Source organism: Coregonus clupeaformis, chromosome 1 (genome assembly GCF_020615455.1).
Source record: "Coregonus clupeaformis isolate EN_2021a chromosome 1, ASM2061545v1, whole genome shotgun sequence".
Lineage (NCBI taxonomy): Eukaryota > Metazoa > Chordata > Actinopteri > Salmoniformes > Salmonidae > Coregonus > Coregonus clupeaformis.
This window is the reverse complement of record NC_059192.1, coordinates 50,164,734-50,279,066: the sequence shown is the minus strand read 5'-3', so window position 1 is coordinate 50,279,066 and position 114,333 is coordinate 50,164,734. Positions and strand designations below refer to the sequence as shown.

At 42.3% G+C, this 114,333-nt stretch overlaps 6 protein-coding genes, 1 long non-coding RNA gene and 1 other non-coding gene across 15 annotated transcripts; 5 read left to right on the top strand and 3 right to left on the bottom strand.

Moving 5' to 3' along the window:
- Window positions 1–12,011: 12,011 nt before the first annotated feature.
- LOC121569496 (zinc finger protein 2 homolog) lies at window positions 12,012–17,153 on the bottom strand. 3 transcript variants are annotated; one of them, XM_041880515.2, is made up of 2 exons: window positions 16,930–17,153; window positions 12,012–15,768 (listed from the first exon to the last, which is right to left on the bottom strand). In XM_041880515.2, exon 2 carries the CDS (start codon window positions 15,681–15,683, stop codon window positions 14,262–14,264), a length of 1,422 nt encoding a protein of 473 aa, XP_041736449.1. In that variant the 5' UTR covers window positions 15,684–15,768; window positions 16,930–17,153; the 3' UTR covers window positions 12,012–14,261. The 3 variants fall into 3 exon arrangements, with proteins under 3 accessions (XP_041736449.1, XP_041736438.1, XP_041736458.1); XM_041880504.2 differs by having other exon boundaries at window positions 16,948–17,153; XM_041880524.2 differs by lacking the exon at window positions 16,930–17,153 and adding an exon at window positions 15,891–16,187.
- A 3,902-nt stretch (window positions 17,154–21,055) lies between these two features.
- LOC121579314 (E3 SUMO-protein ligase KIAA1586-like) lies at window positions 21,056–24,433 on the top strand. The gene is made up of 4 exons (XM_045206573.1): window positions 21,056–21,523; window positions 22,017–22,200; window positions 22,654–22,749; window positions 22,914–24,433. The coding sequence occupies exons 1-4, from the start codon at window positions 21,464–21,466 to the stop codon at window positions 24,431–24,433; spliced, it is 1,860 nt and encodes a 619-aa protein (XP_045062508.1). The 5' UTR covers window positions 21,056–21,463.
- Window positions 24,434–28,298: 3,865 nt separating this feature from the next.
- Window positions 28,299–39,902, top strand: LOC121569509. The gene is made up of 3 exons (XR_006001357.2): window positions 28,299–29,017; window positions 29,150–29,257; window positions 39,652–39,902. It is a non-coding gene; the product is annotated as an uncharacterized LOC121569509 (long non-coding RNA).
- A 1,854-nt stretch (window positions 39,903–41,756) lies between these two features.
- LOC121569526 (nuclear receptor coactivator 4-like) lies at window positions 41,757–53,597 on the bottom strand. Of its 4 annotated transcripts, none has more exons than XM_045221642.1 (10): window positions 53,575–53,597; window positions 50,327–50,453; window positions 46,511–46,651; window positions 46,243–46,331; window positions 45,886–45,994; window positions 45,414–45,515; window positions 45,161–45,283; window positions 43,843–44,916; window positions 43,601–43,693; window positions 41,757–43,312 (listed from the first exon to the last, which is right to left on the bottom strand). In XM_045221642.1, the coding sequence occupies exons 2-10, from the start codon at window positions 50,450–50,452 to the stop codon at window positions 43,307–43,309; spliced, it is 1,863 nt and encodes a 620-aa protein (XP_045077577.1). In that variant the 5' UTR covers window position 50,453; window positions 53,575–53,597; the 3' UTR covers window positions 41,757–43,306. The 4 variants fall into 4 exon arrangements, with proteins under 4 accessions (XP_045077577.1, XP_041736492.1, XP_045077575.1 ...); XM_041880558.2 differs by lacking the exon at window positions 53,575–53,597 and adding an exon at window positions 53,121–53,308; XM_045221640.1 differs by lacking the exon at window positions 53,575–53,597 and adding an exon at window positions 51,953–52,217.
- Window positions 53,598–59,675: 6,078 nt separating this feature from the next.
- Window positions 59,676–62,030, bottom strand: LOC121582800 (ankyrin repeat domain-containing protein 17-like). Its single transcript, XM_041898907.2, has 5 exons — window positions 61,520–62,030; window positions 61,275–61,308; window positions 60,831–61,080; window positions 60,594–60,685; window positions 59,676–60,421 (listed from the first exon to the last, which is right to left on the bottom strand). The coding sequence occupies exons 3-5, from the start codon at window positions 60,918–60,920 to the stop codon at window positions 60,289–60,291; spliced, it is 315 nt and encodes a 104-aa protein (XP_041754841.1). The 5' UTR covers window positions 60,921–61,080; window positions 61,275–61,308; window positions 61,520–62,030; the 3' UTR covers window positions 59,676–60,288.
- A 7,135-nt stretch (window positions 62,031–69,165) lies between these two features.
- On the top strand, window positions 69,166–69,240 carry trnav-uac. The gene has a single exon. It is a non-coding gene; the product is annotated as a tRNA-Val (tRNA).
- Window positions 69,241–83,308: 14,068 nt separating this feature from the next.
- On the top strand, window positions 83,309–97,185 carry LOC121569528 (protein YIPF3). Of its 2 annotated transcripts, XM_041880574.2 has the most exons (9): window positions 83,313–83,666; window positions 84,511–84,717; window positions 85,248–85,354; window positions 85,469–85,514; window positions 85,647–85,739; window positions 87,981–88,112; window positions 91,160–91,273; window positions 93,518–93,641; window positions 96,129–97,185. In XM_041880574.2, the coding sequence occupies exons 1-9, from the start codon at window positions 83,601–83,603 to the stop codon at window positions 96,266–96,268; spliced, it is 1,029 nt and encodes a 342-aa protein (XP_041736508.1). In that variant the 5' UTR covers window positions 83,313–83,600; the 3' UTR covers window positions 96,269–97,185. The 2 variants fall into 2 exon arrangements, with proteins under 2 accessions (XP_041736516.1, XP_041736508.1); XM_041880582.2 differs by lacking the exon at window positions 93,518–93,641 and having other exon boundaries at window positions 83,309–83,666.
- Window positions 97,186–100,060: 2,875 nt separating this feature from the next.
- LOC121569538 (leucine-rich repeat-containing protein 73) lies at window positions 100,061–113,910 on the top strand. Of its 2 annotated transcripts, none has more exons than XM_041880602.2 (5): window positions 100,061–101,112; window positions 101,453–101,613; window positions 102,106–102,228; window positions 107,808–107,908; window positions 112,886–113,910. In XM_041880602.2, exons 1-5 carry the CDS (start codon window positions 100,841–100,843, stop codon window positions 113,093–113,095), a joined length of 867 nt encoding a protein of 288 aa, XP_041736536.1. In that variant the 5' UTR covers window positions 100,061–100,840; the 3' UTR covers window positions 113,096–113,910. The 2 variants fall into 2 exon arrangements, with proteins under 2 accessions (XP_041736536.1, XP_041736528.1); XM_041880594.2 differs by having other exon boundaries at window positions 102,094–102,228.
- Window positions 113,911–114,333: the final 423 nt, after the last annotated feature.

Here is a 114,333-nt window from a genome sequence, read left to right as displayed (position 1 = left end):
CTTGTGGTCAATCCTCAAGAAGCGGGTGGACAAACAAAAACCCACAAATTCTGACAAACTCCAAGCATTGATTATGCAAGAATGGGCTGCCATCAGTCAGGATGTGGCCCAGAAGTTAATTGACAGCATGCCAGGGCAGATTGCAGAGGTCTTGAAAAAGAAGGGTCAACACTGCAAATATTGACTTTTCGCATAAACTTAATGTAATTGTCAATAAAAGCCTTTGACACTTATGGAATGCTTGTAATTATACTTCAGTATACCATAGTAACATCTGACAAAAATATCTAAAAACACTGAAGCAGCAAACTTTGTGAAGACCAATACTTGTGTCATTCTCAAAACTTTTGACCACGACTGTAGACTGTGTTTCACTGTTATAAGTGCTGTTCTGGACTGCCTCATGTAGGAGTTTCCATTGGCATAGACATCCCACTACCCGTAGAGCTGAGATCTCTACCATGATGTAGCTCTCTATCACCTATCACATGAGATGAGGACTTGTCTTTTTCTGCCGTCCTGATTTACTTTCTATAGAGGAGTATTGGGTCTGTAGTCTCAGTGACCAGACATCTGCTGACTTGTTATCTGTGGTAGTTGTAGGTGAAGGGTTTATGTGATTGTGGTAACTAGTGGTTGACTGTAAAGCCTGTGTGTACTTCCTGGTCTGCACCAAAACATTGCTCGACATCCCCCTTTTTATTTACTATGCAACAGAATGGCCTCTGGTGGTTTATGGAGAGTTTCTGTGTCTCAGATTGTGTCTTAATGTGTGTGCCGTTTATTTTCAGTCTCAGTATTATGTTTCAGAAATTGTTCTGTAGTGCAATTGCATATTATTATCAATTATAAATTATGAATTAGTATGTATTCTCAATAATTATTATGATTATGATTATTGTCATACGTATTATTATCATTGTTATTAGTAGTCTTATTATTATTTAAGAGAATTGATTGACAAATATTTTACATAAAATGTTATTGGTGAAAAAAGAATGGTAGCAAACAAATGGTTTTATTGGTTGTGAGTGAAAACATATCATAACCAATAAAGCATGGCATCCCATCCCTTAGTAACGTGCATTTTATGCTATTATCAGAGGTTTTTATTTGTGCCATTTTCACAGCATTATTCTTGTTTAGTGTGAAAATCAAGCGTGTTATAGGACCCCATGCTGTCAAACTCAACTGATTCTGTTAGCATTTACTCCATGGATTGTGTGTAACCATACCCAAATTATTGCCTATGAGAAAACAAAATGTGTATTTGCAGCCATTGTTATAAGTTTCTAATGTATTTTTATATGTTATTTTATATGGGTGTAAGACAAAATAGTAAATTACTTCTTTCCAGATTTGAATTACATAAACGACAAAACCAGCTACATTATTTGTTTCATTTGAGATTCTTTGTAGTTTATTAAATCAGTGTTTCGTAATCCTGGTCCTGCTCATTACAATTCTTGCCCTAGCACTACACACCTGATTCCACTAATTAACTCATCATCAAACCTTTGATTGGTGGAATCAGGTGTCTGGTGCTAGGGCAAAAACTAAAATGTGCACCCTTTGGGCCCCCAGGACCAGGATTAAGAAACACTGCATTAAATTAACTCCTTGACAAAGCCTTATCTCTATTACTGATTCCGATCGTTTAAGTTTTTCCTCCTATTTAGGGATGTTTGGTTGTGGCATGTTTCATTTAGCCAGTATTATTTTAATAAATGTTTTCAAACAGACATATTAACAAAGAACACTCTGTTGTTTTATTACCATCCTGAGGCACTGCTTAACTTTAGAGAGTCTGCCTCAGAAGGCTATAGGAGTTATTACCATACATCTGTATAATGCAATGGTCATTTTCAGCTATGAAACACTAGATGACACACACCTACTCATTCAAGGGTTTTTCTTTATTTTTACTATTTTCTACATTGTAGAATAATAGTGAAAACATAAAAACTATGAAATAACACATACGAATCATGTAGTAACCAAAAAAGTGTTAAATGTAAATATATTTTATATTCTTCAAATAGCCACCCTTTGCCTTGATGACAGCTTTGCACACTCTTTGCATTCTCTCAACCAGCTTCATGAGGTAGTCACCTGGAATTCATTTAAATGAACAGGTGTTCCTTCTTAAAAGTTAATTTGTGGAATTTCTTTCCTTCTTAATGCGTTTCAGCCAATCAGTTGTGTTGTGACAGAGTTCAAGTAACAGACACATCTCAACATCAACTGTTCAGAGGAGACCGTGTGAATCAGGCCTTCATGGTCGAATTGCTGCAAAGAAACCACTACTAAAGGACACCAATAATAAGAAGAGACTTGCTTGGGCCAAGAAACACGAGCAATGGACATTAGACCGGTGGAAATTTGTCCTTTGGTCTAGAGTCCAAATTTGAGATTTTTGGTTCCAACCGCCGTGTCTTTGTGAGACGCGGTGTGGTTGAATGGATGATCTCCGCATGTGTAGTTCCCACCGTAAAGCATGGAGGAGGAGGTGTTATGGTGTGGGGGTGCTTTGCTGGTGACACTGTCTGTGATTTATTTAGAATTCAAGGCACACTTAACCAGCATGGCTTCGATAGCATTCTGCAGCGATACGCCATCCCATCTGGTTTGGGCTTAGTGGGACTATCATTTGTTTTTCAACAGGACAATGACCCAACACACCTCCAGGCTGTGTAAGGGTTATTTTACCAAGAAGGAGAGTGATGGAGTGCTGCATCAGATGACCTGGTCTCCACAATCCCCCGACCTCAACCAAATTGAGATGCTTTGGGAGAGTCGGACAGCAGAGTGAAGGAAAAGCAGCCAATAAGTGCTCAGCATATGTGGGAACTCCTTCAAGACTGTTGAAAAAGCATTCCAGGTGAAGCTGGTTGAGAGAATGCCAAGAGTGTGCAAAGCTGTCATCAAGGCAAAGGGTGGCTATTTGAAGAATCTCAAATATAAAATATAATTTGATTTATTTAACACTTTTTTTGTTACTACATGATTCCATGTGTGTTATTTCATAGTTTTGATGTCTTCACTATTATTGTACAATGTAGAAAATAGTTTTAAAAAATAAAAAAAACTTGAATGAGTAGGTGTTCTAAAACTTTTGACCGGTAGTGTACATCTAGCTATGAAGTCCTACACCCTCTTACATCATTGGGCCATTTGACTCAATCAAACATAGCAGATGCTTATTTTATGAGCATGTTGTTCTCTCAATAGTTACTTATAAAATAACCTTACATTTCAGAGTACTTGAAATAGATTTGAACAATCATGTTATTTTGAATTGTTTCAAACTCTTTGACAAACTTCTCCTTATCTTCTTTGGCCAAAGTATTAATCTGTGTTTTCTTTCAAACTCCCATAAAATACCCAAGTTTGAAGTACATTTTAGATGCATCTACAGTCAATGTTTTTCAAGGTGGCTTTGTTGACTAGTTTTTTGTACAGTAACAATGGCTTCTCCCATATGCATCTAGGGTAAAATATAAAATAATTTACCATAGTTTGTTATGGGAAATTATGTAGCTTCATGGAGGTTTCATATAGAATCCTAGAAATTTGGGACATCCCAGAGGAAGAACATTTTCATTGGCATATAAATCTGAACTATTCTGAGGAGTTTATGGAAAGGTATTGGAGGAAAATACAAGCGGTGGGTGGCACAATTTTGGTAGGTACAAACTCTAAGTGTCATAAACAAATGAAACTTGAAAATAGCTTACTTGAAGAACTACGTCATAGCGTACTAACAAACATTATATTCCACAACACTGGCTTAACCTGAAGAACAATGGGAAAGGAGTCTGGTGAGTTGACAAAGTTGTGTTTGTGTTGTTTACTTATGCAGTGTAGCTTATACAGTGAAGGACACCACAAACTGGGCTGCGAATGTTTTAAAATGACCCCTGATCACTGATACAGAAGCAGAGAGGAACACAGTGTGATACAGAGGTGGGGTGGATTGCCAATCAATACCCCCTTTCACACTTTCTGACATTGGAAGGCATGTATGGACATGTAATTGGGAATTGTGAGATTACTATCTGCTGTTATTTCCACAGCATGAAGCTAAAGTCAGTGGAGCATCCTCAGATGCCCAAATGTCCACCGGTCGTCTCTACTCTCAAACACACAACAACAACAACAACAACAACACCTCTGGTCTAGCAACCTGCTGTTATGAGACGCACGAGAGCTGTTAACATTGTCCATATACAACCAATTCTCAGCATGGCAACTAGGCTACAAGACTCCCTCCATCACAAGCACACAAATACTTTGTCCAAATCCATACTTGCACATCCCACCCCTCACCCTTTCTGGGTTCTCATTCCTTGTTTCATTCCTCAGTCTCTTTTTCCCTGTCCTCATCCTCCAATCCGGAGCTTTCCAGTGGAATTGCCATGTCTATCACAGGGTTTAAATTGCCTGGGCTGCAGCAGCCCTCTGCTATGTGCTGATAAGATGTGCTGGGGGCCCTGGCGGCTGTTTGGGGGAAGAAATCACATCTTGTGTCGCCACCAGGTGTTGAGCCATGTAAGTGTTTGTTTTTGTAGAAGAAAGAAAAAAGCTCTGCTCCCAGATCTCTGATTGGGTTGTGGGATTCTGAGTCTCATCTCTCCCTCTCTCTCGCTCTCGCTCTCTCTCTCTGGGGACGGAGGGGGAGTCAATTATGAAGAGTGTTAAAGTAGATGTGAGTCTCTCTGGGCGTCATATTTTAACTCCTGGGGAGGAGAAATTAGAAGTAAAATGTTCAAGTTCACCCTGCCATAGATCAACAGCAGCCATAACAGCAACACAATCATGCCATGGGGTAGAGGAGGAGGAGGAGGAGGAGGAGGAGGAGGAGGAGGAGGAGGAGGAGGAGGAGGAGGAGAGGGTAAGAGCAGAATACTGGAGTCTCCGCTGTGCGGATTGATCTGTAAATTGCTTCTGCAAGACTGCCACTCCCTGCAGAAACCCACATGTTGTGCAGAAACGATGCAGTGATCATAGCAGAGCTGTGTTCTGTTGTTATCAGGGTCAATGGTACTTTTTCATTGTGTACTTTGTTCTTCCCTGCCATCTATTCCATTCAACAGAACAGTACTAGACTCTGGCTGTGATACATCCAATATTGTGCCCCAGAGTGGGGATCAATCAGAGAGAAGTACACATCCCTCTGCTGCTCCGAATCTGCATGAGAGAGAGAGAGTGGTTGAAATAATGTTCCCCCTGAATCATAATCTGCAGACCACCCCCTCCCACCCTTCGTCTCCCATCCCCAACTTGGAGTATGCCCCCCTCCTACTCCTAATGTAACATAATGCAGTGAGGAGGGGGGCTAATGAGTACGTAAATGTCCTTAAGGGTGGGGAGGCAGTGAGTCCAGTACAGGCAGGGAGGATGAAAGCAGAGCTTGCAGGGACGGGGTAAAGTGTCCTGAGAGGGCGTTCAGCCGCCACACAGGGATCACCTTTGCAAGACCCAGAGCACTTGTGACCTTCATGTCGATGCTGGCTAGGATCTTGGTCAGCTTTCTGGTGGCGGCTGGGAAAACGGAAAAGTGATGCATTGCGGCAATACCATAGTACCATTACCAATCCTTACCTCTGTTACCTTATGTTATGGATATACAGTGTCTTTGAAATGTGTCCTCTGGATGCTCTTTTAAAGTAAAATAGAATGTTATGGCAGAGATAATGTTATTTTAATGCAGCAGTCTTTTCAATAGACTAACTTTAAGCATCAGTTGTCAGAGCAGCTTACCGATCACTGCACCTGTATACAGCCATTCTGTAATTAGCCCACCCAAATACCTCATCCCCATATTGTTATTTATTTTGCTAATTTGCACCCCAGTATCTCTATTTGCACATCATCTTTTGCACATTTATCATTCCAGTGTTAATACGAAATTGTAACTATTTTGCACTATGGCCTATTTATTGCCTTACCTCCATAACATACTACATTTGCACACAATGTATATATATTTTCTGTTGTATTTTTGACTTTATGTTTTGTTTACCCCATATGTAACTCTGTGTTGTTGTTTTTATCGCACTGCTTTGCTTTATCTTGGCCAGGTCGCAGTTGTAAATGAGAACTTGTTCTCAACTGGCTTACCTGGTTAAATAAAGATTTTAAAAAATTTAAAATATTATCTGTATTCAGTTCGTTTCAGTATTTTATTATGGTTTCATTTCCATCTATTGTTGCCCTTCTCACTGCCTTTGTGTTCTCCAACCAAAGCAAATTAAACAGATCTGAGTGATGAGGGGAAGAATACCATGAAACACTGTTATCTACATGTGTAGAGTGGCTGAGCAGAGCTCCCCTTCGCCGTATTTAGCCAAGCTTTTGATTTGATGTGGCTGCAGGGAGATGTTGTAGCCTAAACATCAGCTAAATTAGAGGGAATGAGCTCCACTTGATTGTGAGAGTGAGTAATTAGCTATTTGCTTATCTAATAGTTTTGCCCTTTGGCACTTTCTGGTTTTGACCTCATTGGGCTCTATTCAATCCATATCGCGAAAGTTCAGCGCGATTGAAATGTAAAGTCAATGTTCCCGCGTTAACGCAGAGTGCATTCGCAGTAAACGCTGCATATGTCAGGTCAATCGGAAATTACCTTTACATTTCCATCGCGCAATCTGTAACGTTTCAACGATACAGATTGAATAGATCCCTAAATATCAGGGATTGGCACAATGCACCGCCACCTATTTGAGTAAACATGTAAAACGTTTGTTTGTTCTTCCTGCCTGTAAGGGTATTGAGTTGGGAGTGGGTAATAAACCAGGTTAATGGGGAGACAGGTTTTGCATTGTTACTGCAATCACACCATGCAGACTTGTTGATGACACGGAGGAACAAAGAATGGATGAAGATCAGACGTATAGATAAATACAGGTCAATGGAAAGATAAGGAAAATACTGTATGTCAGTCATTGCATACATCAAAATGAATGATTAAAGAACTGCTACAAGACAAACTCTTTCAGCTGAACGTGTCCAGCTCCATCTGTCAGTGGATCACTGACTTCCTGACCAACAGGACGCAACACCTGAAGCTGGGAAAATACCTTTCGGACTCTTTATCCATCAGCACCAACAACGCATCTGTCAAACTACTCAAGTTTGCAGATGACACCACTGTGGTCGGTCTCATCACCAACGGCGATGAGTCCATGTGCCGTGGAGTGGTCGACCGGCTAGTGGCCTGGTGCAGTCTCATTAACCTGGAAGTCATGGAAATGGTGGTTGACTTCAGAAAACACCCCCCCCCCACCATCTCTCCCCCTCGAGATCGATGGCTCAGCTGTTAGCACGGCTGAATCATGCAAATTCCTGGTGACCATCATCTCCCACAACCTCAAATGGGAGGACAACATCACAGCGGTCACCAAGAAGGAACACCAGCGGATCCTGATCCGGTTTTACGCATCAATCGTTGAGTCCATCCTCACCTCCTCCATCACCGTCTGGTTTGCGTCTGCCCGCTGCAAGGGCAAACTGCAACAGATTGTCTGGTCTGCAGAGGGAGCCATTTGCTGCAACCTGCCCTCCATCGAGGTCCTGCACGACTCTAGGGCAAGGAAGCGTGCACTGTCTGTAATCTGTCTCTAAATGTTGGTTGTCGATCACTAGCAGCACCATATCGGCAAGTAAAATTCTGATTATGTGTATTAAATGTACTTGGTGATGTAAAGGGGATTCTGATTCAAAAACAACAATTTTCTGTCCTCTCTACTGTCATGTGGTAACAAGTAGCGTTCAGTATTAAATGAGGGAAGTGAAGTAATAGGTCTGTATACCTCTCCACACCGAGCCCTGAGTGAGCACATGCTGGATCTGACTTAAAACTATTTTGTTTAAAGAAAAGGCCCATAAATGAGGGTTTACAAATTTGTTTTCAAGGTGTCCAAATTCTTGCTGATCCGACCCCCATCTCTCTCACCCTCTCCTCTATCTCATGTCCTCCACACTGGTCTCAAAGAGGAACTGACGACCTACAGCACTGTGTTCCCATTTCCACGGAGACCGTGCCTCACTGGGGTCCCAGGGACTGAGCTTTAACTTGTTTATTTTTTTCATTGGTCGGCTCCCAATAATGAGACAGGAAGGGAACAGTGGAGGGGGATTCTAGGAACCGAGATGGTGGCAGAGAGAAGAAGCAAGCAACAAAAACATTCAGAAATGCATTCATAATGACATCACTACCATTTCCCACAGCCGTTCTCATAGAGGGAGCCCTCTGCCTTCATTCATTGGCTCGGAGTTGGCTTTTCAGGAGCCCAGGAGGCCATCTCTCCCCTCGTCTCAATGCCCTTTTTGTTGCGGAACACAGAGCTCGTTTCTAGGCCCACAGAAAAGCCTGGGTAATTTAGTTTGGGGTTGCCAGGAAGTCTGAGTCCTCTAGCCTGGCAACAATGGCAAATGTTATTGGCTCACTTTGAGGGCCCAGAAACTCCACAGCTGCAAATCCTGAATTCTAATAGAAACTAGTTTTTTCCCTCCCACTCTCTCTCTCTTTCTCTGTCCTTACAAATTCCTTCACCCCTCCATCTCGAGTGATTTGTAGAGTAGCCTGACAGAAAAAGAGGAGCACTTTTCTGGGCGGTGTGGGTCCCCTAGAGGTTTAAGTGTGCAATAGTTGTTTGATTTAAATTGCTGTCTGCCTTCTAAATGTGACAGAGGTTGTTGTCTGATAAGCTGTGCCCATATCTAAATAAATACACTTTTACTTACTATTTATGTAACAGACAGAAAGTATTTGCATACCTTGACTTTTTCCACATTTAGCTGTGTTACAGCCTGAATTTAAAATGGATTAAATTGAGATTGTTTGTCACTGGCCTACACACAATACCCCATAATGTCAAAGTGGAATTATGTTTTTCAATTATTTTACAAATTAATTAAAAATGAAAAGCTGAAATGTCTTGAGTCAATAAGTATTCAACCCCTTTGTTATGGGAAGCCTAAATAAGTTCCGGAGTAAACATTTGCTTAACAAGTCACATAAGTTGCATGGACTCACTCTGTGTGCAATAGTGTTTAACATGATTTTGGAATGACTACCTCATCTCTGTACCCCACACATACAATTATCTGTAAGGTTCCTCAGTCGAGCAGTGAATTTCAAACACAGATTCAACCACAAAGACCAGGGAGGTTTTCCAATGCCTCGCAAAGAAGGGCACCTATTGGTTTATGGGAGAGAAAAAAAAAGCAGACATTGAATATCCCTTTGAGTATGGTGAAGTTATTAATTACACTTTGGATGGTGTATAAATATACCCAGTCACTACAAAGATACAGGTGTCCTTCCTAACTCAGTTGCCGGAGAGGAAGGAAATCGTTTAGGGATTTCACCAAGGCCTATGGTGACTTTAAAACTGTTACAGAGTTTAATGGCTGTGATAGGAGAAAACTGAGAATGGATCAACAACATTAGTTACTCCACAATACTAATAATTGACAGAGTGAAAAGAAGGAAGCCTGCACAGAATACAAATATTCCAAAACATGCATCCTGTTTGCAACAAGGCACTAAAGTAATACTGAAAACAAATATGGCAAAGCAATTCACTTTTTGTCCTGAATACAAACAGATATGTTTGGGGCAAATCCAATACAACACATTACTGAGTACCACTGTCCATATTTTCAAGCATAGTGGCGGCTGCATCATGTTATGGTTATGCTTGTAATCGTTAAGGACTGAGGAGTTACTCAGGATAAAAAAGAAATGGAATAGAGCTAAGCACAGGCAAAATCCTAGAAGAAAACCTGGTTCAGTCTGCTTTCCACCAGACACTGGGAGATTAATTCACCTTTCAGCAGGACAACGACCTAAAACACAAGGCCAAATCTACACTGGAATTGCTTACCAAGAAGACAGTGAATGTTCCTGAGTGGCCGAGTTACAGTTAACTTTTATTTTGAATATTTTGAAGCTAATAATAGAGCATTGAGTATATAAAAAAAAAGCTTGATATACCTCTACCGGTATGCCATCAAGCTCTGGGGGTTTTCCAGACTGAGACTGAAAGGATATAATAGCCTCAAAAAGTTATTCCTTTGTAAGAAAAAAAAAAAAAAGATTAAATGTCCTTGAAAATCTATGGCAATACCTGAAAATGGTTGTCTAGCAATGATCAACAACCAATTTGACAGAGCTTGAATAATTGTAATAATAATGGGCAAATGTTGCACAATCTAGGTGTGGAAAGCTCTTAGAGCAGGGGTGTCAAACGTACGGCCCGCGGGCCGGATCAGGCCCGCAAACGGGTTTAATCCGGCCCGCGAGATGATTTTGAAAAAAATAAAATAAAAAAATAACATTATAAGTATAAAAATGAACTTTCAAATAACTTGAGGTGTTTTATGATTAATAGTGATGTTGTGCTTTTGGACACTGTCCTCAGGCTCCAGCTTTATGTTTATATGTTTTTATGTTGATGTGCTATTGTTTTTAATTGATTTTATTTTATTTGTATATTTAACCTATTCTTGACTCTGTGGTTCTTGCACTTGTTTGGGGAACAGGATTTCATTATTTTTATCTACATTTCTGCCTGAGAAATGACACCCTGATATAGTTCTGTGATCTGTGAAACAGTTCTGTTAATCATTGAGGCATTGTGTGTTTGTGTGTTCTTTTTCTTTAGAATTTTCAAATAAACTTGACGTGTTTTATGATTAATAGTGATGTTGTGCTTGTACTATTTTGGACACACTGTCCTCAGGCTCCAGCTTTATGTTGTATGTTGATCGTATTAAAACAAAGAAAACAATCTGAAGTTGTTGTTTTTAAGTTATATATACCATGATTTTTCCGGTCCGGCCCACTTGGGAATAGATTTTCCTCCATGTGGCCCCTGAGCTAAAATGAGTTTGACACCCCTGTCTTAGAGACTTACCCTGAAAGACTCACAGCTGTAATTGCTGCCAAAAGTGCTTCTACAAAGTATAGATTCAGTTGTGTCTGTTTTCAATAACATTTCTAAAAACATGTTTTCACTTTGTCATTATGGGGTATTGTGTGTAGATGGGTGAGTAAAAAAATATATTTAATCCATTTTGAATTCAGGCTGTAACACAACAAAATGTGGAATAAATCAAGGGGTATGAACATTTTCTGAAGGCACTGTAAATCAACATAAATCAAGAGGAGCAGTGAGTAGGATTCCTTTGTGACAAATAGCCTGTACCAGTCTGTTTAGCGATCATTCCACTCCTTGCCCTGCTAAACATGTTTGGCAATGACACGGAGTACAAGGAGCGGAATATTAGCAAAATAGGTTCTAGATTTCAGGCTGTGTGACAAATACTTTGCATATTTTTTACACACTAATTCTTTTTATGGCCCTGTGAAATATTCTGGGTAGCAGATAAAGAAGAAAAAAGTGGCGTTCGGGCTCGATCCAATCTGTAAAACTGAAGCGTTACAGATTCCGAGATAGAAATGTAAAGGGGATTTCCGATTCAGCCGACACATGCATCATTTACCGTGAATGCAGTCTCTTTTAAAGTGGAAACATTGCCTTTAAATTTCAATCACGCTGTAAAACTGAATTTACGGGATGCGGATTGAATAGTGCCCTCAGTCAGTAGACAAATAACATTTTAATTAATTGTCTTGAATGTGAATAGAAGCCCTGATAAATAAAATCTGTGCAAAAAACAATTCTAACAATTTAATTCAATTTCTTAAAAAAGGAAGTCAACCGTTCAAAACATTGCAAGTCTTCCATTTCTGTAACAGGTCATGCTGAGTGGTGATTTGAAGTGTTTTGCCTCCATCTAGTGGGGGACTTTATATCACATGGTGAATTACCAACAGTAACTGGACAGTTGTATTTTATTAATAGTCTCACTGAAGTCAAACTTCATCTGAATAGTGGTAAAGCACAATTGAGTTGTCATCACTTTACTGATTTAGCAGTTCCAATATTCTGAAATCCACCATAGGCCTACACATTCTCAAACATATCCAGGACATCATGGACCATTTCTTTCATGAAAGGTTTATTACCAAAACGCAAGACAAAACATGTCAACTGTATTCTAATGGCAAACACAATACAAAAAACATACACCTCTCTATAGGATGTAGGTCCGCTGCATCAAAAAATTAAATAATGACAGCGAAAAAGAAAACAATGAGTTTCAGAATCCAAAAAGCTGAGATTGCTGAAAAACAAAAGAGAGGAGATTGTTTGCCGCTGGAGAAAAAGGCCAGAACCACAAAAAATATATACAAAATAAATAACCAAACTCAACTAAGGTTGAGGGGAACCAGGGGAATCTAGCTCTTCAAAAAACCAAAACATTTACTAACATAAATACAGGGAAAGTACCAAGCTTTTTTCATAATTGTTTAATCTTCAATTATCATTGTGGGTGCTATAGACTGGGTCTGTGCTTGATACATGCCACTTCACACTTTCCCTAGGTGTCATTTTCAAACACCCAAAGAAATAAATAAGAGGTTAGAAGTCACAATTAAATTCCAATTGAAACAGTAAATGGTATTCACAAGGTCAAGTGTTGATCATTGTTCAGAGTACCCTGGTTGTGCTTAAAGCAAATACAAACATTTAACAGGAGACTAGTTAAGCACTTTCAACAGATAATTGAACAGTTTAACTGGAAAATAAAATCCATCTGGCTATGCACGTATACAAGCATTATGGAGATATACAGTAAGTATTTGACAGCACTAATAATATTTCTGTGAATGGTAATAGATTTCAAAAGGTACACCTGAAAAGGTGGAACTTTGGGGACAAATGGGTAAGGTGTTGCCACCTAAAATGTGTTTTCAACAATGGTCATTGTTGTGAATCACATTCACTACCATTTAAATTGCACATTTGTTCCCAATTCATAAATAAGTAGTGCAGTTTCCCCTACAACCTCAATAAACAAATACTTGTACAAAATATTAAATCCCTAATCCCAGGAATATTTGAGGGTATTTGTCAAAATACACTGCACATATTATTAAATATCTCAATTATTCTCACTTTCACAAATGCAATGTTTTACACACAGGAACAGCAGATGTAAAAACGACATATATTGTAAACTATTCTCAAGTTATATTCATCATGCATACATATATATGGAGTCACAATTGTATACATTGTGGAATTGCAGTATATGTTGACAAATATCAAATATAGTATTTTCAAGTTCTAAGGATCTGATTGGACTTCATATTTTGATAAAAATCCTTAAATCAACAATCTGAACGTTCATCTGAACACTGTGTAGTAGAATAAATCTAAATAAAAACTTGTTTGATCACTCAATGCTAGCAGTTTTCAAAAAAAGATGCAACAAATCAATTATCCCAAATATGTAGAAATAAATATCTTGTTTTTTTCATTTCACCACTGTGTTGTCATTAAGATTATTAAACAAGTGATGTTGAGTAGGGGACGGGAAATAATGCAGTTTTCTGATTGAAGGATTAATATTAGCACATTTACTGGTGATGCCTGGATTCAATCAACCTTCCTTAGTTTTTTTCTCATAAAGTACTTCATTGCTTTGATTGTTGTTTTTTCAGCATCAGAGATTACTTGCATGAACTGAACAGATAAAAAGCTGAGGCTAAACCATAGAAGCTTGATTGAACCAGCGACTGTATGTGGTGTAGTGCAGACATTAGATTAATCCGCTGGAGGTCAAATCCGGATTTAGTTTGACGGCAAGGTTTTCCATTTTGACCCTTTGTCACATCTCACCAAAAAAGATGATATACAGAAAAAGGGGTATACTCGATATCAGAAGCATTTTTTAGCAGTTTTCTGATGATGTGTGTGTGGTAAGGGTGATATCCTGACACACCTGATATAGTACACAGATGGTACAGTATAGTTCACAGCTGGCGAGACTCTAGCAACACTTTTACCCTAACTAACCATGACCAAAAGGGAATTTGAACAAAATAAATCTAAATATGTTTTGCATGACCAGCAGACGACAACATTGTCAGTGCAATTTAGGGAAAATGTGTGTGCGTGTGGGGGGGGGGGGGATCTCACACTCAAAATGAACCCAAATTCCTAACCCCATCCCAAGATCCAATTTGCTGATACCATACAACCATAAGTCATTACACACTTTATATACTCTGAGTAATGCCAATTCCAGTCCCAAACAAAATCCCCAAAAAACTCCCAACCCCTGAAACCCAGAGTTTTGTCAGCTGTGTGTGGGCAGTCAAGAGCAGACCACGACTGCGCTCACTCAGAGTCTGAATCAAGTGGCTCCATCTCATCTATGCCCTTCTGCTGGCGGGCCTCCTCCTCCTCCTCTGCGTGCTGCCGCTTGTGCCTGGAGTAGCTGGACGAGTGCACAAATGTCTTGCTGCAGGTGGTGCATTCGTAATTCCCCCGTGTGGAGTGAGATCTCTCATGGTGGTGGAGGTTGGACAACCTGGTGAAGGTCTTTTTACAGTAAGAGCAGCTGAACTTGTCTCCTTTGTGCATTTGCTGGTGCCTGACGAGGCTCTGCACTTGGCTGAAGCGCTTGTCACACTGCTCGCATGCATATGGTCCTTCCTCTTCCTCAGAGACTGATGCTTGGCGCTGGCGCTTGGCAGCTCTTGACCGCTTGTTCTTCTTACAGAGGGTGTAAAAGTTGGGTTTGTCCCTCGAGCACAACTTGAGGCGTATTTTCAAGTCTGAGGACTTGGTGAGACTGTCTTTACCCTGGGCATAGTTATTCAGCAGGTCCTTTACATGAGAGACCTGGTGTTTCGAGAGGCCAATGGAGTTCTTGAAGGTCATATCACATTGTGTACATGCGTAGAATTTCTCTCCAGGGAGGTTCTTCCCGATAGGGAACTTCTTCTCAGTAGGGAACTTCTTGTCGCCAGGGATCTTCTTCTCACCAGCCTGCTTCTTCTTTTTCCTGCTGCCAGGTGGGCGGCGGACATAATTTATTTCAGCAGGTATGACACCAGAGGGAATACCCTTCCCTTTTTTGTGGATGAGCCTATGACGCGACAAGCTGGAGCTGTGGTTAAAATCCTTCCCACAGATGTTGCATGGGTAAACTCGCATTCCCCGATGTGTTCTCAGGTGAGTTCCGAGAGCTCTTCTGCTTTTGAATCGCATTGCACACTGCGTGCATTTGTATTTGTTCCCCTCACCTGACCCTATATCTGTTTGCTTGTTTGGGGGTGGGGGTGCCTTTCCCGTATGCAATTGCTGGTGTCTTGAGAGGCTCGAGGAATGACTGTAGCACTTCCCACAGTAGTTGCAGCTGTAGTATCCCCCTGGTGAGATATATTCCCCTTTCTCTGAGCCCGAATCAGAGCCATCTCCAACAGGGACCAAATGGCTACTCCCTGGCTCAGTGTGGTCATCCTCATCCGAGTCGTCCGTCTTTACTACAACACTCTGTTCTGCTATCTCACAGCCAGGGAACTCCTCTTCATATTGGGCAAAGAAGGGCTCATCTGGCTCTGCCTTCACATGCTCCAGATTTAGGCCAGACCCCTCGTCCGCCTCCTTTTTCACACAGGATATTGTGAACTTGGACCCGACCTCAGCCCACTTGACAACATATTCTATGGGCTGGGTGTCCAGTTCCACCGTGATGAAGTCTGCCCCAAGTGCGTCCTGTTCAGACGAAGTCAAGTCAGTCTCTGAGTCCTCCATTTGAGCAGACCCTAAACGTCAATGTGTGTAACTTTTGGTCTTGTTGTAATCACAGGGTCAATGGTACAATAAGACTCCACCACTCCTAAAAGAGAGAGAAAAAAAGTCACAACTGCTTTTTGTCATCATAACAAATGAACACCACATCCAATAATATTACACATAAAAATGCACCTTTGAAAATCACAGGTAAAAACATTGACATACTTGTACTTTCACTATCGAAACGTGGAGTTTAATTGTGTGCACATTAACCGAGGAAGTGCATTGCATTACGTTGACTGAAGAAAATGAAACAAAAACGACATTGCTTCAGTAGGTGTGGTGCTACGTTAAACGTTTGTATGAGCTTGAGCAAAACACCACAAATTATTAGTAATTAGAAACTGTTAGTAAATACACTACATTTGAGGATGACAGAAAATTACCAGACAAAGCAGCAACAATAAACAGGAACTACAGTAGGGACTGGGATGAGCACAATGCATTATGGGAGGGGATTAAATGGGCTGTAACTAAAAGGCTGCCCTACAACAGAGACAGATGTATGTCTTGTGCCTAATACGCTCACAAATCCCAAAATGACATCCAAAAACTACAATGGAAGACGGTAGTTACATCGACCAAAGATATTAGCTAGTACAATGTATGTTTTATTAATTCTCTATGGTTAGCTCAGAAGGCTCTGGCTAAAACGAATTCGTTCTGCCCGCCATAAAAATAGCGCTGAGCATAAACCATGGATTTTTTTTCTCGTAATCATGCATTATTCAATTGATTTTCTCAGACAAATCTTTCTTTATCGACCAAGCTGCATAGTACTGATCATAGAATGCATAATACATTAAACAATGTACATGTCTACAGTCACTGATCATGTAAATCATATTGGCGGGTTGACAGGGTCAAATCCTGCATCGATGACACATGCAGCTTGAGGAGAGGGCATAAAACGAGAGCCAACGCTCCAGGGCTGGCTTCATACGATTTTCCACAGCAGATTCTCTGTCATCAGAAGTCCCCTCATTACGATGGACATTTTTTGACAGGAATTACCAACAAACCGTGGTTGAGCACATCACCCGGCATAATATGCTCAATAGATATGGCAAACTGGCTATTTGGCATAAATAACCAAAACGTTATTGTATTGTCGGTGTTGTGATTATAAGGCAGGTTATGTAGCCAAATTTGACGTATGAACAATTAGCTATACCGAATTAAGCGATGGAGTAAGCTTAATGACCTCGAGATGAGTATTTACCGGGCTTTTATCCTTTCAGATTCGTTGTCTTGACCCTCGACGAAATGAGTCGATTTTGCCGCACCTCTGTCAGATCACAACCAGCGTCCTCATGAATGTCAAGCCTTGGCAATGGCTGCGTATCATCACTGATTTTAAATACTGTGGATTGTCTTAACGCGTTGAAGGACAGCGTGTGGCTAGCTGGCTAGCCACATGCATTTAAAATCCATGAGCTATACCGCTCCTGCGCAGCATGCATATCTCGAATTTCATTGGGCAATGCACCAGAGAGGACCAATCATTGGACAGGACATAGCTACCAAGCACAGGGTGTCGTAAAAACTGTAGTAAACCGTTTATTTAAACTGTCGAATTATTTGTCTTCTGTCCATTACGTGGAAAGATCAAATGTAAATGTTAAATGAAAGAGTAATTACATCCACCCTTTCCATTTCTAACCACCTAATACCAGATTAATTGTCGATCCCAACAAAGGACGTCGTTCTTGGCTTTACGGCTTTTTGAGTGATGATGTGTCATGTAGTGGACGTCAACAACAAGTCTGTTACTAGCTAGCTGTCACTCTAACGACATGTAACTATTATCTGACTGGGTCAGAGAGAAACTAGTAGTACACGGAATAATGTCAAAGAAGCTAGCTAGCTAAATATTCAGTGCTACTCAGATAGAAGCTAGCTAACTTCAACGTTAAAATAGCCAGAAACAAGACGAGGTAGTGCTAGCTAACAAACAGCCTTGGTTTTAAATGCTCTCCAGAATCGCTGGTTTGTAGGCTAGTCATCAATTGCAAGCTACCTTTACCTCGCTACAGTAGTTGCGCTAATAATTCCTTAAAAGTCAAGTTAAAGTAGCTAGCGAGCTGAGCAAGGAAGGAAGACCGTCTCACACAGATCCGTTTAGAAAACATGGACAATAGTCAGCTGATGCTCATGACCACAACACATAGCTCAGTTTGAATAGCATAATTTGTCCATATCAGGTTGACAAACGACTTACATGGGACGCCGGGGTCCTGCGAGTTCACTGTTTGAATATTCAGGCAATGTTCCACCATCAGGTGGATCCAGTAAGGGTGGTTTCAGCTACAACCACCCATACTGGATCCACCTGTTGATGTTCCTGGTCACCAAGTGGATCCAGTAAAGGTGGTTTTAGCATATTTGGTGGAGCATCGCCAGAATATTCAAACACTGAACTCGCCGGTGCCCCATGTAAATTGTTTGTCAACCTGATATGGACAAATTATGCAATTCAATCTGAATTGTTTTTTTCTCTCCTCAGGCAGTAACTGGTATGTGGATCCAAGATATCTTACACATGTGAGTTCTAGTTAGTATAAAATGATTGACTTTGGTTCACAAGTTGGGAATCTGCCAGATTCATGACCTGGATGTACTTAAGGGATAATGTCCGATAAGCCGTTGTTTGGAGGCTATATTGGCACCGGTGTTGGCCGGATAAACGTGCCAATATATCCTCCAAACACCGGCTTCGAGGGCATTATCACTTTTATACAACGGGGTTACCAACCTATTCAAATAATGATTGACATATTTTAATTCAACGTTAATTTGATTAATTTAGTCATACTATTTCATCCTTCCACATGATATAGTCCCGACACAAATATAAGTTGCTATCCAAGCCGGCTGGTAGTTCGTTCTATTGGTTCGGTTACCAGAGACGCGACCCAGTCGTTCAGTCTTTTTGTTCTGTATCTATGGACGCGACCCAGTCGTTCGTTCTAAATCAGGGGTGTCAAACTCATTTTAGCTCAGGGGCCACATGGAGGAAAATCTATTCCCAAGTGGGCCGGACCGGAAAAATCATGGTATATATAACTTAAAAACAACAACTTCAGATTGTTTTCTTTGTTTTAATACGATCAACATACAACATAAAGCTGGAGCCTGAGGACAGTGTGTCCAAAATAGTACAAGCACAACATCACTATTAATCATAAAACACGTCAAGTTTATTTGAAAATTCTAAAGAAAAAGAACACACAAACACACAATGCCTCAGTGATTAACAGAACTGTTTCACAGATCACAGAACTATATCAGGGTGTCATTTCTGGGTGGTCCTCTGTAGCTCAGCTGGTAGAGCACGGCGCTTGTAATGCTAAGGTAGTGGGTTCGATCCCCGGGACCACCCATACACAAAAAAAAAAATGTATGCACGCATGACTGTAAGTCGCTTTGGATAAAAGCGTCTGCTAAATGGCTTATTATTATTATTATTATTTCTCAGGCAGAAATGTAGATAAAAATAATGAAATCCTGTTCCCCAAACAAGTGCAAGAACCACAGAGTCAAGAATAGGTTAAATATACAAATAAAATAAAATCAATTAAAAACAATAGCACATCAACATAAAAACATATAAACATAAAGCTGGAGCCTGAGGACAGTGTCCAAAAGCACAACATCACTATTAATCATAAAACACCTCAAGTTCTGAGGACAAAGAACACACAAACACACAATGCCTCAGTGATTCACAGAAGTATATCACAGATCACAGAACTATATCAGGGTGTCATTTCTCAGGCAGAAATGTAGATTAAAAATAATGAAATCCTGTTCCCCAAACAAGTGCAAGAACCACAGAGTCAAGAATAGGTTAAATATACAAATAAAATAAAAACAATTAAAAACAATAGCACATCAACATAAAAACATATAAACATAAAGCTGGAGCCTGAGGACAGTGTCCAAAAGCACAACATCACTATTAATCATAAAAAACCTCAAGTTATTTGAAAGTTCTGAGGACAAAGAACACACAAACACACAATGCCTCAGTGATTCACAGAAGTATATCACAGATCACAGAACTATATCAGGGTGTCATTTCTCAGGCAGAAATGTAGATAAAAATAATGAAATCCTGTTCCCCAAACAACTGCAAGAACCACAGAGTCAAGAATAGGTTAAATATACAAATAAAATAAAATCAATTAAAAACAATAGCACATCAACATAAAAACATATAAACATAAATCTGAAAGCGTTGCTCAAACTCCCGTAACAGTCCAGTTATTTTATCTTTGAACCGCTTCATGTCTGCCACATGTTGGGTCGCGCACACATTTTTCAGACAGGGGAAGTGAGCTGCATCACCACCGGCAAGTTGCGTCTCCCACAATGACAGCTTCAACTTGAAAGAACGTATGCTGTCATAATACTGCGTGACAACTTTGTTGCGCCCTTGCAGCTGTTTGTTCAAGTTATTCAGGTGCTCTGTAACATCCACCATAAATGCAAGGTCCGGCATCCATTCTGCGGAATGAAATTCTAACACTGGTTTGCCCTTTTCTTCCATGAACTGTTCAATTTCTTCTCGTAAATCAAAGAAACGCCTCAGCACAGCACCTCGGCTTAACCATCTTACCTCAGTGTGGTATGGCAGGCCATAGATGTGGTCTTTCTCTCTGAGAAGGCTGTCAAACTGACGGTGATTCAGGCTTCTGAATCGGATGAAATTAACAGTTTGGATGACCACCTTCATGACGCTATCCATCTTTAATGACTTGCAACACAAAGCCTCCTGGTGCAAAATACAGTGAAAAGTCAAAAATCACGTCCTCCATTTGCAGATTGCACTTTCTCTCTGAACTTTGTCACAACGCCTGCTTTTTTCCCGATCATTGAGGGCGCACCATCTGTAGCCAGGCTGACAGCGCGGGACCAGTCCACTCCGACCCTGTCCAGCGCGCCCGACGAGTGCGGTAAAAATATCAGCTGCTGTCGTTGTATCTGTCATCGGCACCAACTCCACGAACTCCTCGGTGACGGTCAATGTGTCATCAACTCCGCGGATGAAAAAATGGCCAGTTGTGCAACATCTGTAATGTCCGTGCTTTCATCAATTGCAACCGAAAAACGCAATAAATGACTTTACTTTTTGCTTCAACTGGCTGTCCAAATCCACTGAAAGATCGGAAATCCTGTCTGCAACTGTGTTTCTTGTCAGGCTGATATTTGCAAAAGCCTGCCGCTTTTCAGGGCACACAATCTCCGCTGCCTTCATCATGCATGTTTTTACAAATTCACCCTCACTAAATGGTTTTGAAGCCACTGCGATTTCATTAGCAATGAGGTAGCTAGCTTTCACTGCAGCGTCACCAGAGGTGTAGTCCAGGGTATACGCTGGTATACGGCGTATACCTACTTATTTTTCAGTCAGCATTGCGTATACCCACTTCTAAATCCCCCCTGATGCGCATCATTCAGTAATATCTGTGAGTCAGATTGCCTATTTTCTTCCTCGGGGATAGTGAAGCCATGACCCACCCTCCTCTGCCTCTAATTGGCTGGTACTCGCTGCTTTCACTGATTAGATTGGTTAACTTTAGGCATGAGGACTGATGAGCCAATCAGAGGCAGAGTAGGGCGGGTCATGCCGAGGAAAATATCGCTAATACCTCAGGTGCCAGTGAAAAAAAAAAAAAAAAAACTCAGGTGCCGGTGCCACTTGACTACGATAACGGCAGCAGACCAAACAACGGATGAAGAAAGGACACAAGCGGCGGTGTGCCACCCCAGTTGATGGAAGACATCATTCTGAGGTAAGTTTTAAGGTGGTTTCCAAATGAATCATTATTTTAAACTACTGGCAAATTGCCAGTGACTGCACATTTAGAGGAGAAGAGATGTTGCCGCCAATAGTTAGTGCGAGTCGGCTAACGTTATGAAGCTAGCTACGTAGATTGGGATAATGTGGGGAAACCGGGGCATTGTTTGTTTTCAGTAAGTGTTTAATCAACCCAGTTCATAAGAATTTCATACCAGACTGATGAAACTGATTATCTCAATGTTTATGAAGCTTGTTTATTATTGTAAAGGTCTAAATTATAACGTTAGCCAAGTTACTAAGCCCTAAATTATAACATTAGCCAAGTTACTTAGCCCTAACTAACCTATATGATCTAGTTTAATTGCATAGTAGCTAAGCTGGTAGTTGATTTTTAAGTAAGTTAAAACACAAGAATGGGGACAAATAGTTTAAGATTCAGCCTAAAACAATATTGAGGTCTAATCAGGCTGTCTTATTTTGTATAGGGACAGGTAACCATGAAAAGGAAGGGAGATATTGCAGACTTTTTTGTAAAGAGGCACAAATCAGGCCCAGATCAGGCCCAGGCAGACCCCACCCCTAAAACCAGCAGCCCTGGCAGCTCTCAACCGGGAGCTAGCCAGGCAAGTCAGTGTGAGCATAGAGAAGGATCCAGTCTACCACCACCAGGTCAGAACACACAGGCAGTAAATTGCATCTCCAGTTTATTGAAAAGTGAAGCCTCACACTGTAACAAAAGGTGATTTTGACAGATTAAGCCTCATTTTGAATTTCTGTGTGATGTTATTTATTTTATTGCCCTTCTATTTATTTTGTCTGTATCCATGTTTGTTTTTTACAATGCTACTGTTATATAACATTTTGTGTTAAATTTGTTGTTTTTTTGTTAAATAAACTCTCCCAAGTATTTCACTCACTAATCTCCTGTATGCTTCAGCTTCACTTGCTGAAAATATTTCCACTTGGTTATGCAGATTGTTAATGTAAAGAGGGGGACCCATGTCTTGCTGATGACTATTGTGATCACAGTAGTGTGTGTGTGTGTGTGTGTGTGTGTGTGTGTAAGTGTGTGAGAGAGAGAGAGACAGGGAGATGCATAATTAGTTTTGTTGTTGTCTGTAGACATCAATAATGACTGGCCAGACCTGTGGAGTGCTAAACAAACAGAAGACTTCAAATCCAAGAACCCCTGGTTGGGATCCAAAAACAAAAAATTGGGTAAGTTTAGGTAGATTGCTAGTTTGGGTAACTTCTGAAACAGTGGGCACAGATAACTTTGTGTGTGTGTGTGTGTGTGTGTGTGTGTGTGTGTGTGTAAAGGACCATGCACACGTACAGCTGTGGATACAGGAGTAGTTACATTGTTTGTTTATGCTTCGCAGGATGTCTGGTCTGTAGCAGTGTGAACTCCATTGGGATCGACAAGGAGCAAGGACAAGGTGTATCGCTCTCAAGAGAATGGATGAACTTTGAAATTCAAGTGTCTGGCCAGGGAAGTAGAACAACAAGTTTGTCAATCTTGAGAAATAAGGTGAGGAAACATGCGTTGTCCAAGGCCCACACTCAGGCTGTGAAGGTGGCAGAGCAACAGAAAGAAGCTGCCATTGAGAATGCAGTGGAGACTATGACTGAGTCCTACATGAAGGAAACTGAAGCTGTGTTTCGAACAGCCTACCATCTGGCCAAAAAGAACCGACCCTTTTCTGACCATGAGAGCCTCATTGAGCTGCAGGAACTGAATGGTGTAAAAATGGGCTCAATACTTCATTCACGTTACAGTGCAACACAAATAATACAACATGTTGCTAGTGAGATGCAGAGCAAAATCATCAGTAGCATTATAGCATCATCCAGTAAGTTAGCTGTCCTAATTGACGAGGCATCTTCTTTAAGTCACAAAGCTGTCATGACAGTTTCTATTAAAGCATCAATTCAAGAAGAAAGCCCTGAGTTCATATTCCTGGAACTTGTTGAACTGGAAAATCAGAGAGCAGATGGCATATTACAGGCGTTACTCACCTGTTTAACTAATGCTGGCTTTACAGAAGAGTGGCTTCATGAAAACTGGGTAACATTTGTATCTGATGGAGCCAGTGTCATGCTAGGAAAGAAGTCAGGAGTAGCAACCAGACTGACTTTGAGATTCCCAAAGCTTTTTGTATGGCACTGCATGAACCATAGACTTGAACTTGCTGTGTCAGATGCAGTTGATGAGGTAAACTCTGTCAATCACTTTAAAACTTTTATCCAGAAGCTATACTCTCTGTATAGTGTGTCAAACAAAAATGAACGTGAACTTGTTAATGCAGCAGCTGAAGTAGGCTCACAACTTCTTCGCATTGGCAGAATCTTGGATGTACGCTGGGTGGCCAGTAGCTTTCGGACTGTTCGTGCTGTTTGGACATCCCTGGGAGCTCTTGTGCAGCACTTTAAAAATGCTTGCAGTGATGAGATGAGGTCCACCAAAGAGAGGCAGATGTACAGAGGTTTGTTAGACCGTGTTCAAAGTCCAGAATTCATTTGTGACCTTGGCCTCATGTACGACACTCTCCATGAACTAAGTCTCCTGTCACAGGAGCTTCAGTCTCGTTCTATAACGCTCCTCAGAGCAGAGCATCTGCTGAAACGCTCAATCAGAGTGATCCAGTCATTCAAAGAGAGTCCAGGTGAGAAATATAGTGAGGCTTTAGAAGCAAAACAGACTGGGGAGTATCGGTCTATAGCCCTGAAAACAAATGCAAAGCTGAAGTCTATCAATCCAGGCCAGTTCTTACAAAGCCTTGTGAACAATCTGGAGAAACGCTTGTCTTTTGAAGATGAGACCATCATGGACCTCAGCATCCTTGATCAGAGTAAGTGGCCATCAAAGCCCAGCATCCGCCATGGTGAAGAAAAAAGTTAAGCGACTGTGCAAGCGATTTAACTTGTGCACAGACCAAGCACTGAATGGGATGCGGGACCTACTGGAAGAGCCCAGTAGTGAGCCCAAGGACCTAAAACCACTTATGAACTGTATGAAAACATTCCCTGTCGGTACAGCAGAGTGTGAGAGGAATTTTAGCCTTATGAACAATATAAGCTCAGACAAGAGGGCTGTCCTTCTGATCTCAAACATATCAAACTTGATGATGATTAATATCAACGGCCCACCAACTTCCAAGTTTGATCCTAGAAAATATACAAGGACCTGGTTGAAGAGCCATCGTGCTGCCTCTTCGGTGCGTTCTAGACAGTGCAGTGTGAAAGCTCCTGCAGAAAGCAAATTTGTCTGGAATATACTGTAGTATGAGCAAAGGTCAGAAACCCAGTGCTGGGTTGAGAGAGTATATCACTGTTGATGTGTTGTTAATGCATATATTTTTGTTAATTGTTAACTAAATATTGTTGTAACATATTTTGTTGAATGATTTACCGGTAAATGAACATGTTCAAAACAAAGCATATAGCAATATGAACAAGGATGCATTGTCACCTTCAGATTTGAAGTATTTTATTTAAATAAATGTGCAAAAAATAATCGAAACACCATTTCCTGTTTGCCTCATGATAAATACATTTTACATTCATCCAGGCTGCTCTTGTGACCAGTAGTAACTACAAACTGCTCCTAATCAAGTCATGATCATTTTATAATAGTGTGCAAGTAGAAATTACATATTTTGGGGTAAACTAAATCATAGTCTTACATGTCACTGTTTCTAAAACAGGGCTTTTTTCTGGACTACTTAAAAAAAAAAAAGGTGAATACTGAGAGTATACCCACTTCTCCAGGGACCACTACACCACTGAGCGTCACTGATGTCTCGGCTGTGAGTAAACACAGACTGCTGTTTCTTCAGACCCGCCAACAGTTCATTCACCTTCTCTCATCTCCGATGTCCTTGAAAGTTGTCATATTTGTCGGCATGAAGACTCACATAGTGGCGACGAAGGTTATATTCTTTCAGCACTGCAACATGCTCTGAACACACCAAACATACAGCTTTCCCATTCAATTCCGTGATTAAATAGGATGACAATTTTTCTTGGAACACTCTGCGTCCACTTTTCTCTTTTTTGACAGAGACATATTGGGGCAATGAGGGTGCCAAAGCACATAATGTTAAAAGTAGAAGCCGTAATAAATATCGCGGGCAAAACAAAGTAGCTCATTGGCTGCACGTGCTTGACCTACTTGCTCTGCCCCGGTATAAACAGTTTGCTTGCTTAACACAATTGCTATTGCGCCATCCAGTGGACGCAATTGGAACAGCAGTTTATTTTATTGAAAAATTGCAGCGCATTTTTATACTAAATTTTTTTTTTTTAAATAATCTCGCGGGCCGGATTAAACCCGTTTGCGGGCCTGATCCGGCCCGCGGGCCGTACGTTTGACACCCCTGTTCTAAATGTTCCATTGCCATACAGGCTGGCAACGTTCTTATCCCTTGCTTGCTAGCTAGCTAGCCAACTACGGCTAATTTACAGCCACGTCAAAAAGAATAACAACAGTAGCTGCATTTGTTTAAGCTGTTTTCTAATGACATTTATTTGGATACATCCATAACAATGAGCTAATGAGGCGCGATTTCGCCTGGCATAGAAAATGTGCTCTCTCGTCAGGACACTGTTGTTCAGAGGAGCTAGCCAACAACCCAGCTAACACAATCACTTCAAACACTGAAGCTGTAAAGACTGCAAAATATCTATACTTTGTTTCGTTTGACCCTTTTCAATTGACATTTCTTTATATATATCCATTAAAATGATGCCAGCAGATTCATGATTTCGACTGGCTGAGAAACGCTGCCTGCCTGTCTGTCTCCCGACCACTACACGTTCATGACTATCTGACAGCTGGAGATCGAATTTGAATATTTAAACAATGTTGCAAATGTCGGAGAGACAGACAGCACGGTTTATACACATCTCCGCTGTTGAAAACTACGTGTTATTCTAAAAGAAATGTGAGAAAATGTCTAGATGCTTTTTATAGTGGAGATCAAATGTATAATTTGCCTGGCTGGGTTGATGAGACAGTGGATTGCGCAGTCAGATGGAACAGAGTAAATAGGCCTTTTAATTTCATAGATTTAGCGGGTGGTAATTTGTGGAATAGACACCGGTTCCGATGCGCTTTTAACCAATCAGTATTCAGGATTAGACACCCGTTGTATAATGTACCCCTGAGTGGCGCAGTGGTCTAAGGCACTGCATCGCAGTGCTAACTATCCACTAGAGATCCTGGTTCGAATCCAGGCTCTGTCGCAGCCGGCCGCGACCGGGAGACTCATGGGCGGCGCACAATTGGCCCAGCGTCGTCCAGGGTAGGGGAGGGAATGGCCGGCAGGGATGTAGCTCAGTTGATAGAGCATGGCGTTTGCAACGCCAGGGTTGTGGGTTCGATTCCCATGGGGGGCCAGTATAAAAAATAATAATATATATATGTATTCACTAACTGTAAGTCGCTCTGGATAAGAGCGTCTGCTAAATGACTAAAATGTAAATGTATAAAATACAACAATTACTTCTAATATTCCAACAGGACCCTGGTGATTTCATTTTACCGTCTGGTTATCGGAGGCTGTTGTATTACATGTGACATCTTGTTTTGTCACTTACTCTCGCTCTTGAAGCCTGTATGAAATGTCAAATATAATTGTGTAAAACAAGTTGATTGTTTTGCTTCTCAGGTGCTGCGTTTGGAGCTCTCAACGGGCTCAGCATGGGACTGTCAGAGACCAAAAACATGGCTTTGTCTAAACCAACCAGCTTTTCACAAAGTAATGGTATTTTGGAGGCTGTGATTAAGTTGGATCTCCTTCATAAATTATTTTTGGTTTTGAGACACAAAGCAGATTGAGTTATATTAATCTCAATCCCTTTTTCAGTAGAATTTAATTACTCATTCAGGTATCAACCAGCAGAGGACAGTCTTTACCCATTTGTTCAGTGTGAGTCAAAATATTTCAGTTGGCTAGTTGATAAGTCTCCAATTTGTCATGCCCTCCATTATGATTGGGGTAGTACAATGATTTCAAGGGTTCCATTTGAACTTTCTAAATATATTTAAATGTATCTATATGGGTAATAATGTTTAAGCAGCAGTCAGGATTTTGGCCCAACGCAATCTTCTTATAGGTTGCTTGAGCAATCTGCAATCTTTATTGATTCAGTAATAACTCCAAAAGGATAACCACCTGAAAGGTTAGTCTTGTCTTGCCATTACAGATATGAGGTCATGATTTGGGACTTAAATCTAATCAAAGTATACTTTGCGCCACACAAAAAATAAAAGCTAAATCATCTGCATACATAATCTGACCACAGGAGGCTGCTGAGGGGAGGACGGCTCATAATACTGTCTGGAACGGCGCGAATGGAATGGCATCAAACACATGGAAACCATATTTTTGATGTATTTGATACCATTCCACTAATTCCTCTCCAGCCATTACCACGAGCCTGTCCTCCCCAATTAAGGTTCCACCAACCTCCTGTGAATCTGACTTGACATGGTATGACATTAATCCATGATTAAGTCATAGTGAGGATCTCACTCTGATCCAAATGTAAACTACTGATAGGATCAGACCACTGCTAGAGAGAGTGGGAGAAGCACTGAATTATACACATTTAAATTAGCTGAAATTGATTCTCACCAAACCTGTAAGCTGAACTTATAATGCTGATATGCAGTACATCGTTTTCCCCAATCAGTATCAGTAATAACACATGGTTCCATGGAAACTAGATATAGTAGGCCTATATGGTGTGGTTGTGTTGTAAACCCCTACTACACTGTTGCTTTCACTGAGATTTTGTCACGCTCACCCATTGCCATTGAATGACCCTGTACTCGAACACACCTGTGTTGACATGCCTGACTTCTCAGTGCTGTAACACAGCTGAGGATGTCAAGGGTGCTGTCAAGGCCCAAAAACCTAGCTGTCCCTGCCAAGGGAGGAGGAGGGCAAAGTCTGCCTTGGCCACGGGTACATTGTGTTCACTGTGTAATGCTGGCTACAGTTGGAATATTGGTTTGACCAGGGTCATTATTTTTCAGCTGATCACTGTTAGAAGATAGCACTGCACAACATGCCACTGTCTGTCTATCTTACTGTTAGTGAATGTCTAAAGCTGAATCAGTTAAATCATGAAGGTACAGCAGCCAAATTACATTATGATCTGACAGGCTGTTCACACTTGGCCTGATGATCTCATCCACTCAAGGATAGCAGTTTTGATAAAGGATTTCCATATAAACTGAAGCAAGTCTTGTCTGGCGATGCAGCAGGCATGTATCCGTTTTTCAAATATGCAGCACTTTTTCTAGAACCCCTAACTGTAAATCAACCCTTGTATCACATTGAAGTTGGGGGAGTCTTTGTGTTTACACTGTAGATGTCTGTGTTTAATGGATATTATATCCTTCCTCACTTGCCCTCTGTTTTAGGATCCTGAATCTGGTGACCCGCCAAGGAGCGACATGGGCGAACACACGTGGGTGAGTGCCCGTCATTCCCCACCGGTGGATTGACGCAGATGTAATTTCAGCAGTGCAACACATTGGTATATTGTTGTTGTTTCTATTGAGACAATGTGACATTAATTCACCTGTATGCTTGTGTGTCCTCAGCTCTGTGGAGTGTGTTTTGGGTGGCCATCGAGAAGACCCAAGGAGCAGAGGATGACATCAACACTGTTGCTGCCGGGACCATGACAGGCATGCTGTACAAGTCCACAGGTTAGTAGAGGATCTGGGTTTTTATTTTTTTACAGTACAATACCTGTCTGGATCAAATGATGATGAAAGCAAAACAGGAAAACTTTTCCTCACCTCATGTCTCCTCACCCACACAAGGAAACAAAAATGGAGCCCAGGTCGTCACTAGGTAGTAGCCCAACACTCACAAATCCTGTCATCCCGTATATGGGTTGAAAATGGCAGATTTTGTCATTGATAAGCGCCTAACTTGGAACGCAAAGGCTGTACAGTAATATGCTATACATGACGTCAGAGCTCAGGTTCTCCACTTAGTGCTGTACGGGTTTTGACTGACAGCCGTTATAAACTTGAGCACCACCATCCCTCCTGCTAATGGGGCTACTTTTGCACATTTGTTGTTGTCTGTGTTCTGAAAGATGAGTTGTTGAGGATTATAATGAATACCTCTTTGATGTCATAAAAGTAAACCACATACCCGTGAGTCCAAATGTGCACTTAACATTTCCATATGTGAAAACTCATGTCAAATCACATTTTCAATCACATTTTATTAATCACATGCTTCGTAAACAACAGGTGTGGACTAACAGTGAAATGCTTACTTACAGGCCCTCCCCAACAATGCAGAGAAAGAAAATGGAGAAATAATAGAAAGTAAAACACTTAATAATAAAAGTAATAATAGATACACAATGAGTAACAATAACGTGGCTATATACACTATATATACAAAAGTATGTGGACACCACCTTCAAATTAGTGGATTCGGCTATTTCAGCAACATCCGTTGCTGACAGATGTATAAAATCGAGCACACAGCCATGCAATCTCCATAGACAAAATTGGCAGTAGAATGGCCTCACTGAAGAGCTCAGTGACTTTCAATGTGGCACCGTCATAGGACGCCACCTTTCCAACAAGTCAGTCACATTTCTGCCCTGCTAGAGCTGCCCCGGTCAACTGTAAGTGCTGTTATTGGGAAGCGGAAATATCTAGGAGCAACAACGGCTCAGCCGCGAAGTGGTAGGCCACACAAGCTCACAGAACGGGACCGCCGAGTGCTGAAGCACGTAGCGTGTAAAAATCGTCTGTCCTCGGCTGCAACACTCACTACCGAGTTCCAAACTGCCTCTGGAAGCAACGTCAGCACAGGAACTGTTCGTCGGGAGCTTCATGAAATGGGTCAGCCGCACACAAGCTTAAGATCACCATGCGCAATGCCAAGTGTCGGCTGCAGGGGTGTAAAGCTCGCCGCCATTGGACTCTGGAGCAGTGGAAACGCGTTCTCTGGAGTGATGAATCACGTTTCACCATCTGGCAGTCCGACGGACTAATCTGGGTTTAGCGGATGCCAGGAGAACGCTACCTGCCCCAATGCATAGTGCCAACTGTAAAGATTGCTGGTGGAGGAGGGTTAATGGTCTAGGGCTGTTTTCATGGTTCGAGCTAGGCCCCTTAGTTCCAGTGAAGAGAAATCTTAACGCTACAGCATACAATGACATTCTAGACAGTTAGGTGAAGGACCTTTCCTGTTTCAGCATGACAATGCCCCCGTGCACAAAGCGAAGTCCATACAGAAATGGTTTGTCGAGATCGCTGTGGAAGAACTTGACTAGCCTGCACAGAGCCCTGACCTCAACCCTATCAAACACTTTTGGGATGAATTGGAACGCCGACTGCGAGCCAGGCCTAATCGCCCAACATCAGTGCCTGACCTCACTAATGCGCTTGTGGCTGAATGGAAGCCACAAGTCCCCGCAGCAATGTTCCAACATCCAGGAGAAAGCCTTCCCAGAAGAGTGGCAGCTGTTATAGCAGCAAAGGGGGGACCAACTCCATATTAATGCCCATGATTTTGGAATGAGATGTTTGACGAGCAGTTGTCCACATACTTTTGGTCATGTAGTGTGCCTAGTCGATGTGCAGGGGTATGAGATAATTGAGGTAGATATGTAACTAGGAATAAAGTGACGGATAGTAAACAGTAGCAGCAGCGTATGTGATGAGTCAAAGTTAGTGCAAAAAGGGTCAATGCAGATAGTCTGGGTAGCTATTTGGTTAACTATTTAGTAGTCTAATGGCTTGGGGGTAGAAGCTGTTCAGGGTCCTGTTGGTTCCAGACTTGATGCATCGGTACTGCTTGCCGTGCGGTAGCAGAGAGAACAGTCTAAGACTTTAGAGGCTGTAGTCTTTGACAATTTTTACGGCCTTCCTTTGACACCACCTTGTATATAAGGCCTGGATGGCAGGGAACTCGGCCCCAGTGATGTACTGGATTACCCTCTATAGCGCCTTGCGATCGGAAACTTGAAGCTCTCGACCCGCTCCACTTCAGCTCTGTCGATGTAAATGGGGGCGTGCTCGGCCCTCCGTTTCCTGTAGTCCATGATCAGCTCCTTTGTCTTGCTGACATTGAGGGAGAGGTTGTTGTCCTGGCACCACACTGCCAGGTCTCTGTCCTCCTTCCTACAGGCTGTATCGTCGTCGATGATGAGGCCTACTACCACCATGTCATCGGTAAACTTAATGTTTGTGTTATTATTTGTTTATTTGTCAGGGACCATGTACAACATGCCATTGCACCAGATTTCACTAGATAGCTATATCACATCAGTAGTCCCTGGGCAGAAAACAATACAATACTACAATATAACACACTATTAAAATCGATCTATCTACAGTATCTATCAATCAAAATATACAACAATAGACAATATAATGCTAATATTACATCCAAGTTTAAATGTCTCTTGGTCCTACAGTATCTGACATCTTAAGAGTCGGAATGTCTTAATGTTCACATGACTAGTTTGCCTTCAGCCACTTTTTCAGGTTTGCCTTGAAGCTAGCAAAGGTACTGCATTCTCTGACACTGGTTGGCAGGTTGTTCCATAATCTAGACGCTCTGACTGAAAAAGCTGTCTGGCCAAATTTGGTGTACCTAAACTGAGTTGAGCAGGCTCCTGGTTGAAGCTCTTGTTGTCCTGGCATTGTCCTTGCAATATGTAACAAACTGCTTAAGAGGTGGTGGGGAAAGGTCATGAGTGATCTTAAACAGCAGAGAAGTGTCAGCAAGGCATAAGAACCTGTCAAAGCTCAGTAGGTTGTATTTCTTAATGATATTGCAGTGGTATGGTGTATGGGTTTTTTGTCCAGCACTTTCAGAGTTTGTTTCTAGAGCTTTTGAAGTGGTTTCATTACTGTGGTACTAGCTTGTGACCAGGTTGTGACACAGTACGAGAGATGGGACAAAATCATTGAATGCATGTACAGTTTGTTCTGACATCTGACATTTTGTTTCTGATTTTTTAAAATGTACCAGGTTGCGTTTTGCTGTTGTAAATAATTAATTATTTAAAATTACTACGTATTTAAAATGTGATACCACCTCGATCCTGTTGGAGTCATGCACGGCCACACAGTCGTGGGTGAACAGGGAGTACAGGAGGGGACTGTTACCTTAGGGGCCCCCATGTTGAGGGTCAGCGTGGCAGATGTGTTGTAGTCATTGAACGGCATTCTCAGTGCATTCTGAAAGTATTCAGACCCCATTACTTTTTCCACATTTTGTTACAGCCTTTTTCTAAAATTGATTAAATTGTTTTTTTCATCAATCTACACACAATACCCCATAATGATGAAGCAAAAACAGGTTTTTAGAAATTTTTGCTAATGTATATAAAAATAATAATAATATAGAAATCACATTTACATCAGTATTCAGACCCTTTACTCAGTACTTTGTTGAAGCACCTTTGGCAGCGATTACAGCCTCGAGTCTTCTTGGGTATGACGCTACAAGCTTGGCACAACTGTATTTGGGGAGTTTCTCTGCAGATCCTCTCAAGCTCTGTCAGGTTGGATGGGGAGCGTCGCTGCACAGCTATTTTCAGGTCTCTCCAGAGATGTTCAAGTCCGGGCTCTGGCTGGGCCACTCAAGGACATTCAGAGTCTTGTCCCGAAGCCACTCCTGCGTCGTCTTTGCTGTGTGCTTAGTGTCGTTGTCCTGTTGGAAGGTGAACCTTCGCCCCAGTCTGAGGTCCTGAGCGCTGTGGAGCAGGTTTTCATCAAGGATCTCTCTGTACTTTTCATGACTAGTCTCCCAGTCCCTGCCGCTGAAGAACGTCCCCACAGCATGATGCTGCTGCCACCACCATGCTTCACCGTAGGGATGGTGCCAGGTTTCCTCCAGATGTGACGCTTGGCATTCAGGCCAAAGAGTTCAATCTTGGTTTCATCAGACCAGAGGATCTTGTTACTCATGGTCTGAGAGTCCTTTTAGTTGCCTTTTGGCAAACTCCAAGCGGGCTGTCATGTGCCTTTTACTGAGGAGTGGCTTCCGTCTGGCCACTACCATAAAGGCCTGATTGGTGGAGTGCTGCAGAGATGGTTGTCCTTCTGGAAGGTTCTCCCATCTCCACAGAGGAGCTCTGTCAGAGTGACCATTGGGTTCTTGATCACCTCCCTGACCAAGGCCCTTCTCCCCCGATTGCTCAGTTTGTCCAGGCGATCAGCTCTAGGAAGAGTCTTGGTGGTTCCAAACTTGGTCACTGTGTTCTTGGGGACCTTCAATGCTGCAGAAATGTTTTGGTACCCTTCCCCAGTTCTGTTCCTCGACACAATCCTGTCTCGGAGCTCTACGGACAATTCCTTCAACCTCATGGCTTGGCTTTTGCTCTGACATACACTGTCAACTGTGGGACCTTATGTGTGCCTTTCCAAATCATGTCCAATCAATTGAATTTACCACAGGTGGATTCCAATCAAGTTGTAGAAACATCTCAAGGATGATCAATGGATCCAGCATGCACCGGAGCCCAATTTCAAGTCTTATAGCAAAGGGTCTGAATACTTATGTAAATAACATATTTTTATTTTATTTTTATAAAGTTGGGGAAAAGATTTACCTGTTTTCGCTTTCATTATGGGGTATTGTGTGTAGATGTATTTTTTAATCCATTTTAGAATAATGCTGTAACGTAACAAAATATGGAAAAGGGAAGATGTCTGAATACATTCCGAATACACTGTAAGTGTTCCTTTTGTCCACGTGAGAAAGGGCAGTGTGGTGTACAATAGATTGCGCCATCTGTTGGGGCGGTATGCGAAGTGGAGTGGGTCCAGGGTTTCTGGGATGATGGTGTTGATGTGACCAGCCATTTGAGTGCTATGGGGCGAAAGTCATTTAGACAGGTTACCTTAGTTCTTGGGCACAGGGACTATGGTGGTCTGCTTGAAACATGTAGGTGTTACAGACTGGGTCAGGGAGAGGTTGAAAATGTCAGTGAAGACACTTGCCTTAAAGGTCCTACTCACATTGGCTATGGAGAGTGTGATCACACAGTCACCTGGAACAGCTGGTACTTTCACGCATGGTTCAGTGTTGCTTGCCTCAAAGCGAGCATAGAAGGCATTTAGCTAGTTCGGTAGGCTCGCGTCACTGGGCAGCTCGCGGCTGGTTTTCCATTTGTAATCTGTGATAGTTTGCAAGCCCTGCCACATCCGACGCGCGTCAGAGCCGGTGTAGTACGATTCCATCTTAGTCCTGTATTGTCGCTTTGCCTGTTTGATGGTTCATCAGTGGGCATAGCAGGATTTCTTAGAAGCAGCTGGGTTAGTGTCCCGCTCCTTGAAAGCGGCAGCACTAGCCTTTAGCTCAGTGCGGATGTTGCCTGTAATCCATGGCTTCTGGTTGGGATATATATGAAGTCGTCCCCACAATAACCGTACATCAATGCACTTACTAATGAAGCCGGTGACTGATGTGGTAAACTCCTCAATGCCATCGTATGAGTCCCAAGTGAAATTCTTATGTTTCTAGCAGTATCAACGTTTATGATCGCTATGTTTGATCCACAGTTACAAGGATGACATGCATTATACCCTAGGTTGTCCTGAACAGAATGAGGCTATGTTTGTCGTATTATGAAGAGAAATTTGCTGCGAAACACGCTCTTGAATGTTTTATCTGAAGTGCCTTTTGAAAGCCTAACGCCTTGATCACACCAACAGCGTCATTGCGCAAAATAGTATGCAGCATCATCTGGATATGTGTGAAACAAAAGTTCAACATTTACCTTCTGCTACTATTTCTGTCAAGCCGTCTACGCATACAGTTTGACGCATACGTTCGATAAATCCAACGTATGCTCCACACATAACGCACTGCAACTGCCTCTGCAACACAATGCTGCAAGGCAAACGCAGCGTTCCATTGCAAATGAATGTACTTCTGGTGTACCAAAATGCAATGACGCTGTCGGAGTGATCGAGGCGTAAAAATGTAAGATCGTATTTTATAACTAGCCATGTTGGCAATAGAATAAGCTTTAAAATGATGCCCACCTGACCCAGATTGTGATTAAAATGACACCAGTTAGACTCAAACCCTTGTAATAGTTTTTTCTTATCTTGCACCTACTCTAAAATGTCAATGAATATTCTTATTATAATGTTACTGAATGTATCCAGAGTATTTTCAGTTATTGACAAATGCTGTGAAAAGTACAGAAATGTAAAATGCACAAAAATCAACAGTGAAATGTTTGGATTCAGTCTTTTGTCAGGTAAACTGTGTCCTCACCTTTTGGTGTTATCTCCAGGGTTCTTATTAAATTAGATACTATGGTCATGCATATGTTTTTTATATTTCTGTTCAGAACATTTCAATTTGGCCCTATCCATATAGGACCAATTTGTACGAGTGTAAAGGGGTTAACATAGCCACAAAGTCATAATTATGGCTAAACCCCACCCACTTCTAAAATGTATCTAATTAAAATTTGATTTTAAACCTAACCTTAACCACACTGTTAAACTTATGCCTAACCTTAATTTAAGACCAAAGAGCAAATGTTTGACTTTGTGGATGTGTTATCTAGTTGAATTCCAGAGCCCTGGCACACATTTCACATTCCTTTTGCATTTCAGGTCAATTGTGAAGAAAAAAAATCCCTGTTCTCATACAGTAGAACCAGTGACTCACTGTTTTCACTGATGTGAAGGAAGCATTGGAAATATGCAGAGGTTAGGCCTTCGTAAAAGAAAAAAAAACGTAACGTGCTGGTATTGAACATAATAGTCAGACAACCGTGTTAGTGTTTTGAGTAATACTGTATAGATCTATACAAGGATGAAAGGTTGAGGATCAGGAAGTGATCTGTTAATGATTGACAGACCTGCTGCTTATTGGCTTTGTACGACTCAAAATAAAAGCACGAGCAGATGCATGGCACTAGAGTACATGGAAATACATTGTCAGCTGCAGTAAAAGTGACCTCTGGCACTGGTGATTAGACATAAACACTTCTACATTTTTCCCCTAGCGTGCTCTATTTATTGGAAGCTAAAAGAAAATACCCATCTAGGACTTTCTGGTGTGGTTGACCAAGACAACCTGATGCTTTATCTCAAAGGTTAACATGGTTAAAGAGGTTTTTACCAGCTTCCCATTTTTCTTCATTAGATTCCACTTAAAATTCCACCGCTCGTGATTGAGAGAGGTCGTTGCAGACACCACTTTCTGGTTAGACTGGTTCAGTGAGTCTGGAGGGACACTAGGCCTTAATTACCAGCTGTTGTTAAATGGACAGTATCTACACAGGGCACCTCTCTGCTGCAAACATACATTTCCGAGCATGCACTGCTCCAGATTCAATAAGGGGACTACACTCCTATATCACTGGGAGGGTAGGGGGGGTACGATATCAGTCAAGGGGGTTAAAGACACTCTACTAAATACACAGTAATGGGATCCACAACGGGATTCAGCTATAAAGATTGTGGTAAGGTGGCCGTTCATACAGTGCAAGTATTCAGACCCCTTCCATTACAGCCTTATTCTAAAATGTATTCAATTCTTTTTTTCCTCATCAATCTACACACAATACCCCATAATGACAAAGCAAAAACAGGTTTTAATAAATGTTTGCAAAAACAGACATACATTATTTACATAAGTATTCAGACCCTTTGCTATGAGACTCGAAAATTGAGCTCAGGTGCATGCTGGTTCCATTGATCATCCTTGAGATGTTTCTACAACTTGATTGGAGTCCACCTGTGGTCAATTCAATTGATTGTACATGATTTGGAAAGGCACACACCTGTCTATATAAGGTCCCACAGTTGACAGTGCATGTCAGAGCAAACACCAAGCCATGAGGTCAAAGGAATTGTCCGTAGAGCTCCGAGACAGGATTGTGTCGAGGCACAGATCTGGGGAAGGGTACCAAAACATTTCTGCAGCATTGAAGGTCACCAAGAACACATTGGCCTCCATCATTCTTAAATGGAAGAAGTGTGGAACCACCAAGACTCTTCCTAGAGCTGGCCAAACTGAGCAATCAGGGGAGAAGGGCCTTGATCAGGGAGGTGACCAAGAACCCAATGGTCACTCTGACAGAGCTCTAGAGTTTCTCTGTGGAGATGGGAGAACGTTCCAGAAGGACAACCATCTCTGCAGCACTCCACCAATCAGGCCATTATGGTAGAGTGGCCAGACAGAAGCCACTCCTCAGTAAAAGGCACATGACAGCCCCCTTGGAGTTTGCCAAAAGGCACCTAAAGGACTCTCAGACCATGAGAAACAAGATTCTCTGGTCTGATGAAACCAAGATTGAACTCTTTGGCCTGAATGCCAAACGTCACGTCTGGAGGAAACCTGGCACCATCCCTACGGTGAAGCATGGTGGTGGCAGAATCATGCTGTGGGGATGTTTTTCAGCGGCAGGAACTCTGAATGTCCTTGAGTGGCCCAGCCAGAGCCCGGACTTGAACCCGATCGGAAATCACTGGAGAGACCTGAAAATAGCTGTGCAGCGACGTTCCCCATCCAACCTCACAGAGATTGAGAGGATCTGCAGAGAAGAATGGGAGATACTCCCCAAATACAGGTGTGCCAAGCTTGTAGCGTCATACCCAAGAAGACTCAAGGCTGTAATCGCTGCCAAAGGTGCTTCAACAAAGTACTGAGTAGAGTCTGAATACTTATGTAAATATCATATTTCAGTTTTTTATAAATTTGCAAAAATGTCTATAAACCTGGTTTTGCTTTGTCATTATGGGGTATTGTGTGTAGATTGATGAGGAGAAAAACAATTTAATACATTTTAGAATAAGGCTGTAACGTAACAAAATGTGGGAAAAGTCTGCAAAGGTTGTGTAACATGAACACTGCTTCCCTGGCTGAGTTGACCCTGTGGATTTTATTTGCCAGACGACTTCTATTTCTGGTCTGAGCCTCCTCTCTTTAAAATCTTTCCCTTTCTACCTTTTTTATGGCCAGTAACATAAACCAGAAAATCTAGTTATTCTGCTTAACTTTTGCAAGGGTCATTCACTCTTGTTTATACTCTCTCCGTCTGTGTTAATGCCTTGCTGTAAGAAATGTAGTGGTTTGATCACAGTGTCATTGGAAAGGTGTTGCTGAGTCAAATGTCAAACTAAGGCCATGTTCAGAATATCTTGCCCACTGAGGTGTTAAATGCCTGTGATTGCACTCGTGCAATGTGTACAGTGGAACTGAATCAAATGAAGAAGCAGTCGTTCAATCCACTGTGTTTTGACAATGACAGCATGTTTTGCATTGTCCTTGCACTGACATCCGTGCTCTGCTCCCATGGGTGTGGGCTGCACTTGTATGGACCCTACAGGGTTGGGTAAGTGGGGTGTTTGTATTTCAAGCTGTCTCTCTCTCTCCCTGCCATGGTGACATAGCACCCGTACTGCCTCATACACACTTATCTTGGGGTTGCTAGTAGTGGGTGTGGGCCTGTGACTGCAGTATGATAACTTTATCAGTCTTATCCCCTGCTGCTGTATGGGGCCATGGACAGCCAACCATGCTGCTACTCCCCTCTCACGCTCTGAAGACTGTTGGATCTGTGTTTGCAATGGCTTCTCATTGAGATGTTTGGCTGTTCAAACCAGATTCCTGCACTAAGCTGATCCTGTGTACTTTCCTATGTATCTGTGTGAAATCATGTTTAGAGCTGATGAGCACCCCATCATGATAAAAGGTTCCATTAATTAACCAAGACACCTCTCACTACTGTTGTTAGCTGTATGTACTTTCCAGTTTCCAGAGGTGTGTGCAAATTCCAACAAACAAACTGGCCTTTTACTATGCCTTTGTCAAAAGTCCGTGTTGAATGTAGACTGTGGAAATATACCTAATGTTTGTGTTCTATTGTGACTGTCTGTTTTCCTCCTGGTGGTGTGAGAGGGATGGTCAGCTGGCAGGTGTCAGATGTCTCTGTGGTACCAGAATTCCCCTGACTGACTGCTGCCATCTCTATTTGGTCACTGTTTATAAGTCAGTGTATGATATTGTTGGTTTGATATAAGTGTAGGCTGGTTAGATCTGACTTGTGTGATTGTGATATGACATATACACTGTGTGTGTTCTTTAGGTGATGTACGTGGGGCAGCGCGAGGGGGCCTGGCGGACAGGTCTCTATGCTCTGTACAACAACTGGGACCATCTGAAGGGAAACCTTCCCACCTGCTACTGAGCCCTGCACTGCAGGAACACTGGAGGATGAACCAGTCAACATTTCCCAAATTGATCCTTATTCCTTTGTAGACATACCCCTTGACTTATTCCACATTTTGTTGTTACAGCCTGAATTCAAACTGAATTAAATAATGTTTTTTTTCTGACCCATCTACACACAACAGAGTATGGACAGTGGTACTCAGTAATGTGTGGTATTGGATTTGCCCAAACATAACACTATATTCAGGACAAAAAGTGAATTGCTTTGCCACATTCTTTGCAGTATTTCTTTAGGGCCTTGTTGCAAACAGGATGCATGTTTTGGAAATATTTGTATTCTGTACAGGCTTCCTTCTTTTCACTCTGTCAATTAGGTAACTACAACTTCAATTATTGTGGAGTAACTACAATGTTGTTGATCCATTAAACTAACTGTTTTAAAGTCACCATTGGCCTCATGGTGAAATCCCTGAGTGGTTTCCTTCCTCTCCGGCAACTGAGTTAAGGACGCCTGTATCTTTGTATTGACTGGGTGTATTGATACACCATCCTAAGTGTAATTAATAACTTCACCATGCTCAAAGGGATATTCAATCTCTTATTTTTTTTACCCATCTACCAATAGGTGCCCTTTGAGGCATTGTAAAACCTCCCTGGTCTTTGTGGTTGAATCAGTGTTTGAAATTCACTGCTCGACTGAGGGACCTTACATATAATTGTATGTGTGGGGTACAGAGATGGTCGTCATTCAAAAATCATGTTTAACACTGTTGCACACAGTGAGTCCATGCAATTTATTAGGTGGCTTAAGCACATTTTTACCCCTGAACTTATTTAGGCTTGCCATAAAAGGGGTTGAATACTTAGACTCAATACATTTCAGCTTTTACATTTCTCAAAATTGAGAAAATATTCAATTTTGACATTATGGGATATTGTGTGTAGGCCAGTGACAATATCAATTTAATCCATTTTAAATTCAGGCTGTAACAGAATGTGGAAAAAGTCAAGGGGTGTGAATACTTTCTGAAGGCACTGTATTCTCCCATTCCATAGTAACTTGCTCACTCATCCTATACCTGAGTTAGGCCCCTAGTATTGCACTAAAGGGAGAACAGGTGACCAGAGGTCTGGAAAATGTGAAGTGTTAGACCTAATTTATGCTGTAACGCTCATCAACGCTGCACATTCTGATGTATCATAATTTGCTGCTGCTGTGAGGATTCATTGCTGTGAATATCTGATCAAATGCATATGCACAGTTTTTCCCTGGACTGCATGGTCTGTAAATTTTACTTTCAGTCAGTATTATTGACTGGCTTGAATGTTGCTGCTAAAGTTGAAAGCTGTTTTACTGAAGTGAGAGGTGGGGTTGTTGCTTCCTATGAATGTCTACATTACAAGTATCTCATTCCACAACTTTGCATGTGGTAGTTTTCTCAAATGTTTGCTTTTAGTCATTTAGCAGACACTTATCCAGAGACTTACAGGAGCAATTAGGGTTAAGTGCCTTGCTCAAGAGCACATCAGATTTTAATCTGTTACTCGCCCAACGCTCTTAACTGCTAGGCTACCTGCCCTGTAATGTCTTACCAAGCCATCTTGTGACTTCACCTGACATGCCCAAAGATAAGTAAACACACGAGAGGAAAAGGAGGCTATTAAGTCTGTTCTGCTTATCATATCTCGGAAGTAATGTGATTTATTGCTTTTGCTGTTTGAGAACAAATGTCTTCACATTTCTAGCTCCAAAAGGCAACGTTTAATTGTTAGGTAACAAGTAATCAAGCCAAGTCTATATTTGGGTTGATCTTTGGCCAATGTCAGTCATCGGTAATCATGGGAAGACTGCTGCAACTGGTTTATCTAATCCACAACTCAGTTGCAACAGCACAACATTGGATAATACTGCACTGTGCATTTCTCAAGACCAACTGCATATGCTTGCAACTTGGTTTGGGCAATAAAAGTTCAAACTCAATACTAGGTTTCCGAAATGAGGAAGTCCAACCACAGCACTCAAGGTTTACTTGTTTTTATTAAGAGTTATATGGTACAGGTATCACAGCAGAGAGCGTAACAAGTGATCATATGGATAGTTATACTTTATGGTAAAAAGCATTTGCACAGCCCCCCCCAGATGAACTGAAAAACCAAGTCCTAGTATCAAACACTAGACCCATTCATCGAGCACCATAGACGGGTTGGCTGACGTCATGAAACTGATGCGCGCATCGATGTGTCTTGAAGCCTCACGTTATGACTGAACGGTCAGATAGCTAGCAACAAACATTGAGACTAAATATAGTTTACATGTTGTCAACAATCTAAACCAACCCCGTTTGCCCCATAGTTGCGCACCAGTTGGTTTTGATGCTAAACAACCAACCCGTCTATTGGGTTTCTCCTCTCCAACGCCGAGAGCCATGTAAACATTTTGAAGCATCTTTGTTCTAACCACTATGGAGAGACATCTAAAGAGGTATTATGCAGAAAGACATACACACCATTGGTTATCAATACATGTTATTTTGATAGGTACTCAAATGATTACGCAGTAGATGTTTGCTTCAATGGATTCAGCCAATCGAAAGTCATATCAATGGAATCTCTATATTGGGCACAACGTTTTCAGCTTGCATATTTTGTAACATGTAAACAATCAACTCTTGCACAGCAGTGAAGATCTCAACACACAGGTGATATATAGGAGGCAAGCCAACCCTGTTTTCACAATGTATCCGCTAAATACAATGAAGCGAACTTTAGGCACATAAACCAGAGCTCTATAGAGTTATGGTAGTGCGATAAGGGTCGATTTATTGGTAATTGTGAATAACTTTAGGTTTAGCGTGTAAGATCAGAAGAATACATATACAATTAAATAGAAATCAATGAAAATAATAGCTTTGCTTACATTACTTGATACTCTTATTTGAGTATGAGGGGTTAACTAAATACCCACAAGCCATAGTCACAGACTGATGGAATCCTGTGAAGACCACTACAATGACCTGCCACTCATATTAGTGATGTACATTTGAGAACCCTTTACCACATTCCATAAAAACAAGTATTTCCTAAAATATGGTTGATTAAAATATCTTCTTTCTGTCGCACCCAAACCTCCTACCTCACTCCCATCACCCCAAACCAAAGGAAAATAATTTGACATATTCATGTCAGCTGGTCCTTTCTCGAGACTAGTGATTTTCAATCACATTGAGGATTAGCTTTAGATCCAAGGCTAATCTTGCTAGCTTGACATGGCATTGAGAACTCTACTGTGATTATAGAAGGCAAATTCACAGAATTCCATCAGACCTAAATGCTCAGAACAATCAGATAATGGTCAACTGGCAGTAGCTCCACAAACCCCAGTCTACTTCAGACTGGGGGTGGGAGGCACATCTCCATGACAAGAAAGAAAGGAAAAGAAAAAAGCCCAGTCCCAGAAGAGAATTGTAGGGAAAGGCGAATCAAGACAGTGTGTGCGATGATCAGCTTTTAAGTGGCTCCACAATAGAATCCTCAAAGAAAATATTTTAAAAAACTACTGGATATACTTGTCACATCTGGAAAAGACAGGGAAAGGAAGTCTAATTAATTCAGGAAAAAATAATTAACAAAATGGACCAAAATAATCCCATGTTGGTGTTCAGAGAAATATGAATGACTATTTCAGCATTTCCCAAACTTGGTCCTGGTGACCCCAAGGGGTGCACCTTTTGGTTTTTGCCATAGCACTACAAAGCTGATTCAAATAATCAACTCATCATCAAGCATTGATTATTTGAGTCAGCTTTGTAGCGCTAGGGCAAAAACCAAAAGGTGCACCCCTTGGGGACTATTAAGATTCTTACCTGTATAGGGACCCTGTGTAGCCACTTCTCTTTGTCTCCACCAATTTTCATACAGGAAAATAGATCACATACTGTGGGAAGGGCATGTCGCTCCTGAAATCAGACCAAGGAACACAGTATGTCAGTGACCCAGCTTTTGCTTGAGGCTTAAATAGATTCAATGGTTGACAGATTACAAAACTAAGAATGCAAAGACTACTATACGCGAGTTTGTCCAATCAGTTCATGATCCATAACCTTACCTGAGCATTGGCCCTCTTGCGTAGAAGCCACTTGTCCTCCTCTGGTTCTGTGCTGGGTTGCTCCTTTGTACTCTCCTGACTCGGTGTGGCAGCAGTGCTAATGTGTGTCTTCTCAGGTAAAACCCAGCACTCTGGCTGCAGTGGTTTGCTTAAGGGGCTTTCTGACTTGGGGCCATTGAACTGGGAGCAGTGTTCCTCCATGCTGGCCTTCTCACCCTGGGAGGCTGGTGGAGACACCCAGGCTGAGAGGGATGACAGGACTGGGGATGTGGAGCCCATGGTCTTGCGAGGCTTGCTAGGGTAGAGCCAGGCCTCCAGGATGGCCTGAACCTTCTGTTCTTGGTTGTAGAGGGTGGACTGCTTGCTGGGGTTGTTCTTGTCCACAGAGACCCCGTTCTTGTCCCGACCCTCCTTCTTGAGGAGCCAGGCGCAGAGGGCTTCTTTGCCGCAGTTCTCGTCACACACACATTGAGAGTAGCTGGAGCAGGACTCGTTGGCTTTGCACGACTGCTGTACTGGAATGGCCTGCTGCAGCCAGATCTCCACAGGGCTGGGTGTGTTGGGGGTTTGGGGTGTGGTGGAGGCGGGGGTAGCAGCAGGGGTGATGGCTGCTGAGGCTGGGAGGGTCTTCAGGCACAAGAGTTTGCCCAGATTCTCAATCTCCACGGACTTGGTGCGGGTGGCACAGCACGAGCCGCAGTCGGATTTGGGCAGCCACTCGCTGGAGGAGAAGCCCTCCTGGAAAGGCTTGAAGACCTGCTTCCACCTGTCAGGGTCAGATGCCTGGCAGCTCTTGCTGGTGGTTTCCTTGGCAACGGTTGCCGGGGTGAGGAGCCAGTCGCTCAGGTCATCTGTATTGGCCCTCTCTTCCTCCTCCTCTCGGCCCACCTCTACCTCCAGAGCCATGTCTATCTCAAACTCATCGATTTTCTCGATGGAGAAGGTTGAGCTGCTGCTGGTACTACAGCTGGTTCTCTCTCTGATGGGAGTCTTCTCCTTTTGCAGCCACATCTCCAGATCCTTCAGCTGGCCCCAGGGCTTGTGGAAGTAAAAGGGGGCCATGGGGCAAGATGACTGGAGGACAGAGGAAAAATACAACTTTAGTCCAGATGCTAAAAACACACCATGTGATAGTCTGGGTGTAATCAGCCCTGCAACTCTAAATTTCAACACTATTTTGACTTATTAACTTCCAATGGAATCCAAGTGGTTTTCATGTGAAATTAGATATGGTAAATGTTAATTAAAAGTTCATCCTGCTTCTCTGAGCAGATTTGAGATAAACTAAAGAAGTTAATTTCCCACCATCTGGTCTCACCTGAACATCCCTGCGAGTGATCAACCAATCCTGTGGGTTCTTGCTTGACTGGTATCCAACTGGGGCTGTAGTCTCTGGACGGTTTCCAAGGAGCCAGTCGGCAAGAGGTGCAGACTCCACCCTCTACAAAAAAAAAATGAGTGGTCATGTCAGTAGTGTCCTTCTGTGTGTGTGGGGACTCCATGCATGCATACCAGAGGAGTCACCGCTTTACATGGAAAAGTGTTATCTGTGACATTATCAAGGTACAAACCTGTTTCTTAGCTGCGATTGGACAACCCTGCTGAAGCCATTGTCGCTCACTGGTATTTGAGCTTTGAGAGGCGATATTCAGCCCGGGGCCTCCTTCCATGTGCTGGGGAGGGGAAAGGGAAGTTATGAACATTATATCAATAGTGAAAGAACATGTGGGAGATGTCAGGGTATTATGTAAGAAGCAGTAACACATAACATGGATCGAGGAACTAGGCCACAAGGCAGTCAGTCATCTAGGACAGCATAACCAATACAATCACTATGTTATCTCAAACTCCAATCCCCAGCATATTGATAACATGCAATTTGTATACCTCCAAAGAACATCAGAATTATTTTCTAACACTCTTTCCTTGACTACTACTGATATATTAAATATAAATGCACATGTCAAAACCGTATTAAATATACCTTTAGTAAACATAAGCTATGTGTGCATTTCTGCTTGTAGCTCCCAGTGGGTCACGTACCTGGGTGGCAATGGTGCCAAAGGAGGTGATGGCCTGACGCAGGGAACGAGTGTCAGCCTGGAAGCTCATCTCAGGGGTTTCCTCAGGAGTCAGGTTCAGAGAAGATAACCTGAACACACAGAGAGGAGACATTTTAGTACTCCGCCCAAAATTCACCCAACACATCGTCATCCTCTACTAACGCATTCCAAGCTTCAGGTTCTAACCTGTGACTAAGTCTAACTGAAAATTATAGCGGTATTATGGAAGCAAATACAGAAAGGCTGAAATGATTGCTCAAGCGCCATGTCTTAATTGCGAATGCCGACTCCCAAACTACATTCAATCGAAGACAGAGGCCACTGTGCCGGCTCTTACTTTTCCATGCAGCTGGTGAGCTGGTTGGCCAGATCGTTGCTGTTGGAGTTTTCCAGCTGATGAATGAGAATGTCAAACTGGCCTCGGAGCTGTGGGCAAAAGAGAGAGGGAGAGAAAAGGAGAAGGTCAGACTGGGCACCATTAACACGAAGAGGTGGTCACTGAAGTAAGAGACAAAATAGAACTTGATCTTCAGAGGTTTCTGAGCAGACACTGTGCAGTACAGAGAATCTTGCAGTGAGTGTGCAGACACTGGGGTAATACTCACCCAGTGAAGCTGATATAGCTGTGCCTGCAGAGCCTCTCCCTTTAGCTGCTCCACAAGGTCAATCTGCTCCAGCAGCCACACCTCACGGGAACGCATAGACTCCAGGTGTCTGCTGATACAGGTGTGAAGCTGGGACTTCACCTGTAAACAAGAGAAATTAGCAAAACAGTTTAAAAAAATAAAAATATACACACACACACACACACACACTATACACACTGCTCAAAAAAATTAAGGGAACACTAAAATAACACATCCTAGATCTGAATGAACGAAATAATCTTATTAAATACTGGTGAATGTGCTGACAACAAAATCACACAAAAATTATCAATGGAAATCAAATGTATCAACCCATGGAGGTCTGGATTTGGAGTCACCCTCAAAATTAAAGTGGAAAACCACACTACAGGCTGATCCAACTGATGTAATGTCCTTAAAACAAGTCAAAATGAGGCTCAGTAGTGTGTGTGGCCTCCACGTGCCTGTATGACCTCCCTACAACGCCTGGGCATGCTCCTGATGAGGTGGCGGATGGTCTCCTGAGGGATCTCCTCCCAGACCTGGACTAAAGCATCCGCCAACTCCTGGACAGTCTGTGGTGCATGTGGCGTTGGTGGATGGAGCGAGACATGATGTCCCAGATGTGCTCAATTGGATTCAGGTCTGGGGAACGGGCGGGCCAGTCCATAGCATCAATGCCTTCCTCTTGCAGGAACTGCTGACACACTCCAGCCACATGAGGTCTAGCATTGTCTTGCATTAGGAGGAACCCAGGGCCAACCACACCAGCATATGGTCTCACAAGGGGTCTGAGGATCTCATCACCTAATGGCAGTCAGGCTACCTCTGGCGAGCACATGGAGGGCTGTGCGGCCCCCCAAAGAAATGCCACCCCACACCATGACTGACCCACCGCCAAACCGGTCATGATGGAGGATGTTGCAGGCAGCAGAACGTTCTCCACGGCGTCTCCAGACTCTGTCACATGCTCAGTGTGAACCTGCTTTCATCTGTGAAGAGCACAGGGCGCCACGTCTCCTGATGTACTGGCCTGTCTCCTGGTAGCGCCTCTATGCTCTGGACACTACGCTGACAGACAGAGCAAACCTTCTTGCCACAGCTCGCATTGATGTGCAATCCTGGATGAGCTGCACTACCTGAGCCACTTGTGTGGGTTGTAGACGCCATCTCATGCTACCACTAGAGTGAAAGCACCGCCAGCATTCAAAAGTGACCAAAACATCAGCCAGGAAGCATAGGAACTGAGAAGTGGTCTGTGGTCACCACCTGCAAAACCAGTCCTTTATTGGGGGTGTCTTGCTAATTGCCTATAATTTCCACCTGTTGTCTATTCCATTTGCACAACAGCATGTGACATTTATTGTCAATCAGTGTTGCTTCCTAAGTGGACAGTTTGATTTCACAGAAGTGTGATTGATTTGGAGTTACATTGTGTTGTTTAAGTGTTCCCTTTATTTTTTTGAGCAGTAATATATATATACACATATACACACACACACACACAACACCGTTCAAAAGTTTGGGGTCACTTAGAAATGTCCTTGTTTTCCATGAAAACATACATGAAATGAGTTTGAATAGGAAATATAGCAAAATGCATAGGAAATGTAGTCATTGACAAGGTTAGAAACAATGATTTTTAATAGAAATAATAATTGTGTACTTCAAACTTTGCTTTCGTCAAAGAATCCTCCATTTGCAGCAATTACAGCCTTGCAGACCTTTGGCATTCTAATTTGTTGAGGTAATCTGAAGAGATTTCACCCCATGCTTCCTGAAGCACCTCCCACAAGTTGGATTGGCTTGATGGGCACTTCTTACGTACCATACGGTCAAGCTGCTCCCACAACAGCTCAATAGGGTTGAGATCCGGTGACTGTGCTGGCCACTCCATTATAGACAGAATACCAGCTGACTGCTTCTTCCCTAAATAGTTATTGCATAGTTTGGAGCTGTGCTTTGGGTCATTGTCCTGTTGTAGGAGGAAATTGGCGCCAATCAAGCGCCGTCCACAGGGTATGGCATGGCAAAATGGAGTGATAGCCTTCCTTCTTCAAGATCCCTTTTACCCTGTACAAATCTCCTACTTTACCACCTCCAAAGCACCCCCAGACCTCAACATTGCCTCCACCATGCTTGACAGATGGCATCAAGCACACCTCCAGCATCTTTTCATTTGGTCTGCGTCTCACAAATGTTCTTCTTTGTGATCCGAACACCTCAAACTTCGATTTGTCTGTCCATAACACTTTTTTCCAATCTTCCTCTGTCCAGTGTGTGTTATTTTGCTCATCTTAATCTTTTATTTTTATTGGCCAGTCTGAGATATGGCTTTTTCTTTGCAACTCTACCTAGAAGGTCAGCAACCCGGAGTCGCCTCTTCACTGTTGACGTTGAGACTGGTGTTTTGCGGGTACTATTTAATGAAGCTGCCAGTTGAGGACCTGTGAGGCATCTGTTTCTCAAACTAGACACTAATGTATTTGTCCTCTTGCTCAGTTGTGCACCGGGGCATCCCACTCCTCTTTCTATTCTGGTTAGAGACAGTTTGCGCTGTTCTGTGAAGGGAGTTTTATTGCTTCTTTAAATCAGCACAACAGTTTTCAGCTGCGCTAACATAATTGCAAAAGGGTTTTCTAATGATCAATTAGCCTTTTAAAATGATAAACTTGGATTAGCTAACAACGTGCCATTGGAACACAGGACTGATGGTTGCTGATAATGGGCCTCTGTACGCCTATGTAGATATTCCATTACAAATCAGCCATTTCCAGCTACAATAGCCATTTACAACATTAACAATGTCTACACTGTATTTCTGATCAATTTGATGTTATTTTTAAAAAATGCTTTTCTTTCGAAAACAAGGACATTTCTAAGTGACCCCAAACTTTTGAACGGTAGTGTATGTATTAGATAGATAGATACGAGAATACGTACACACACAAATACAAACACTGCTGTCAAGTCACGGCCCTGAGATGTCTCTCTGATACGGAGCACTCAGGGGCTGAGCAGGTTCTTTAATCTCCTGCTGCTGACGCTAAGCAAGGTCAGACACACAGACAAGACAGCGCAATGACCTACACACCCATCTGCAATCTGCTCCTAGCATAAGGGCAAAGAAGAAGGGCAATAACATAAGGTTTTACCTATTCCTCTGCTGGTTAGTCAGAAAAAGGCTGGATGATTCTCTAAGACGCAATGAGAAGTGAGCTGCTGCAGTAGTGGATACTCTGCTGTCGGAGTCCTCGCAGACTGCAATGACCAGCCTCTCCCCCTGCTGCTGCCTTATAAAGGCAGGTCTGGGGAACTCTATCCCGTAGTCATGTTTCAATTATTGGTCTCTCCGGTTCCCCTTCTCACCCTCATAACAAGAGCCACATACTAATCATTAACTGTGGTCACGACAGGAGGACAAAGACCCATTTTAACAACACATCTCTAACATGTCAGGGCTTAGCGTGTCTGCCACAGTTATGACATACAATAATGCCATGGATCAGTTTGTGGAAAACTAATGATTACCCTGCCAGGTGTGCTAGGCTTCCCAGCACATCAAAACATACACACCCAAAGCCATCTGCCTTCCTGAGGCCTGGGGTGACTAACCATGGTGCTTGTCCTAAATCCATGAAAAGCACTGTGTTTACAGCATAGTGCCCATTGTATGTCCTGACATAACCGGGGCATGAAGACTGACCCCGTGGGAGTTCCTACTGAGCCACTAGAACTGTGTCATCCCTGGGTGGGGCCAAGGGCTGTAAGAGGGTCTTCTGATGGCTGACTCACCTCTCTGGAGTTATCCTTGAGCTGGGCCTCAGCCCTCGTCACCCCACTGATGGCCTCCTCCAGCTGACAGCGAGCCTGCACACACTGCCTGAGGGTGGCCTTCTCGTGCTCCTCCATGGTAAACATTCTGCAGAGGCACAGTTGTTATAGGGTTGGACTTTGATATATAGTATGTTACTTTTTGACAGAACAGCATTTATTTGTGTTTTCTTTCCAAAGACTTAAATCCTCCCTTGGTTTAGTGAACCACTGTCTGCCGAATAGGGGGTGCTCTCGAACAATCAACAAAGTTTATTGGCTATGCACTAATAAAGCAAGTGCTTCCCCTAGTCTAAATATTGCGTGAGTATGTAAATATTTTACTGTCAGCACTGAGAGGTTACATTTCTGTTCCCTTTTGCTGTGAAACCACCACATACATTTTACATTTACATTTTAGTCATTTAGCAGACACTCTTATCCAGAGCGACTTACAGTTAGTGAATACATATATTATTTTTTTTTCCTGCTTTCTCTACTTTTTCACTTCTGCTTTACATCTCTTAACAGGAACATAGAGCATTTGGGGAAAATTAAGTATCAGACTACCATTACAGTAGACTAATTGTCATTGTGACCACCAACAGGTTCAAGATCAGGGTCCAGGCTCCACAGGGAGAGCCTACTGTACTTCAAAATCTACTGAGTGCTGTATACCGTTAATCAGTAGCATGTGTGGAGACATATATATTTTTTTTAATTGTCATTTAGCAGACGCTCTTATCCAGAGCGACTTACTGGAGCAATTAGGGTTAAGTACCTTGCTCAAGGACACATCGACAGATTTTTCACCTAGTCAGCTCGGGGATTAGAACCAGCGACCTTTCGGTTACTGGCACAACGCTCTTAACCACTAAGCATTAACAAAAATTGTTCATTTTAGCAAGGGAATTAAGTTGGAAGGAATGTTTAGGCTAGGCTATTAGTTCTGAATTGGTCTCATGGCTTCTTGTTGACTCGGCCCAACACTAGCTTTGAGGTATCTCACATAATATCCCTCACTCACTGTCATTATTGAGCCCACAACAATACCGCATCCTAAAACTTTTACTCAATCACTACCTGTCTTTTTGGGCATAGTTGTCCATTTGTAGTTAGTGTACTAATTATTATAATTATGTTATCCCCCCCCCTGAACCATGCATTCGCTCGGAACAAAAATCGGCCCGCGAGTGAATCGAGATGCCTACCTCTGGCCTTGACTTTAATCGGCTAATATATAGCATGTAACCAGTCCCTTGCAACAAAGTAACTGATACAAATGGACGCTTTAAAGATGTATTTTGTTAGAGTAAAAGTATGTCCTCTCCAGGCAGCTGGTTTTTACTCTTTCTTTGATCATTATAGGACGACAAATGTCAAGGTGTTTCTCATCTTAAAACAGCACCGTCTTCCACAATTAACCGGTTGGTCAATACATTTATTCCGGTTTAAATGTAATGCAACGTTAACTCGTGAAAAAATGAAGGAGCTTGTCTCTACGAGGCTCGAATCGTCGATGCTGGCTATGTAAGATGGCAGCAAACATGGCGTATTCTTGAAAATCAGCCGTACAAAGCCACCCACAAACTCCAAGGTTATAGCTACCTTATGTTGCTGTATGTCTGGTGATATCTCTCCGTTTAAATCCTCTGATGTAGCTCCCTTGTTTCAAACTAAATAGACCAGTTTAATTGTTTGCTTTCATGAGCCATTTATCAAGCCACGAACCAAGGCTGATTGCTACGTCATAGGCTGTTTCTGTCAGATGTGTGCAGAGCAACCCTTTATTCTATTTCTATGAAGCAACCACCATCAGTTTCGCATTCCGCACGTACACCACCACTAGTAGGAAGAGAAGGGCCCTTCAAAGGGGGTTCAAGACAGACAATCGAATCCTTTTCAGCTTTTGTCACACACAACCAAAGAAATGCACAGGCTCAAGGCGCGATGAACACACTAATGATTTTCCATGTGGGCAATAGACTTCAAGTTAACAATGCCAGTACTAGCCACCACTAGAAAGGTGAAGAGTTCCACACTCACCATGTCATATGATTGGAAAATTGCACAAATATAACAGTAGCTGCTTCTTTCCCCATTGTGAACCATTATTCAGTATTTTATAGTGATACGTTGGCTGCTCCAAAATGAGTACTTGTGTTAATGTATCACGTTGCAAATGTTTTGGGCAATCAGTAAATTGTGTGTGTGTTGAAAGCTAACTTACACAATCATGTGTTGACAATCCCTACCCTAACCCATTTTACATTTCAACGGGTAACTGTTTCTTAATCCTGATCCTGGGGACTCGAAGGGGTGCACATTTTAATTTTTGCGTTAGCACTACACATCCAATTCCACTAATCAACTCATTAATCATTTGATTGGTGGAATCAGGTGTCTGGTGTTAGGGCAAAAATAAAAAATATGCACCCCCAGGGACTAGGCTTAAGAAACACTGGGTGGGGATCCCAGATAGCAAGGACCATCCGATAGTGTTTCGGTTAACACCGACCACTATCGATTATTACCAGCATGTTATCTATAGCTAGCTAGTATAATTAAACAAATGCAGTTTCTTGGCTGTTTCATACCGCTTGCCTGCTCAATGAAGTCGGAAGATGTTTAGCTACTCGCTAGCATTAGCGTAATAGCTACCTTAGCTAATTTTCGTGCGCTAACGTCGTTAGCTAGAACAGCTAACAGAGCTAGAAAGCTGCCGTTGTTTCAGAACTTAGTAGCTAAATGTTCACATGCCACCGGCCGCACCTACCCTTTCTCCTTGTATTGCACTCTTGACTTAGACATCGACGTAGCTAACTAATTGGTTTTAGAATATAATTAACCCCGGCAAAAGTCAACTGCTCCTCTTTTCTTCAGGAAAAACCCAATGAAGTATATAAACCCTGGATTGCAAATGTTTTGGCCATTGAGATGCTTTGAAGCCACCGGTCGGCCATATTGACACTTTCTAGTAGAAGCATCCTCCATAGGAATGAATCGAATTCTACAGTTTTTCAAATAAATGTTAAGGATGTTAAATAAATTAAATCTAAGTATTTTGTTGTAGTGGGGACAGTAATATCACCCCCCAAAAAAAAATAATAAATAAACCGAAGGAAAATGTTTTCTATTTTTATGTTTAGCTCACAATATAGTGTTAAAGTTTGCCTTACGTGGTATAAGAATAAAACGTGTCAAAAACGAATGTAGACATTAATAAATACCTTTCTATAGGTTCCAAAATAATAATACAAATACAATCGAGGTGTGCCAAGATGGCTGCGCTGTTGCTTCAATACAGCGTCAGTCATCCAGGGTTTATGCATATCATCGGTAAAACCAGAGAGAAAGAGGCGAAGCGAGAGGATTTACTCCACCCACAATATTTTTATATGTAGATCTATGAGTTGTGCGTTTCCGACAGACTAGACGCTGTTTTGCTTCCTTTCTCAAATCGGATTGCGAATTAGACATTTAAATATCTTAATAGCCTCACACCTGTAGGTGCAGGCCGGTGGAATAGAGAAACAACAACAGCTTCTTTGCTATTTCGCGCTGCCTGTCATTTGAGGCCAACATTGTTACAAGCGAAAATGTGGTTACACCCAACTCAGCCAGCTCACAGAGAATTGTCCTCAGCATACCACCTGCATTATAGGACGACATGCTTCAGTCTACCTCCCCACATTCCTCACTCTTCCCCTCTGGGTGTTTCCCCAGTAACAATAACCAAACCTCAGCCTTGTCAACAGAACTCCATCCCTCCTTTCAATCCGCAGATACCTTCAGAATTCTGGAGGGAAAAAAACATGCCCTCTCCGTTCCTCCACTCACGTTGCCACTCCTGGGTCAACCCCTCTGCTATGATGCTCCTACGTTCCACCCCCCATAACAGGACCACCATATCTACCTCCCTCTTCAGAGCTGCCTTATCTGGTGCCTCATTTCCCCCTACTTAAAATGCCATCAACAGCTCTATCAGGTTTGGACATGCCTTTGACTTCCCTTCTCTCAGCGCAACCAGGCTAGCGGCAGAGTCTGAACACAAAATTACCCTTTTATGCCCCACTTCTTCCACCCATCCCAATGCCCACACTAGTGCTAGTATTTCAGCAAAGACTGAAGCTCCATCAGACAGCCGCATCCCAAACTCTGCTGGGTCCCTTGACCCATCTGTGAAGATCCTCAAGTAGAGACCCCATGCCGGCAGCAGATGGGCCTCAACCACCACAGAAGGCGCTCCGCACTGTTCGCAGTCCTCAGCCCTTATTTCAAAATAAGAGTCCCTCGCTTTGTCTTGCCAAAATAAAAACTCCAGCAATTTCCTATTTTCAAAATAATTCTAAAAACTGATCAGAGTTGTGGTGGTAAAAGGACTGCATCTTGCTGTAACTGTTGGTTTGAGTTAGGGCTATCATGGTGGTGTCCATTAAAACACAGATGGTGGTTTGCAGTTTAAACGGCTGTTGCCGGGTTTATTACTTTACAGTTGAATTAAAGATAATGGTGACAACAAGATTGAAGGATGGAATGATTAACTAGGAAACAAAAAAACATACATGGTAGTGATTTCATATAAACCATATGCAGATAAACAAATATACTCATGAATCTCAATAACATTAAAATAATTTTAAGGTGAAGAAACTTAGGCAATAGGTTTAAACATAAGTAAAATAAATGCATAAAGCAAACATAAACAGTAACTATTCTAAATCAAATTATAATATAAATTAAGAAATAAGAACAAACGTACTTGGTCATAAACACATTCAAAATACACAAAGGAAAGGGTTACAAGCGAAAAGGTGTCTTGTAACAAAACACTTACAAACTGAAATGGTAAGATCTGCCTCACCAATTAGTGACAGGTCTGGGTATTTAAAGGTGGTGAAGGAGCTGGAGTCCTGTCTCTGTTGGAGGGGGATTGGACTGTTGGTCAGGGTAGGGGCAATTCGACCACAATAATAAACTACCACAGTATGAGTCATAATACCCATAAAACCTAGCTGTCAAACAGGGAAATGGTTCCAATCGTTTTTCCACCATTCATTTGTCCCACGGAGGATTTTATAAACACTTAAAATAAGGGCTGTGTTTCGTGTAGGCTTAGCCTGGCGTAACATTTTGATAACCATGTAAATCTCTCTAGGACAAGGTGACTTTTATCAATATATTTGCCTGTATTTAATCCCCCAAAATGAAATGCTAATTAGCTGCTAATGTGGCTATCATAAAGAACTTACAAATGCCATGATGATCTGGACGCGACTGCCAAATCGAGGCAAAGGTAAGAATCTGGATTAACCATCTAAATGTTAACTAAATGTAGTAATGAATAAATTGGCTACATTTCTTTAAATTGACAATTTGGTGTACTGTCTTGTGCAAATTTTACATTGACAATACCGATTAGCAAAGGTGTCAGCTAGATATGACGTGCAGGAGTTTGCAGGGATTTGTAGTTTTGCATGATGTCTACTTTGATGCTAATTAGCATTTTCAAATCTGAGAGAAAATAGAGCCACATATATTGATGTCACCTTGTCCGAGAGAGATTTACATGGTTATCAAAACATTACGCCAGTCTAAGCCTACACGAAACACAGCCCTCATTTGAAGTGTTTATAAAATCCTTTGTGGGACAAATGAATGGTGGAAAAACTATTGGAACCATTTCCCTGTTTGACAGCTAGGTTTTATGGGTATTATCATGACACCTCCACTGTGGGGCTCTATAGCGCCTTTTCTTTATGCCAAAATTGAATTCTGTCATTTTCCGATTTCAAAATAAGTGTTGATTAGTCATGCCAAAATAAGTCCTGCATTTCCAATTTTTAAATAAGTCTCACGATTTGTCATGTTTTTTTAAAATGTATATTTGATTTAATTTCAATAGTAATATAAAACCCCAGGGGGAATGTCATAAAATTGTCAAGGCACAGGTATACATTAAACACAATGTAATGCTATGAACCCACCCCTTTGTTAGTGTTATCCCAACTCATGTTAGGTTGCCTCAGACCAGTAAAGGATGCATCTACGTCTGCATCTGTCATATTGCTGACTACCTTTAAAAGTGACATTGTCTGAAATAAAGTCCAGAAAGTTAATTCCAGTCTCAGCCATTACGTCATATGATTTCCTTTTCAGTAATATTATATAGAGAGAAAACCCTGCAGAGTACATAACCTATGTGGGAACTGGCACCTACACCAAAATCAAAGAAGAAAATATATCAATACAATTGTAATGATTGTTATTTTGACCATTGCAACTGTCAACACATGAAAAAATAACACAATGTAGCACACAGACGTTTATGTAAATGATTAATGAGATACACATAATTAAACAGCATGGGAATGGCAATGTTTTTGGGGCGGTATTAGCAATGAATTCAGCAACAAGTGTTTGTGCCAGACAAGACTAACCTAGAGACAGCAGTCAGGATTTATTAAATCATATCAGGAAAGGGTAACATAAAATACTGTATGTAGTCAACATGTAATTAATCATTAGTTTATGATAAAACAGTTTCAATCAAACAATCACTTTACTCTCTGTTTTTAGTCTATCTTGTGAGGGATACGGTTCTTGTGGTTTCCTTTTGATAAACACCTGTCAAACAGACAGCCTCTTATGTAATTGTGCCATTTGAAGTATTTGGGTCAGGCAGGATCCTTCACAGCAGTGCATGTCTTTTCCTGTCAGAGTGGAGACTGTTGTAGACACAAAATGGACCATAGCTGCAGCCACCTCTTCCAGTTCAGCTTGAGTTAGTGGACATCCAGCTCACCCATGCAAAGTTATAAAAATAAGCAGCATTCGTCAACACATGTAAGACCTTCAGTGATACTGAGAGCATCAACATGTTTTGCAATATTGTCCAGACTAAACAAAAGTTGTGGGTCTACTTTAAAGTTGGTAACAGCAGTTAGACAAACGCATAATCTCTCACCCTAATATTGGAAAAAATACATGTAGAATTGAGAGTGTAACTGTCAGTAGTTTATCAGATTAAGTTTTGACATTCAACATTCATGAATTGGAGACATTCATTAGAACAAATAACACATTTAACATGGCAGGGTTAGCTAAAAGGGTTAATGTTAGTGTTAGGATTAGCTAACGTGCTAAGTAGTTGCAAAGTAGCTAAAACGTAGTAAGTAGTTGAAAAGTTGCTAATTAGCTAAACTTGTCCATGAGATTCGAACTTGCAACCTTTGCTAGACATTCGTGTTATGCGCCCACCCAACCACCCTATTGCCTTAATTAACAATCTATTTTATGTAACCATACCAAACTTAACATATCATTCTAATTTGAGTGTCCCGGATTTACATTTACTATGTTACGTCTAGTCTATGACACCAAGCTGAGCAAAGAGCTACATAAACAGATAACTAGGCTAGCTGAGTCTTTCTGCGGACCGCAGACTGGGGGGCGCGTTGTGTAGTGACAATCGACTACACATCGCGCCTACCAAATAGTGCACGCAAGAGTTGGGTTCAATAGGGTCTGGCTCCAGCAGATATGTGTACTAGCTAGTGTGCATGTACTGACGTAATGCTAGTGGGCGCATCATGTATTGATGTACTGTAAATCACAGCCGATAACTAAATACAAAAAGCACAGCAAATCAAATCACATTTTATTTACCATATGCGCCGAATACAACAGGTGTAGACATTACAGTGAAATGCTTACTTACAAGCCCTTAACCAACAATGCAGTTTAAGAAAAAAATACAAATTGCAAATAGTTAAAGAGCAGCAGTAAAATAAAACAACAGTAGGGAGGTTATATACAGGGGGTACCGGTTTTGTCGAGGTAATACAGTGAGTGAAAAAAGTATTTGATCCCCTGCTGATTTTGTACGTTTACCCACTGACAAAGAAATGACCAGTCTATAATTTTAATGGTGGGTTTATTTGAACAGTGAGAGACAGAATAACAACAAAAAAATCCAGAAAAACGCACGTCAAAAATGTTATAAATTGATTTGCATTTTAATGAGGGGAATAAGTATTTGACCCCCTCTCAATCAGAAAGATTTCCGGCTCCCAGGTGTCTTTTATACAGGTAACGAGCTGAGATTAGGAGCACACTCTTAAAGGGAGTGCTCCTAATCTCAGTTTGTTACCTGTATAAAAGACACCTGTCCACAGAAGCAATCAATCAATCAGATTCCAAACTCTCCACCATGGCCAAGACCAAAGAGCTCTCCAAGGATGTCAGGGACAAGATTGTAGACCTACACAAGGCTGGAATGGGCTACAAGACCATCGCCAAGCATCTTGGTGAGAAAAGTTTGGGGTCTCTTATTGTCCTTGTTTTCGAAAGAAAAGCAATTTTTTTTGTCCATTAAAATAACATCAAATTGATCAGAAATACAGTGTAGACATTGTTAATGTTGTAAATGGCTATTGCAGCTGGAAACGGCTGATTTGTAATGGAATATTTACGTAGGCGTACAGCGGCCCATTATCAGCAACCATCAGTCCTGTGTTCCAATGGCACATTGTGTTTGCTAATTCCAAGTGGTCCTCTGTAGTGGTCCTCTGTAGCTGTAGCTCAGCTGGTAGAGCACGGCGCTTATAACGCCAAGGTAGTGGGTTCGATCCCCGGGACCACCCATACACAAAAATGTATGCACGCATGACTGTAAGTCGCTTTGGATGAAAGCGTCTGCTAAATGGCATATTATATTATTTTAAAAGGCTAATTGATCATCAGAAAACGCTTTTGCAATTATGTTAGCACAGCTGAAAACTGTTGTGCTGATTAAAGAAGCAATAAAAGTGGCCGTCTTGAGACTAGTTGAATATCTGGAGCATCCGCAATTGTGGGTTCGATTACAGGCTCAAAATAGCCAGAAACAAATAACTTTCTTCTGAAACAGTTTATTCTTGTTCTGAGAAATGAAGGCTATTCCATGCGAGAAATTGCCAAGAAACTGAAGATCTCGTACAACGCTGTGTACTACTCCCTTCACAGAACAGCGCAAACTGGCTCTAACCAGAATAGAAAGAGGAGTGGGAGGCCCCGGTGCACAACTGAGCAAGAGGACAAATACATTAGAGTGTCTAGTTTGAGAAACAGACGCCTCACAGGTCCTGAACTGGCAGCTTCATTAAATAGTACCCGCAAAACACCAGTCTCAACGGGATGTTGACCTTCTAGGCAGAGTTGCAAAGAAAAAGCCATATCTCAGACTGCCCATCTTAATCTTTTATTTTTATTGGCCAGTCTGAGATATGGCTTTTTCTTTGCAACTCTGCCTAGAAGGTCAGCAACCCGGAGTCGCCTCTTCACTGTTGACGTTGAGACTGGTGTTTGGGGGTACTATTTAATGAAGCTGCCAGGGGAGAGAGAGATCTGTTAAGAGTCAACTTAAAAAATATTATAACTTCATATTACATTAGAATTTAAGTTATTTTAAAACCAGTTGTGAATTATGTTGAAATAGTATTGAAACCATATTCAGCATTAGAAAAAGGATGGGGGACAGAACACTGTACCTATTTTTAGTTATTAGATTAAGGAAAGTGAAGAACCAGTTTCTACAGTAACTGCTCACACCAGCCATGATGTCGTCCAGCTTGTCTGTGATGGTCTGTGCGGGGAAGGCCACTATGAGTCCATCGGGAGCCTGGGTGAGAAGGCACGGTTCCAGGGGTGTCAACTGCTGCCCCAACATCTACTGCTGGCTCACCATCAGCCTCAGCAGGTCAGGGCTGTATATGTCGTGGTAATCTACCATACTAAAGTCTGGACTGCTGGGTGGCCAATGTACGAAGCTGGTCTGCAGGGGCAAGGGCTGACCCGGGTCATCTTTCAGGCTTTTGGCCTTCATATACTCTTTGAATTGCTCCTTGAGGATCATCTTATTCTGCAACTGGGCCTTCTATATGACTGAGATCCTTTGGCCCAGCTCATTCAGCTTGCCCTCCGCCTCTTCCATGATGCGCTCCAGGGGCTGGTACAAGTGGAAGGGGGGCAGCAGGTCTGTCTGGACCATCTGCAGCGAAGGGGTTACCCTGTAGGGGGCTCAGCCTCTGCTTGGAGCTGCCGGAGACAGCCACACAGGACAATACAACCAGTTAGCTACAAGGATGTAGCATCCAATATTACAGTAATAATTATAACGCATTGATGCCTTGTGCAGTCAACTGGTGTCTAGTTGTCTTCTTGGTCAGGGAATTAACTAAGTTGGACCTATATTTACTGTTGGACTGACCTTTTTGTGATGATGGGTGGAGGTGTTGTGATGTTGGAGGGTACTCTGTCTGGCTCCACTATGGACAGGGCTTGGAATGTAACTCGTGGAGCCTGTTTGGGTTAGGTAAGATGTAAGGAGATATTACAAAAGTATATTTGGTATCAACCTAGTGTCAATACAACTCCATCCAGACAAATAAACAAATGAGTTTGTAGAAGTACAGTAGTTGTCTGTTAGTAAACCAGCAGTCCCTACCTGAGAGGTGTCATGGGAGCTGAGATACTGTAGGTTTGGTGCGGGGACCGACAGGATGTTGTTAGGGTTGTTGAGGAGGTAGGACACCATGATGGCGTGACCACCCTTAGCACCTCCTTCTCCTCTTCACTCTCCTTTCCTTCTGTGTCCTCCTTGTCGCTGCTGGACGATTCTAAGATCTCATTCATGCCCATCTTCCAACTGTCAGGGACCACCTTGATTTTTAGGAAATGCACTGCTCCGTCCAACCCTGGGAGTAGCCAGAGCAAGTCAAGAGTTACTGATAAATTTGATCTAAATTCAGTTGAATACGACATTTGATTTCTCCATATGAATGCCCATTCAGTTCCTAAACTAAGTGGAATTGTGAGTGTAGAGCTTCCTAGGTGAGCCCTCCTTAGCTTTACGCGACGAGAACTCAGGCTTAGAGATGCTGTCCATTACCTTTTCATGGATCTCCTTTCTTGCCACAGTGTGACTGAAAATAACAACACAAAAACATCTAAATGCATTCAGCAAAACATTTTACCAATTGTGAGAAGACTGTATTAGCAAAAAGACATTCATATTTACATTACCCTTGGGTAGAACATGTATGACAAGGCAAAAATCTAACAAGACATAATATTTGTAAACTGACCAGAATTACCTTATAAGTATACAACAAAAGTAGGATGCACAATGCTTACAATTTGGAGTCTGCAAATGACCTCACTAAACATTGGTCCTTCTTGACTTTCATTAGAAGAGTTCTGTCCCCCTCTGATTCATGTTTCTGCAAGACAAACAAAGACAGGATTGAGTAAAACGGACACATGGAAACACATGAGCCTATTCAAGCAGTCATGCATTTAAACAACACCCAGGCTGAGTCCTAAATGGCACCCTATTCCTTATAAAGTGCACTACATTTGACCAGAGCCCTTTGAGCCCTGGTAAAAAGTACTAATCTATTCCCACTGTTGGCTATTGACCCCAGAAAAATGATTTCAATTTGTTTTGGAAAAGCCAGCTTGTGCCTTTTGCATCACCTCAATAGGATCATGAGCCTAAAACTGTATCTGAATATAATCATATCAGTTGATCATTTTGTTTCCAAAAGAGGGGTTTTGTCTCAAAACTGAGCTTGGACATGGTAGTTAAAATCTCAAAACAGAAGCACTGGTTTAATTCAAAACACACACACAGAGACAGACATACATTAACCAAAAGCAGTGCCAACATCTCCTCGTGGCCCTCTCATGCAGTCTCAGAGTGGAGTGAATCCATCATCGTTAGATTTTTTTTTTTTTTATAAAACAAAAGGCTTCTCAAATGTCAGAAATTAAAATCTTCCCGGTCACTTTTCCAAACGGAAACCCTGTTTTGCACATATGAACACATTTATTTTAGGCCATAGCAAATAGACATGTTGTCACTTCAAAAAATAATAATACTCAAACAGAAACAGCCAATAGACTACAGCTCGCTTCAAGGAAACTCTATGTATCTCGACGACGTTGAGTGTGCGGGGGGTCTGTTTGCAGTGTAGTACCTTCCACAAAAAGTTTTGCTCTACAAAAAGACACGTAAAACCTCGAACACAGGGATGTTTCTGCTTGTTACATGCACACTGTCTGATCACTGTTTTCTACTTCACGCTGCATGAATGGGCAGTAGAATCTTTCCCTGACTAGATGGATCACTTTGTCTGCTCTGATGTGGCCCATGTAAGTTCTTCAGTGCCAGTTTGATCCAATCATGCAGAAGTCTCCTTGTTTCTGGTCCCATGAGCTTTTCTCTTTCTTATTTGGATTCCATCTTTTGTTTTTCAGCGAGATGACTTCTCTGATTGCAGCGTCCTCGTGCTGTGCAGCTTTGATGTTCTCTGGTGTGATGGTAGGCACACCTCCAGGTGATACACCACCGTCTGTAGAGTTGAGTTGCAGCGCAGCGCAGCCACCCATGGAACATCCATGGGCCACCCTTTTCTTAAGTGCTTTGCTTCCTTGCCATACACCTCTGTTCTATTGGCGAATGTGCAATCGCTGGAGAACAAACTGGACAAGCTCTGTTCGAGACTATCCTATCAACGGGACATTAAGAACTGCAATATACTATGCTTATATGGATAATATACAGTTGGCTGGGTTGTCCATGCATCGGCATGGGGTGTGTCTCTTTGTCAACAAAGACTGGTGCACAATCTCAAATATTAAGGAAGTCTTGAGGTTCTGCTCGCCTGAGTTAGAATACCTCATGATAAGCTGTCGACCAGGGTTCCCCAACTGGCAGCCCGCAGGCCTAATTTGGCCCATAGGTGATTTTATTTGGCCCCAAAAATGTTTTGTCTTGTTGGACGTAAAAGATTGTAAAAATATCAGCAAATCAGCTCCAAGTGATTTTAATTTAGTAAATCGTAAAATGTACCCCATTTTTCTCCCCAACTTCGTGATATCCAATTGCTATCCAGTCTCATCGCTGCAACTCCCCAACGGGCTCAGGAGAGGCGAAGGTCGAGTCATGCGTCCACCAAAACCTCTGCTGCAGAGTATTACCAGCCTCAGAAATTGCAGCCCAAATAAATGCTTCACAGAGTTCAAGTACACATCTCAACATCAACTGTTCAGAGGGGACTATGTGAATCAGACCTTCATGGTCGAATTGCTACAAAGAAACCACTACTAAAGGATACCAATAAGAAGAAGAAACCTGCTTGGGCCAAGAAAAACGAGCAATGGACATTAGACCGGTGGACATTTGTCCTTTGGTCTTGAGTCCAAATGTGAGATTTTTGGTTCCAACCGCCGTGTCTTTGTGAGACGCGGTGTGGGTGAACGGATGATCTCTGCATGTGAAGTTCCCACCGTAAAGCATAGAGGAGGAGGTGTTATGGTGTGGGGGTGCTTTTATGGTGAGACTGTCTGTGATTTATTTAGAATTCAAGGCACACTTAACCAGCATGGCTACCACAGCATTCTGCAGCGATACACCATCCCATCTGGTTTGGGCTTAGTGGGACTATCATTTGTTTTTCAACAAGACAATGACCCAACACACCTCCAGGCTGTGTAAGGGCTATTTTACCAAGAAGGAAAGTGACGGAGTGCTGCATCAGATGACCTGGCCTCCACAATCCCCAGACCTCAATCCAATTGAGATGGTTTGGGACGAGTCAGACCGCAGAGTGAAGGAAAAGCAGCCAACAAGTGCTCAGCATATGTGGGAACTCCTTCAAGACTGTTGGAAAAGCATTCCAGGTGAAGCTGGTTGAGAGAATGCCAAGAGTGTGTAAAGCTGTCATCAAGGCAAAGGGTGGCTATTTGAAGAATCTTTGTTTAACACGTTTTTGGTTACTACATGATTCCACGTGTTATTTCATAGTTTTGATGTCTTCACTATTATTCTACAATGTAAGAAATAGTAAAAATAAAGAAACTCTTGAATGAGTAGGTGTGTCCAAACTTTTGACTGGTAGTGTATAAAAGAGAGATATACAGTATGCAGTGGTGGGAAAAGTACCTAATTGTCCTACTTTAGTAAAAGTAAAGATACCTTAATAGAAAATGACTCAAGTAAAAGTGAAAGTCACCCAGTAAAATCCTACTTGAGTAAAAGTCTAGAAGTATTTGGTTTTAAATATACTTAAATATCAAAAGTATAAATCATTTCAAATTCCTTATATTAAGCAAACCAGACAGCACCATTGTTATTTTTAATTTTTTTATGGATAGCCAGGGGCACACTCCAACACTCAGATATAATTTACAAACGAAGCATGTGTTTAGTGAGTCCGCCAGATCAGAGGCAGTAGGGATGACAAGGAATGTTCTCTTGATAAGTATGTGAATTAGACCATTTTCCTGTCCTGCTAAACATTCAAAATGTAATGAGTACTTTTGGGTGCCAGGGAAAATGTATGGAGTAAAAAGTACATCATTTTCTTTAGGAATGTAGTGAAGTAAAAGTAAAAGTAGTCAAAAATATAAATAGTAAAGTAAAGGACAGATACAGTGGGGGAAAAAAGTATTTAGTCAGCCACCAATTGTGCAAGTTCTCCCACTTAAAAAAAATGAGAGAGGCCTGTAATTTTCATCATAGGTACACGTCAACTATGACAGACAAAATGAGAAAATAAAATCCAGAAAATCACATTGTAGGATTTTTAACGAATTTATTTGCAAATTATGGTGGAAAATAAGTATTTGGTCAATAACAAAAGTTTCTCAATACTTTGTTATATACCCTTTGTTGGCAATGACACAGGTCAAACGTTTTCTGTAAGTCTTCACAAGGTTTTCACACACTGTTGCTGGTATTTTGGCCCATTCCTCCATGCAGATCTCCTCTAGAGCAGTGATGTTTTGGGGCTGTCGCTGGGCAACACGGACTTTCAACTCCCTCCAAAGATTTTCTATGGGGTTGAGATCTGGAGACTGGCTAGGCCACTCCAGGACCTTGAAATGCTTCTTACGAAGCCACTCCTTCGTTGCCCGGGCGGTGTGTTTGGGATCATTGTCATGCTGAAAGACCCAGCCACGTTTCATCTTCAATGCTCTTGCTGATGGAAGGAGGTTTTCACTCAAAATCTCATGATACATTGCCCCATTCATTCTTCTCCTTTACACAGATCAGTCGTCCTGGTCCCTTTGCAGAAAAACAGCCCCAAAGCATGATATTTCCACCCCCATGCTTCACAGTAGGTATGGTGTTCTTTGGATGCAACTCAGCATTCTTTGTCCTCCAAACACGACGAGTTGAGTTTTAACAAAAAGTTCTATTTTGGTTTCATCTGACCATATGACATTCTCCCAATCCTCTTCTGGATCATCTAAATGCACTCTAGCAAACTTCAGACGGGCCTGGACATGTACTGGCTTAAACAGGGGGACACGTCTGGCACTGCAGGATTTGAGTCCCTGGCGGCGTAGTGTGTTACTGATGGTAGGCTTTGTTACTTTGGTCCCAGCTCTCTGCAGGTCATTCACTAGGTCCCCCCGTGTGGTTCTGGGATTTTTACTCACCGTTCTTGTGATCATTTTGACCCCACGGGGTGAGATCTTGCGTGGAGCCCCAGATCGAGGGGAGATTATCAGTGGTCTTGTATGTCTTCCATTTCCTAATAATTGCTCCCACAGTTGATTTCTTCAAACCAAGCTGCTTACCTATTGCAGATTCAGTCTTCCCAGCCTGGTGCAGGTCTACAATTTTGTTTCTGGTGTCCTTTGACAGCTCTTTGGTCTTGGCCATAGTGGAGTTTGGAGTGTGACTGTTTGAGGTTGTGGACAGGTGTCTTTTATACTGATAACAAGTTCAAACAGGTGCCATTAATACATGTAACGAGTGGAGGACAGAGGAGCCTCTTAAAGAAGAAGTTACAGGTCTGTGAGAGCCAGAAATCTTGCTTGTTTGTAGGTGACCAAATACTTATTTTCCACCATAATTTGCAAATAAATTCATTAAAAATCCTACAATGTGATTTTCTGGATTTTTTTTCTCAATTTGTCTGTCATAGTTGACGTGTACCTATGATTAAAGTTACAGGCCTCTCTCATCTTTTTAAGTGGGAGAACTTGCACAATTGGTGGCTGACTAAATACTAGATCACCTTTACTCCACACACAGAGATGCATACAAAGCTCTCCCTCGCCCTCCATTTGGAAAATCTGACCATAACTCTATCATCCTGATTCCTACTTACAAGCAAAAATTCAAAAACAGGAAGTACCAGTGACACACTCAATACATAAGTGGTGCTAAGTTACAGGACTGTTTCGCTGGCACAGACTGGAATATGTATATAACATTCTATTGGTTGCAATAATTTTGTATAATAATTTAAATAGAAAAACGAAGTTTTGAATCCGGCGTCGTTTTGTGTATCAGTTCATAAACCATGTGACATGGAATCGGTCCATCTGAAAACTATTTTGCAACCAGCTGTAAAAAAATAAAATAATTGGTCCTTAAATTAAACTGTTATAGTTTTTATTTATCTAAAATTTATTTTGTCAATTTTGGTCTTTAATGCTGGGCCGACAGACATTTCATTACCTTCTCCCCTTTCCTCCTCTATTTTTGCTGTAATGCTGCATTTTTGGGGTAATGTTGCAATCAGTTGGTTATAATTTTGGATACAGCAGACATTTCCATATACAGTATTTTTGTTAACTGCATGTGTGCCATAACTCCACCAGTCCTATTCATGATATCATTTATAAAGATTATACCTTTTTTTTAAATCCAAAAATAAATGTTTTTTTAATCAATTAGTATATTTGAGTTTAACCATAATATTTGTTCTAATATTTGTGTTAGAGCCATTTTGATGTAAGAAAGAAAATGTATTGAACTTATTTTGGTTGATTTATTAAAGATATATACATGTATAGAAAATGCTTATTATTGTAGAGGAATGTAAACTCAGCAAAAAAAGAAACGCCCCTTTTTCAGGACCCTGTCTTTCAAAAATCATTCGTAAAACTCCAAATAACTTCACAGATCTTCATTGTAAAGGGTTTAAACACTGTTTCCCTTGCTTGTTCAATTAACCATAAACAATTAATGAACATGCACCTGTGGAACGGTCGTTAAGACACTAACAGCTTACAGACGGTAGGCAATTAAGGTCACAGGTCATTTAGGACACTAAAGACGCCTTTCTACTGACTCTGAAAAACACCAAAAGAAAGATGCCCAGGGTCCCTGCTCATCTGTGTGAACGTGCCTTAGGCATGCTGCAAGGAGCCATGAGGACTGCAGATGTGGCCAGGGCAATAAATTGCAATGTCCGTACTGTGAAACGTCTAAGACAGCCCTACAGGGAGACGGGACGGACAGGTGATCGTCCTCGCAGTGGCAGACCATGTGTAACAACACCTGCACAGGATCGGTACATCCGAACATCACACCTGCGGGACAGGTACAGGATGGCAACAACAACTGCCCGAGTTAGACCAGGAACGCACAATCCCTCCATCCGTGCTCAGACTGTCCGCAATAGGCTGAGAGAGGCTGGACTGAGGGCTTGTAGGCCTGTTGTAAGGCAGGTCCTCACCAGACATCACCGGCAACAACGTCGCCTATGGGCACAAACACACCGTCGCTGGACCAGACAGGACTGGCAGAAAGTGCTCTTCACTGACGAGTCGCGGTTTTGTCTCACCAGGGGTGATGGTCGGATTCGCGTTTATTGTCGAAGGAATGAGCGTTTCACCGAGGCCTGTACTCTGGAGCGGGATCGATTTGGAGGTGGAGGGTCCGTCATGGTCTGGGGCGGTGTGTCACAGCATCATCGGACTGAGCTTGTTGTCATTGCAGGCAATCTCAACGCTGTGCGTTACAGGGAAGACATCCTCCTAGTCCCCTGTAGCTCAGTTGGTAGAACATGGCGCTCGCAACGCCAGGGTTGTGGGTTCGTTTCCCACGGGGGGGCAGTATGAAAATGTATGCACTCACTAACTGTAAGTCGCTCTGGATAAGAGCATCTGCTAAATGACTAAAATGTAAATGTAAAATGACAATGTCACCAGCCATACTGCTCGTTCTGTGCGTGATTTCCTGCAAGACAGGAATGTCAATGTTCTGCCGTGGCCAGCGAAGAGCCCGGATCTCAATCCCATTGAGCACGTCTGGGACCTGTTGGATTGGAGAGTGAGGGCTAGGGCCATTCCCCCCCAGAAATGTCCGGGAACTTGCAGGTGCCTTGGTGGAAGAGTGGGGTAACATCTCAGAGCAAGAACTGGCAAATCTGGTGCAGTCCATGAGGAGGAGATGCACTGCAGTACTTCATGCAGCTGGTGGCCACACCAGATACTGACTGTTACTTTTGATTTTGACTCCCCCCTTTGTTCAGGGACACATTATTCAATTTCTGTTAGTCACATGTCTGTGGAACGTGTTCAGTTTATGTCTCAGTTGTTGAATCTTGTTATGTTCCTACAAATATTTACACATGTTAAGTTTGCTGAAAATAAACGCAGTTGACAGTGAGAGGACGTTTCTTTTTTTGCTGAGTTTATTAAAACTGGTATATATGTTAAATATGTATGTTAGAAGCCTTTTATGGATGCTATTGTGACACCTGGTGGACACCTATGGTTTACCTGCAAAATAGACAATGAAAGGTTATGGGTAAAGATGGTGTCAGTAACTCATTAGGACAGGTGTTTGCACCTGATGGAAGATGCCTAGTAGAGCTACAGTTTGCTACCATTTCTTTTTAATTTAATTTGGCTGTTGCTGCCATTTCTTTTTAATATATATGGCGGTTGGCAACTAACTTTAAGGTGCATTACCACCACCAACTGGACTGGAGTGTGGACCTCCGTTCATCTTTCGATCACCAACGTACGAGTCCCCTGTAGCTCAGTTGGTAGAGCATGGCGCTTACAACGCCAGGGTTGTGGGTTCGTTTCCCACTGGGGGGCAGTATGAAAATGTATGCTCTCACTAACTTTAAATCGCTCTGGTTAAGAGCTTCTACTAAAATGTAAATGTATATGCTCCTAAAAACCGATGGGAGAGGCGGGACTTGCAGCGTGTCGAGCGTCACAAATAGAACCAAGTTCTATTTTAGCGCCTGGCTACACAGATGCTCGTTGACGTGCGCGAGCAGTGTGGGTGCAATGATTGAATAACATGTATGTGTACATTTATTTTGCAACGCTCGCGTACGCAATGCGGGCGGTCAGGTCAGCATGTTAGCGTTCTGGACCCATACCCTGACACGTAGTTTCCCGTTTTGATGTTGGTAAAGCACAGTCTGAAAAAGAGCGCCATCAAATCACAATTTATTGGTCACATACACGTGTTTAGCAGATGTTATTGCGGGTGTAGCAAAATGCTTGTGTTTCTAGCTCCGACAGTGCAGTAATATCTAACAATTTCACAACATATACCCAATACACACAAATCTAAGTAAAGCAATGGAATTAAGAATATATCAATAAATATATGGACGAGCAATGTCAGAGTGGCATAGACTAAGATACAGTAGAATAGTATAGAAAACAGTATATACATATGAGATGAGTAATGCAAGATATGTAAACATTATTAAAGTGAGTAGTGTTCCATTTATTAAAGTGGCCAGTGATTTCTAATCTATGTATATGGGCAGCAGACTCTAATGTGCTAGTGAAGGCTATTTAACAGTCTGATGGCCTTGAGATAGAAGCTGTTTTTCAGTCTCTCTGTCCCAGCTTTGGTGCACCTGTACTGACCTCACCTTCTGGATGATAGCAGGGTGAACAGGCAGTGTTTCGGGTGGTTGTTATCTTTTTGGCCTTCCTGTGACATCGGGTGCTGTAGGTGTCCTGGATGGCTGGTAGTTTGCCCCTGGTGATGCGTTGGGCAGACCGCACCACCTTCTGGAGAGCCCTGCGGTTGCGGGCGGTGCAGTTGCCGTACCAGGCGGTGATACAGCCCGACAGGATGCTCTCAATTGTACATCTGTAAAAGTTTGAGGGTTTTAGGGGCCAAGCTGAATTTCTTCAGCCTCCTGAGGTTGAAGAGGCAGTGTTGCACCTTCTTCACCACACTGTCTGTGTGGGTGGACCATTTCAGATTGTCAGTGATATGTACGCCAAGGAACTTGAAGCTTTCCACCTTCTCCACTGCGGTCCCATAGATGTGGATATGGGGGTGTTCCCTATACTGTTTCCAGAAGTCTGCGATCATCTCCTTTGTTTTGTTGACGTTAAGTGAGAGGTTATTTACCTGGCACCACACTACCAGAGCCCTCACCTCCTCCCTGTAGGCTGTCTCGTCATTGTTGGTAATCAAGCCTACTACTGCTGTGTCGTCTGCAAACTTGATGATTGAGTTGAAGGCGTGCTTGGCCACACAGTCATGGGAGTACAGGAGGGGGCTATGTACGCACCCTTGTGGGGCCCCAGTGTTGAGGATCAGCGAAGTGGAGGTGTTGTTTCCTACCTTCACCACCTGGGGGTGGCCCGTCAGGAAGTCCAGGACCCAGTTGCTTAGGGCGGGGTTCAGACCCAGAAATAGAGTGCATGTATTACACAGTTTTCAGTCAGTTATGGCTATGCAATAACGGTAGCACTAGAATGAATAATAACTGTATAGTAAATAGTATTGTGATATGGCATAAATAGCTGCAAATGTAAATAGGAAATAGCAGAAAATGGCACATAGGCTACACATTGGTAGCTAATAGCAGTAGGCTAACACAACACATGATAGAACCGTATATATACACAGTATGGTCAGGGCCCACTATAAGACTATAGTATACAGTATAGTATAAGCAATAGCTGTAATAGCTAGGACTAGTGGGCTAACATGCTACATAGCAGTAATGGTAGCATATTACTCAAGAGGGCTAGCATAGCCTACAATAGACCAGTATATACAATAGCAGCTAGCAGTAGTGTGCTAAGCTACTGTTGCTAGGCTAGCATGTAAAAAATAATATGGCCATGAGGGCTGCCATCTTGGATGGGGCTACGACCATAACAGGAAGTGACCAGGCTTGATGACGTCACCGGTAGGCCATCTTGGATTGTGTAACAACAACCAATGACAAATGAAATGTGTAAAACTGAACCCTAACCAGCTACAAGTCCACTTACGTTGTCAGTTATGCACTAACACACAGTTAGGAAGTCCAGGCTTGATGATTGTCCATGTGGGTGGTCCATCAACAAGTTGCGGTGGTGCAGAGTTCTTCTGACCTGTTGTCTCTCTGCAACCCTAAATTCAACGAAACAAACAGGCAGGAATGGGGTCTGTTACCCCACCAGATAGGGCCTGTGATCAGCTGACTTGATCAGCAGATTTTCCCAAAGCAATGGAATGTTCCAGGCAGGGGAGAACGACTGCCCCCTCTCAAATCTGACCATAATTATATCCTCCTAATTCCTGCTTACAAGCAAAAACTAAAGCAGGAAGCACCAGTGACTCGGTCAATAAAAAAGTGGTCAGATGAAGCAGATGCTAAGCTACAGGACGGTTTTGCTAGCACAGACTGGAATATGTTCCGGGATTCTTCCGATGGCATTGAGGAGTACACCACGTCAGTCACTGGCTTCATCAATAAGTGCATTTATGACGTCGTCCCCACAGTGACTGTACGTACATACCCCAACCAGAAGCCATGGATTACAGGCAACATCCACACTGAGCTAAAGGGTAGAGCTGCCAATCTCAAGGAGCTGGACTCTAACTCGGTAGCTTATAAGAAATCCCGCTCTGCCCTCCGACGAACCATCAAACAGGCAAAGCGTCAATCGTACTACACCGGCTCCGATGCTCGTCGGATGTGGCAGGGCTTGCAAACGATTACAGACCACAAAGGGAAGCACAGCCGCGAGCTGCCCAGTGACACAAGCCTACCAGACGAGCTAAATCACTTCTATGCTCGCTTCGAGGCAAGTAACACTGAAACATGCATGAGAGCATCAGCTGTTCCAGACGACTGTGTGATCACGCTCTCCATAGCCGATGTGAGTAAGACCTTTAAAAAGGTCAACATTCACAAGGCTGCAGGGCCAGACAGATTATCAGGACGTGTACTCCGAGCATGCGCTGACCAACTGGAAAGTGTCTTCATGACATTTTCAAGCTCTCCCTGTCTGAGTCTGTAATACCAACATGTTTCAAGCAGACCACCATAGTCCCTGTGCCCAAGAACACTAAGGTAACCTGCCTAAATGACTACCGACCCGTAGCACTCACGTCTGTAGCCATGAAGTGCTTTGAAAGGCTGGTCATGGCTCACATCAACACCGTTATCCCAGAAACCCTAGACCCACTCCAATTTGCATACCGCCCCAACAGATCCACGAATGATGGAATCTTTATTGCGCTCCACACTGCCCTTTCACACCTGGACAAGGTGAGAATGCTATTCATTGACTACAGCTCAGCGTTCTAAACAAAATAGTGCCCTCAAAGCTCATCACTAAGCTAAGGACCCTGGGACTAAACACCTCCCTCTGCAACTGGATCCTGGACTTCCTGACGGGCCGCCTCCAGGTGGTAAGGGTAGGTAACAACAAATCCGCCACGCTGATCCTCAACACGGGGGCCCCTCAGGGGTGTGTGCTCAGTCCCCTCCTATACTCCCTGTTCGCTCATGACTGCATGGCCAGGCACTACTTCCAACACCATCGTTAAGTTTGCCAATGACACAACAGTGGTAGGCCTGATCACCGACAACGACAAGACAGCCTATAGGGAGGAGGTCAGAGACCTGGCCGTGTGGTGCCAGGACAACAACCTCTCCCTCAACGTGATCAAGACAAAGGAGATGATTGTGGAATACAGGAAAAAGAAGAGGACTGAGCACGCCCCCATTCTCATCGACGGGGCTGTAGTGGAGCAGGTTGAGAGCTTCAAGTTCCTTGGTGTCCACATCACCAACAAACTAACAAGGTCCAAGCACACCAAGACAGTCGTGAAGAAGGCACGACAAAACCTATTCCTATTTGGCATGGGTCCTCAGATCCTCCAATGGTTCTACAGCTGCATCCTGACTGGTTGCTTCACTGCCTGGTATGGCAACTGCTCAGCCATCCTAGTCATAGACTGTTCTCTGTTTCCGCACGGCAATCGGTACCGGAGCGCCAAGTCTAGGTCCAAGAGGCTTCTCAAGTGCAACGCTGGTTCAGGTTTATTATTTATCTGTAAAAAAATATTTGGGGGGGAGGGGGGGTCGAGGTGAGGAGGATTATTTAAGAAACTGTTTGAAGAGTTAGGGTTTCAGATTTTTTCGGGAAGATGGGCAGGGACTCTACTATCCTAGCTTCAGGGGGAAGCTGGTTCCACCATTGGGGTGCCAGGACAGAGAATTGAGGAATGGGAGAAGGTCTCCAGAGATGTTCTGGAGAAGGGAGGAGGGGATGGGGTCGAGCGGGCAGGTTGTCGGGTGGCCAGACGTCACTAGTCGCAGGATTTCATCTTGAGAGAGAGGGGAGAAAGAGGTCAAGGCGTAGGGTACAGTGAGGAAGACATGATCAGTCTGTAATTTTAATGGTAGGTTTATTTGAACAGTAAGAGACAGAATAACAACAAAATAATCAGGAAAAACGCATGTCAAAAATGTTATAAATTGATTTGCATTTTAATGAGGGAAATAAGTATTTGACCCCTCTGCAAAACATGACTTAGTACTTGGTGGCAAAACCCTTGTTGGCAATCACAGAGGTCAGACGTTTCTTGTAGTTGGCCACCAGGTTTGCACACATCTCAGGAGGGATTTTGTCCCACTCCTCTTTGCAGATCTTCTCCAAGTCATTAAGGTTTCGAGCCTGACGTTTGGCAACTCGAACCTTCAGCTCCCTCCACAGATTTTCTATGGGATTAAGGTCTGGAGACTGGCTAGGCCACTCCAGGACCTTAATGTGCTTCTTCTTGAGCCACTCCTTTGTTGCCTTGGCCGTGTGTTTTGGGTCATTGTCATGCAGGAATACCCATCCACGACCCATTTTCAATGCCCTGGCTGAGGGAAGGAGGTTCTTACCCAAGATTTGATGGTACATGGCGCCGTCCATCGTCCCTTTGATGCGGTGAAGTTGTCCTGTCCCCTGAGCAGAAAAACACCCCCAAAGCATAATGTTTCCACCTCCATGTTTGACGGTGGGGATGGTGTTCTTGGGGTCATAGGCAGCATTCCTCCTCCTCCAAACACGGCGAGTTGAGTTGATGCCAAAGAGCTCGATTTTGGTCTCATCTGACCACAACACTTTCACCCAGTTCTCCTCTGAATCATTCAGATGTTCATTGGCAAACTTCAGACGGGCCTGTATATGTGCTTTCTTGAGCAGGGGGACCTTGCGGGTGCAGCAGGATTTCAGTCCTTCACGGCGTAGTGTGTTACCAATTGTTTTCTTGGTGACTATGGACCCAGCTGCCTTGAGATCATTGACAAGATCCTCCCGTGTAGTTCTGGGCTGATTCCTCACCGTTCTCATGATCATTGTAACTCCACGAGGTGAGACCTTGCATGGAGCCCCAGGCCGAGGGAGATTGACAGTTCTTTTGTGTTTCTTCCATTTGCGAATAATCGCACCAACTGTTGTCACCTTCTCACCAAGCTGCTTGGCGATGATCTTGTAGCCCATTCCAGCCTTGTGTAGGTCTACAATCTTGTCCCTGACATCCCTGGAGAGCTCTTTGGTCTTGGCCATGGTGGAGAGTTTGGAATCTGATTGATTGATTGCTCCTGTGGACAGGTGTCTTTTATACAGGTAACAAACTGAGATTAGGAGCACTCCCTTTAAGAGTGTGCTCCTAATCTCAGGTTGTTACCTGTATAAAAGACACCTGGGAGCCAGAAATCTTTCTGATTGAGAGGGGATCAAATACTTATTTCCCTCATTAAAATGCAAATCAATTTATAAAATTGTTGACATGTGTTTTTCTGGATTTTTTTGTTGTTATTCTGTCTCTCACTGTTCAAATAAACCTTCCATTAAAATTATAGACTGATCATTTCTTTGTCAGTGGGCAAACGTACAAAATCAGCAGTGGATCAAATACTTTTTCCCCTCACTGTAGTTCTGTGAGTGAGACCAGTGGAGTCAATGAGGTCGTCAACCTTCTTTTCAAAGTCGTCCGCAGAGAGGGAGGAGGGAGGGGGTGGAGGAATAAGGAGGGATTAGAAGGTGGAAGAGAGTTTCCTAGGGTTAGAGGCAGAAGCTTGACATTTAGAGTTGTAGCTTTAGCAGCAGACACAGAGGAAGAGAAGGTAGAGAGGAGGGAATGAAAGGATGATAGGTCCTCCGGAAGTTTAGTTTTCCTCCATTTTTGCTCAGCTGCCAGCAGCCCTGTTCTGAGTCACTCAGCCACGGAGCAGGATGCGAGAGCCGGCCGGGAGGCCTGCAACGTGAGTTACTCATTAATCAATGAGAGAGGGCAGCACTGAGCTAGCCTGCAACATCACTTCCTGAAGTAGCTCAAACTGTGCATGTTATGTCTCCATGAGACTGCATCTTAAACGACTTAATTGAGTCTTCACATAAGAATGAATCATGTAACGTGATCGATGGCTTTGTCCATTCATATATATACGGTCATTGGTTCCAGGAGCAAAGGTGTGAAAGTTGGGGGTGCAGAGCTCTGTAAACAATGGAAAGTCCATCCCCCCAGTACCTCTGCTTGTGTAAAGTCTCTCAGAGCTTGTGTCTTTGAATGGAGGCTAAGAGAGGGGATTTTCTACCAAGCCGCCCCAAAATGTATGAAGTACATTTTTAAATGTTAAGAAAATCCTTGTGCGGCGCAGCCTTGTGTCCTCTTCGCGGCCCCGTGATGTCTGGTGGTTGTAAGTCCCACCACCCCATGTCTCCACCCTTTCAGTGGCATGGATGGAGCAGGCAGTGAGGGACGACCTGCTCACAGCATCTGTCAGGCAAGTCTGTCCAGCAGGAGTCAGGGCAGTCCATGCCCGTGCTGCTGGGGGTGTCCAGGCTGGTGGAGGAGGCCATCCCACAGAGTTGGGCCAGGCATCCTTGGCTGGAACAGAGCGAAAACGCTGATTTGGTGGAGGCTCTCCTATTGAGACTGGATGGACATCCAGGTCCAAAACCGGAAGGCAGGCCCAGATCTGGTCCAGGCGGATCCAGGGCTAGCGCTGGATCTTGCAGTGTCCCGAGAACAGGGTTGAGCGTCTCACCCAGTGCTGATTGTGGGTCTGGCTGTGCTGTGTCCTCAGGGGCCGGTGAAGGCGATGGACCCCTGACTGGTGCTGGGTCGGTTGATGGGCCCAGGACTGGTCCTCGATGATGGTAGTGGACATCGGGACCAGAAACGTGGTCTGGTCTGCTGCTGGCAGGTCGAGGAAAGACTCTGAAGGCTCAGGTGCTCAATTGAGACACTGGCTAGAGAGTCGGCTTGGGCATCAGGTCCAAGCCAAGCACGTCTGCAAGGGCAGAAGGTAGTCTAGGGACCAGTACCAGAGTTAAATCCAGTGATGGCTGGTCTAGAAGAGACACTAGCTGCAGTGTTGGTTGGGGTGCTGGCTCGAGCACTGGTGGCTGCAGGTCTGGCTGGCAGACTGCAGGCGGAGGTGAAGCATGCTGCAGCTCTGGCGATGGCTCGGCTTGCAGGAGCTCTGTTGGTCACAGGGCAGGCTGCAGCACAGGCAACGGCTCAACTGGCTCAGGTGCTGCTCGTGGTGGCACCAACTAGGGTGCGGAGTGGAGCTCAGCCGGCTGCTGGAACGACTTGGGCGCGGTAGCCGTCTAGGGGCAGGCTCGGGCACTCGTAGTCGCTGGTCTGGCTGCACCTCTGTCATCGGGTTGGCTGACTGGAGCTCGTTGGACTGGACTGGCGACTGTTCGGCTGGCTCGTGGACTGACGGTGGGAGCTGTGGAGGCTGGGTTGGTTCCGGCGCCGGCCTGGGCATGTGAAGGGATGCCCGTCTTGGCATCAATCTGGGTGGCAGGCCTGGCTCCAACTCTGGCAGCTGCTGGGCGGACTGGCTCGCTCTGCATTTGAGGCTACTAAGCACATGAAACTGGTCACGCAAGATTCTTGATATGTTTAGCAAGCTCAGACTATGTCATCAGATAAGACCTTGTGCCTCTACTACTCTATCATAGCCTCTCTTTCGCACAGGTACGTTTGCTTTCTTTTTTGGCAATGTACCTCTTCAGTGTCATTCAGTCAATATTATAATACCTTGCTGCTGCTCAAATTGTATTCTTTCCTTCTCTCACTTGAGTTCATATGCATGACACATTACAAAAACACTATGCATACTGTATAGTATATGCATAGAACTGACAAAATGTAATAATTTGTATGGGGTATGGTGGCCATTGGCTCAACTTACCCCGAGGCAAACATTTTGACTATATTAGCCCACACAGCTACAAGGATGAACTTTCATGCTAGGTTTAGGACTTCATATTGTAGCTTAGAGACCCCAACTGATGTACAAAACAATCTAATTTGGTTTAGATGAAGAATCATGAAACCTATCATGGGTCGCGTAAATCTGCGTTACACCATTTCACCTGCGTTTTAATTTGAATGTCCGTTTTTTTTGCTTCAATAGAGCAATCAGGGGCGTGAAACTTTAGTCTTCCTTTACAGAAAATCCAATAGTGCAACACATTCGGCAGAAAATGACTTTATTTTCATCAGATGACAACAGAAGTGCAATGTTATTTGGCTAGCAACCACACAAGTAAATGAGCTTAATGATGCATGTCCATCATATTTCTAATGTTTATCATAGAAAGAATGCAACAAGCTACATTTACTAACGTTTTGCTCTAAGTTAATCTTGCATTTTACCAGAGAAAGGCACCGGAGAAATGTAGCTACACAGTCAGAGCGCTGTCTGCTGATATAATGCAGTTCGGGTGTGCAACTGAGGCACAAAATTAGTCTGATGCCAAGCAGAAATTACAATAAGAAGCATTTTAGATCTGTGTAAACAAAGCGCAGCAAGATACACTATATATACACAAAAGTATGTGGACACCCCTTCAAATTAGTGGATTCGGCTATTTCAGCCACACCCGTTGCTGATAGGTGTATATAATCGAGCACATAGCCTTGCAATCTTCATAGACAAACATTTGCAGTAGAATGGCCTTACTGTAGAGCTCAGTGACTTTCAACGTGGCACCGTCATAAAAAAAAAAAAAACATTATTTTACCTTTATTTAACTAGGCAAGTCAGTTAAGAACAAATTCTTATTTCCAATGATGGCCTAAACTGGCCAAACCCGGACGATGCTGGGCCAGTTGTGCGCCGCCCTATGGGACTCCCAATCACAGCGGGTTGTGAGCAACAATGGCTCAGCCGCGAAATGGTAGGCCACACAAGCTCACAGAACGGGATTGCCTAGTGCTGAAGCGCGTACCGCGTAGAAATCGTCTGTCCTCGGTTGCAACACTAACTAATGAGTTCAAAACTGCCTCTGGAGCAACATCAGCACATTAACTGTTCGTCGGGAACTTCATGAAATGGGTTTCCATGGCCGAGCAGCCGCACACAAGCCTAAGATCACCATGCACAATGCCAAGCGTCGGCTGGAGTGATGTAAAGCTCGCCATCATTGGATTCTGGAGCAGTGGAAACGCATTCTCTGGAGTGATGAATCACGCTTCACCATCTGGCAGTCCGATGGATGAATCTGGGTTTGGCAGATGCCAGGAGAACACTACTACACATACTAATGCTCATGATTTTGGAATGAGATGTTCGAAGAGCAGGTGACCTACATACTTTTGATCATATTTACACTACCGTTCAAAAGTTTGGGGTCACTTAGAACTGTCCTTGTTTTCGAAAGAAAAGCAATTTTTTTGTCCATTAAAATAACATCAAATTGAACAGAAATATAGCGTAGACATTGTTAATGTTGTAAATGGCTATTGCAGCTGGAAACGGCTGATTTTTAATGGAATATCTACATAGGCGTACAGAGGCCCATTATCAGCAACCATCAGTCCTGTGTTCCAATGACACGTTGTGTTTGCTAATCCAAGTTTATCATTTTAAAAGGATAATTGATCATTAGAAAACCCTTTTGCAATTATGTTAGCACAGCTGAAAACTGTTGTGCTGATTAAAGAAGCAATAAAACTGGCCTTCTTGAGACTAGTTGAGTATCTGGAGCATCAGCAATTGTGGGTTCGATTACAGGCTCAAAATGGCCATAAACAAAGAACTTTCTTCTGAAACTCGTCAGTCTATTCTTGTTCTGAGAAATGAAAGCTATTCCATGCAAGAAATTACCAAGAAACTGAAGATCTCGTACAACGCTGTGTACTACTCCCTTCACAGAACAGCGCAAACTGGCTCTAACCAGAATAGAAAGAGGAGTGGGAGGCCCCGGTGCACAACTGAGCAAGAGGACAAATACAAAGGACATTTCTAAGTGACCCCAAGCTTTTGAACGGTAGTGTGTGTATATATATATATATATATGTGGCTACTTTGAAGAATCTCAAATATAAAATATATTTTGATTTGTTTAACACTTTTTTTGTTACTACATGATTCCATATGTGTTATTTCATAGTTTAGATGTCTTCACTATTATTCTACAATGTAGAAAATAGACAAATTAAAGAAAAACCCTTGAAAGAGTAGGTTTGTCCAAACTTTTGACTGGTAGTGTGTGTAATATATATATATATATACAGTGGGGAGAACGAGTATTTGATACACTGCCGATTTTGCAGGTTTTCCTACTTACAAAGCATGTAGAGGTCTGTAATTTTTATCATAGGTACACTTCAACTGTGAGAGACGGAATCTGAAACAAAAATCCAGAAAATCACGTTGTATGATTTTTAAGTAATTAATTTGCATTTTATTGCAATTACAGAGATCATACGTTTCCTGTAGGTCTTGACCATGTTTGCACACACTGCAGCAGGGATTTTGGCCCACTCCTCCATACAGACCTTCTCCAGATCCTTCAGGTTTCGGGACTGTCGCTGGGCAATACAGACTTTCAGCTCCCTCCAAAGATTTTCTATTGGGTTCAGGTCTGAAGACTGGCTAGGCCACTCCAGGACCTTGAGATGCTTCTTACGGAGTCACTCCTTAGTTGCCCTGGCTGTGTGTTTCGGGTCGTTGTCATGCTGGAAGACCCAGCCACGACCCATTTTCAATGCTCTTACTGAGGGAAGGAGGTTGTTGGCCAAGATCTCGTGATACATGGCCCCATCCATCCTCCCCTCAATACGGTGCAGTCGTCCTGTCCCCTTTGCAGAAAATCATCCCCAAAGAATGATGTTTCCACCTCCATGCTTCACGGTTGGGATGGTGTTCTTGGGGTTGTACTCATCCTTCTTCTTCCTCCAAACACGGCGAGTGGAGTTTAGACCAAAAAGCTATATTTTTGTCTCATCAGACCACATGACCTTCTCCCATTCCTCCTCTGGATCATCCAGATGGTCATTGGCAAACTTCAGACGGGCCTGGACATGCGCTGGCTGAGCAGGGGGACCTTGCGTGCGCTGCAGGATTTTAATCCATGACGGCGTAGTGTGTTACTAATGGTTTTCTTTGAGACTGTGGTCCCAGCTCTCTTCAGGTCATTGACCAGGTCCTGCCGTGTAGTTCTGGGCTGATCCCTCACCTTCCTCATGATCATTGATGCCCCACGAGGTGAGATCTTGCATGGAGCCCCAGACCGAGGGTGATTGACCGTCATCTTGACAACTTCTTCCATTTTCGAATAATTGCGCCAACAGTTGTCGCCTTCTCACCAAGCTGCTTGCCTATTGTCCTGTAGCCCATCCCAGCCTTGTGCAGGTCTACAATTTTATCCCTGATGTCCTTACACAGCTCTCTGGTCTTGGCCATTGTGGAGAGGTTGGAGTCTGTTTGATTGAGTGTGTGGACAGGTGTCTTTTATACAGGTAACGAGTTCAAACAGGTGCAGTTAATACAGGTAAGTGGAGAACAGGAGGGCTTCTTAAAGAAAAACCGGCAGTGTATCAAATACTTGTTCTCCCCACTGTATATACACACACACTGAACAAAAATATTAACCCAACATGTAAAGTCTAATGAATTTATTTCAATTGACTGATGATTTCCTTATATGAACTGTAACTCAGTAAGATCTTTGAAATTATTGCGTTTATATTTTTGTTCAGTATATATATGTTTTTTCCCCCATTCTTCCCTTCTCCTTATTATTTTGCGTTAAAGTTGATCCGTTTTCACCCCATCCAGTAGGTGGAGGCATGCACCTCTAACACTGTTTGCGGACCGCCATAATACCATAGAAGAAGAAGTGTCCACAATCATGGGTGGGTCTGAGGATGGGAAGAGAAGACAGGAGGAAGTGCGATTGAAATGAAGGCGTTACAATGGCGTTAAATTTAAACCAACGTCCCCGGAATACAAGCCAACTGGAATCACTTAAATCTACTTTATCGCTTGAGAATCTTGAGATGGAGGTGGATAGTGTTGATGATCACAAGCTTACTGGAGAACTGAGACCAAGTAGAGACTTTGGACAAGGTGGATAATTGTATAATATAAGGCAGTTTATTCAGAGGTAAAGATATCTGGAATAGCGTGCACGGACTCGTTCGTCAAACTCGTAGGGAGATATCTGAAGAGAGCCCCGAAAACATTGTGTGCAGACATTTTATACAATAAATGATGTAGGTTGAATCTAGTAGTTCTGATCTTCTGATTGGTCCTGATGAGTTGGGCGAGGTCCCCTCCAGGCCAGTGTCACTGTTGCATTGGCTCTGAGTCGGGTTCTCTGTCTTCAAATGTTCAGCCTAAAGAGAGGGGATTTTTGTGTGTGTGTGTGTGTTTAACAGTGATGATGTGTGTGTGTGTGTGTGTGTGTGTGTGTGTGTGTTTATCAGTGATGATGTGTGTGTGTGTGTGTGTGTTATCAGTGATGATTTGTGTGTGTGTGTGTGTGTGTGTGTGTGTGTGTGTCCTCAGAGCAAGAACTCGTGAGTTGGAAGAACTGAGAGACCTATGGCGTGGGTGTTGTCCTTGGCCACCTGCTGACAAGGCTGACAAGATAGGACTCTTTTGTCTATTGTTATAGGATAGGAACAGCATTGATTGAAAACAAACGCCCAACACAAAATGGGTCATGCACAAGATTTTAGTCAGACCAAGCTATAACATTATAGATTTACTACGACAATAGTGGGAGTTCAGAGATCGAATCCCACGAAAGTGAAAAGGAACAGCCTCCTTTGACAGGTGTGGGGAAGGCTTCAGAGCCTCACCCTAATGAGCAGGGAAATGCTCGAGATGAATCTGACCCAGTGGGAGTGCGTTTCGTGGAGAAAGTGGAGCCATGTTTTCTGGCCGACCCATTTGTGGTATCTGGTTGGGTGGAGAAGAAGGTGGGTGTTAACTCTGTCTAAGTATCCAGAAGTGGACTTATTTCGATTTTCTGTGCGTCTTCCACCCAGAAGTGGGCGCTCTGCCTCACTCGCCACAGGACAAGAGCTGTGTCTTGCTTTTCTCTCGGGGGCAGAGCATCACTGAAAGGAGGGATTTCGGGGGTGGCTTTGAGTGTGAAGATGGATCAACTGAAGTTGAGGAGCCCTGGTCTCTGTGATACACGCCATTTGGTGAGACACAGACCTGGTGGCGAGCACGAGACTGAGGAGACCCTGTCTATCCTAGTTTTGATATTGAGTGTTTGTGTGATAAAGTAATGCAAGGATATGAGTAATCCTGTGAAAGCGTTTGTTTCGAATCCGTTTTGATGTTTCAGGTGCCAATGTTATGGTCATGTAGCAGCAGGTTGGTTTCTTGGTGTTCATTGTTATGGTAATTAACTGTACAGCACAGATGGAAAGGAAGTCACAGAAGCCAAAAGTAGTAGTAGCAGCAGCAGAAAAGTTATTGGGAGTGAAATATGTTGTGGCAGAAGAGTTACAGGAGGTGTTCAAAGACTGAGTCACATTATCACGGGCCAGGAGTAGGAACGGTTAGGGCAAAGTAGTGGAATAAGGGGCGTGTTTTGGTTTTATAGTTATGGGTGGTGCAATTTAAAATTTTCCCGTTCCCTTTATTTTTTGTTTTGTCACGATGTGGAGTGCACACTTCGGGCTGAGAAAGGCAGCAATACGCCAAAAAGCATCTAGTTTGCCGGAAATTCACACGAAGAAGAAGTGTTCACGTAGTACGCACGACGTGTTGTTGTGCGTGGAATCTGACCAGGCAGCTTAACGCATTTGGGAACAAATGTTTATCTTTAAAGCACATCTGATGCTATAATTAACAATTCGTTGGTTGTATGGGAGATTGAAAGTGCAGTTTTATTTTTTACAAGGGATCAAGAACACGTTCACTTGCTCTAAAATATGGCTTCGTCTGATGGGAACAAAAACACGGAACCATGGGGCGGTTTTGATGACAACATTATCCAGGTACTGTATTGATAGCTAGCCAAGGAAATGCTTAATATGTATCGACTATTTTATTATATCACTGTACATCGTCTTTAGTGTTGCCAAACTATATTTTACTCTGTAATACATGTCATCATCCTACTGAAAATTGACAAACCTTGGCCCACAATGTTGTGGTAGGTAGTTAGCTAGCCCAATAATAGACTAGCTAAATTAACCTAACGTTACTCCTAAATCAAAGGACCTTACATGTTCTGTTTAAGGCGAATTGGCTAATCTAAAAGTGAATCATTCTTAAGTGTGGTACGGTTCTAGAAACACAAACAAATTCCTCTTTAAAATCACATCAAAATAATTTCACAAATGAAAAACACCGTTTTAACACAATTGCAGCCGACAGTATTTTGGCATCGGTCTTCCATTTACGCATATAGCTAATTAGCACATGTAGTCCACTGTATTCCGTCTGTTTTCGTAAACAAGCGCTGTAACATGGATATGGCCGTGTGGGAACGCTAACCCTATAAACGTATGTAGTAATTTAACCTTTAAAAAAATATATGTTTTAAAGATTTCTTGCTGATATGTTTCCAAAACCGTACCACAAGCGATGCGTGTTAATGTTTAGCTCAAGCGTTGGGGTTCTTAACAAACCTCCTCTGGTCAGAAGATACTGCAGTTAGCGTCTATGAATGGGGTAGCTAGTTAGCTAACCATAAACTAGAAATATCCTTATTTATGTTCCTTCCTTATTCGTTTCACGTGGTGACTGTGTAAAAGGAAACATTGACAATTTGCTTGTGAAACATCATTTCACCTAGATGGATATACAGTAGTTATATCTAATAAACTATCTTACCAGGGCACTGGTTCAGCAGTGATTGACATGGAGAACATGGATGACACATCAGGCTCCAGCTTTGAGGACATGGGGGAGATGCACCAGCGCATGAAGGAGGAGGAGGTGGCAGAGGAGGCAGAAGCAACTGAAGAGGAGACTGGGGAGGATGGCGAGTTTCTGGGCATGAAGGGTATCAATGGCCAGCTGGGGAGACAGGTGGCAGATGAGGTGAGCTGAGAATGCTTTGTGATGCTGATGATGGGCAACAACCTGTCACACACAACATTACCTTTGTTATGAAATGGGCTTTGCCATAACCCAATATTATAAGTTACATCTCAATAGTCTTGTCTGGTTAATGTTGCAGTCTTAACTTTGACTTTCATCACACCTTTGTCATCTGATGAACCGAGTGGCGCAGTGGTCTAAGGCACTGCGGCGCAGTGGTCTAAGGCACTGCATCGCAGTGCTAGCTGTGCCACTAGAGATCCTGGTTCGAATCCAGGCTCTGTCGTAGCCGGCCGCGACCGGGAGACCCATGGGGCGGCGTGCAATTGGCCCAGCGTCGTCCAGGGTAGGGGAGGGAATGGCCGGCAGGGATGTAGCTCAGTTGATAGAGCATGGCGTTTGCAACACCAGGGTTGTGGGTTCGATTCCCACAGGGGGTATGAAAATGTATGCACTAACTGTAAGTCGCTCTGGATAAGAGCGTCTGCTAAATGTGTAAAATGTAAATGAACGTTCCCTCATCCTCTTAGGTGTGGCAAGCAGGAAAGCGTCAGGCTTCCAAAGCTTTCAACCTATATGCCAACATAGATATTCTCCGGCCGTACTTTGATGTAGAGCCTATGCAAGTTAGAAACAGGTGAGAGTCGGTCACGAATGTGTTTGTAATCACAATGTTTAACTTGTAAAATAGTCTCGCGGAGTCACATTTTATTTAAAAATGTCGGACATTTACGCCTCTTTTCTACTCTAGGTTGATTGAATCAATGATACCCATCCGCATGATACATTTTCCACAGGTGAGTGGAATTTTCTTTTCCCATACTATTTTCACAGGCCGGGGGGAGATTTAAATCTAGAGGCTTTCAGCGCTTACCTGGCCAATTAAAGGAAACATTAATGTATTCACTGCTCCTATTTTCCAACTATAGAAGATTGCTGGGGAGCTGTATGGGCCCATGATGCTGGTGTTCACGCTGGTGGCCATCCTCCTGCATGGAATGAAGACATCAGGAACAGTTATTGTAAGAGAGCTCAACTTATACTGGCTTCGTAAATGCATGTTAATATACAGTATGTATAGATTAACATTTATTATGAAGCTCAGGGATACTGATGGTAGATTAATTAAAACTGTAGATGGGGGTAGCCATCAACTCAAAACCCTTTTGACATTATGAAACCAAAAGCCATCTATCTGTTCAGCTTTTGCAGCTCAAAAATATAAATTACTGCTCATGTAACACTCATGTGGTTTGTTCATCCTGCATTCTTAATATATATTGCCTTAAGAAAGTATTCATACCCCTTGACTTATTCCACATTTTGTTGTTACAGCCTGAATTCAAAATTGATCAAAAAAGAAAAAAATAATCTCACCCATCGACACACAATGCCCCATAATGACAAAGTGAAAACATATTTAGAATTTTTTGCTAAATTATATGCTATGACACTCCAAATTGAGCTCAGGTGTATCCAATTTCCTTTGATCATCATTGAGACATCGATACAACTTGATTGGCGTCCACATGTGGCCAATTCAATTGTTTGGACATGATTTAGAAAGAAACACACCTGTCTATATAAGGTCCCACAGTTGCATGTCAGAGCAGAAACTAAGTCCAAGGAACTGTCCGTAGATCTCCATAAAGTTCCTTCAGAAAGTTCCTTCAGAAAGTATTCACACCCCTTCACTTAATCGACATTTTGTTGTGTTACAGCCTGAATTTAAAATGGATTCAATTGAGATTTTGTGTCACTTGCCTACACATAATACCCCGTCATAAAAATGGAATTATGTTTTTAGAATAAAATAAAAAAAGTTATTACAAATGAAAAGCTGAAATGTCTTGAGTCAATAAGTATTCAACCCCTTTGTTATGGCAAGCCTAAATAATTTAAGGAGTAAAAATGTGCTTAACAAGTCACATAAGTTGCATGGACTCACAATGTGCAATACAATTATTTTTGAATGACTACCTCATCTCTGTACCCTACACATACAATTATCTGTATGTTCCCTCAGTCGAGCAGTGAATTTCAAACACAGATTCAAGCACAAAGACCAGGGAGGTTTTCCATACCTTTCAAAGAAGGGCACCTATTGGTAGATGGGTAAAATTATAAAAGCAGACATTGAATATCCATTTGAGCATGGTGAAATTATGAATTACACTTTGTATGGTGTAGCAATACACCCAGTCACTACAAAGATACAGGCGTCCTTCCTAACTCAGTTGCCGGAGAGGAAGGAAACCGCTCAGGGATTTCACAATGAGGCCAATGGTGACTTTAAAACAGAGTTTAATCACTGATAAGAGAACTGTGGATGGACCAACAACATTGTAGTTACTCCACAATACTAACCTAATTGACAGAGTGAAAAGAAGGAAGCCTGTAAAGATTACAAATAATTCGAAACATACATCCTGTTTGCAACAAGGCACTAAAGTAATACTGCCAAAAAAGTGGCAAAGCAATTCACTTTTTGTCCTTAACACAAAGTGTTATGTTTGGGGCAAATCCAATACAACACATTTCTGAGTACCACTCTCCATATTTTCAAGCATAGTGGTGGCTGCATCATGTTATGGTTATGCTTGTAATTGTTAAGGACTGAGTAGTTTTTCAGGATAAAAAAGAAACGGAATGGAGCTAAGCACAGGCAAAATCCTAGAGGGAAACCTGGTTCAGTCTGCTTTCCACCAGACACTGGGAGATGAATTCACCTTTCAGCAGGACAATAACCTAAAACACAAGGCCAAATATACACTGGAGTTGCTTATGAAGATGACATTGAATGTGCCTGAGTGGCCTAGTTACAGTTTTGACTTAAATCGGCTTGAAAAAAAAGAAACCGGCTGTCTAGCAATGATCAACAACCAGCTTGACAGAGCTTGAAGAATTAAAAAAGAATGTGCAAATATTGTACAATCCAGGTGTGCCAAGCTCTTAGAGATTACCCAGAAAGACTCACAGCTGTAATTGCTGCCAAAGGTGCTTCTATAAAGTATTGATTCAGGGGTGTGAATACGTATGTAATAAAGTTGCACAAATTTCAAAAAACGTATTTTCACTTGGTAATTATGGGGTATTATGTGTAGATGGGTGAGAAAAAAAACATATTTAATCAATTTTAAATTCAGGCTGTAACACAACAAAATGTGGAATAAGTCAAAGGGTATGAATACTTTCTGAAGGCACTATATGTTGTCTATCTGACCTTGATTAGGCCTAATACATTGTTCTTCATCCCTGGACAGAGAGAGGGTACTCTGATGGGCACAGCCATAGGGACATGCTTTGGTTACTGGCTGGGAGTTTCCTCCTTCATATACTTCCTGGCATATCTGTGCAACGCCCAGATCACAATGCTCCAGATGCTGTCTCTGCTGGTGAGTCAACAATGACCATCACTGTCTGAAATGTCTGCTCTACCCAAAATTACAACCAAATAATTGCAGCCTTACCGCAAAAGTGGAAGAGGAAAGTGGAAGGGGGAGAAAGTAAAGAACTTGTCTGTCGGCCTTGCATTAAAGAACATAATTGGTTAAGGAAAACTGTGATAAATAAAAAAGTATATCCGTTTCACTTAAGGACCAAAGGATTGACAGCCGTCCCATAAAGATTGCAAAATAGTTGGGAAGAGATCTTTGACGTACCGATCCCATGGCATAGTGTTTATGAACTGACACGCAAAACGACACCAGATTCAAAAATGAGAATCTTTCAATTTTAAATTATTATATAAAATTCTTGCTACCAATAGAATGTTATTTATATGGGGGATACAATCTTCCCAGCTCTGCAGATTTTGCTGTGAAGAGACAGAATCATTAGATCATTTGTTTTGGTTCTGTCCATTTGTAGCTTGTTTTTGGACACAGGTCCAGGAATGGCTAAAGGATTGCAATATTTACCTGGAACTAACCTTGCAGATAGCATTACTGGGTGATCTGAAAAGTCATAGTCAATCAATCAATAATATAATAATACTTTTAGCAAAAATGTTTATTTTTATTTCACAATCTGTAGAAGCAATGAGAATAGAAAGGTTCAGAAATTTTATAAAACATCACAGTACAGTTGAAATATATATTGAAATAGAAATCCTATATGGATGGTGTTAAGAGATAGATGGGAGGTATTGAATAGAGTTGAAGGATGGGACTAATAACAAATAACAACAAATAATAACAAAGATAGCTAATAATGTAAGCATACTGTGTCCATAATAAGTATATAGGTTGTATGTTGGGAGCTTTTGGGAAAGAGCACAGTTAGAAAGATATGGCATATAGAAGCAAACCGGATGGACATCATGAAAATGATCGGAGAGGTTGAGAGTAGAAGAAGTTCAGGAGCAATAAAAAAATATATATATATATACAGTGGGGAGAACAAGTATTTGATACACTGCCGATTTTGCAGGTTTTCCTACTTACAAAGCATGTAGAGGTCTGTAATTTTTATCATAGGTACACTTAAACTGTGAGAGACAGAATCTAAAACAAAAATCCAGAAAATCACATTGTATGATTTTTAAGTAATTAATTTGCATTTTATTGCATGCCATAAGTATTTGATCACCTATCAACCAGTAAGAATTGCGGCTCTCACAGACCTGTTAGTTTTTCTTTAAGAAGCCCTCCTGTTCTCCACTCATTATCTGTATTAACTGCACCTGTTTGAACTCGTTACCTGTATAAAAGACACCTGTCTACACACTCAATCAAACAGACTCCAACCTCTCCACAATGGCCAAGACCAGAGAGCTGTGTAAGGACATCAGGGATAAAATTGTAGACCTGCACAAGGCTGGGATGGGCTACAGGACAACAGGCAAGCAGCTTGGTGAGAAGGCAACAACTGTTGGCGCAATTATTAGAAAATTGAAGAAGTTCAAGATGACGGTCAATCACCCTCGGTCTGGGGTTCCATGCAAGTTCTCACCTTGTGGGGCATCAATGATCATGAGGAAGGTGAGGGATCAGCCCAGAACTACAGGGCAGGACCTGGTCAATGACCTGAAGAGAGCTGGGAACACAGTCTCAAAGAAAACCATTAGTAACACACTACGCCGTCATGGATTAAAATCCTGCAGCGTATGCAAGATCCCCCTGCTCAAGCCAGCGCATGTCCAGGCCCGTCTGAAGTTTGCCAATGACCATCTGGATGATCCAGAGGAGGAATGGGAGAAGGTCATGTGGTCTGATGAGACAAAAATAGAGCTTTTTGGTCTAAACTCCACTCGCCGTGTTTGGAGGAAGAAGAAGGATGAGTACAACCCCAAGAACACCATCCCAACAGTGAAGCATGGAGGTGGAAACATCATTCTTTGGGGATGCTTTTCTGCAAAGGGAACAGGACGACTGCACCGTATTGAGGGGAGGATGGATGGGGCCATGTATCGCGAGATCTTGGCCAACAACCTCCTTCCCTCAGTAAGAGCATTGAAGATGGGTCGTGGCTGGGTCTTCCAGCATGACAACGATCCAAAACACACAGCCAGGGCAACAAAGGAGTGGCTCCGTAAGAAGCATCTCAAGGTCCTGGAGTGGCCTAGCCAGTCTCCAGACCTGAACCCAATAGAAAATCTTTGGAGGGAGCTGAAAGTCCGTATTGCCCAGCGACAGCCCCGAAACCTGAAGGATCTGGAGAAGGTCTGTATGGAGGAGTGGGCCAAAATCCCTGCTGCAGTGTGTGCAAACCTGGTCAAGACCTACAGGAAAAGTATGATCTCTGTAATTGCAAACAAAGGTTTCTGTACCAAATATTAAGTTCTGCTTTTCTGATGTATCAAATACTTATGTCATGCAATAAAATGCAAATTAATTACTTAAAAATCATACAATGTGATTTTCTGGATTTTTGTTTTTAGATTCCGTCTCTCACAGTTGAAGTGTACCTATGATAAAAATGACAGACCTCTACATGCTTTGTAAGTAGGAAAACCTGCAAAATCGGCAGTGTATCAAATACTTGTTCTCCCCACTGTATAATAGAATTATTGTAAAATTAACTCTGTCCATAAGGTGTAGATAGTAAGTATAGACCGGAAGTAGAGGCCTGGGCATTGTTGTTCACTAATTTACTCCAAGTAGGGAAAGGATGGTGGGGTTGAAAAGTAATAAAGGGGAGTATATATATAAAAAACAAAAAAATAAACATGGGGGATTGGAAGTGATGCAGACAATTACATTGATAGAAGATACAATCTATCTGCAATATTAAGCTGATCCATTCCCCCCCAGATAAAAAAATAAAATAAAATAAATATAAAAAATAAAATATAAAAAATATAATACAAAATATTAAAAAGTAAAAAAATACAAAAAATAAAACCATGACCATAACTCCCCTCACAGCATCCCTGTGTAATCAGTCTGTTATAAATGCAGTGTGAAATCTCACTGTCTGTTCTACTATGTGCCCCCAACAGGGTTATGGTCTTTTCGGGCACTGCGTGGTTCTCTTCGTCACCTACAACGTCCACTTCCACTCCTTGTTCTACATCCTGTGGCTGGTCGTAGGAGGGCTCTCCACACTGCGGATGGTAAATAAGCAGATCAATTACTACAAGTCCCAAGAGCCCCTTGACACTTAGACACTCGCTGACGTTCACACTGGGCACGTTTTAGTGCTAAGTCGGGGGAGGTGCAACCGCGACAGCCAGGCTCAGATCAACATGCCATTGTTTAGTTTTTCTTTATAATGTTGAAATAAACATGTCTCCAACCCCCATATCACACACTCACAAACTGAAATCATGTGTGTACATTATACAATCAATTAGTGAGAGAGAGCCTCAAATATCACATTCATTTTGTATACAGTGCCTTCAAAGTATTCATACCCCTTGACTTATTCCAAATGTTGTTGTTACAGCCTGAATTGAAAATGGATTAAATATATTTTTCTCACCCATCTACACACAATACCCCATAAAGAAAAAGTGAAAACATGTTTTTAGATTTTGTTTAACATTTATTGAAAATGAAATACAGAAATATCTCATTTACATAAGTATTCACACCCATGAAGAAGCACCATACCTTGTAGAAGCACCTTTGGCAGCGATTACAGCTGTGAGTCTTTCAGGGTAAGTCTCTAAGAGCTTTCCAAACCTGGATTGTGCAACATTTGCCCATTTATTATTTTCCCAATTATTCAAGCTCTGTCAAATTGGTTGTTGATCATTGCTAGACAACCATTTTCAGGTCTTGCCATAGATTGTCAAGTAGATTTAAGTCAAAACTGTAACTCGGCCACTCAGGAACATTCACTGTCTTCTTGGTAAGCAACTCCAGTGTAGATTTGGCCTTGTGTTTTAGGCTATTATCCTGCTGAAAGGTGAATTCATCTCCCAGTGTCTGGTGGAAATCAGACTGAACCAGGCTTTCCTCTGGGATTTTGCCTGTGCTTAGCTCCATTCCATTAATGTTTTATCCTGAAAACTCCCCAGTCCTTAACAATTACAATCATACCCATAACATGATGCAGCCACCACTATGCTTGAAAATATGGAGAGTGGTACTCTGTGTTGTATTGGATTTGCCCCAAACATAACACTTTGTATTAAGGACAACAAGTTAATTTCTTTGCCACATTCTTTGCAGTATTACTTTAGTGCCTTGTTGCAAACAGGATGCATGTTTTGGAATATTTTTATTCTGTACAGGTTTCCTTCTTTTCACTCTGTTAATTAGGTTAGTATTGTGGCGTACCTACAATGTTTTTGATTCATCCTCAGTTTTCTCCCATCACAGTCATTAAACTCTGTAACAGTTTTAAAGTCATCATTGGTCTCATGGTGAAATCCTTGAGTGGTTTCCTTCCTCTCCGGCAACTGAGTTAGGAAGGACGTCTTTATTTTTGTAGTTACTGGGTGTATTGATACACCATCCAAAGTGTAATTAATAACTTAACCATGCTCAAAGCGATATTCAATGTCTGCTTTTTAAAATGTTTACATATCTACCAATAGGTGCCCTTCTTTGCGTGGCATTGGAAAACCTCCTTGGTCTTTGTGGTTGAATCTGTGTTTGAAATGCACTGCTCGACTGAGGGACCTTACAGATAATTGTATGTGTGTGGTACAGAGCTGAGGTAGTCATTCAAAAATCATGTTAAACACTATTGCACAGAGTGAGTCCATGCAATTTATTATGTGACTTGTTAAGCACATTTTTACTCCTGAACTTAACTGAGCTTGCCATAATGAAAGGGTTGAATACTTATTGACTCAAGACGTTTCAGCTTTTCATTTTTTATTGATTTGAAAACATTTTGAAAAAGATAATTCCACGTTGACATTATGGGGTATTGTTTGGAGGCCAGTGACAAATCTCAATTTAATCCATTTTATATTCAGGCTGTAACACAACAAAATGTGGAAAAAGTCAAAGGGTGTGAATACTTTCTGAAACCACTCTATATCCACTGTATAGGCCTACATGAATCGTGGAAAAGTTGGTTCCTGTTTTAGTCATGTCTTTGGTCAAGTTTGCATGGGTCAAACAAAAACACCCTAATGATTGGTTGACAATAGAGCCTCCCACAATGCAGGCGATGGCTGCAGGATGAAGTTGGTGAAGAGCACCTGCAGAAACTTACAGTAGACTGCAGTCTACTTCATGACCTTTGATCACGTGATTTTTGTAAATTTCATGCAGTCGAACAAATTTTATCCCCATAATGCAACATTTGCTAAATTATCCGCTTGAACGCACCCATTATTTCAGTGATAGTCAGTCTGTCCCGCTTGCTCACATTATCCCTCGCTCTCGTTCTCTCTCAGGTGGCTGCTCTCATCTCTCGGACCGTGGGCCAGACACCACGCCTCATCCTCTGTGGAACACTGGGTGCTCTGCATATGCTCTTTCTATTCTACCTGCACTTCGCTTATCACAAGATTGTTGAAGGTAAGATTCCTCGGAAAGAAAACCAGAGCCCGTATTTACAAAGCGTCTCAGAGTAGGGGTGCGGATCTAAGATCATTTTTAACTTTTAAATCATAATGAATAAAGGGTGGACCTGATCCTAGATCAGCACTCCTACTTTATGACGCTTAATGAATACAGGCGTAGAGGTACAGTGCCTTCAGAAGGTATTCATACCCCTTGACTTTTTCCACATTTTGTTGTGTTACAGCCTGAATTAAAAATGGATTAAATTGAGATTTTGTGTCACTTGCCTATACACTATACCCCATAATGACAAAGTGAAATGATGTTTTTTTGTGTGTTCTTTAACAAATTCATTAAAAATGAAAAGCTGAAACGTTTTGAGTCAATACGTTTTCAACCCCTTTGTTAAGGCAAGCCTAAATGAGTTCAGGAGTAAAAATATGCTTAACAAGTCACATAAGTTGCATGGACTCACAATGTGCAATACAATGATTGCAATAATAGTGTTTAAGATGATTTATGACTACCTCATCTCTGTACCCCACACATACAATTATCTGTATGTTCCCTCAGTCGAGCAGTGAATTTCAAACACCAGAATCAACCACAAAGACCAGGGAGGTTTTCCAATACCTTGCAAAGAAGGGCACCTATTGGTAGATGGGTAAAAAAAAAAAAAAAAAGCAGACAATGAGAATCTTTGAGCATGGTGAAGTTAATAATTACACTTTGGATGGTGACTTAAAACATAAGAGAACTGAGGATGGATCAACAATATTGTAGTTTCTCCACAATACTAACCTAATTGACAGAGTGAAAAGAAGGAAGCCTGTACAGAATACAAATATTCCAAAACATGCATCCTGTTTGCAACAAGGCACTAAAGTAATACTGCAAAGAAATTAACTTTTTGTCCTGAATATAAAGGGTTATGTTTGGGGAAATCCAATACATGCATTACTGAGTACCACTCTCCATATTTTCAAGCATAGTGGTGGCTGCATCATGTTATGGGTATGCTTGTAATCGTTAAGGACTGGGGAGTATTTCAGAAATGAATGGAGCTAAGCACAGGCAAAATCCTAGAGGAAAACCTGGTTCAGTCTGCTTTCCACCAGACACTGGGAGATGAATTCACCTTTCAGCAGGACAATAACCTAAAACACAAGACCAAATCTACACTGGAGTTGCTTACCAAGAAGACAGTGAATGTTCCTGAGTGGCCGAGTTACAGTTTTGACTTAAATCTATTGAAAATCTATGGCGAGACCTGGCAAGAGCTTAAATAATTTTGAAAATAATAATGGCAAATGTTGCACAATCCAGGTGTGGAAAGCTCTTAGAGACTTACCCAGAAAGACTCACAGCTGTATTCGCTGCCAAAGATGCTTCTGCAAAGTATTGACTCAGGGGTCTGAATGCTTATGGAAATGAGAGAGTTCTGTATTTCATTTTTCATAAATTTGCTAACATTTCGAAAAACATTTTCACTTTGTCATTATGTAGATGAGGATATGTTTTTTTTTTTTTTTTTTATTCGAGCCGTAACACAACATTTTGAGTATGTGAATGGATGTGAATACTTTTTGAAGGCACTGTACTACCCAAAGTGTGTGCAATTAGGACACTATTTTTGTTGTTTTGTCAAAACATCGGTCCTACATTTTTGACTATTGTATGTGACCCAGGATCGATCTATCTCGCTCTCGCTCTCGCTCTCGCTCTCGCTCTCGCTCTCGCTCTCGCTCTCGCTCTCGCTCTCGCTCTCGCTCTCGCTCTCGCTCTCGCTCTCGCTCTCGCTCTCGCTCTCGCTCTCGCTCTCGCTCTCGCTCTCGCTCTCGCTCTCGCTCTCGCTCTCGCTCTCGCTCTCGCTCTCGCTCTCGCTCTCGCTCTCGCTCTCGCTCTGGCTCTCGCTCTCGCTCTCGCTCTCGCTCTCGCTCTCGCTCTCGCTCTCGCTCTATATATATATATATATATATATATATATATATATATATATATATATATACACACACAGTACCAGTCAAAAGTGGGCAAAGCTGTCATCAAGACAAAGGGTGTCTACTTTGAAGAATCTCAAATATAAAATATATTTAGATTTGTTTAACACTTTTTTGGTTACTACATGATTCCATATGTGTTATTTCATAGTTTTGATGTCTTCACTATTATTCTACCATGTAAAAAATAAAGAAAAACCCTGGAATGAGTAGGTGTGTCCAGACTTTTGACTGGTACTGTGTGTGTGTGTACAATCTCCAAGAAAATGAGGTCATCCACAAAAGTATTTCATTGCAGTGTACATACGTCTTTCAGAGTAATGAAGGCCAATAATGTGAACTCAGGAAATTGAGTTGACTCCCCTGGTCCAATTTTAAACACATTTTAATTGCTTCTATTCAAAGACCCTCCAAGGTATATTCTTAAACTGGGTCTTGAATTTGATGCTGTATGATTAAAGAAATAAGAATTTGACATTTGTTTAAACATTTTTGTCTGAAGGTATCCTGGACACATTGGAAGGACCCAACATGCCCCCCATCCAGAGAGTGGCCAGAGATTTGCCTGTGGTGGCCACCTCTGCTATGAATGCTGTGAATACCACAGTGAAGATCCTTGGTGTTATTCTGCAGTCACAGTGATGGTGTGTCCAACGTCAAAGATGATACCACAGGCTCATGAGCTTGAATTCCATAGTGGTGGTGTGGTGTAGATAATACAGACTGAAGTGAAGGTCAAAGACCATGTTGGTGACTGGTTATAGTTGACATTTGACCTTCATCATTAAACATGAACATTGTCTCAGTAAACACAACACCATCAGTTCACAACAACTCTTACAACTTTAATTCTCCATGGGAAATGACATGCTTACCCTGGTTGTTTATATTGTACCTAATCAAAAAACGACATGATGGAGTGAGATGTCATGTTGGTGCTGTAACTCTTTTCAAATGATAGAAAATTGCCTCCCTTTTCATAGGGGTCTTGTATTTGTTAAAGCAGCACGAGTGCACTACGATTCCCAGCTGTTTGCATTTGTACTCATGTTAAGACTAATTAATCTCCAACTCGACACTTTCTCACCTCTTGTAGGCTTTGTTACACGGGTTATGGTGATAACATCAATTGATGTTTTACAATTCTAGACATTCAATGGGAGGAAGGTTCTAAAGCTGTGTGTGGTGCCTTCTATTGTTTTTCGAAGGAATTATGATTATCATGTATGCTATGGGGTAAATTAGAGTTTAATCTCTTGTTTTACACAATGCACATCCATTGTCTGTAATTTTAATAACCTAACCAGAAAATAACCAGGTATGCAGTTGATATGTCATATGAGATATGTAATAGTGCATTAACTTATGAATATTGTTTATCCTAATCAGCTTTTGTTTCATCCAGTCATTTGTTTTGTGCATTATTTGTGCTTCCTAACAACATTGTTTTTGGGTGGGATGCAAGGTGACCTCTTTTATTTTTATTTTACATGTGAAAATGTATTTATACGGTTATTGTACAGAAAGATACAATGGAAATAAACTTTGACCTAAGACAACATGTCTTTTAACACTGAACCTGAAAAAAACAGCCAGGTCACCCATGATGCAAGTCAGTATTTGATGTCCAGCCATGTCTGAGGATGTCGAGAGATGATGTGAAAACCGGCCACTAGGGGCAACAGTGAGCGTTGTTAGTTTCAAGTAGGTTTCGGTTTTGCTATGGTGTTGGGGCTGGAAGATGGGCGTAAGCATCTGCCTCTGATTCCAAAGGTTGCAAGTTCAAATCCAGCTATAGAAAGTTATTTTTGTTTTAAGCCTATCCCAAACCTTAACCCTTACCTTAACCATTTGGAGTTAATACCTATCCTTAAGATTTCGAAGTTAATGCCTAAACTTAACCTTAAACACTTCGGAATCTGACATTTGGAACAACTTCGAAATTTGATGTTTGAGAAACATGGATGAACGTCTAATTCTGACGTGAGACGGAGCTAGTTGGAAAAAACTGCAACAGTGTCTATGCTCATACTCTACTGATCAAGACAAAATCAAGAAGTCCTGCAATAACTCGCTTTATAACAATTGTTTTCAGAGGATGGATAGTTTCAAGTTTTAATAGTATAGTGGTTACTGTAGAGTAGACCATATGTCTCTACTGGGAGAGCCTCTTAGATAGTGGCTGATCAGCTGTGGAGAATTTTGTATGAAGAACTGATTTCTTGGAGAGATTGTTACCTGTATAGACAAGCAAAGGTCAAATGTCAGGGTCACCATGGAGACGAGTAAAAGAAGAATGCACCAGAGTGCAATCTGCAGTGGCTACCAAACACCAATGTGGACTGGCCAGTATTTGTTCCAGTCAGTAGAGAAATGGCCTCCTTCAAGAAGATTACAGTTCAGCCTGAGATCCAACCCTCTCCATCATCCAGCTGACCCTTAAGGAGTTCTTCAGGGACACGTGGTGTCTTTCAGTCATGAAGTACTCACTCACAGCTCTACATGAGAGCATGGTAGAGCGCAAAATTGTGGCCTTCATGAAGAATGATTTAGATGCATATCAGAAGAGCAGGCATCTAAACATTTGGCCAACAAGGAGCGCTGGCACAGTGCCTGGAGCAAGGAGGAGAGCAGAAGTGTGAGTGTTGGGACAAGGTCCTGCCAAAGCACTCCGAGCCCAATGTTCAGATTGACCCCCTGTGACCAATAGCTAGTTAATGGCTGAGACAACACCATTAGGCTTACCTTTCTCATTTGAATAAATCAAATAAAATAAAACGTTATTGGTCACATACACATATTTAGCAGATGTTATTGCGGGTGTAGCGAAATGCTTGTGTTCCTAGCTCCAATAGTGCAGTAGTATCTAACAATTCACAACAATACACACAAATCTAAAAGTAAAATAATGGAATTAAGAAATATATAAATATTAGGCAATGTCGGAGTGGCATTGACTAAAATAGAGTAAAATACAGTATGTAAACATTATTAAAGTGACTAGTGTTCAATTATTAAAGTGACCAGTGATGCTGCATGTCTATGTACATAGGCAGCAGCCTCTAAGGTGCAGGGTTGAGTAATCAGGTGGTAGCTGGCTAGTGATGGCTATTTAACAGTCTGATGGCCTTGAGATAGAAGCTGTTTTTCAGTCTCTCGGTCCCAGCTTTGATGCACCTGTACTGACCTCACCTTCTGGATGATAGCGGGGTGAACAGGCAGTGGCTCGGGTGGTTGATGTCCTTGATTATCTTTTTGGCCTTCCTGTGACATCGGGTGCTGTAGGTGTCCTGGAGGGCAGGCAGTGTGCCCCTGGTGATGTGTTGGGCAGACCGCACCACCCTCTGGAGAGCCCTGTGGTTGCGGGCTGTGCAGTTGCCGTACCAGGCGATGATACAGCCCGACAGGATGCTCTCAATTGTGCATCTGTAAAAGTTTGTGAGGGTCTTAGGGGCCAAGCTGAATTTCTTCAGCCTCCAGAGGTTGAAGAGGTGCTGTTGCGCCTTCTTTACAATACTGTCTGTGTGGGTGAACCATTTCAGATTGTCAGTGATGTGTACGCAGAGGAACTTGAAGCTTTCACCTTCTCCACTGCGGTGCCGTCGATGTGAATAGGGGCGTGCTCCCTCTGCTGTCTCCTGAAGTCTACAATCAGCTCCTTTGTTTTGTTGACGTTGAGGGAGAGGTTATTTTCCTGGCACCACTCCGCCAGGTCCCTCACCTCCTCCCTGTAGACTGTCTCATCATTGTTGGTAATCAGGCCTACTCCTGTTGTGTCGTCTGCAAACTTGATGAAATGACTTTATGAAAAAATAAACACTGCCCCCTCCATGTGTTTTACAGTACTTTGTCAGTGGAGAAATTACATTCTGTGTTTGACTGTAGAATGTATAACTAAATGGGTTATGGCAAGGTGAAGCATTTACAACATTGAACAATGGAGACTTTGATGCAGCATACCATGCCCTCCATTAGTTCTCTGCTTTCTCTCTCCGCTCACTAGGGGAGCTATGGGATGTGGCTCTGCAAGGAGACATGAGATAGGCACAGTGGGAGGATACTCAGCTTCCACACCCTCTACCTGGGTGACTATCAATGAGGTGGAGGAGGCTTTGCTTATTCAGTAATCCATTGAATATATATTATTTAAGGGGCCATTGTGTGTTTGACCCAGATAACAGTGCAATGGGAAGATACTTTTACTGCTAAAGTAAAATCACAATTTAGTGTAATAATTCTGGTAATATTTCAAAACGTTTTAATTGGGAAAAGTTTTATAACATGCCTATCTATTTGGGAATCATGTTACAGTATGCACTAATTTGAGAAAACCCAAGGCCCGGGGCTAAGGATGTGGTATAGACAGGTGATGTATTTGGGCAGGGCAGACCAGCACTGCACGTGATCAATAGCAATAGCCATACTGTCCTGAGACCACGGCCATCTTCGCCCTCGACTAGCATTTTTCCTTATGGAGAAACATTTGCTCAGCCCTGCAATATTTCCCGAGGTCACTCTGCAGCCACACAGACTCTTCCGGGAGGAGGGTGCGCACACGCGCCCTGAATGAGGAAGACTGCATTAGTATAGTAAGCTAATTGAGAGCAACATGTGACAGTCAGAAAAGGACTTATTGCAGTGCCGTTTCTGGTGACATCGAGAAGTGTGTCTATAACCGATACCTGCAACCGTGGCAAACAAACGATCGCCTTCGTTTCAGTGCTATAAACCGAAGCTCAAAACATGACAGGAATGCAAACCGTTTGTTATGTATGAGGACCTGGAAAACTGCACGACATTCGATTCTATTTGAACGTAGCTAACATGTATCGACGAATGTATTAATTCATTGCCTGCATATTGCAGAAGAAGAATCGCTAAGGATTTAGCCACATTGGAGCAGTAGGTTATGATGTCAGGGCTTGAAACAGCGAATGGGGTTTATGATCGATTTAACTTCAGAAAACCTACCTCGCGTGCTTTTTCCCTATCCATAACCTAATAAGAAATGCTCAATTAAACCAGCTACAATACTGAGAGCCTTGCAGATTGGGGTAAATATCGGATATCCTAAACAATAGCATATTGACTTTGAGATGTCATTTAACAGTCTACCGACGTTGGATAGTTGTAGGCCTATGCCTAAAATGCACGTCTTTCTTAGCTGGGCACAGACCTTGAATGTAATGTAGCCTAATATACACATGTACCAAAATGCTACCAGGATCTATTCAAATAACTGGAGAGACACTGTCGGGAGCTGAGATCAAGGATATTTGTGACAGCCTGAAAGAGAACAGTGTGAGGCTTCTGTCTATCAGGGGATGTCAGCTTTCGGACCGAGACTTTGGACGGGTGTGTCGTGGTGTGGCGGAGTCCCACTCACTGGCGCAACTCAATATGAACCTCGGTGTGGTCTCCACCATCAACCGAACCAAGCATCTCGCAGATGCACTCAAGACAAACAGATCGATCCAGACCCTTTTGTAAGTAGCCTAGTAGATCACAATGAATAAGGTGTGTCGGTCTGATTGATTCATTGATTGGTTGATATTAGTGGTTGATATGGCTACTGTAGTCTATTAACTGATTGTAATCAGTATGGGTCCCTCAATTTGTGATCCAGTAAAAGCTCTCCATGGCATTACATGGGGAACCTGACCCTAATTACCATGATTATGCACATGAGCATGAACTCAAGTTGATGTCAATTTGAGGATGCTTTATGTAGCTTGAAAGGTGAATTAATTGGATGATCATCACTGGAACTTTTGTATTGAAAGATATTCCGCATTTCTCTCTCCTCCCATCTCTCATATGCCACAGTCTCCATGGAAGCCCCCTCCTAGATGCAGGATTGGTCACACTCAACACTGCATTGTCCACTCACCCTTCACTGGTGTCTCTGGACCTGGGTGACTGTATGCTGGGAGATGAGGCACTGCGGCTTATCTGTGGCATGCTGCCTCCGGACGGGGCCAAATCAGGTACAGCCACTCAACACTGCTCTCACTGTTACTGGGCTGTCTGACTCTGAACCTGGCCTGCTAGGGGACAGTGGTTGGAAACAATAGGCTAGTGTGGAAGTCCTCTCTTGTTAGTGTGTGGGGAAACACATTTTTGATTACAGAAAATACAGTCCAGACAAATTACAACTTATAAAGGGTTTATAGAACATTCATAAAGTTGTTATTGAACACTACATAGATCTGTCACAATGATCTTTTGCAATCCTTTATGTAGCATGACATTTGCTTATGAGTGATTTCTGAAGCATCTATGTAGGCCTTATAAAGGATTTTATGAAGGCATTATGTGTTAAACATTGTAGTGTTAACAATTAGACTCAAGTTACACGATAATGGAGTATAATACACACTAGATACACTATAGTCAGAACCTTTAATATATGGTTATAAATGGCTCTGCCTAAACTAAGTTGATCGTCATTTGATGGTGATGGACAGCCTGTCCCACAGGGCTTAGGGAGCTGACTCTGAGTGCGAACCCCTGCATCACAACCAAGGGCTGGGCCCGCCTGGCCATTGCTGTGGCCCACAGCTCCCAGCTCCGAGTCCTCAACCTGGACTACAACCCCCTGGGTAAGAACCAATCACCAGGACACAAAACCAATTACTGTACTTTATATCAGTGAGTTTCTTAATATGGAATCAGCTTATATGGAATCAGATTCTTATTTAAACAATTTAAGGAATATTACACTCAACCACAAGTGTTGCCATACAAATATTTGCATCTCAGTTAACTTTGGATAATCAATATTAACTTTTGTGAACTTCAAGTATTGGAACAACATTAGCTTTTGTGTCATTATGTGTAATGGGACCTTTTCAGAGGTGAAACACTCCTGAGATACCAATGACTTCCATTTTATGGGCCAGTTGTTTCCTGCATTACCAAATAAGGTTTTTTATTCAGGCATGTCTCCATGACAACCCCCTGGCTGCTTGCACTACAGAGAAATAGGAAAGGAGGTCATTTTAGGAACATAGGCTGTGTTTACACAGGCAGCCCAATTCTGTTTTTTTTTCTCACTAATTGGTCTTTTGACCAATAATATAAGCTCTGAAAAAGATCTGGTGTGAAAAGGTCTGATTTGATTGGTCAAAAGACCAATTAGTGGAAAAAAATATCAGAATTGGGCTGCCTGTGTGAACACAGTCATGTTGTCCCCAGTTAAGTTAAGATAAGATATAATTTTAGAGGGCACACTTGATACACAATTATATGTCTATGGTCATTTTGGGGCAAGTATACAGGGTAAAACATTCTGATTCCATTTCATCCACCTGAAATATGGGGTGTCAATGACATTCTTAATGACTGGGGGGTAGCCCCAACCAGGACTCGAACCCGAGTTCAGCTACTGTCAACCCAACACCTTAGCTGTTAAGCCAAGAGATCCGAATCCCTCTACGATGTCGCTAGGTGTTGGGTTAAGGTGGTTACACTACCCCCTTTCTTCGGGAGAGCGTGTCCCCACTATTCTCTATACCAAGTCCCTCCCGTGAACCGCCTCTCGAATGGCCTCACTGGCACCATTTTGAAGAATCTCAAATATAAAATATATTTTGATTTGTTTAACACATTTTTGGTTACTACATGTGTTATTTCATAGTTTTGATATCTTTCTTCACTATTATTCTACAAAGTAGAAAATAGTAAAAATAACCCTTGAATGAGTAAGTGTTCTAAAACTTTTGACCGGTAATGTATATGTATAATTTATATGATTTGTGATGTGCATATGCCCGATGAAGGTGAAAGCCGAAACATAGTGTACTTTATCAGCTTTTGGAATAAATTAACTGATTATGCAATTACTAATCTGCGTGTGGTCTAAATCTGTCGTTCAGGGTCAATGACACCCAACACATCAATCAGCTTTCTGTAATGCTCAAATTAGACTTTCCACCAGTCTAATGTCCATTGCTCGTGTTTCTTGGCCCAAGCAAGTCTCTTCTTCTTATTGGTGTCCTTTAGTAGTGGTTTCTTTGCAGCAATTCAACCATGAAGGCCTGATTCATACAGTCTCCTCTGAACAGTTGATGTTGAGATGTGTCGGTTACTTGAACTCTGTGAAGCATTTATTTGGGCTGCAATTTCTGAGGCTGGTAACTATAATTAACTTATCTTCTGCAGCGGAGGTAACTCTGGGTTTTTCTTCATTTTTACTATTTCCTACATTGTAGAATAATAGTGAAGACATCAAAACTATGAAAAACACATATGGAATCATGTAGTATCCAAAAAAGTGTTAAACAAATCAAAATATGTTTTATATTTGGATTCTTCAAATAGCCACCCTTTGCCTTGATGACAGCTTTGCACACTCTTGGCATTCTCTCAACCAGCTTCACCTGGAATGCTTTTCCAACAGTCTTGAAGGAGTTCCCACATATGCTGAGCACTTATTGGCTGCTTTTCCTTCACTCTGCCGTCTGACTCATCCCAAACCATCTCTATTTGGTTGAGGTCGGGGGATTGTGGAGGCCAGGTCATCTGATGCAGCACTCCATCAATCTCCTTCTTTGTAAAATAGCCCTTACACAGCCTGGAGGTGTGTTGGGTCATTGTCCTGTTGAAAAACAAATTATATTCACACTAAGCCCAAACCAGATGGGATGGTGTATCACCGCAGAATGCTGTGGTAGCCATGCTGGTTAAGTATGTCTTGAATTATAAATAAATCACAGACAGTGTCACCAGCAAAGCACCCACACACCATAACACCTCCTCCTCCATGCTTTATGGTGGGAACTACACATGCAGAGATAATCTGTTCACCCACACCGCGTCTCACAAAGACACGGCGGTTGGAACCAAAGATCTCCAATTTGTACTCCAGACCAAAGGACATATTTCCACCGGTCTAATGTCTATTGCTCATTTTTCTTGGCCCAAGCAGGTCTCTTCTTCTTATTGGTGTCTTTTAGTAGTGGTTTCTTTGCATCAATTCGACCATGAAGGCCTGATTCACACAGTCTCCTCTGAACAGTTGATTTTGAGATGTATCTGTTACTGGAACTTTGTGAAGAATGTATTTGGGCTGCAATTTCTGAGGCTGGTAACTCTAATGAACTTATCCTCTGCAGCAGAGGTAACTCTGGGTCTTCCATTCCTGTGGCGGTCTTCATGAGAGCCTGTTTCATCATAGCGCTTGATGGTTTTTGGGACTGCACTTTTTGTGTCTTGGGACTGCAAATTTTCCGTATTGACTGACCTTCATGTCTTAAAGTAATGATGGACTGTCATTTCTCTTTGCTTATTTGAGCTGTTCTTGGTCTTTTACCAAAAAGGGCTATATTCTGTATACCCTCCCTACCTTGTCACAACACAACTGATTGGCTCAAACGCATTAAGAAGGAAAGAAATTCCACAAATTAACTTTTAAGAAGGCACACCTGTTAATTGAAATGCATTCCAGGTGACTACCTCATGAAGCTGGTTGAGAGAATGCCAAGAGTGTGCAAAGCTGTCATCAAGGCAAAGGTTGGCTACTTTGAAGAATCTCAAATATAAAATATATTTTGATTTGTTTTATCAATCAATCAATCAATTTTATTTTATATAGCCCTTCGTACATCAGCTAATATCTCGAAGTGCTGTACAGAAACCCAGCCTAAAACCCCAAACAGCTAGTAATGCAGGTGTAGAAGCACGGTGGCTAGGAAAAACTCCCTAGAAAGGCCAAAACCTAGGAAGAAACCTAGAGAGGAACCAGGCTATGAGGGGTGGCCAGTCCTCTTCTGGCTGTGCCGGGTGGAGATTATAACAGAACCATGCCAAGATGTTCAAAAATGTTCATAAGTGACAAGCATGGTCAAATAATAATCAGGAATAAATCTCAGTTGGCTTTTCATAGCCGATCATTAAGAGTTGAAAACAGCAGGTCTGGGACAGGTAGGGGTTCCATAACCGCAGGCAGAACAGTTGAAACTGGAATAGCAGCAAGGCCAGGCGGACTGGGGACAGCAAGGAGTCACCACGGCCGGTAGTCCCGACGTATGGTCCTAGGGCTCAGGTCTCTCAGTTGGCTTTTCATAGCCGATCATTAAGAGTTGAAAACAGCAGGTCTGGGACAGGTAGGGGTTTCGTAACCGCAGGCAGAACAGTTGAAACTGGATTAGCAGCAAGGCCAGGCGGACTGGGGACAGCAAGGTGTCAGCATGCCCGGTAGTCCTGACGTATGGTCCTAGGGCTCAGGTTCTCAGAGAGAAAGAGAGAACGAGAGAATTAGAGAGAGCATACTTAAATTCACACAGGACACTGGATAAGACAGGAGAAGTACTCCAGGTATAACCAACTAACCCCAGCCCCCCGACACATAAACTACTGCAGCATAAATACTGGAGGCTGAGACAGGAGCGGTCCGGAGACACTGTGGCCCCATCCGAAGAAACCCCGGACAGGGCCAAACAGGAAGGATATAACCCCACCCACTCTGCCAAAGCACAGCCCCCGCACCACTAGAGGGATATCCTCAACCACCAACTTACAATCCTGAGACAAGGCCGAGTATAGCCCACAGAGGTCTCCACCACAGCACAAACCAAGGGGGGCGCCAACCCAGACAGGAAGATCACGTCAGTAACTCAACCCACTCAAGTGACGCACCCCTCCTAGGGACGGCATGAAAGAGCACCAGCAAGCCAGTGACTCAGCCCCTGTAACAGGGTTAGAGGCAGAGAACCCCAGTGGAGAGAGGGGAACCGGCCTGGCAGAGACAGCAAGGGCTGTTCGTTGCTCCAGAGCCTTTCCGTTCACCTTCAAACTCCTGGGCCAGACTACACTCAATCATATGACCTACTGAAGAGATAAGTCTTCAGTAAAGACTTAAAGGTTGAGACCGAGTCTGCGTCTCTCACATGGGTAGGCAGACAGTTCCATAAAAATGGAGATCTATAGGAGAAAGCCCTGCCTCCCGCTGTTTGCTTAGAAATTCTAGGGACAATTAGGAGGCCTGCGTCTTGTGACCGTAGCGTACGTATTGGTATGTACGGCAGGACCAACTCGGAAAGATAGGTAGGAGCAAGCCCATGTAACGCTTTATAGGTTAACAGTAAAACCTTGAAATCAGCCCTTGCCTTAACAGGAAGCCAGTGTAGGGAAGCTAGCACTGGAGTAATATGATCAAATTTCTTGGTTCTAGTCAGGATTCTAGCAGCCGTATTTAGCACTAACTGAAGTTTATTTAGTGCTTTATCTGGGTAGCCGGAAAGTAGAGCATTGCAGTAGTCTAACCTAGAAGTAACAAATGCATGGATTAATTTTTCTGCATCATTTTTGGACAGAAATTTTCTGATTTTTGCAATGTTACGTAGATGGAAAAAAGCTGTCCTTGAAACAGTCTTGATATGTTCGTCAAAAGAGAGATCAGGGTCAAGAGTAACGCCGAGGTTTTACACTTTTTTGGTTACTACATGATTCCATATGTGTTATTTCATAGTTTTTATATCTTTCTTCACTATCTTTCTTCACTATTAAAATAAAGAAAAACCCTTGAATGAGTAAGTGTTCTAAAACTTTTGACCGGTAATGTATATATATAATTTACATGATTTGTGTGTAAATAGTATTTTAGTTGTTTCTTGGTGTCTTTTCTATACATAACTATTTTTTAAAATTTATTTTGAATTTAATGTAACATCTTATGTTGTTCTTGTCTATTACTGTGCTGTACTTTGTCATGTATTTGTATGTTTTATGTGGAGCCCAGGAAGAGTAGCTGCTGCATGTGCAGTAGCTAATGGGGGTCCTAATAAACTAATCGAAACCATCCCACTTCTGACACCAGTGTACAGAATACGGGACTCGAACACGGTTCCAGCAACTGTCAACCCGACACCTTAGCCATTACGCCAAGATATCCAAACCCCTTGATGAGGTCGCTAGGTGTTGGGTTATGGTTGCTACAATACATATCATGTTGAAATGATGTGCATACGCCCGATGAAGGTGAAAGCCGAAACATAGTGTACTTTATCAGCTTTATGCTTTTGGAATAAATTAACTGATTATGCAATTACTAATCTGCGTGTGGTCTAAATCTGTCGTTCAGGGTCAGTGACACCAAACACATCAATCAGCTTTCTTTAATGCTCAAATGACAGACTCACCTTCTGAACTTACTCATGTTTTGGTTGTGTTGGGGTTCCAGGGGACCAGATTGCAGGTATGCTAGCAGTTGCTGTGGCGTCCAGCAGAACTCTGGAGGTGTTGGATCTGGAGGGAACAGGACTCACAAATCAGTCAGCACAGGTCTGTAACATCAACATCACCACCACCAGAGCAAAGTCATCAGCACCACTGAGTGTGTGGAAAAACATTACAAAGACAGTGAGAAGAAATCTGATGTAGTTTCATTATGACTTAAAACTCATTCTGTTGGGGGAGTTCTACTCTCTTATCCCCTATAAATTATCTGGTTTACTTTCCTCACTACCTAATTAATGTTCAATGACCCTTCTCAAATGTGGTGCCAATTACCAGCAATACTCATGCCAATCATCAGTTAAAAGATAATACCGTTTTTAATTTATTTTAATTTATTTTCAGAAATGTTATGCAGTTAGCTTTTTACTTACCCTCTTGTGATCCCTTTAAAGATTTTCCCCATGTCTCCCTCTCACACTCTCACTGTTATTGACCCGTAACCCTGAATCTCGTATGCAGGGAAGATGTGCTTACCTAGCTGTGAGAAGATACTCTTCTCTCACAAAGCACTTTGCTAGCTGTGGCCTGTTCACTGGCTATTGAAAAGTACTCAAGGTTAGTGCTATCTGGAATCTTTGAGACGTCCCTACCCTAACCTTAACCATTTTACATTTCAACTTCAGTGGTGTAGGGACATCCCAAGGATCTCAGATAGCATGGACCCTTACGGACAACTTATCCATTTCAACACTTTTAATTCATTTTCTAGCTAGTCCCTCTCCAGTCTAAAGCTAGCTGATTTATAAAGAGACTGGCCTTGACATGTACTTCACACTAAGGAGAAAAAAATCTGTACACAGCTTTTTAGACAGAGAGTATAAATCTGAGTAAATCTATATATCCGAGCAAATAAATACATATCGGTTTTTACATTGAATCAGTGACGTGCAGTCAGGGTAGGCAGTGGTAATATAATACAACAAGCTGTTATGAAAAGCCAAATGAAAAATACAATTATATTAAAATATAGTCATTATGTTTCGCTATCTAATGATTTTCTCAATGATTCTGGTGGTTTTTATGCTCAAAATCTCAGGAAAGGCGCCATGCCTTCCTTAACAGCCACTCAAATCGTTGATGCCACAGCCATTCCTGACTCCAGTCACTGTTAATTGATAGGGTCAGCATACTGCTTTGCCTAGCTTGAAGTAGCTTAATTCGTTGCATTGAGCCAATTTCATATTTTGCGCATGCGTATTGCCTAAACATGTTGTGTGGGTATTGCCTTGGTATGCTGTGCACATTTGGGCGTGTCTACATATGAACTGAACCAAGCTAGCTAGCTAGCAAAAACAACCTGAACGCGCCATTTGAAGGGTTCGAAGAGTGGAACGTCAACTATAATGAAAGTTAAGACCAGACAGAGGCAGCATACAGGAGCTCTAGCTACAAGACATGACATGACAGGCAACCACCATCTCCCTCACTGCTAGCTGTCGGGTAGGCGAACAGTGAGTACTGGACTGTCCACTTATCTGAAATGTCATTACCAATTAATACTTTTTACCCTGACTTTTACACATCTGGGACATTTACTTTTGCTTTGTGGATAATGGGAATGGGAATTACTTTTTGTGTCAGTGTGAAAATGGAATGGGGATGCGTCTGCTGTGTGCATGCAGAATAAAATAATGAACATGGGATTCTGCTGTGACTTTTACAACGCTGTCACTGAGAGGTTCACCAGACTAATGGACATAATTTACAAGTAAAGGTAGGCCTAAATGCATTTTCCTTTACAATTTGCGGGTTAGGTTACTGTTGAATCATGAGAATAGACAACATCCCTTTGCGGCATGTAGCCTAGTGGTTAAGAGCGTTGGGCCAGTAACCGAATGGTTGCTGGTTAGTATCCCCGAGCCGACTAGGTGAAAAATCAGCCAATGTCCCCTTGAGCAAGGTACTTAACCCTAATTGCTCCTCCTATAAATCGCTCTAGATAAGAGCTTCTGCTAAATGACAAAAAAGTTACAAAATGTACAATGCATTTGATTTATCAAGCTAGAATTGTTTTGATGAGACACTTTTTTGATGTTTTGAACTGCATTTTTCAGCCATTTCGATTGTTAATAAGAACATTTAGTAAGAACCTTATTATGTATGTGTGTGTAATAATATTTCACATAATAATATTATGTTTGTGTGTGTGTGTGTTTGCACATTACGCACATTACGCACATTGAAATAATTTTAAATCCACTGTGAAACTCTATGGAGTTTGCATTGCACATTTTTCAGATGAAATGTGTCCATACAAAATGTGTCTTTTAGTGCCACATACAGTGGCGATTTTAGCATGTAGATCTTGGTGGGGCAAACTCACCGATTATTTTTTAGATGCATGCCAGCAAAGCCACAACACAACACTAAACAATACATTAATTGCTCTATAACGGTGACAAACGGTGCCCACAAACTGTTAGAGCCTACATAAAGCTGTCCCAACAGCAGAGCTTTCTTTTCAGCACCATGGAGTGAATCCTTACCACTGCGACACCTGGCTATCAGCGGAGCCTTGTCTGGCAGCAAAACAGTTCATTCAGCCTCATTTACTGCCTTATAAAAAAACATAGCTGATATGGCTGACTTGCTTAAACAAATGTGGTTTCTACTGACAATTGAGATGTACAAACTATGGCATAAGGGGACGACGAGCGGATAAGAGGCAATCTGTAATTTTTGATTAAGACAATGAGCGAGCTAGGACGGACATAGTCAATATAACTATTTGTTCAGCACTTTTGAAATGTACAGAGACACAATTCAGAATATGGGCCGTTCTTACAGTATTCTCCCTGTACACCAAGTCAGATCTGTAGGATAAATAAAGGGGGCATATAAGCAGACAATGAAAGCTCTTACAATATTCGATGATGACATTTCTCTAAAACAGGCTGTAGGCTACATGTGCACCACCAAGTCAGAACAGTAGGCTAAATTAGGAGGGGGAAAGGGACCGAATTATTAGGGTGAGGCACATGGGCTGCTAACAGCTTACTACACAACATACACTTTGTATTATTTTCTTAGCTACAGTATACATATCTCCCTGGCATATTACATAATTTATGCAGCAGCATCCAATACATTTTTGGACTCACCTTGTTGTGCTCACTTGAACAGGAAGGTGGCGCAGCGGTCCTTCGTGGGCAAATTTTGTCACCAAACTTTGTCATCGAAGTCTGGCATTCTCTGGATTTATGGTGCTTTCAAGACAACTGGGAACTCTGAAAAAAAATTAAGGTTGAATCATGATGTCCGTGATGATCTTCAGGTCGGAGCTCTAGAAAGAGGCCCGAGTTCCCGACTTGGAATTCCAAGTTGGATGACCGTTCAAAATGTATTTTCCCAGGCGGAGCTCGTTTTTTTCAGAGTTCCCAGTTGTCTTGAACTCACTGAAGTCTGAGATTTCCCAGTTTCCAGTTGTTTTGAACACGGCAGAAGTCATGCTGGATTGACAGCATGGCCAATGTATTCCACCTTTTCTGGCCCATGGTGTTGAATGTTTATCCTTTTCAGCTTGGAAAAGAGACCCTTAAACCCAGACTTGGACCACACACCCACTCCACTGAATAGCAGGCTAGCGATTGCTTTGCAACGCTTGCAGTTAGCCACTGATTCCTTCCAAACCACTCATTGTTGAATTTGCGATTTCCAACTGGTTGTGTAATGTTTATGTCCAATGGCCGATGAGCACCGATACGTTTTATCTATAATTTCTCTTAATAATTTATCTTCATATGACAAGGATTGAAAAGGATTTGCCAGTAGATTGTCGACTTGATTCATGATGATGACTGCTAGCTTTCTAGCTAAGATTTTGAAAGTATGATGTTGACATGATCAGTCCAATCAAAGCTATGGTAGATATAATGTGATTTGATGTTATTTTATCTGTGGCCAATGACCTTGAGCCTTCTTGGATGGGCACTTCTAATGTGACTCTATGGTAGCACCCAAGGGGCTTGAATCTTTTTGCTCTACCCGTAGATTGAACACTGACAGAACACTGAGCCAATCACGGCACAACTAGAGAACATTACCAACCCCTACGCTCCGTATTTTCCGCTGACTGGCCCACCACCACAGAAAGCACTGAGCTAGGCTGAAACACTTGCATTTTGGAGCTGCCTTACTCAAGAAAGCAAAAAAGAGACCATGTTTGTATGCGGCTTTATTAACTCAATTATGTGACATGTACATATTACCTCAATTACCTCGACTAACCTGTGCCCCTGGACATTGACTCTGTACCGGTACCCCCTGTATATAGCCTCGCTACTGTTATTCTACTGCTGCTCTTTAATTATTTGTTATTTTTCTTCTTCTTTTTTTATTTATCTATTTTTTACTTAACACTTATTTTTCTTAAAACTGCATTGTTGGTTAAGGGTTTGTAAGTAAGCATTTCACTGTAAGGTCTGTTGTATTCGGCGCATGTGACAAATACAATTTGATTTGATTTGATGAATGCCAAAATAACATGCACCTGCCCTGCCCTGAATGACGGGTCGCCACTGGCTACCTATCAGTTGTAACTGTGGATGCTACATCAATGTATGGCTGAGCTGAGTTGAGCAGTGTGTCATTTTGTCGGATGATATGCAATATGCCGCCATCTGAGGCTCTCGCTTGTTTATATTGGCTACATTGGTATTTACATTTGGTGAAAATTGTTTGTCAATTTTGGTTAATAGCCTATGCCACTCTGGTTGTTGGAGGTCCGTTGTATGATGAACATGAACTTCATCAAGGTTTATTTGTGAGTAAATCTGGCTTTGATATTAGCCAGTGCTTACCCAGCCACCAAACCACCGCACGTCACTGCATTGAAGTGACTTGTTACATGCTGTAGTAATTCAAGAAAAACAAACCACTTAAATGTTAGTTCATAACCTGGAATAACAATCCCCACTGGCAAGCAGAACTACCTACACCTACAAACCCATCGAGTTCTCTTATCAACCCCTACTGTAGCCTAAATGTGCTTCATGACAGAGTCTCCCTCCCCTGTACCTTCAGGTCTTCCTCGAAATGGTGGAGAACTACCCCACCTGTCTGCGAGTGCTGGTCCTGGCTGAGAACGCCATCAGCCCCGAGCTGCAGCAGCAGATCTCAGACCTGCTCTCCGAGGGAGAGGAGGAGGACGACAAGGAGGGCGAGGCACGAGGCAGCGCTGCCATCCCCACTAGGGAGAAAACGGCCTGGATCCCCCACAGCAGTAAAGGCTGACCTGACCAACTAAAATGGTCTCCTTCCCTGTCCTTTCTTAGTTATAGTCTAGATAGGACAGTTTTTCCGATTCTAAATAAATCATTTTGTATAATAAGCGTCTATAAACCTGAAACATCGGTATAGGTGATGACCTCAAAAAATGATGACTGATTTTCAATCAATCTCTAGTATTGGGGGGAAACAAACTAACCCATTTGCTTAAGAATGAGGCCTGCTAGCTCTGTTTGTGCTTTGGCCAACTCTGTTTGTGCTTTGGCCAACTCGCTCGTTGTCATCCCTTACAAGTTCAAAGGAGTTGGCTAGAGCACTAACAGAGCTAGCAACCAGGCTAGTTGTAGAGTTGTAGAAGTCTTAAACTCGTTTCCGTTGTCTCTGCCCATTGCAGACTCCCACCCCCAAATGGTCCTGCTGACGTCAGCTCTAGGTGAGAGCCTACTGGCTGAGATTGAGATGTGATTCCACAGCCTTCCTACATTTTTGTTTTTTACCTCCTTTCTTTATGCTAATCTGCACATAATAGAGTTGCAATATCACCTGGTAGCGTGCAATCAATCACACTTTTTGCATGACTTGTAGCACTTGTACATAACAGAATATGTTTTGGAGCAGGCACAAAATTCTTAACACACACACCAAGTGACTTATAGGCAATAGGGAATTTATTTATTTTAAACATGTAAAGTCTATTTATAGTTCCTATTTAAAGGTTTATGTAACCAATTAAAGTCTGTTTGCTTTGATAGATCGACTACATAGGATTGTTGTGATGGTCTGATGTGATGTCAGAATAAATCTGTTTACATCTTCTTAAAGACGTTTGGATTCTTATGTTATTTCCTGATTGGAATAGCCTACTTATTAATGCAATTAACAAATTGGCATGCCAATTCCTGTATAGCACTGTACAGTAGCTAACTGAAAACTGTTTTCCTTTGACCTAAATGTCCTTTTCTCTCCACTGAATGCTATACTAATGCCTCATATGAACATTATTTGAAATTGAATAGCCACAGGATGTTTCTGGGATCAGCACTTAAATGTCACATACAAAACATCTGAATTGAATGTACAGTGGCTTGCGAAAGTATTCACCCCCCTTGGCATTTTTCCTATTTTGTTGCCTTACAACCTGGAATTAAAATTGATTTGTTTGGGGTTTGTATCATTTGATTTACACAACATGCCTACCACTTTGAAGATGCAAAATATTTATTCTTGTGAAACAAACAAGAAAT

Bases quoted from the DNA above. Each gene is read 5' to 3' on its own strand.
- LOC121569526 (XM_041880558.2), bottom strand. From the start codon at position 53,155: ATGTCTAAGTCAAGAGTGCAATACAAGGAGAAAGG. The intron at 50,454-53,120 runs GTAGGTGCGGCC...GTGCCTCTGCAG, and splicing joins GTGCAATACAAGGAGAAAGG to AATGTTTACCATGGAGGAGC. The intron at 45,995-46,242 runs GTAAGAGCCGGC...CTGTGTGTTCAG, and splicing joins CTCACCAGCTGCATGGAAAA to GTTATCTTCTCTGAACCTGA.
- LOC121569538 (XM_041880594.2), top strand. From the start codon at position 100,841: ATGCTACCAGGATCTATTCAAATAACTGGAGAGACACTGTCGGGAGCT. The intron at 101,614-102,093 runs GTACAGCCACTC...GGTGATGGACAG, and splicing joins TCCGGACGGGGCCAAATCAG to CCTGTCCCACAGGGCTTAGG. The intron at 107,909-112,885 runs GTCTGTAACATC...CTGTACCTTCAG, and splicing joins TCACAAATCAGTCAGCACAG to GTCTTCCTCGAAATGGTGGA.
- LOC121579314 (XM_045206573.1), top strand. From the start codon at position 21,464: ATGAAGAAAGGACACAAGCGGCGGTGTGCCACCCCAGTTGATGGAAGA. The intron at 21,524-22,016 runs GTAAGTTTTAAG...TATTTTGTATAG, and splicing joins ATGGAAGACATCATTCTGAG to GGACAGGTAACCATGAAAAG. The intron at 22,750-22,913 runs GTAAGTTTAGGT...TATGCTTCGCAG, and splicing joins ATCCAAAAACAAAAAATTGG to GATGTCTGGTCTGTAGCAGT.
- LOC121582800 (XM_041898907.2), bottom strand. From the start codon at position 60,920: ATGGTGTCCTACCTCCTCAACAACCCTAACAACATCCTGTCGGTCCCC. The intron at 60,686-60,830 runs GTAGGGACTGCT...TAACCCAAACAG, and splicing joins GCTCCCATGACACCTCTCAG to GCTCCACGAGTTACATTCCA. The intron at 60,422-60,593 runs GTCAGTCCAACA...TGTCTCCGGCAG, and splicing joins CCACCCATCATCACAAAAAG to CTCCAAGCAGAGGCTGAGCC.
- LOC121569528 (XM_041880574.2), top strand. From the start codon at position 83,601: ATGGCTTCGTCTGATGGGAACAAAAACACGGAACCATGGGGCGGTTTT. The intron at 83,667-84,510 runs GTACTGTATTGA...CTATCTTACCAG, and splicing joins TTGATGACAACATTATCCAG to GGCACTGGTTCAGCAGTGAT. The intron at 91,274-93,517 runs GTAAATAAGCAG...GTTCTCTCTCAG, and splicing joins GGCTCTCCACACTGCGGATG to GTGGCTGCTCTCATCTCTCG.
- LOC121569496 (XM_041880515.2), bottom strand. From the start codon at position 15,683: ATGGAGGACTCAGAGACTGACTTGACTTCGTCTGAACAGGACGCACTT.